Source organism: Rhipicephalus sanguineus, chromosome 9 (assembly GCF_013339695.2).
Source record: "Rhipicephalus sanguineus isolate Rsan-2018 chromosome 9, BIME_Rsan_1.4, whole genome shotgun sequence".
NCBI lineage: Eukaryota > Metazoa > Arthropoda > Arachnida > Ixodida > Ixodidae > Rhipicephalus > Rhipicephalus sanguineus.
The window spans coordinates 153,502,739-153,642,737 of NC_051184.2; the positions used below are offsets into that span (position 1 = coordinate 153,502,739).

Consider the following 139,999-nt stretch of genomic DNA (forward strand, 5'->3'; position numbering starts at 1 on the left):
GTGCCGAACTCTCTCTGACTTCTTGCATCCGATCGTCGTGGACTCAACGCTGCCGGTCATCATGTATCCCTTCACCTGTTTATACCTTCGGACTTTCTCATCTGTAGTTTTTATTGTTGGTAGCTTTGTGTAGTTGTAATACTTCTCTTTGTAAGCTGATTTATTGATTTTATATGTATTTTGTTAGTTGGTATTAAGTGGTTGTACTAGATCCCTCGTGCTGCAATATCACTACGAGTTTTGTTTTTTCCCCACACACGTCTCTGATCTCTTCACTGTCTCTGCTTACGTACGGAACGACCTAACCTGCTGCCATTTCCCGTCGCCGACTTCGCGCTGCGACGCTAGAGTGGCAGCTTGTAACACATACAATACCGTTTTTGTACCGTGGTTACATGTGTTACTTCATCAGGGCCGTTGGTCGCGGTGTCCCCGCTTTGGTGGTGTTATTGTCAAACTTATTTCTTGCTTTAACCAGAATTTGAGGTTGACATACCAATTTCTTTATTTGGGTACAAATAATTGAAAAGTACCATCGAATTATTACGAGAAGCGATGTACTGATTTATCACAAAAATAAGCCAATAAATCTTAAAAAATGGCAGCCGTTCTACACGCAAACCCCCCCCCGAAAAAATTCCTGGGTACGGCCGAAAGAAAGATGGAAAGGGAAGCGGAGAGAAGAGCAGGCGCGCGATAAATAAATATAAACAAAGCGAAGGTGTAGAGCGGGAGTACTAAGTCCTATTCAATAGGCCACTGGCACGCAAAAAGTTTAGTTAGGCCTTAATTGATTTCGGTGTGAACACATTTCGTGTCGGCATTCTAGCCTGACTTGTTCCCACAGGGGTCTGATATTCATGGACTTACATTGTGGAGATGGGTTTGCACTAGGCTTACCTACGAGCGCGACCGGCAGGGACGCGACGTTCTCCACTGCCCGCGCGTGCGACGACGCTGCGGCCGGGTCGTCTTTCTCCGACACGGCGCAGAAACCACGCACGAGGCAGGGTAACAGCAACAACGGGTTATTAACCCAAGATGCAGCACAGTACGACACCACAGCTTGCAGGCCGTAAGGGGAACTCCGCAAGACCGAACGAGTACGCTTGCCAGCGGGCGCTAGGACTACCACACAAAGGGCAGCGGTCGAGCACACGAACGAGAAGCCGCCTGCTAGAGCAGCGCGTCAACCTCTCGTGCTAGCCTAGAGAGCATCTGCCGCGGGCAAGCCCGCGCCAGACAGAAGCGAGCTCAAGGGAAGGGGGTTGTCACTGGCGGCCAATGAGGAACGGCGTTGCACAGTGACGTAAGCTAGCTTGGCGGCGTGATCATGTGAGCATGTCGAGGCTTGCCCGGACGCGTGCCCGCGGCCGGGAGGCTGACGCATGGCTTGCACCAGACAAAGAGCCTGGCGCTGCCGCCGCGGTCGCCATACCGCCGATTAACGGCGGTTTCCCGGCGCTCGAGCTGCTCGAGCCGCGCGGGCCAACACGCGCGCTAGCTGGGGAACGAGGCGCCAAAGGGAAGGGCGCGCTCGATTCCCACAACTCTTAAGTGCTGAATAGGTCATGGGACATACACCTTCATCATGTACCTACAATACAGTTCGTGCATTAGGACTTCTCAACCGATATCGTGGACTTACCAAGGCGAAAGCGTCATATGCATCATGACGCGGAAAAAGTGGCCGTTGTCCATAGTCGGAGCGACCACGAATGGCACCAAAAATCAAAGCGCAAAAGCCTGGAGCCACCCGCGGCGCCTCGTATAGCTCCATTCTTGCGAACTGCGCGTCAACTTTGTTCACATTGTCTTTGCGGCGCGCGCGTGACTAAAAAATAAATAGAAACGGCGCTCCGCGTGACTCTGACTCTTTGTGTAAGCGTAGAAGCAAGGCGATTAGTGTATGACTGAATGAAGCCTTATTTCTGGGAAAGGGACGGCTCTGGTCGATATTTAGGATTTTGGTGCGAAAGGGGTCAGCGATAGGGGGTTGTTGGGCGAAGGGCGTCATTATTTAACCGGCATCGGTCCTTGTTATTTCATAGTATGCGCAGAATTTTATCGCACTTCGAAAGATGTACAATACAGTCACTCTCGAATGCGATAGTCTACATCTTTTGCACCACTCGAAACAGGTCACTTTGACTATCATTATTCGCGAGTAAATTTTGAGCTTCATTCGAGTGCAGTACATTTCCTAACGTTTTTATGTGTAGGAGCATAGGCGTGCGCAAGGTGAGGGGGGGGGGGGGGGGGCAGTGGGGGCGGCCACCCCCCTATACGCGTAAGAGGGAGGGGCGCAAAGTCTGCCCCATACATTGACCTAATAGGGAGGGGGGGCGCTAAAATGAACCCTCGACCGCCTTCGCCCCCCCCCCCCCTCAATCCTGGAGGGGTACCCTGCGCACGCCTATGTGTAGGAGTGCTTTGGTTTGCGCAAGTTGGTGCCACATCTTGCAAAGTTAAACGGCACGAAATACGAATACACAAGAAACACGCACACACAGGACCAGTGCTCAACAACCAACTGAGGTTTACTCGATGAAGATGCTTTTTTTATAGTGTGACAGTGTTATGTCTTCGCGTTGCAGGTGTTGGATGTTCGATCTTCCTTGGGAGAAAGCTGAGCAACTCTGAATGAGGTGGTGTAAACCTGCTCTGCATAATTCCTGATAGCGTGGACACCGAGGAGGAGTGTTTGGAAATGAGCAAGCAGCGAAAGACGGCCTAGTTGGCGCATGTTTCAAAGAAGCCATTAACAGCAAGAATGCGGGGCGAAGAACATTGAAATCTCACCTAATCGCATGTCTGGCTCCGATCAATTTGTCAATTACATGTGGTGTGTAAGGTGTATTTCCACAGCCTTTTTAGGAATATGTCTTGCACGCAAGCAGGACCCGCTTTGTCGCTTAAAAGAGGTGCTGGTTTAGATTTTAATAGTCTCCATTTACTGTAAGCTTTCATTTTTACACCAGTGCTCTGTTTGGAGAGCCTTGGGCCACATCTTTATGTAGAGACTTAGGTCCGCCAGGTTTGCCGACGAACTGGTGTGAAGCACGAGTGGTCAAGCCCACGCGGCGACCGCATGAGCGGCTTCGTTGCACTCCGCCCGTGCCGTCCCCGTTTACACAGGATTGATTCCACATGTTCCATTCGCGACCGCATCTTCAGTCGTTGGTGCTCTCAGTTGGGCCACCGCTTCATAGGAATCTTCCAGTATGCGAAAGCTATTTCGACAATTCTCGTTTGCCATGTTCCCTGCGACAAAAGGAATGGCGTTGACCACTTCCCACACGGCTAACCACTCTTCGTGTAAAGGTGCACCAACGAGAAGCTGTCAAGCGTGATAGCCAATGTGGTGAGGCAGGGGCGTAGGCAGAAATTTTTTCGGAGGGGGCACCTCCTTGATTTGATGTGGGAGCCGGGCAGGCAGAGGTGATCGAACGTCATTTTGGGCTCTCTGTGCTATGGCAAAAAAAAAGTTTTAGGGGGGGGGGGCGCCATTGGCAGCCAGGGGAAGAAATAATTAAACATTATTTTCTTGCAATGGCTGCCAATGGCGCTCGTTGGTACGGCAAGATTTTATGCACGTGCGGCATACATTATGTGAATTGAAATTCAGCGTAGCACGGGACACGTTCTATGAGGTGAAGTTGACAGTTCGATTTCACGAACAGCACGAACACAATTTTTTTTTAAAAACTTCCTTTTTTACGAGGACACACATCACATTTTGTTAGAATGCCCATGATACGACGAAAAAAAGCAAGAGATAAGTTTTCGTGCCTTCTTTCTTTTCCGCCGTTGTGCATCTCTTCAGTTGTTAGTCGGCGTTTGTTGTGTCCGAACTTCTTTCTTGTGTCCGTGTTTGCACGCCCTGTCTTTTTAGAATGAGTTATTACACGATTTAATGGTACTTATCCGTAGGTCCTACAGCCAGCGGCCAACGCATGCTTTACAAGAGTGGGCCCTATCGGTACTAAACAAACTTTAAAAACGAGGGATATTCTTCGGAATCGTCGAAGTAAACATTTAGTATACACAGCGCAAGCTAATTTCGTGTGTATATTTTAACCTGACCATACCGCCTTTTGCGTCGCTTTATGTGTAAACTTATGGTGTGTCCCTGTGCCTGCTTTTGTGTCACTTTTTAGCGTTCCTATGGGTCTAGACTTTATGCGTTATTCGTTAACATATTGATGCCCTTGCGACTGAATTTTACGTGAACTCAAGTGTTATGTGACTGGACTTTTTTTTTTCGTCTTCTGTAGTGTGACTGTGAATGGAGTTCTTGCTTAAGCGATTTGATACGGCTTGAGGCTTAAGATCTCTCTACAGTCGGTTACAACCGTAGAATAAGTAGAATCTAAACCCACAGCTGCCCCAGCCAGGCAGAATTTGCCTAGACGTTCCATCCAGTGACACTTGCTCCTTTTCGTGACGTCATACACTTCCCGCGTGTTTCACGTAGCTGCTTAGTCACTGCTTAGTGAAGGGCCATAATTTAAATAGGAACGGAAGAACCTTTAGTTTTCGATATGCGTGGTATTTACATTAGCCCAGAAAATTACGTACGGTTCGAATGGAAACCAGCTTGCACGACTCTCGTACATACGTGATTGACAGCGCGTCGTGGTTCTGAGGGCGGAGGTTGTATTCTTAGCTTGTAACCCACTACAGGTGCGACATTATGCAATTTTTACATGGTTGTGATTTCCCTGTAACACTAGAAGCTGTGTCAAGGATTGGCCGGCGCTATATAAAAGCGCGTATAAAATTGTGTAAAAGCGTGGGGGGAGGGGGAGGGGGGGATGGGGTGTCAGCTTATGAAAGGACCTGATAAGTGCTCTTTCTGGTGTGATACATTCAAAAATGAAGTTCGCGTTTTGTACCTAGGCGAGTTAAGGCTAAAGCTATAAGAGTTAAGCGCAAAGAAGAAAATTCGAGGGCAGCCAAAGATAAATCCAGAAACGCCACGAAGGACAAGAGGTCTTACAAACACAGCAGTGACTTACAACACACTTTGTTGCAGTAACAAAGTCGCATGTACAAGCAGTCCCGTAGCCAGGGGGGGGGGGGTCTAGTTTTTTTCCCCTATCCCGAAATTCTGATGGAAGGGGCTGTTTTACCGAAAATAAATAATGAAAATAGGTGTTTTTCTCAAAAAGTCAAAGTTTTCAGCAAGTGGGCCCCCACCCGAAAAAAATTCCTGGCTATGGGCCCGTAAGAAGTGTACATGAGAGATCATAAGCAGAAAATGAACGACCGTGAAAACAAAAATAATCCTAACAGGAAGTCAACAGTGCTGTCACGTAGCAACTTGTACCAAAGAAATAAAAAGGCGCGTTACACGACATGCCTGTGACAGCGTATTTAGATGCACGAGTTCACTATACAACACTCCACCAGCCTATATACTGGGCGTCCATTGCCGTGACTGCGGCTGTGCGCCTGTCTTCGAGAGTGCTGAAGTTTGTGAAGACACGGCTTGGAACTCACGCGAGAAGTAATAAAAGCCGATGTCATGAGAAAACTATAGGAACCGCATTCGTTAGTAACCTTCTATCGGGGTGGCACCCAGTGAAGTCATATCTAAATAGGCTGTCATAGTGTTGTCGTGTAGACACGTTCTTTTGTTTCTTCAAGTGACTTTGTGACAGCACCATTGACTTGTTCTTAGGGTGTCTATTGTTTTCTTTGTTGTCTCATTTTCTATACAGGGTGTTTGACGTAACGATAGTGAATGATTCAGAAAAAAAGTGGCTAACCGCAAATGAATGAAACAAACGACATGTTGTATCCATCACGTGGTGCCGGTTACGGTATTTTTCATATTGCGGTTCACTATTTCATTAGCATGAATTATGCAAAATTTTTACTGTTCACTTGATGGCCGAGTGGATTTCGTTAACTTGTACAGCGCATTCCAAAAGAACCGATCTAATTGTTTTGTGGCAGCGTACATCCTGCGTGGTAACTTTTGTTTCCGGCGTTCAAAGAAAGCCCGCGAAATATGAAAACCACCTGACTGAGCTCATGAGCTACCGCACGGCAAGAAAATCGCCGTCGTCCCTGCTAAGCGATAGATGTGTTGACTGGCCGCGGGCACAGCTGCTTTAAGCGGTATCATAGCGTTGGCAGGCACGGACGAGAAAAATACAATGGGATGAGCGCTACCATGGTCACGTGTCTGCACATGATAACGATTGTGCATACGAAGCTTTTTTTAAAGAGTGCACTGTTGTGTATAGGAATGCTGATAAAAATAAGCGAGAGATTGCTGAAACCGCCCCGATAGCGAGGGCCGGCGATAGCTGTGTCAGCTGCCCTTCGGTAGCGCCGACTGCAAATGAATTCGCCCTTCTGGATGCGGCATGTTTTCATGCGCGATGATTGGGCCTCTTCCCGTGGACGGATCTACTTATACTTCTGAGTGCAAACATTCAGTTGAAAGCGTCCCATTGTGTCTTCCTCGTCTGCTAGCGCTATGACTGATGCATTCAACTAACTAGCCATGTTGACACAGTTTTTTTGCTCAAAACACGTGATACGGTACGCAATACGGTAGCGCATCACGTGGCGAGCATCGCCAGCGTTCCAAGCAACTGTATTCCTTAACTGTACACTGCGTGAAATATAAGTTGCTAGTGCAGCTTCGGACGGCGATAATACGACAGAACGCGCAGAGTGTTTTCCAGCGAGGCCATTGTCTGATACGTTACCCTGCTTTCAGGGCCTTTGTTATCGGCGAAATACTGTTCACATGACCCCTCCCCCTCCCCCCTCCCCGATAACACACAGCGCGTGCTGATAATTCTTCTACTGCTTTAGCGCAGCTCAGTTTGAGCTGTGCGTGTACTCCGCTCCGGATAAATTAGGCAGGCTTGGCAGACTTACAAACCTTAAGAGAGACATGCAACTCGTGCGTGGGAAAGGCCATTTGAATAGGTTTGTCGACTGTTGTGTGTATGTTGTTCCAAGCATTGTTACAATCAGTAAAGAACAAGAATTCTCCTGGTTGTTTCCCTGTTTATGTATTCGGAGACTTGCGAATTGACACAATCATTCAACAGATGCGTCATCCTGGCCCGCAGTCTTCATCAGTTGACGCTCGAGATTATGGAGGCTGAGAGTTTCAAAAAAATTCAAAAAGTGTCAATGCGTGCAGGAGCATCTATATCTTTATTACGAAAGGAACTTAACTTTCTTAGACGGACAACACGCCTCCAGTGAACTGCTGTTGTGTACTTCTCTTAAGCTGCAAGGTTTGATTGCGTTTTTAGGGTGTTTTTTTTTTTTTGTCACGTGTACCGTGAGTGAGCCATATAACGTGCAATAGTGTCGAGGAATGAGGACCAGTTCAGCAGTCATCGTGACGCCTGCCTCTTTCCTTCCTTGATTATTTCCTTTTTTCTTTCATGCACAAACTGAGCTGCGCTAAGCACTGCAAGATAATGATGCACCAACTCGCCCAATCAGCAGTACACGCTGATAAACTGGCGTTTCGTCTCTCATCTTAGTTCATAGGCAAATGCGTCAGTCTTCTTTTCTGACAGGGCAATCTAAAGCACGTTCCGGGAGGCTTTACCCAAGACGCACGATGGTACACACGCCAAATATCTTCGCCGGGTCACTGTGGGCCAAAAACAGCATTTGTTGTGACTAGTTTGACATCAGGCTCTGGCAATAGGAACACTTTTCTTGTTAGTACTCTGCACAGAAATTAGCGTCCCGCACAATTTATCTAAATTACATCGTGTGGCGTAATCTATCTTCAAAGACACTGAGGTATGGCAAGAAACAAGAATGAAATCAGGGCCGCAGCACCGTGTACCTTTGGTACCTGCGCTAATTGATAGATGTGGCGCACTTAAAATTTTTATTTATGAGAGACCTATGTATGTAGCAAACGAAAAAAAATGCACCAAGCGAAAACATGCTGTGAATATAAGGGAACAAAGCTTTCTGACACACGAGATAGAGTACAATCATAAAAATGTAAAGTATAAGGTGAAATGAAGGAGGAAAGAACAATAGGGCGTTTATTTTTTGCCGTATTAGTGAACTGTGTAGTAGCAACTAGCCTAACATCGTACGCTACTGCTATACAGGAAATCGGGATGCTGAGCATGTAAACACATCCGTGTTTGCTCCGCGTTATACACTTCTTGCGCTTGCGACGTTTTCACACATCACAAAATTTGCCCTAAGCAGGGCGATAATTTTGGTGACCTGTTCGGCGCCACTTATTCGATTATTCGTACGGACTACGTAATACAGTGCGAGCTTGCGTTGAAAGTTACGCGAGTTGGTACGTGATGATCTCCTGACAAACTGCCAGCAGGACAGGACACAAAGAAACAAGGGACAGACGTCGCTTTATTCACGTACGCAATGGCCCGTGAATGAAGCGAAATAAGTGCATTTGGGTACTCACTCTCTGCGTTGAAGAGTATGACACCGAGGGAAAGGGCGAGCAGCACGAGGCGGTGCCGGAGTCCGTGTGGTCTCCAGCCAAAGGCCGCGTCGAAGCCTTCTTTGAAGTTGTGCATCCGTAGGTCCTTCAGCATGTCGCTCAGGCGAGACGTCGACGATGAGGTTCCGGTTTTAAACACTAGCACAAAAAGCATGCTGCACACAACTATGCCAACGGAGACGCAGTACACGGGCAGGTATCCGCCTGCGCTGAAGAGTTCGCCCGATATCACCTGTCCCAGCTGGACACCGACTAGCAAGGCGCTCATGACGACGAGGAACTTGACGGCACGCATGTCTTCGCGCGACGATCGCGATGCGTTGCTCTCAACGATGGCAGTCATGCATACCAAGCCACCGGTCATACCGCACACTAGTCCGAGGAGGACGTTCACGTACATGGGCGCCGAAAACACCAGCACAGTGACGATGGTGCCGGCGTCCAGCACAAACGCGCCGCACAGGTTCAGCAGCAAAGGAATGCGGTTACCGTGCTTGTCACACCACGAGCTGAGGAACACCGACATCACTGCGGCAGGAACGAACTCGGCAAGCACCAGCAAAAGGTTGTGCACGTTGGCGTTGCGGGTGACGGCGTCGCGCACGCTGGCATTTTGCTGGCTCAGCGTGGCGCACACGTCGTCGGGGTAGGCAGACAGGCACGACTTGGCGATGAAGAGTTGCTGGGTGACGACGAAGCGCATGGCGAACGTGATCGTGTAGAGGAAGAGCACGGACTCGAGGCCCAAGCCTCGGAAGAAGGGAACCCATCGCTCGCGCCAGGTCAGGCGGCCGTTCTCGGAGTCGCATGGCAGCACCACCGAAGAGGAGGCCACGCTCTCTTCCAGCACCGGACCCAGCCGCACGGGATCCTTGCGAGGGGACGAAGCAGCGCTGTCCATCATCGACGACGCGCGTTCATCATCGACACCCGTGCGACGCGGGCCTGGATCGCAGTCGTCGACACAACGAGCTCTCCGCGTGCGCCAAGCGGAAACCGCGTTGCCTCACGCTCTAAAACAGCTGGCGGTGACGACAGAGGCACGCCGAGAGCCAGCCGCGCCGCCAGTCTCGTACGCTACGCGAACATATCCGTGGGGGCCCGCTTTTGTCTGCGTGCCAGTGGCTGCGATAAGGCGCAATTCGTTCGGTCGCTTATGCTATCTGCCAGCGTGGTCGCGGAAGAAAGGCTCGATAAAACTGTCGCGGTGCTTCCTGAAGGCGCGAGCTCACGAGTCGGCCGACGCAGCCGGTTGCCGCCTTCCCGCTGCCAACGCCCGCGCGACCGTTCAGAGACGGACCGGTCCGGAGAGAGCGTTGCGCGGTTTCGCTGCCGCTTTTGCTTTCCTCTACGCTCCTGAATAACATTTCGAGTGGCAACTGTACAGGCAACACGGGAAAATCATCGCAGCTTCAGGGAACGCATCAATGAGTTCTACGCATCACGGTCTCCTTTTGTTTATCAATGACGTCCATTCAGTGAGAATACCTGCGTTAAACTGTTGCCAGTGGCTCCATTTTCTATCGAAGAAGTCATAACTATGACCGATCATTTACACGCAGTCTTTGGTGAAGCAACGAGCGACTAAAAAACAAGCAGCCCCTACAGTTCACATGAGTCGTCCAAAGTTGCATCTATTGCGACTACGGACGAGTTCCAACATGTAGTGGTCTTAGTAACTCGTGATATTAGATGACCTATTCAGTGGCCAAATTACCAAGAAGGCAATGTGCAAATAGGAAACTAACTGAAAAGTTACTCGCGAGGAACATGGATACATTGGGAACAAAGGCAATGACGGAATTGTAATACGGTTCATTTGTCTCAACGAAAACCAACAGACAATGAAGCCAAGGGAAGTACAGGGTACGCTATTTGTGGTCTTTTAACTGTGTTGTAGCAAGTATGATATAAATGTGAAGAAATTGAAAGCCGACGCAAAGACATCGGATAAAGGGTGAAATAGGCGATATGGTTGACAGTAGGACGACTCCCGCGGTCGCTTAATCGGTAGAGCATCGGACGCGTAATCCTAATGTTGTAGGTTGGGTTCCCACCGGCGGCAAGTTGTCTTTTCTTCCACTTTAATTTCTTCCCATTTATATCATAATTACTACTGCAATGTTAAAAGACTAAAATAATGTCCACTTAACCTTCTTTGGGTTCACTGTCTGTTGACTTTCATTACGGCTGTGTCTAACAAAGAAAAACGAGCCCTTGATAAATTTCGCTTCTTTCATTCCTTCATTTATCTGGCCACTGCGGCAGTCTAAGGGCGAAATTAGGTTCAAATGATGCAATCACGTTCGTTTTTTTCACATGTTATTACTGCTATTTTCCTTATTCGCTGCAATGTAACTTCCTGAAACATTGGTGCAATGACGGACTGGTGAGCGCATCATTGTGTTACCCCGAATCGTTAACAAAATAGCGTGATTCAAAGCCTTTACCAACGCATATTCCCATCAACTGCTGACATCATATCTATATTTCAAGTAATTGCTTTTTCTAAACTCTGTCATTTTTCGTGTTATCTCCTGTGCAGTGTGCTGGCTATTTTGTTTCCCGTTATGTGTTTGCTATTTATTCATGTAATTATACCAACGGCCAGATCACATGGATAGTCACACCTTGAGGCCACATTAGTTTTCATTTGCATTTTTCTCATACACTCACAGAATAGATCGAGTAAAAAGGGCGTCTTTTTGTCCCACAACAATAGTCGTAATTTATTTTGCCTTCCTTTCCTTGCATTATCGCCGCGCGCCCGGCACTTTCTTGTCACGAACAGCATGTGCGCTATTAGCGTGACATAGCATTCTTGGCAGGAAAGTGGCCAACGCCGAGTTTTCAAGAAAGGAAACGCAAGCAAGCCAGATGAGGATTATTGTTGTGGGACAGAAAGACGCCCTTTTTACTCGAACTATTCTGTGAGTGTAGGTTTCTCATTTTGTACGTGTAACGCAATTGACGAACTTGAAGCAAACATTAGTCGATGTACTCGTAGTAGAATAATTGATGCAAAACACTTTTAAATCTAGAAAAAGCAAGAGAGAATACAAACATGACGCTAACGTACAGCATAATTGCAGTAACCAAGCCAAGTCAGTGCGTTTCAGGTGACAAGAACGAATATTTTCTGAAAAATGTGGTTGACCCCAACTAATTGAAACTGACGACGTCATGGTTTGCCGTGGTCTGGCGCTAGTTATAGCGTACATTGATGATGCGCCTAATTATCACCTCCACAACCGAAACCAGCGACACTATCGAATCAAACTGAAGTAACTCAGAAAGACCTAAGGTCATTTGAAGACCGCATCAAAGCCAGCATGACAGTCATGCTGGAAGCCTTAATTGCTGAGGTCTCGCAGGTTCTGCAGACCACGGTGACACAGATGATGCCGACTGTGTTCCGAGCTCTCAAGAGCGAAATGAATTCTTCATTTCATTCCGGCAATACACACCAAAAAATTCATCGGTCATTCCACTCTCTGTGAAGTTGGTTGACCAGCTGCGAGGCTGGTATAGTGGTTGGTAGAGCACTTACTAAACGCAAATGCACTGCTGGGAAGACATTTTTCCAGCGGCAACGTCAGCCATGTTATGTCAAAATATGGAGGCCCTAGGACCTTTGTCATTATTAAGACGAAAGCCTTAGATGCCTTATCAAACGCGACGAGTGAAGCGAAGAACAGTGAAGTGAAAAATCATAGCCACGCGATGACGTCACCATATGACGTCATCATGACGTCACAGATCGCCAGAATTAGTGACGTCATTATGACGTCATCGTAAAAGTCAGTGTGACGTCATGTGGCGTTACGTCACGCGATGTCATCATCACATGACATAGTACCGTGGTCAAAGGTGGGCAGATCACGGAGGCAGTGCAAAACCAGGTGAGGTGCCTCTGATCCTGGAAGCAGTGCAAAACCGCGTTAGGTGCAGAAAGCTTTTGGAGGGTGGCGGAGCGGTATCAATACATCGGCTGAGAAAACAAAGAAGATGGCTTTCACCTTGGAGTCGTCCTAGGTGAATGCATGAGGGACGCTGTGAATTTTTCTATAAATTGTTTTAATACAGCAAATCCGACTAGTTAATCGTTTGTCGGTAATTGGGACAGCCATGGTCCATCTACTGCGACAAGCGAAAAAATTCCGCAGATCCCACACCTTGTGGGAATCGGTTTTATGCGAAGCAGTCAGCGAGTAGTTCTGTGCGGCATTTTTTTTTTTTTTTGCTTTGAGTCAAGCGTTACGAGGTGGATCACGTGTTTTAGTAACGAGGGGATCGACGCGTTTAGTTATGTGCACATCGTGGGCGTACCAGGCACGTCGACAACACTATCGTTTGAAGGGTAACTGACGTAACGTCAGCACTCACGTTAGAGCACATACGTCAGTATTATCGAAACGAAGTGCACTTTATGGCGCGATGAGGTGAATATCGTACGTAACTTTCGTCAGCGTATTCATCCAGGGTCGAGCGACGCTTGAATATAGCTTGTTGAATCATAGGAATACAAATTTGATGTTTATTAGACTGCTATAAAAGCGGAGCCAACAGTGTAACCACACACGTTAACCTGACATGACGCCTGCATCGTAGGAGTACATATGTAGCGCTCATTGCTTTGTTATAAAATTAGATGGCCAGCACCACAACCACAATTGACGTTGCACCGACATTTTGCTTGCATAGGGTGTTTTTCCAAAGCAGTTTTCAGACCTGGCATGGCTCTGTGGTAGAATACCTGACTGCCATGCCGAATGCTTGGTTTTGATTCCTGCTGAGATCCTCATTTTTATTCTTTGCATTCGGGTCGAGTCAGCGCTGCAGGTGTAGGTTTTTGCCAGTGTCTGTTGTCGCCGTTGCCCCGCCACGGCGGTCTAGTGGTTATGGCGCTCGACTGCTGACCCGAAGGTCGCGGGATCGAATCCCGGCCGCGGCGGCTGCATTTTCGATGGAGGCAAAAATGTTTGAGGCCCGTGTACTAAGATATAGGTGCACGTTAAAGAACCCCAGGTGGTCGAAATTTCCGGAGCCCTGCACTACGGCGTCTCTCATAACCATATCGTGGTTTTGGGACGTTAAACCCCAAATATTATTATTATGCAGTCACCGTTTTTTGGTAGATATAAACCATGAATCCCCTGTGGCGCATGCCCGTAAACCACGGCCCGTGGTAAACGGGTATGTGCCACACGTGTCTGCAGGAAAGGTTTTGACCACGTACGCGACAGGATTTTCACGTTATTCATGTCGTGACCAGACGGTCATATTCGTCAAGTCCTCTTACACTCCTACGCTAATTTTGGTCTACACCAAATTAAGGAGGCGATCACGAGAGCACCCAAACGTAGGCGGCTAGATAGATAGACAGATAGATACGTAGATAGAAACGCTCAAAGTGCCAAAGGTTCGCTAAGAAATGCTCCACGTTTAATAGCCTCGATCAACCTTTGGCATTGCGCTTAGGTGTTTCCTAGCGGGCGCCATGAGAAATACACTGTACGGCGTCGGGTGCACGCTGCGTGAAGGAAGCTGGAACGAGGTTTTTTTCCCTGCAGCTTTAGTTTGGACGCTTGGGTTAGGCACCGACGCCGATGAAGACTCCGGAACGACCGACAGCCACGAGTCATGACATAAATTGCGATAATTTATGCGATTTACATCGACAAAACCAGTCACCCTGCGCTGGCCCCACAGAACGCGTGCGCGGTAGTGTTGCCAACCAATTTTTGGAAAATACCCTACGTCACGGTGAAAATTACCCCACTTTACCTTCCATAATTTTTTTACTACCCTACATTTTATCCTACGCCTAAAAATACCGCAGTGTAACAATAAAAAGGTGCAGATTACACTTCACTGTACCACATGCAGACGTGTAGTGGCGCTGAAGTCGGCAGCTAATTTGAAGATTGGTCTGAAAAAATTTTGAAAAGAGAATAAAGAACATAAAAGACGGAAGACGGGAAGATAAAGCGTTCCGGCATTTGTATGGGAAGAGGGTTGACTCACAGTTGAGAAAAAAATCACCCCATCATACCCAGGAATTCGGGACATCGCTTTTAGTTCACCTTTTTTCACACCACGTGGCGTACGGACTTTCAACGTTCAAAATTCGCGCGATGACGCTTGCCGTGATCGCGCGAATCGAGAAAACCGTAATACATAAAAAATGCACGACGACGATATCCGCTGCAACCAGCGAGCGCGAACCTAAATCGACGAGTGATAACCGCAGCGCGTGCCACGAACGGCTTGGTCCGCTCGACCGTGCCTCAGCAGTTCTGCTGCAATGAAAGGGGGCATATACAAGTCGTTTGGCTGTGCCTGATAACGACGAACTCTCGAAAGAGCGTACTGCCCTTCTTCTCATCCCCTGCCTCTTCAATATATTTCGTCCGATTATATTGTTGTTGGCTCCCACGGGTTTCTTAAGAAGTTCTAAAGCAAGAACGTCCTTTAGCGCTGCTGTTTTTGTAGTGTGAAAAAAGCTAACTTCCACAAAATAATACAAGCTTGGGAGGCGGTGATGACGATCGCGGGTTTCAAAATGTGTAGACAGAGGCTTGCCGTCCCTAATTTCAGTTGGCCTCAATTTATGAATTCAATATTTTGCGCTTTTACAAGACGTCTTGCCGTGTTATATTCGCTGCCCACGGAACTTTTTTTTAAAGCTCAATTACCAGCAGAGGTAAAGCAACAATACCTTTGCAAGCACAATACTGTTCAATGATCTTCTTAAAAAGAATCATTTTAATAAAGTCACCTTAGTTTCAACAGCGCTTTTTAGTTTTTAAATAACATAACTAAAGACGCCAGAAAGCACCGACTTCATTATGCTCATGAGATGCTACCCAGGCCGCCTTTTCCTCTCCGCTAAGTGTTGGTGAAAGAGGGATGAAACAGATTAGACTGATATCAAGTATCGTGAAACCCGCCTTCTTGTTTGCCTATGCTGATCTGCAACCCTTCAGGGTGGTCTAGTGAATAAGGTGCTCGACTGCTGATCCGCAGGTCGCGGGATCGAATGCCGGCCGCGGCGGCCATATTTTCGATGAAGACGAAAACGCTAGAAGCCTGTGTACTTAGATTTATATGTGTATGTTAAAGAACCCCAGTTGGTCGAAATTTCCGGAGCCCTCTACTACGGCGTCTCTCATAATCATATCGGGGTTTCGGGAGGCTAAACCCCCAAAATTAGTATTATTATATTATGGCTGGTCTGTAGAATTGCAGGAGGTCGCGGCTTGGAACTCGGTTTTTGCGGCCAGTTTTATTCTGGACAAGATAGCTTGTTTCTATTTTTACATGGCAAAGTTCGTTAAAAAGTCTCTCGTCAGGACCCATTTAATATTTTCATTACGAGTTGAAATCTTTTGCTTGTGTGAGCAAGGGACCTGGAAGGTTCTCGAAAAGCCGTTTTATTTTTTATTCGCTGTGTCGTGCGTTTGTTTACAGATAGACAGCGTAGCAGCTCACGAGGCGATGTTTCTCAAATTGTGGATTACACTAAAAGTTGTTAAAGGCAAGCTGAGCAACCTCCCACGAATATCTTTCTTTTTTTTTTTTTTTGGTCGTGTAGTTCACTGTTGAGCGTGAAAAAGCGCGCCGAGAGGGGACAGAAAACGAAAAGAAGCACACATACACGTCGCTAGTGTGTGTGCAACTCTTACAATAGCGGGTACACTCCACAATAGTGGGGTGTACCCCCTATTATAACAGTTGCAAGGCATTGAACTGCCCTGTTACCGTGCTGCCAGAAGGTAAACATTGCTGTCAACACAGGCCTTGTCCGCCTCGGTGGAGCAGTAATTATGCTGCTCGGCTGCAAACCGGAAGGTCGCGAGTTCGATCCTGGCCGCGGCGGTCGCATTTCGATGAATGCGAAATGCTAGGGGCCCGTGTACTGTGCGATGTTAGTGCACGTTAAAGAAGACCGGATGGTCAAGATTTCCGGGGCACACCACTACGGCGTCTCACATAATCATATCGTGGTTTTGTGACGTTAAACCCCAGATATTATTAACGCAGGCCTTACCTACGCCACGGCGATGGTCTGCAAGTCAGTAAGCGGAGTTCTTTCCCTGCATTCCGTTACGTACCGTAGGCAATGTACATACTCTGTTTTTCTTACGTGATGAGCCCCACTTTTTTAAGTGCGAATGCACTTTATAAGCGAGCCTGAATCCGCCGTCCCATAGCAACGGCGCGAGGAGCGGAGAGGAGCGTCTGTAGCAACGGCGCAGCGACGTCACGCCCCACGTGACTGCGCGCGCTCCGCCCTCCGCTCCGTGGCTGCGCGCGCCCCGCGCATTGCCTGTGGTGATGAAGGCCGGCGGCGAGACGCCGAACGAAAGCGTGCGAAGCGAGCCGAGCACCCCGAAGCCGATCTGGCGCGGGGACGCGCGATGCGTGAGCGAGCGCGGGCCCTCGAATTCGATCGGCCGGACGCGCGCTTCAAGCGAGACTTCCTGGACCGCAGCTTCGAATATAGCTGCGCGGTGTGCGATCGACTGTGGTTCGACAACAACCTGAGCCCCATCTCGGGCGTGCGCAACGCTGCCAACAAGTTCAACGCGTTGCGGGTTCTTTGGAACGAGTTCGAAAGACAGATCATCATCATCAGTAAAAGTGCTTTGCACTTAAAAACGGCCAGACCTCCGTGGGTCGGCTGGCGCGTGCTCTCTCGCTGCCGTCTCCTTCGCTCGGCTCTGCAGTTTAGTCGCGCGCGCCCCCTCATAACATCACCCCGTGCTTCGCACTTCCTCATACTCCCCTTCGGGGAAATGCGGGTTTTTTTCTGTGTTGGTTCGTGGCGCTCCTAGAGTGGCCGCATTGAGCTTCTCGCAATCGGAGCTTAACTGAAGCCGCGTACTGCGGTCAATGACGCTGAAATCAGTGTGCTGCAGTGCGCGACTCACATCTCGCAGAAAGTGTGACCCCCCTCTTGGAGGCATGGCCTACTTTTTGATTATTTTCATACTTAGTAGACACGATATTAGCCTGCTAATCGACGGACCGAATTTTTCAGAAATCTTACGTGATGAAATTCTTCGGTTTCCTCGCATCACTCATTGCCATCGTCTCAATCGTACAGTAATGCCAATAAACACTAGAGTGTGCTAAGTAACATCATTAATTAAGGCGGCAGTGTTGTATGGCTTGTGACTTTCAAAGCTCCTAGTGACCCGGTGAGCTTGGAAGCGTGGGCTCGTGCCATACCAAGGAAAGATCGAAAGCGCACGCCTCGTGACTACGTTTGCGAGAAGTACTTCTCGTAGACAAAGGCCTATCATTCGTAGAAAAAAAAACGCACTGGGCCCCTTATGCATTAGACTAAGACGACTCAAAGGTGAAAGCTTTCTTCTTGTCGTCATTCGATGTGTCTGCTCTGCCTCACCCCCGTGCAAAAGCTTTCTGCACCTAACGTAGTTTTGCACTGCCTCTGTGATTGGCCAACCGATCACAGAGGCAGTGCAATGCGACAATGTCATGTGATGAAGTCACGTCATGTGACGTCATTATGCCGTCATAATTACGTGATTTTGGGAATGTGTGACATCGTAATAACGTCCCGTCGTTATGTCATCACGTGATGATTTTTTGTTGACGCCGCCAACGCCGTGGAAGCAATTGACTGATAAAGTGTGGCGCTGCTGAGTAGCGAGATCGCGTGTTCTATTCCCTGCCATGGCGGTCGTATTCCGGCGGGGACGAAATGCAAGAACACATGTTTACTTAGGTCTGTTAGAGGCACGTTCTAGACCCCCGGGTGTTTAAACCTATCACAGAATCTCCCACTGCTGCTTGGCGATAATGACAATGGGGTTATGGCACGTAAAGCCCCTTAAATTATTATTGTTTACGTAGGCCGCTTGGGGCAACAAAAATAATGCATGAAAAACAACCCCGTACACACGCGTCATCATTAATGCGGGAGTGTCACGCACAGAGTTCTGCCTAAATTAATATTGTTCATGTTCCATCACAAGCATCTGCTTATCAATAATTCGGAAGTATCCATGTGAATGCGCGCATGGATACTTCGGAATTACGCATCCTCTTGCCGCAGGATAAAAAAAATCGAGATAGAAAGGGAGAAGGCTATAATATTCCTCTAGTCTTGCTTGCTTTATTCGCTAGGCCATCTTCTGGGGCTGCTGTCGCATCCGAAAAGCTACAGCGCAGTGTGTCTGTATTTTGGCGGTGTACAAGTAAAGAAATGGCTCCTCCTGGTCTCTATATATTTATTTTTTTGCAGTGAGATTGCAAGTTGTGATATCCACAACCCGACTAGACGCTTAATACGAGTGCGGTTTAAACCGATGCACCATGGAGAAAATAAAACAGGTTGAATATAAATGCTTCAAGCTTTCATGTGTGGTAATTCAATTTACATAAACCAACACTCTACCAGTTTCACGCCTTAGTAATTCTTCTACTACTACTGCTACTACTACTACTACTACTACTACTACTAATAATAATAATAATAACAATAATAATAATAATAATAATAATAATAATATTATTATTATTATTATTATTATTATTATTATTATTATTATTATTATTATTATTATTATTATTATTAATTGTTATTAGTAGTAGTAGTACTAGTGGCGTTTAATGTCCCAAAACCACGACATGATTATGTGAGACGCCGTATTGGAGTGCTGCAGAATTATTGACCACTTAGGGTTCTTTAACGTGCACCAAAATCTAAGATTTCTTCCAGTATTTTTATATACGGTTTGTCGACGCCCTGATTCCATTGCGGCTGAATGACTGCTGCCATCTCGACCGAATCAAATACCTTCTCGTAATCTCCGACGGCTATATATAGGGGTTGGTTATATTCCGCGCATTTCTCTATCACTTGATTGACAGTGTGGATGTGTTTATTGTCGAGTAGCCTGTACGGAATCCTGCTTGGTCCTTTGGTTGATTGAATTATAATGTGGTCCTAATTGTATTAGCTATTATATTTTTAAATCACCTGTAGACAACCGACACTAAGCAGATCGGCATGTAATATTTCAAGCCCTTGACGTCGTCTTTGTTATGAATTAGGGTGATTTCAAAATTATTCCAAGATTCTCGTACCTTCATCGTCAAGAGACACTTTCTATACATGGTGGCCAGTTTTTCGAAAACAATCTGTCCACCGTCTTTCAACAGATCTGATGTTACCTGATCCTAACCAGCGCCAATTGCCTCTTTGCGTTCCCTCTAAGGATTTCTTCCCATGTCGTTAGTGGTGGGTTGTCCGATTCCTCTAGCCTACTAATATACTTCTTACGTTATCGTCCTCGTTGTCCTGGCTCCTGTACAGATATTTGTAAAGCTCCTCAGCTATTTTCACTTTCCTATCCATATTGACAGTGACTTTGCCTTCCTCATCCCTTAGTGCATACGTCCGGTTTTTGCCTGTGCGCAGTTTTCTCTTGACCCCTTTGAGGCTTCGTCCGTTCTAGAGATGACCAATAAAAGGATGGGACGAAGTCAGTCACGTGCGAGCCGGGCCGCGTGTTTGAGACCCCTGCCCTGCAGCAAAAATTAAATAAAACGATACAACGTGGCTTCCTAGATGAAGTCCAGGAGCGGTCTATACAATTCGCGCATCCATTTGGAATCAACGTCCATCGACACTGTCGAAGAGCGCAAGGTGAGGTTGCGATATTTACAGAGTACTCGAGAGTACTCGAGAGACTGATTAGACTGCGTGCGCGTCGCTCGCACCGCATATACATGTATATAACAAATAATAAGATTCTAGCGCCCTTCGTTGATACTAACTGCAGTTGTTGCATTTTAGAAACGCTGATTGTACCTTCACGTGTTTGCTCGCAGGTGAATGCATGCCGTAGATACGTGTAGTCGTGCGCAAGATGAGTCTCTAACGCTGAAACTATCTTTGAAATACGCCATAACGGCTAAACACAGTGGGCAAGCGCAAAAGTGTTCATGACACCAAATGCTGAGGCGGAAAATTCTATGGCATTTCAATACGACACATTCGCATTAGTACCTTACAAGAATTCATACACTAAACATGAGTTGGTGTTCCGCTCACATTATTGACAACAGAACGTCGTGACGTCATCGGCACGCGATAACGCACATATCGCTTAACTGCTACATCCGATATACTTACACTCGGCAATACCTATACACTGACTGTGTTATTCCTTTCACATTTCATGCGTAGATATACAGGCAGATGCGTTTGGATAAGTGTAGTCTTTTACGATGCAAGAATATTCAACAAGCTGCGACGTGTACGTTCCTTTCGTTTCGTGCTCCCACGGCACCAACGAGCCTCGGGCGACCGAACGGCCGACTCGCTCGATGTACAAACTTTTCCCATAGTGCGCCACGCTCCCGCGGGGCTTTCTGGGACTGCTTGAAAAGGTTAATTAGCATGAATATCGCAATGCATTCACCCTCTCTTTTTAGACTATCATCTGATGCTTTGCAATCATATGCCTCAATTTATTTTTATCATATATCTGCACTTAATTATTAATTTCCTAAAACTATCAGCAGATTTGATTACTCCTTTAAATTTCAGAAGGGTGTCTTGAAGGGTCAGTTGGTACATGTTACTGCGTTGCAAACAGCGCAAAAACGGGGCGAAGGTTAAGGAACAAACAACAGAAGCGCTGTTCCTTTGTTCGTTAGCCTTCGTGCCGTTTTCGCGCGGTTTTCAGTGCAGTAACATGTAGCAACTGGCCCTTGAAGACACCCTTCTGTAATTTGTTTCTCTTACATCAGGCTCTTTTGCACCCAGTGTTTTGCATAACTCATCAATGTGCGAGCGCTTGTGTTGTTTTTTCCTTAGCCTTCGTCCAATTTTCGCGCCGTTTTCAGCGACGTACTCCTTTAAATCGTCACCTCTCGTAAACGTTTCTCCTGACACTTGTCGGTGATTATTGGTATCTATATTAAACGAATAATTATAATTGATTACGAATAATGATGTTTATGACTGCTAATAATGAATGATATTCTACTACTTCCCACCATTGCACTGTAACTGCATAGATTGAGATCTATAGCTGCATAGATTAGATAATATCTATCTATTTTACTGATGTCCTACACTGACAGCTTTCACCCCTAAATTGAACATATGTTGAATTCATTGTCACCATTCATTAGTAATGAACTGTGTACCAAGGTGCGAATGTAGATCAACATTAGTAAGATATTCTGACCGTGAATTCTGCTTAGCGGACCTAATTTAAAAAATTGGCGCAGTTTGCACTGAGTCGCGCAAACCTGGGCTAGAGCACAGCTGGTCGGCACTTGGCTGGTCCTGGCTTGACTATAGACATACGTGCATTCACACGCCGATGCACGAAGTGTTCACGGGGTCACATTGGTAATCACGAGTATGGACTAGGTGTTGATCGGGTTCGATTGGGTATCGCTCGGCAGTCACAACACCAAATAGGTTAATTAGCTTAATCAGATTAATTTAAATAATTAGCGTAACAGGTCTAATTTGCACATTTGGAACTTGGTCTAGCTTAACTTGCATCGCTAGTCAAGCTAGCATTAACTATACCTTAATTAGCTTAATTGCGCTAATGATCTTAATTAATATAATCTACATACTCGAGGCTTCATCTCGACGAGCTTTCACGACAAGTCAGTCTAGACCGAATGAGCTAATTAACGTAAATAACACTAATTAGGCTAATTCATAATTAATATATCGGTATCGCTCGGCACCTGCCGAGCTCGGCATGACTACGCACACTAGAATCTCAACTCGGCTTAATTAGGGCTAATTAGCCTTCTGGCTGTATTATGCTTGACTAATTAGTTTTCACCGTGCTCAACTAAACTTAATAACAATTGGCTATGATTAACATGGCTTAACTAGGCACAACTATGCTGAGTGCGCCGGCATAAAGATGATTGTGTTTTGTCTACATCGCGAGTAGTACAAAGCGTGGGCATAACTTTGCTGTAAAAAAATATAAATATTAATTACGCTGCAGAGCCCCTAAATGCCAACTAACAAAGATTCTAAATGTATTAAGCCTGTTCCTATATGCTTTCATTTGATGCATTACAATGTTATCGTCTTATTAATTTATTGACCATTACCCGCACTTGGCAACTGCCTACAACGATCACTAATAAATTATAATTGTCATATCTGGCATATCTTTTATTTGATACCTTTAATTGTTAGGTTTCATAGATTTCCCCCCAAATTATCCCTGATTACTAATTATCGATAACTATCATTAAAGATATTTGCATGTTACTATCTATCTTGGATGGTAATTTCATACATTGAATACCCATATATATCATGTACATATCCTTCTATACTGAAAGATTTCTATTATAACCTTAAAATTGGTGAATTCATTACAAGTGATTACTTATATGGTAAGGGTGCAAATGTGCATAATGTTGCTGAGTAAATCTCACTCAGTTTGAATTCTTGGGGGTCATTGTCAACTCTGTTAATTTTCCATAGTAATTAAGCTAAAAGACCCCTAATCACTAATTAGCAACCTAAGATTCTTATATCTTTGATCCTCTCCGTCTCCACTTCCATGTGATACATTACAACGCAATCCTCCGATTAGTTTATTCTTATTTACCCCTTTTCTATTTACCTCAAAGTGTAAGTATTAATAATGACAGAGTACAATTACCATATCTCTTATACCTTCGATTACTAATTAGCTATAACAGTATCTACTGCTAGTTACTTGCATGCGACAGGCATCTAATATTAATGGCGTGCATTGCAATGCTATATCTAAATATATATACAATGTACATGTCCTTCTATACTAACCGCTTTCACCAATAAGTTTTAAGTAAATTGTTAAATTCATTAGTACCCTTGATTACTTACACCCAGTGGAGCAAAATTCGTATCCGTATCAATATATCTTGTCAATTCTTACTTACTTTGAATTACGAAGAGCTATTCTCATTTTTGACCACCTGCTCTAATTAACCTAAGACTTCTCATTGCTAATTATCAACTTAAGACCTCCACAGTATTCATACCCTCCATATCTTTAGCAGCTTCAAGAAAAACAAGCTTATATAAAAACACTGACATTTTCACCTGTTTTAGGGCAACCGTAAACACTATGAAGCCTATGCACCCCTATAAGGTGGTTTCGTTGCAATGCACCTTAGACAAATGTTCCCGTCGAACCTCAGAAACTTCGCCGACATCCGCCAAACTTCACAGGTACGAATATTGAATCATCGAGATTGGGTCACTTGAGTGATTTAAGCAGGTGAGGGCGCATTGTTTTTATATAATTTTTAAAATTATCTCCTATGGAGTTTCACATAGCACATAAAAGTGGCTCTCGAACCCAGGAAGTTAATGGGAATAAAGCGAAACTTCTCGCACTGTGGCATAATGACTCCCATATTATATGGACGAAGTGATTTGAGCGTATATTGAAGCGTTACACTACAATAAATGTTTAAAGGTCGGTTCCCATTGAGTGACGCTGCCACTTAGCAGCCAACACAACAGATGGCGCTACTTGTCGATGTCCCGAATTCCTGGACATGCTCTCGCTAAAGGGGACCATGAGGTGATAGGAAGCAGCGTTTCGGCATGTCGAGCCCGCGTTTCAGAGTGGGGAGTGGAGAGGGGGAGCGGAGGGGACAGGGGGAGGGGATAGAAGAAGTGGAGAGGGGGAGCGGAGGGGAAAGGGGGAGGGTAGAGAAGAAGGGGAGAGGGTAGAGAGTGAAAAGGGGGAGTGGAGAGGAGGTGTGTGGAGAGGGTTTGCGCATGTGCAGTAAGGGTGGTCACGCCGCACACCACCGGTTTCAACTTTGACATAAGATGCTTCGCATCTAAAAGAACTAGGAGACTCATCAGCAAGTACACGGCTGGCAGTGTAAGCCATATGGTGACAGAGTGTTGAAAGCAAAGTTTCCTTGACGTGATGTATTGGATAGTAGTGTAGTAAAGAAAGCCGGCTCTGGGCAACCACTGAAAGGGTAAAGACAAAATGAGCAAGCGCCCACTTTACGATAATTCAAAGGGATGTGCTTTGCCGTTTGAAGCGAGGTCGGGTTGCCTTAGTACGCGTAGTTATACAGCGAGATTCAGTGAAGAAGAGAAATGCACATGCGCGGGGAAGGTAAAGAAACGACGGAGCATGTTTAATTGAATGTGAAGACATCCACCCGGGTGCGTGTTAGGGCACTAGCCTACATGAATCCTTGTGTTTTAGGGACAACATTTGAAAGTTAAACAGAATAGAAATAAGTAAACGATGACTGGGGGATTGGTGACGGAAAAGTAGGCAGATAAAAAAAGCAGGTAAACTAACGTTAATCTGCGCTAATGCTCAGAAAGTTGGGATGTGAATTTATAAGGCTTTTTTTTGGATGTGAACCTTAATTCATCTGGACAAGATTATGCCGTAACGTAATAATAATGATGATAACAACAACAACAACAACAACAATAATAATAATAATAATAATAATAATAATAATAATAATAATAATAATAATAATAATGTATGTACAGTGGATGCCATCACGATCCGCATTTATTCGCTGGACTTCGCAATGAACATGTAGAGGATGTGGATGTGTGTGCCCAGCAGCTCATATCCCCACATCAGCACTCATAATTCGTGACAGATTTAGAAGGCGTGCCATAATTCAAGATTCCAGTAAAACATTAATCACTCATCTAAACGAATATCGACACCTCTTGTTCCCTTGGCGTAGGAATTTCTGCTTAACAAGAAAAGATGAAGTTATTTTTACTAAATTACGATGTTACGTTCCAAAACTAAACTTTTATATGCATAGATCTGGTCTGGCTCCTTCCCCTCTTTGCTTGTTTTGTAACCAGGACGAAACAATCGAACATTATTTCTTATCATGTAACCGCTTCAATTTACTGAGGAAAAACATTCTCAAAGCCGCGTTTAATCGTAATAGATTGGATTTCATTACTTCGAATATTCTATCCTTGTGAGCCTGCTCATTAGTTCATTGTCACCGAGATGTCTGTTCCGCTGTACATAAATTCTTAATTGAATCAGGTCGATTTGATTCTGAATTTTTAAATTAGCATTACTAATATATTCTAACTTTCTATAATTCATTTTCACATGTGACCACTTTTACCTATAGAATATCCGTTTCTTGGCCAATCCCCCAGAGTGAGTGTGAGCCATTTATAAAGGTCATCATCATCATCATCAGCTCATATTAGGATGGGATTTTCTGTCAACGGCGTCCGTGACCATTTGCTGCCGGCAACGTGTTCTCCACATAACTGATACCGCCTATTCGCTTCACGCAGAGGACACACCATTTCGCTTTCTTGCTGCAGAAGACACCGAGCTACCTCCCTGCAGTCAGCGAATTGTTGCCATCACGTTTGATGCCATTGACCATGGTGACGTGCTCGTACAACCATCTGCACGCTGTCTCACCAGAGGAATAGCCTTTGCATCAGGGCTGGTCCGTTTTCGACGATGGCTCCGCATTCGTTCGCGCAACAAACCCGACATCTGAAAAAATTCTGATTCCTAAGGGCATAACGTTCACTTGCGTCGCTATATCAGAGCCTTTCTCTGTTGCTCCTCTTCAAGCGGCTTCCCCTGAGGATCACTCCGTTGGACGTTCCATATCCATCTCCATCCTTGAAGCTACCATCAGCTCCGACCTGACCCCTTCGCAGTCACAACAGTTGTTCGCCTTGCTGACCAAGCATCAAGCTTCATTTTACGCGCATTCCCCTGTATTAAGACAGACATGCGTCACCACGCATCGGATCGAGACTGATGGTAGGTCCATCGTTCAACGTCGACCATACTGAGTATCTCTAGCCGAGCGGAAGATCATCGAAGAAAACGTTGACGACATGTTGCGACGGAAGACAATGGTCATCTCCCATTGTCTTAGTTCGGAAAGAAGACGGTTCTGTACGATTCTGCATAGATTACCGGGTGCTAAACAAGATCACGCGCAAGGATGTATACCCTATGCCACGTATAGACGACGCCTTGGATTCGCTACAGGGGTCCGAGTAATTCTCCAGTCTCGATCTACGTTCGGGATACTAGTAGATACCAATGCATGAGGACGATAAAGATAAAACGGCGTTTTCGACACCAGATGGGCTGTACCAGTTCAATGCAATGCCCTTCGGCCTCTGCAATGCCCCCGCTGTAATGAGAACTGTGTGGTTCTAATGTATGAATGGTTGAGAGCACGTACGGTCTCACCCATCGACGAGGTTGCTTGCAGGTTTACAACGAATGACACTTTATACAAACATGGAGGAGACACAAGAACACAAGAGCAAGCAAGGCACACACATAAAGGCACAAAAAGAAATGAACTAACAAAAGGTTAATATCAGAGAAGCGTCTTAGCGACAGTCAGTCGGCACAGGCTCACCCGTCAGAGAGTCGAACGCGCAGGGCGATGCAAGGAGTCGTGGCGAAGAGACGAGGAGCGCGAGATGGCTTCAAGGAGGCCAGTGACGGCTTGTGGAGGCTGACAACGAGCCTGGCGCCTTGCTGAAGGGAGGAGTTGGAGGCGGAGGACGTCAGCGGCCACGTGAAGCCCGTAGCTTCTACTCGTGGACCGCGCCCCAGAGCGTCGACACTCGGGCCCGATCACCCGACTGCGTCGAACGCCCAACACCGTCTGCCTTCTTTTTTCTTCTTCGGCTCCTCTTCGACCCTCGCCGCACTCCCGCATTTTCGCACGAGCTCCACTGTCGTCGTCGTCTTTCTCTTCGCCCACATCACACAGAGGCACCATGAATATTATGCGCGCACATCATACCCGCAACATTCGAGCGCATGATTGATACCGTTCTGCTTGGCTTAAAGTGGAAGACTTGCTTGTGCTATTTGGACGATATTGTTGTTTTCTCGTCAACCTTCTCTCAACACCTACAACGCTTGGAGGAAGTGCTCACGTGCCTTGCTAACGCTGGCCTTCAGCTGAACACGAAAAAGTGTCATTTTGTCAACAAGACAATTAAGGTCTTAGGCCACATTGTAAGGACGGCATTCGTCCTGATCCCGATAAGGTTTCGGCGGTTCTTCACTTCCCTCGTCCCGAAAGGAGCAAAGATTTACGCAGTTTCCTTGGCCTCGCTTCCTACTTCCGCCGATTTATACGAGACATTGCCTCAATAGCGGCATCTTTGCACAAAATACTCGGTTCTGGTGTTCCCTTTGACTAGTCTCCCGAATGTAAATCGGTGTTTAGCCATCTGAAAAATGCCCTCACGTCCGAACCAGTACTTCGCCATTTTGATGAAACAGCACCCATACTCCTGCATACTGACCCTAGTGGTCACGGCATCGGTGGTATTCTCCTGCAGCGAGATCAGTCATCACGTGAGAGGGTCGTCGCGTATGCAAGACGCGTACTGACCAACGCTGAGAAGTATTACACCATCACTCAGCAGGAGTGTCTAGCTGTCGTTTGGTCGGTGCAGAAATTTCGAGCTTATATACATGGCCGTCATTTTACCATCGTTACCATGACCTGTGTAGGCTTTCAACACTCAAGAACTTATCAGGATGCCTTGGTCGCTGGATTATACGTCTGCAAGAATACGACTTCACTATTATCTACAAGTGTGGTAAAAAGCACCAGGACGCAGATGCGCTTTCTCGCTGCCCACTTCCTACGGCACCGTGCACTGGTTCCGCTACTAACTTCAGCGATGAATGCTCGGACGGTCTTTCCCCGTATGTCTCTTCCTTAGCCGCTCTTGACCAGATCTTTCCTGACGACCACGCCTCGATGATATCGCATCAACTCGCTGACTCCTACTGTCGACGCATCATAGACCGCCTTCAGCGAAATTCGCGGACGCCCAATACCCGCCTTCGTCGACAGCTGATGCAGTTAAAGCTCGATAACCACGTCCTTTCCCGCCATATCTATCACCCAAACGGTCTACGCTGGGTGCCCGTTCTGCCTCGCTCTCTTCGAGCTGATATTCTTAACGCCTATCACGACGACATGATTGCTGGTCACCTTGGTTTCCAGAAAACGTACGACCGCATTAAAGGTCGCTTCTACTGGCCTGGCCTATCCACCAGTGTATCGAAGTACGTCGCTTCCTGCAACCTTTGTCAGCGCCGAATGCTCCCGACATCACCTAAAAGCGGCGAGCTGCAACCACTTCCGTGTCCGTCGGCACCATTCGAAGTCGTTTGCATTGATCTGTATGGTCCTCTTCCCACGACTCCCACTGGTCATCGATGGATAGTGACAGCTGTCGACCACTTGACGCGTTACGCCGAAACAACCTGCGTGACTTCGGCGTCGGCTTCCGAAGTGGCTGCATTTATGCGTCAAGCCTTAATCCTGCGTCACGGTGCTCCTCGTGTCATTCTGAGCGACTGTGCAAAAGCTTTCCTTTCAAAAATTGATGCGGAATCGCTCCGAGCCTCCGGTACCACGCACAAGACAGCCTCCAGCTATCACCCCCAAACCAACGGGCTAACTGAGCGATTTCATCGCACACTCTCCGACATGATAGCCATGTACATTGAGCGATACCACACAAAGTGGGACGCAATTTTGCCATTTGTAACTTTTGCGCATAATACCGCCCGGTACAACGCACAACTGGCTACGCGCCATTCTACCTTGTCTATGGCTGATCGCCATCTTCCCTTCTTGACGTCTCTATCTTGTCCGCCCCCGTCACTCCCTCTGCATCCTCCTGTGAACAATATGTGTCCCGCATCCTCCACTGTCGCCAGCTCGCCCGACTGAACACTGAGGCAAGACAACAGCACCGCAAGAACCTCCATGACGCATCTCACAGCGCTGTGTTCTTCCGCCTCGCGAAGAGGTGCTACTCCGGACACCAGTTCGAACTCCTGGCTTGTGCGACAAACTTCAATTTCGGTTTCTTGGCGCATACACAATCTTGGAGCAGACCTCTCCCATTAATTATCGCGTCAAACCTGTTACTGCTCCAACTGACCGGCGTCGTCGCAGTACCGAGATTGTGCATGTCTCTCGAATGAAACCTTTCACAAGGCGTTCTTTGTACCTTTAAGTTGCGGCCAGGATCACGGCTTGCACGCGGGGGAAATTAGTGTGGGCATTTATCAGGCACTTCATCATCTGTACATTATCATCATCACATGGTGTTCTTCATCATCTTCGCTTGTGGGGACACATCTTGAGATTGTTTTGTGCCTCTGATGCGATTGGTTCTCCAAGTCTCGAAGGCACATTAAAGGCGGGTCAACTGCTACGTCACAATATTAGAAGTGCTTGAAAACAATGGATATTCGGAAGGTTTTGTCGCGCACAACTTGTGGCAGTGACTGAATATGCCTCATGGATGTATACAAAAGCCTTATACACACGTGCACAGACTACGCAGGGCTATAGTCTATTAGTCTGCCACACCAAGCGCTTTGAAGATGTTGACCCGGTCTACCATTTAGGTATCCGCCTTTCTACTGGCGCCTTCAGGACAAGTCCTGTAGCAAGCGTCTGCGTGCAATAAAATGAGTGGTCGCTGCAGTTGCAAATGTCATATTTATCGTTCGTGTACTTCCTGAAAGTAAACGCGAATAATGAATAACCTGCATACTGTGCTGTAAACGATCTGTCAAGCTCTCTTTTGTTCCATAACTGTCCTGCAATGAGGGAGACCTACTCGCTGCGTGTCAGAGCTCTTTCTGAGCAAATGGACATCCCACTCCTCGAACACCAGCTGATGGCTCCCACTGAACACCTCCCGCCGTGGCAATGGTAGCTTATAAACTGTGATTTGTCTTTCGTAGAAGTTACGAAGCACGCGCCTGTTGCACATATCTGTATGCACTTTCTTAACTGCAGCGCAAATATTCTTGTCCTGAATATCTCACACACGCATCGAAGTTGGTGTATATTACGCATCAGTCGGTCCATCTCTGTCGGATGCCGGCATACTGCACTCAAATACAACCATCTTCACAGCAGGGGCCTACGCGATATCAGTGGCCGTAAAGCACATTAAACAATTACACATGCCCAAGGCAGTTATATACACGGACCCTTCAAGCGTCGTGAAAGCGTTGAAGACTCCGAAAAAACACGAAAATCCAGTAGTCGTACGGCTCTATTCACTTTTATACACCACTTATTCGTCTCAGCAGAATGTTGACGTATGCTGGGTGCCTGGGCACCGTGATACAGAGGGCAATGTACTGGCTGACCGGCTTGCCGCATCTGTCCATGTAAGCGGTGCCGACACGTCCATGGAGGTCCCTGTACTGGACCTAAAGCCCTTTCTGAGGAAAACACTCAAGTTACAGTGGTAGCGTTTCTGGGACAATCAAACACAAGATAAACTGCACATGGTTAAATCAGACCTCGGGAACTGGCCAACCACATCAAAAACACATTGCACAGAATGTCACACTTTGCACACTACTTTGTAGACTGTAGGGCAGGCGCACAGCACACACGCACACATTCTGTCCGATGGTGACCTGCCCAGCTGCGATAGATGTGGTGAGCAACTTACAGTGCTTTATGTACTCTTACAATGCACAGAACTAGAGCCGTACAGGAAACAAAAAGCATTTCCCATTGCCTTACCAGCAGCAAATTCCACTTTATCCTTCAATGTTCATAGGCAGGGAACCTCTCTTTAAGCATCAATCACTATTAGAGTTTTTAAAACACGTACATACTTCTAATGTCATATGTCCAGGTAATCCGAAGTAAGGCCTCTCAACAGAGGGTGCTGATGCGGTACTTACACTATAGAAAGCACCTGCGTCCCAGCCCCTGGACTCAAGGGAATTGACGAGGCATTCGTGCTGATTCCATATTCTCACACTTTTATTACCACGACCACACGTCACTGATTCTCATCATGCACACTCACGTCACTCTCATCGTATTAACAACTACATTTTTTATTGCAATAGCAATTATATGAACACTTCCGACAGGCTTTTGCCGTCGCCGTCATGTCCCGTACGAAGTCCATATTGATAACAGCCCCCGCGCATCGTATGTTTTACCACGCGTAAGAGCGCGCGAGCGGGGCGACAAACGCGGCTGAAGCAGATATCAAACGAGCCGGCCCATATCAGCCGCTCGGAGGGCGCATGTGATGACATCACCCCGCTCGGGAGGTCTGCCGTCGAAGCAGAGAGACACGATGGGGAGAAGGGGTTAGGGGGGTGTCAAACAGGAGTGGGCATGGACGCACGGCTAGAATGAAGTTCTTACGCACCTACTTCTTCGTCCCGCAGCTTCTCGGTACTATCATCTGCGGCGGGGTGCATGACGTCGGTCATCGAGTCGGCGACGTGTCCTGCAGCCGCGAGATTCTCCCGAGTGACGTGGTCTGGTCCGTCCCGGTTCCTGCGGACGATCTCCTCCAGTGTACCGGCGAACTACACGACTCGAACTTCAGCTCTGGATGCATCACGGACCTGCTTTCTGTCGAAAACTGCCATGCTTCTATGTGTACGGATGCTGGTTTCATGGATTCTCCAATACCAGTGATTGTGCACGCTGACCCCCCACTGTATCACCACGCATGCGCCCCGACGACCTTGTTGCTTGGGCTCCACTGCGCAACCGCAACGATGTCAACGCAGATAGCTGCTGAGTTAAAACCAGGCACATGGGACATGGTCGGCAGTGGGCATGGACGCACGGCTAAATGAAGTTCTTACACACCTATTTCTTCGTCCCACAGGTCAGTTGCTTTTCCAAGCTTGCATACTCCTGCTTTAAATCTGACGATAGATTGCTGATCGTGCTTCCATGCCCTGGAGCAATTGTGCGACCCTTTTGTTCATTGCTTTTAATGCCGTGGGGGTTGACATTGAATGTAACCCTGGTCCTCAAAAAGATCTGCCATCTGAGGCACTTGCCGAAGTTTTAAAAACAGTGCGCGACCTAAATCAACGGTCTATACGAATGGAGGATAATCAAAAGTCAATGCTAGACACTGTTTCAGAGCTAAAATCACAGCAGCAGTCAATGTCTACAGCGATATGTGATATTAGGGTGAGGCTACAGGGTGTAGAAAGCCAGACAACCAACTTCGACAAATGGCAGAGTGAACTGGGCGAACTTCGTGAAACGGTCGACCGTATGCCGAAAGAGTCAGCTACTATGCGCGCGCGGTTAGACGATGCCGAAGATCGCTCTCACCGTAATAATCTACTTTTCTATACCATACCAGATATCGCTACTGAAACAGCGCCTCAATCAGAAGAAACAATTCTTGACTTGCTTACAAACAAGTTAGCACTCGGTATTACACGCGAACACATATCCCGTGCACATCGTATTGGTAAATTTTCTCGAGTAAGGCACGTCCACTCATTGTTAACTTTGAATCGTACAAAAGCAAGGAGCAAATCCTATCGAAACATACAGAGTTAAAAGATAACAGAATTGCTGTTAGTGAGGACTATTGCGCAGCAACGCGTCACGCAAGAAAAAAAACTTATCAACTGTGCAAAATCTCGAAACGTGCCCGTCAAGCTAAAATATAAGAAACTGGTAATCAATGGTAGGTACTATAGTTACAACGCCAACGATGACGCTGTCTATGAAATGACACCGAATGATAATGTCAGTGCTTCCGACGAGCCTTCTACCCGATATTTAATGTCTGGCCGCGCGGTTTCGGCTGCACGCCGATAGCGTGACGTGAGAGGCAAGTGTCCTGTTGAAAAAAACAAAAATATTGGTGTTGCTAACTAACATTCGTAGTTACTTGTCAAAGAACAACGAACTGTGCAGCCTAGTAGATGACTGTGAAGCTGATATTATTGCTCTAATCGAAACATCGCTAACTTCAAAAGTATCAAATTCCGAACTGCTTCGATGCAACAAATCGTATAACATTTACCGATGTGACCGCACTAACACTACAGGCGGCGGTGTTCTGCTGGCTGTTAACAAGTGTTATGAGTCTTTTTCTATCCCAATAATGTGTGACATTGAATCTGTGTGGTGTTGTCTAAGTGTTAATTTCAAAAAAAGTTGTTATCGGAGTTAATGCGCACGATCAAGCGATTCGTCATTTTGCGACAACCTGTACGACTGCCTCAACCAAGTGACAGTTCAGTTTGCGGCGGCTGAGATTATTATCATGGGTGACTTCAATTTGCCGAGTGTCTGTTGGTCAGGATCATGTCCCTTCTCATCACCTTCCTCATCCGAAGCTAATCGTTTCATTGAATTATGCGCTGATTTCAACTTGCACCAGATCGTCAGTTCACCTACACGCGTAACAAAAACTACGTCATCGCTCTTGGACTTGGTCCTCACGTCGTCTACTGATCTCCTATCTTCTGTGGTTCACTCACCAGGACTAAGTGATTACAATGTTCTACATTTTTCTATCACTCTATCATTGTCGCCATTCCGCAACCGTTTTGAAACAATCAGAGATTACAGGAGAATGAACTTCGAAGCTATTAACAGTGCGCTCTCAATATTTTTAGATAAGTTTTTGACAAACTTTGACAACCGTCCGTTAGAGCTGAACTGGCAAATGTTCAAGAGAAAGGTAAGTAAACTATGCAATCAATTTATTCCTATTAACCAAGTTTTTTTCAAATAACAAAGCACCATGGCACAACAGATCACTGAACCGTCTTTCTAACAAGAAAAAAACGTCTTTTTCGCATTGCAAGGCATTCGCAATGTCAACATAAATGGGAGGCTTATAAAAATGCAGCTTCCACTTATTTAGCAGCATTGAAAGCCTCTAAGTATTCGTTTTTCCACACAACACTTCCTAACATGCCAAAAGGTAACCCAAAGGGTTTTTAGAGGGTATTTCAGTGTAACGATGCGCAAACCACATCTCTAACCACACCGAATGGTGACCCCGTACCCAGTCAACAATGTGCAACAATTTTGAACACTACGTTCATTCAGTCATTTTCATCCTCGAGACCCGGTAATGAACTACCTCATGTTACCCCTTCTAATTTTCCTCCAATGAACCCTATTATTTTTAAGTCCAATGGCATCAAAAATAATTAAGAACTTAAAGCTTAGCTCGTCTTGTGGAGCAGATGGTATCACTTCAAAGTTTTTGAAAAATACCATTGAGTATTGCTCCATTATTTTTTAATACACCTTTTCACAATCACTTTGGTCTGCCTCATTACCTCAATATTGGAAGATGGGAAAGGTTGTGCCAATCTTTAAATCCGGCGAAACTCATAATCCTCTTAATTATCGTCCAATATCCTCAACTTCAATCTCATGCAGAATAATGGAGCACGTTATTTTCACTAATCTAGTTAACTTTCTTGAAGATAATAATTTATTTTCTAAATTTCAACATGGATTTCGCAAATCTTCCTCTTGCGAAACACAGCTGCTTTCATTTACTCATGACTTGCACACTCATCTTGACTCTGGCTTTCCCATTGACTGCGTATTTCTGGACTTCTGTAAAGCCTTTGACAAAGTAAACCATCTGCTTCTCTTGTATAAACTAAACGTACTTATTATAGACCCTGCAACTGTCAATTGGATTCGAGCATTTCTTCTATCCCGGTTTCAATTTGTCGCCACTAATGATAGCGTGTCTGACGTGTCCCCTGTTGAATCCGGGATTCCTCAGGGGTCCGTTCTGGGTCCTCTTCTATTCTTAATTTCTATAAATGACTACTTACTCAATAACATTTCCTCAGAAATTCGTTTATTTGCTGACGACTGTGTCGTATATCGCAGAATAACTACTACCTCTGATGTCGCTAATCTACAGTCTGATCTAAACCACGTCCATAACTGGTGCGTCACTTGGCGCATGGAGCTGAATACTAAGAAATGTAGATACATGCGAGTTTCACGTTCTAACGTAGCGTCCTCAACATATGTGATTAATAACATCAATCTTGAATCTGTCACATCATACCGTTACCTTGGCGTCCACATAACAAACGATTTGTCATGGAAACATCACATCGAACACATAATATCAAAAAGTAACCGCACTCTGGGATACATAAAAAGAAATCTTTTTCTCGCCATATCTTCACTAAAATTACTGCTCTACACCACGTACACTCGTCCTCAACTAGAATGCATCATCGGTTTGGGATCCGCATCAATCCATATTAATTAACGCAATTGAAACAGTGCAAAATCGCTCTGTTCGTTTCATACTAGCAAACTATCACCGTACAGTAAGCGTAACAGAAATGAAAGCCATTCTAAACACCCCACACTCGCCATTCGCCGAAAGCAAGCTCGCATTTCACTTTTTCATAAAATATATTATCACAATGCCACTCTCCGATCACTCTTTGTTCAGCCACCACCATTCACATCTGCTCGTAGGGATCATTGTCATAAAGTCAAGGTCTCGTTTTCTAACACTGTCGCGTGCGCACAGTCATTCCTTCCCAAAACCACAGTCGAATGAAATAACCTACCATCATCTATAGTGAACATACGCGATCCCATTCTTTTCAAACATGCTCTTATGAACATGATCTAGAGTTGTAAAAATCTGCCTTTTTCTTCTTTTTTTCTTTTTTTCCCCTTCCTCTTTGGTGCTCTGAGCTCGTGCTCTTGTACTTTCTCTTCTTATCATTACAGATTCATATCTGATTTAGTCAATCCAGCGGTATGTTTTGTATAACCAGTGTTTATATCGGTGTTATCCTTTTCTTTTTGTCTTTATTGTACATTGATACTGTACTCACTTGATTGATTGTAATGCTTTTTTTTCTTCTCTCTTCGTACCTTGTTCCGTGTTACATATAATCGTGTACTTGCCCCTCCCCTCTATAATGTACTGTATGTACCTTGAGGGTATTTCAAATAAACAAAAAAAATAAAGATAAATAAACTCGAGCAGCATCTTTGAACTTTAATTCTAAGGGCGCAGTCGCGATCGCTGGTGTGCGTGCTATATCGGCAGCCATCGCGGGCGGCTCGTATATCCTTCTACGTATTGCTCTCTCAACACGAAGAGACTGTGCGGAAAGAGCATCTCTCTCTGGAGCGGCCGTATTCTCTTACACCAGCGTTTTGTAGAGTTACGCGTGATCGGATCCAAGAGAGTTAGCTACGAGCCTCACTTCGTATAACATTACAATTTGTTGCTATCGCATTTATTGCTTAACCCTTGCGATGAAATTGACATCCTTGCGCACTTTAGTGCGCATAATTTTAGGCCCTCATGCAGCCACTTAACGCCGTCATTGTTCGCAGGCCATATCATGCATTGGCGCTCCTTGGCCATCAGTGGCCCTTGCGCCATAAAGCACCATCTATCATCACCATCAAAAACTTTACGTGTTAATGTTTTACCTAATATGCATTTTGTTTTGTCGACCGAGGTCCTCATTTTCTAAAAGCTTGTTATTGATAGCTTGTATACCATGTATATCTTGTGCACATGTGCTTTTACAACCTCAGATAAGCACAGCACACACGTGAAGCACACTTAAAAAATTACATAATTTGTCGATTTTACGTGCCATAACTACGATGTGATTATGACGCACGCCATAGTCATAATACTTTACTTGAAGAATTAGAAATGTACGGTATTAGCGCCATCCCACTTTTGCCTTTTGCAATCTAACTTTAAGTACCGTTCGCAATATGCAACAATTAACGATTCATTATCTTCTCTCCAGGCAATACCTACAGGGGTTCCGCAGGTTAGCATTTTATGGCCGCTGCTTTTTAACTTATGCATAAATGACATGGTCAAGCTGAGTGATAAACCTAACTGCATAATGTACACAAATGACGCTGGCCTTTCCTTCACATGTAACGATATGGATGCCATGACCACACTTATGAACATTTCGTTAGAAAGTTCAAACGCATGAAGTGAACGAAATTCCTTACTCAGAAATACAACAAAGACAAAAGCAGTAGTTTTCACTTGGGCAAGCAGATTGATTCTGCAGACAGTAGATTACGTATAGGTAGCCCGGCAATTGAAATTGTCGGTACCGTTAAAATGTTAGGAGTATTTTTAATTACACAATGTCGTAGGAACCTCCGATTAGTAATCTAATTACTAATGTTTCAAAATGTGTGGGCACACTTGTACGAATGCGTTTCTTTTTAGGGGCGAAGCTCCTTAAAGCGGCACCCGTTCGTCCCTCGTAGTGCGTAACCAGTCTTAACGCTAGTACCAGATCTTGACCTCCAAGGTGGTGCCGGTGGGAGATTTCTCCTGTGCGTTGTTGAACAACAAAAAATTAGCAGCGTGCGCGTTAACTAAAAGCCGAATTCTTCTGTCTCTCATTCCCCATTAGCAGCCATTGGCATGTTCCAGTAGGAAACGTTAGTAGAAGTAGAAGTGTAAGTGTTAGCTAAAAGCCGACTTCTTCTGTCTCTCATTCCCATTAGCAGCCATTGTTTACCTCCAAGGTAGTGCCTGGTGAGATTTCTCCTGTGTGTGATTAAACAATGAAAATTTTGTTCAAAACGCCGTTGATTGATGAAATAAACCAACGAAAGACGCCAGATGTTTTCTAAAAGCAAAACGAAAAGACGCCAGCTGCTTAACGAAAGACGCCAGATGTTTTCTAAAGCAATGGTTTTCTAAACAATGAAAATTCACAGCGTACATGTAAAATTAAAGTGAGCTGCAAGTCGTCATAACTCTCATCGAACCTTTAGTATAAACGCGCCCGATCTCACGTCGGTGATGATGTACTGGGCAGAATTCACGGAAGATTCACGGTTTACCGATAAACCTCCGCAGCTTCGCCCACTCATCATCATTCACTCCGTGGATATGCTGTGATTTTTCCAGTTTCTGTTAAGCTAACACTTTATACAGTAAAACCTCGGTGATACGATCACGGCTCGTACGAATTTCGGGGTGATACGAATTTTTCTGTGGTCCCGGCCAAGGCCCATTAGCCTGCAATGTATTGGATTACGGTTGTTGCGAACCTATTTTCACCCCGCGACGCTTGATACGAACGTACGTTAGCGCACAGGTACGAACAGGTGCTGCCCGCGCTGTCGCGGAAGATGCGGCAGTCACGCGCGGGCGCGGGCATGCGCGCTGCGCGAACATCAACGGTGAGTCGTTGCCTCCAAGATAGTGCGTGCGAATCTTGGAGGCCTTTATGCGCCTTCGCGTTTAGATTACAGATGATGTTGACTTCGCCTTCTGTTTTTTTTTTCCGACGCGTTGACGCGTGCTCCTGTGCTCGAGGCAGCAGCGTCTTTGTACTGTGTGAACAGGTGCCTGCCACATCGATGCAAGCCATGTCCCCGCGATCAGACGTTCTATGAAACAAGACTGAAACTTGAGCTGCAGGTCCGTCATGAAGTCCAATGAAAGGCGGACGAAGACTCCAAGAGACGAAGCGGACGGTCTTGGCAAAGGAACTAGGCCTCGCAACATACGCGCACACCTGCCAACTCTACGATTTGCGCGGCAGACTCCCGAATTTCGAGCAAACGTCCCTATTGTGTGAGCATGGCCGTAAATTTCCCGAAAATTACCCCCAACACCACCGCGATAAGAGAATAACAGCATCAAAAGACAGTGATTCTAAAACTTTCTGGCCTTCATCTATCGCGTGCACAGCGCTTCTTAAGTCACTTTCGCCGCTGTACTTTGTTGTCATGCAGAAAAGCGTAGTAAGATTAGGAAGGGGCTACTAGCGGTCACGGGGCAAATTTGATTCATTAATTACATGCGCGCGCATGCACCGTATATTTACGAATACAAGTATATGATCGTTGACGTCTAAAAACTTTACTGGCAATCATTCAGAGCTGTTCATGACGTCGCTGCGGCCCTGAGAGACACGAAACTAAAACGTATGCCAAATTTCTTTTGTCGCATACTAATTTTCCATGTTTTCTGGTGATACGAATTTCGGATGATACGAATATTTTTGGTAACCCCGCGAGATTCGTATCACCGAGGTTTTACTGTAACACCTTGTTTTTATCACATGTCATTTATTGTCTCTTAGTATGGGCAAGTACAACAGCAACCGAGATTAACAAAATATACCAACCAGAAAAGAAAGCGATGAGGTATATAGTAAACGTGAACTCCTATGCACGCACTGATGAACTATTTAAGCGTTTTATTATTCTCCCAATTCAAAAAATATGCGAGTATTTCTTAGCAATAAGATATAAGCAATCCCTGTTTCAAAACAACCGTGCCTTTCTGGATCTCTTCGTGCTAGAAACACATGCTACTCCGTACCCTACTCGTCACCGACAAAACTGGCACATTGCATTCTGTAGAACACACTTTGAGCGAAAAATGCTGCGTTTCAGTGTTCCTGTGTTACTAAATAACTTACTTCAAAGGAAAATAACGATTGCAAAATGCAGTCCACGTGACATTAAAGAAGCACTTTAATCGTGAACATTGAGGAAACGATACTCTAGGCATTAATGAAACTTAGTAAAACTTGTTCTTGGGCTAGTTGGTACATGCTCAGTGAAATAAAAAATGAAAGACGCGTACCATGAAGGAAGCAATCAAGAACAGAAAACAGTCAAGAACAGAAATCTTATTCCTTCCTTGATGGTACGCGTCTTATTTGTATTTCAGTATTAATGAAACTACCTATGTATTGTGTTGATGTATATGTTAAAGTGTAATTTGCAAACTGGTTAGCAAGGAAGCCGTTGACGTATATTACAGTTTGTCTCCACAGCATTGTTGTTCATTTATACTGCATTTTTTCTTCCTTTATAGTTTACGTTGTACTTCGGAATCTGCGCAGAGAGAAACTGATTACGTATATTAGAGTCTGTGTTTACAGCATTGTTGTTCATGCATATTTTCACTTGTTCTGCGCAAAACCTTTCATAGTCTACGTTCGTTCATACGTCACCCATACGTCCTCGTTGCTTTCCATGTATCAGGGAGGCTCGGGTTCTCCTCAAGTGACAAACGCCACTTTTCTTTCAAACCGGACCTCATCCTTGCGATGAAAGAAATTGGGGAACGCATAAGTTTCGTCTTTAAGAGTTGAACGTGATACCGATATCCGGCCCCATCCTGATCGTGTTCCGTTTCGCTTGTCATTATGTTCAGTCGCCCGGTCTCACACACACGGACACACACACACACTCGACATACCTATAGTAAAGGTAAAGGTTTCCGCCCTCTTCAACAGCACTTTTATGACAACAGTGTACCCACTACGAGTGTGTAAGAGAATGCGCGCACTAATGTGTATGCCCTTTGTAATGGGTAGCATGCTTTTAAACGAGCAGCAATTACGCGCGTGATACTTTTTCGAAGTTTCGATGCACCCACTACGTGTTCGTAATTACGCGCAGAAATGTGTGTGCCTTTTGTAATGGGTGGCCGGCTTTAAACCACCAAATCGTTATGCAGTTCACGTGGTGTGACGCCTGATGGCAATATACGCTTGTACCCCGTTTTACTGCGATGTTACGTCTCGTACTGCGACACCTGTACACAGGACGCGTAGTTAGTGAAGTGAGGCGCTACTGAAGCACTAAAGCTAGTTTCAGTGCAGTTCCGAGCAATGAAGTGGCTCTGTGGTAGAACACCTGCTGGCCACGCAGACGGCCTGGGTTCGATTCTTACTCGAACGTAAGGTTTTTATTAAATGCGAAGCATTTCTTTGCGAACCTCAGGCACTTTGGCCGTTTCTATCTACGTATCTATCTACGTATCTATCTATCTATCTAGCCGCCTACGTCTGGACGCTCTCCTGGTCATCTCCATAACTTGTAATATACCAAAATTGGCATTGCAGGGGATCAGTGTGTGACAAACATGATTCACTGGTCACGACATGAATAACGCAAAATACCTGTCGCGTACGTCATGAAACCCTTTCTCTCAGTCACGTGTGGCAATACCCATAAACAAGAGTTAATGTTATGCGGGTATGTGCCACAGGTGATACAGAGTCTCAACTAACAGAGTAACCACGAACACACAGATTGAGACGCAAGGAAAGTGATAATAACTACAAATGTTGGGGTTTTATGTCCGAAAACCACGATACGATATGAGACGCCGTAGCGAAGGGCTCGGGAAATGTTGACCATCGGGTATTCTTTAACGTGTGCCGAGATCGCACAGAACACGGGCATCTAGCATTTTTGCCTCCATCGATATGCGACCGCCGCGGCCGGGATCGAACCCGCGACCTTTGGGTCAGCAGCCGAGCACCTTAACCGCTACACCACCGCGGCGGACGCAAGGAAAGTGAGGAAACTGAAGACAGAACACCCCTGGAAGACGCTCAACTACCATGCACCCGTCAACGTGGTCCGCAACGTGGACCACGTGGATTACGCAAAAACCGGCGCCAATACTTCGTACAGTAAATCTGCTGAGAGAACCAGGTCTCTCATCATTACCGGTGACATCAACTTTGATTTATCAAGACCCAAAAACGATTGGTCCTATACTGCGTGAAAGACGAATTGGATGTGGAGAGGGCATCAAAAGACCTCGCTGCCACGTCCACGACAGGAGGCATCATAAATCATTTCATCGTAAGAGATATCCAAGATTTCCACCAGCTGCACTATACCTTGCACTTCACTACACTTACATTCCTCATAACCGCGATCACGAATGGATCCGATCAACAAGTCCGGTCCAGCTGCTGGTGCTCACTGATCACGGTGATGATGACCTTGTTCAAGAACTGTCAAGAACCCCTTCTACGCGGCATACACACGGGTTCGTGAAACTTGCGTGCGTTCTCCGTCATAACGGACAAGTATAAGCATTACAAATGTAACTGTGACTGTTGCACGTGCAGTACGCCTACACGTGCCAATCCGCTGGTTATATATCTAGGGAAACGTTCCTGAATGAAGCTTAGTTGCAAGTAACGCCTGTCCTGTGCATCTGTGTTCCTTCTTTGTCCTGTGAAGACTCGCGCTATCCAATAAAGAAGAATATAAGCTCTACATATCAGCTTACCGCGTCTGGTGTGTGTAGCACCCGTGTTGCTGTTGCCATCGTTACGCAACTGTAAACAACTGCAGTTATATAACCATGGTTATATAATAGATATGTGACTCTTCAACATATGAGTGGGCGTATACCACGTCCATATTTCTCTAACGTCATTCCGTAACGTTTCGCTCAATGTGAAAAATTACGCCACAGTCACCAGCCCCCGCATGCTTTGCATAACATCGATTCCCACGGTACGTGGGATCTGCCGAATTTTATTTTTTTTATTTGCATCTTTCTCGATTTTGCGGTCACGGAGAAGATGATTTTTCGTTCAGAACCAACGACGGCCGACAGCGGAATTTGTGCGGAACAAGCTCTTTAATGCTATCGCTTTAAAACTTGAATTGAATCGAATGACACCATCGCGTGACGTCATTGTCACGTCACATAAGACGACTTCACGTGATAGTGTTATCCTACTAAATCATACAATGGTCAAAGGCGTGCCGATTTCGGAGGCAGCGCAAAACTAGGTGAGGCGCAGAAAGCTTGCAGTGCTTCCGATCCTGGAGGCAGTGCAAAACCACGTTAGGTGCGGAAAGCTTTCGAGGGGTGGAGGGCAAGCATCAAGGCATCGACTGAGAAGAAAAAAATCACGCCATATCCACGGAATGAATGATGATAAGTGGGCGAAGCTCGACAGGGGGAGATCATCGGTAAACCGTAACTCTCCCGTGAAAGTTAGCCCAATACATCATTAGAAAGACGTAAGACTGTGCTTATATTATACAAAATCAACTTTTATTTTGTTCTTGTTCGTTTGTTGTTTCGTTTCTTCGTTTGGTCTTTTCATTTCGTCGTTGTCATGGCGGCTGTATTGCGAGGTCCCTTCATTATGACGGCGTTATGGTCCATGAAATGAAGCGAGAGAGGTTCTTGTACTGGCTGCAGTGGGAAGTTTGCAAACACTAAGTCTATGCACGTCCCTCGGATCGTAGTAGGTTGCATATGGATACATCTGAGTGCGTATTTGGAAAGCATGTGCTGCACGATCCAGTCATTGGCAATGAGGTCCACGTTGAAGTCCCCAACCAGCACAAACGGACGGTTCTTGTACTTGTTGTCGTAGTCCCGTAACGCAGCGTCTATAAACGACTTGACGTCCCCGATAAACAGGTTGGGTGCGAGGTACACGGTCATGACGGCGACTGAATCGGCGGACCGGTGTTTCGACGCGTGGTGGCGATTCCGGGCTCGATTGTCGGCTCCGCGATGGAGTGCCAAGCATGAAGCTTACCCCGCACCTCCACCAGTGTAACGACGTGGGATCGACGAGGACACGGAGCACGACAAACAAACACGCTTTATCGATCAGAGAAAGAACTGCAACGTCTTCTTCGTCCCTGTGATGGGCCACGAACACTCGCGCTGCTTCGTTGCCATCACCACTGGCACATACGCGCGGCATAGGCGGTCACGTACGAGCTAGGAGGGACAAACCCACGGCTTTAGGAGCTTCACCCCTAAAACTTGCGGGTAGTTCGCACAAAGTCGCGAAAAGCTTGGCACAGCGAAGCACGGGCCCGTCGCCGCTCGTACTCCTTGTAGACCGACACGTTCAGCTTCGAGATGCAGGGCTTCCTCCGCGGGAGTACGCAGCCCGGCTATGCACTAAAGAGCGGAGGTTGCGCGCAATGTCTCTGTCGGTGGGCGTGGCTTAGCTACGATGCATGCGCGGCTTGGCGCATATCTTTTCGTCCACTTTAATTTCTTCACACTTTATCCTAATTACAACGAATGACATCTCCTATACTTCCTTTGGCATTATTGTCTGTTAGTTCTCAATAATGTTGCGTTTAATTAAGAAACGATCCCTTAAAAGTTATCGTCTTTCCTTCATTCAGAGTGAGGGTCTCGTTCTGGCAGACTTGATTCCTTAAAGTAGTATGCGAGGGATTATTGGTCAGCTGCCAGCTCGTAAAAGATAACGTGCTACGTGACGTCAACAGGCAGAAAAAGAGTGTTCCACACTTGCCGCCATGGCTGCGACTGCCGCTAGCACTCCTAGGTTTAAAGTGCCCATATACACCCCATAAAGTGGACGGGAGGATGACCGCCGCCGTAGCTCAGTGGTAGAGCATCGGACGCGTTATTCGAAGGTCGCAGGTTCGGTCCCTGCCGGCGGCAAGTTATCTTTTCGTCCACTTTACTTTCTTCACACTTTATCCTAAAACAACGAATAACATCCCTTATGCTTTCCTTGGCATTATTGTCTGTTCTCATTATTATTGCGTCTAACTAAGAGACGAGCCCTTAAAAGTTATCGTCTTTCCTTCTGCCTAAGTTCTGTGGCACATACCCGTTCATGATGATGACAGTTTTCGGGCACGGTCACACACATTACGCTGAGATGATGATGATGATGATGACCTTTATGAATGGCTCACACCCACTCTGGGGGATTGGCCGAGATATAGCAGCTTCCGCTGTTAAAAGAAGATGGCTCCCAGTTAATCACAAGTTTACCAACACCGCCAGTGCGAGTGCCACTCCCAGAACCCGAAGTCTTACATTAGGCTTGCTTTACTTTTTATTTTATTACTCGCTTGAAAGGGCGCCTTACTGCTGTACGTTGAGGTAGGCGGCGAGTGCTTGCCAAAATCTATTCGATTGCCGGACCTTTATTTTGGAACTGTAAGGCTCTGTCCCTATACTTCCCGAAGACTTTCAGAATCATTTTTATTTCAACATCAGACTCCGAAAAATACAGATGTTGAGGGCCGCGAGCAAAAAGTCACAAATTTGCTTGACGAGGCCCACGATCCCTTGAACTCGGCTCCAACAGAAGGTAACATGAACACGGAGCAGCAAGAGTTGTCCTTCACCTCTTTAAAGTTATAAAGAAAAAAAATCACAGTTTCGCCGCAAGGGCGGATTATGAATGCGATAGCAAGAAATTGGAATGTCACACGAGGAACGAGAAGCACCTCGATACTTTCAGCGCGCCACTGACGCACAAAGAAGGACGCCCGAAAAGAACGCAGAGGCATGCACAGGGCAAGCATCAACTAACAACTGTCGCAGTTGTTACGTCTTTGTGCTTGAGCAACGCGCTGCAAGTGTCGACATTGGAGAATCAGATGCTCTTAGGTATTTTTCTTTTAAACTGCGGCGCGTGTAGTGACCCCCTGCGTTTCCTGCCACACGGGGGCGTCTGGTGTAAGGTGTGCCCGGTGTTCTTTGTTTTTCTTCTTCCACATCACCAGTGGGTACAGAAAATCACAGCATATCCACGGAGTGAATGATGATGAGTGGGCGAAGCTGCGGAGGTTCATCGGTAAACCGTGAATCTTCCGTGGAATTCTGCCACAGTACATCATCACCGACGTGAGATCGGGCGCGTTTATACTAAAGGTTCGATGAGTTATGACGACTTGCAGCTCACTTTAATTTTACATGTACGCTGTGAATTTTCATTGTTTAGAAAACCATTGCTTTAGAAAACACCTTGCGTCTTTCGTTAAGCAGCTGGCGTCTTTTTCGTTTTGCTTTAGAAACATCTGGCGTTCTTTCGGTTTGTTTTTACAAAACATCTGGCGTCGTTCGTTGGTTTATTTCATCAATCAACGGCGTTTTGAACAAAATTTTTATTGTTTAATCACGCACAGGAGAAATCTCACCAGGCACTACCTTGGAGGTAAACAATGGCTGCTAATGGGAATGAGAGACAGAAGAAGTCGGCTTTTAGCTAACACTTACACTTCTACAGAGTCAGAAGAATTCGGCTTTTAGTTAACGCGCACGCTGCGAATTTTTTATTGTTCAACAACGCACAGGAGAAATCTCCCACCGGCACCACCTTGGAGGTCAAAGGGTAAGACTTGTTACTCACTACTACGAGCACGACGAGGGACGAACGGGTGCCGCCTTAAGGAGCTTCGCCCCTAAAAGGGCCACTTTTTCGCGCGCGTCTCAAGGGCAGTTTCCAAAGTGAAAGAAAATTAGGAGCGTGGCGTCTGCAAGTGTTGACAATGGAGAAACAGACGCTCTTAGATATTTCTTTTTCTTTTAAACTGCGGCGCGTGGAGTGACCACCTGCGTCTCCTGCCACACGTGGGCGTCTAATGTAAGGAGTGCGCGGTGTTTTTTTTTCCTTCCACATCACGAGTGGGTACAGAAAAGAACCACTTTGTCGTGCGCGTCTCAAGGGCAGTTTTCAAATTGAAAGAAAATTAGGAGCGGTGCGACTGCAAGTGTTGACAATGGAGAAACAGACGATCTTAGATATTTCTTTTTCTTTTAAACTGCGGCGCGTGGAGTGACCACCTGCGTCTCCTGCCACACGTGGGCGTCTAATGTAAGGTGTGCACGGTGTTTTTTTTTCTTCCACATCACGAGTGGGTACAGAAAAGAACCACTTGGTCGTGCACGTCTCAAGGGCAGTTTTCAAACTGAAAGAAAATTAGGAGCGTTGCGCGATAGAAAACATGCTCAAGTTCATCTGAGATTTTGTTACCACCAGCGGTAAACGGTGTATATAAATAGCTCAAAAGGACAGACTGATGGGCTAGTTGGTAGTGCATAATTCAGAACAGTAGCGCAAAAGAAGCACACGGACGGCGACAGATCAAGACGAGACACAGCGCTAACTAACAACTCAGTGTTTATTGCACGTGATCGTGTGTCTATATATATGCGATCACGTGCAATAAACACTGAGTTGTTAGCGCTGTGTCTCGTCTTGATCTGTTGCCGTCCGTGTGCTTCTTTGCGCTACTGTTCAGAATAGCTCGCAGTTCTTTCGCCGGCGCGTGCATGGGGCATGGTTCATTTGTCTAATGCAGTGGGCTGGGGGAGCGATGAGTCGATGATTCGAATCCCCCGGTCGGGTGCTTTGGTATTTTTTCTGCTTTATTTTTCTTTGTGCCTTTTTTATATCTATACATACATATACATATCCGGGACATGACGGCGACAGCAAGAATGAGCCGAGAGTATCCATATAATTGCGATAGCAATAAAAAGAATCACATGTTACGTAAAAAATACACGTGCTATCGCATAACATAATGCAATGTTACATGAGAAACACATCTTGAGGTACAATGTAACATTGTTTTAATACAATGCAGCACATACAATGTAACCCCGCTGTAAGTAATGGCGTGTTGTAGTCATAATACGCACGAAAAATGGAAATTAATAATGATTGAAAAATGTGAACAATCGTAGCGACAAAAAGTGTTACACCGCTGTAAGGAATGAAACATATGTTGTAGTCATAATACGCACGCAAATAGAAGTTAATAATGAATAAAAAATGTGGACAATCATAACGACAAAAAGTCAAGTTTTGCCGCTAGGCGAAGCAATGAATGCGATAGCAAGAAATTGGAATGTCACACGAAGAACGACAAGCAGCTCGATACTTGCAGCGCGCCGCTGAAGCACAAAGAAGAACGCCTGAAAAGAACGCACAGGCAGGGCAAGCGTGAACTAACAACTGTCACAGTTTTTAGGTCTTTGTGCTTGAGAAACGTATTGCAAGTGTCAACAATGGAGAATCAGACGCTCTTAAATATTTCTGTTTCTTTTAAACTGCCGCGCGTGGAGTGACCACACTGCGTCTGCTGCCACACGGGAACGTCTGACGCAAGGTGTTCCCGGTGTTCTTTTTTTTTCTTCCACATCACGAGTTGGTACAGAAAAGTTCCACTTTTTCGTGCGCGTCTCAAGGGCAGTATTCAAATTGAAAGAAAATTAGGAGCGTTCCGTCTGCAAGTGTCTACAATGAGCGCTCTTAGATATTTCTTTTTCTTTTAAACTGCGGCGCGTGAAGTGACCCCCTGCGTCTCCTGCTACACGGGGGCGTCTGATGTAAGGTGTGCCCGGTGTTTTTTTTCCTTCCACATCACGAGTTGGTACAGAAAAGGGCCACTTTGTCGTGCGCGTCTCAAGGGCAGTTTTCATATTTAAAGAAAATTAGGAGCGCCGAATGGTAGAAAACACGCTGAAGCTCTTTCGAGATTTGCTTACCACCAGCGGTAAATGGTGTATATAAATAGCTCGCCGTTATGCCTCCGGCGCATGCATGGGCATGGTCGAGTTGTCTAATGCAGCGGGCTGGAGAGCGAGGGGTCGATGTTAGAATCCCCGGTCGGGTGCTTTGGAATTTTTTTCTTCTGCTTTATTGTTCTTTGTGCCTTTTTATATTTATGAATACATATATATATATATATATATATATATATATATATATATATATATATATATATATATATATATATATATCCGGGACATGACGGCGAAGGCGACGACAAAAATCAACCGAGAGTGTCCATACAATTGCTATAGCAATAGAAATGATATAGTACCCGATAATAACACCCCACACCTTTTTCTTAAGGAAATGTTGCCAAGCTTCTTCTCCGTGAAGAAGAAAATTCGCAAGCTAATAAACATTGATTAAATGGTATGACAATGTGTAGCGTAACATCCGTTTACCATAGTCAGGGCTGGGCAAAGATACTTTGAAATTGTATCGCGATACGATACAAGATACTCTGGCAAGAAGTATTTGAGATACAGATACAAGATACTCCCCGAAAAAATGTATCCGATACGATACTTCCCAATTGTATCTTAAGATACTTCGATACATTTGCAAATTCGCGATTATAGATCTATAAAATGAAGCAGCAAAGGCGTATGTACAAAAGCGTTTACTTGAAAATTTCGTAACTGCGACAAACTTTGTTTAATTGTAATGAAAAATCTGATTGCATCCCGAAAGTTCTGTCATTCTTGCTCAAAGCCACTTCTTACACCATGCTTAAAGCATACCAGTTTCATTCCGAAACAATTAACTTACTGGGATTTGTTTGGCTGCCTAACATGACCGCTCTTTATACGCGGCGAGGTCATTTTGCTTGACACTTTCGTAATAATGCGTATCGCTGCTCTACTTGGCGACCAGCTAGCTGGTTGCCATCTACCTGTAATAACGTCATTAAGAAGCCTCCGCATGATGGCGCAAATACCGCTGTACAGTCTTACCTTGTCCGTAAGCGTATTACCGTTTTCGTTATAGCGCATCACCCTACAGGTGTAGAGCAGCAGAAACGCTGGTAGGGATGTTTTTTGCGACCCATCGTGCGAAGAGAGTCGGCACTCACAGTTCATTGAAGACATAAAAGTGCAATAATATTTCACATCTTACTTATCTTCTGGCGTAAAGGATTCGCTAGCAACATATTCACTAACGGCCTATCCTTTACCAGAGTCCTTTGATAACACTGAAATTGTTGAGGGACTCTCTTTTCACCCTTTCTCCTCCAAGAGAACTTGTGGCGCACAGAAACGTCTCAGACGTATTGTAGCGGCACAAAGCGTCGCAGGATATCACTGCTATTCGCACTATTGCCACTTCTAGCTGTTCTTACCTGTTGATTAATAAAAGTAAAAAAATGCATTACGGTTATCTACAAAGGAAAACGAACATACCTGAGTCAAAGAGCAAGGTGGTTCCGTATTAACAATCACAGTCATTCAGTATGCAGTGTGTTTCACGTAAGTTGAACCAAATACATATTTAAAATACAAGTGGTTAACTGCGACTGAATGAAACCAATGGCATATGGTTTACCGTCATATGGCACTCGTTATGGCATTTTTTATATTGCGCCTAAAAGGTTAATTAAATAAGCTCAATCATGGAACATTTTTAATATTCATTTTTGGGCCGAGTGCGTTTCGTCACGAATAGAGCGCATTTAAAAACGACCGTTTCATTTCTTTTTGTTTTTTTGCGTCGTACACGGTGCGTGGTGAATATTTTCCAGCTTTTTAAGGACAGCCCTCGAAATGTGAAATAAAATCACGTGACTGTGCTCATGCGTTACCGTACTGCAGCGCTCAGAAACTTGCTTCGAGCGAAACAACCGGCGCGCGAACCGTCAAACTATCGGTTCTTAGGGACGGTGGCGTTTGCTATGCCATGTGCGGCCTTAAGAAATGTTGACGCACTGTGGAGCCGATACCTAAAGCAGCGGCCGCTCATTTCACCATGGTCCACGCGCCGGTTTGGTCGTTTTTGAATGTCCTCTACAACCTAACAAAGTGCACTTGGCCCTAAATTGAATATCTGAAGTGTTGCATATTTCATCGTAGTTAATTAAGAAATTAAGCGCAATATAAAAATACGCTAACGAGAGCCACATGACGCTAAGCCATGTAGTTGGTTTTATTCGGTAGAGGTTAACTACTTCTGTGTAAATATTCGGTTCCAGTTATGCAAAACACTCTGTATCAATACGATAAAGGTGGCACCTCTAGAAGCTATGACAAGCATGATTTACCGTCCACTTAGATGTTACGGTCAGACAATAGAAAAGTGATTGCCTCAACTTAGATGTTAAGGACAGAAAATTGAAAGAAAAAAAACAGTAGCGATGTATAATAGTATAAAGGGGCTCGTGGGGACGTTCATGAGGAAAACGGAGTACTTTGCACTATATATTTCTCAAACCACCTTCCTAATATTTTTTAACATTTCTTATATTTTGCATTATAATTTCGCTATTTTGCAAAATCGTAAGCGGAATTGTTACTGCATACTCTACGCACGCTCAGATTATTTTACATCCTTTCACGCAGACAGTTAAAAAAATACGACTAAAGCAAAGAACGTATTTTAGCGGCTGGTTGCAAAAGACATATCACAGTATACAGACGGGCAAGAACTATACCGAGGCCTACGTAATGCATGTAATGCTAACGGAGTACAGCAAAGAGAGCAATTGTGTTATAAATCAAATTATCATTAAAATAAGTCCTTGAATAATTTAGCAGGAAGAACAATGACACAGTACGCCATAATATCTTCTGTTACGTAGATGCTTGTTCTACTGCATCTAGCATCGGCACCGGTGGTGTCACGGTTGTTAGAATCTCATTTGCATATAAATCAATCTCATCATCAAGCTTACACCGCGAGATCTTTCAAATCGCTGATGTGTGATAGCCGCGAGACGTAAATCAACCCCTATCTTGCATTATTGAGACTTTGCAATAAATAAGCACCACGCAAGACAAATTTGAACGACACTATAGCGGCATCAGAATTTGAGCGAAAGACGCCGCACGCATTGGAGTACTCAGCACAGTACAGTGGCTACGAACAAGTGTCATGGCACCGACACAATTAAAAAGAAAGAAAACATCGAGGAAAAAAACGTCGGATGCACGTATACGTTCGCGCGCCCGTTCTTGTCGAGGTGGATCGAGTGCCATCACGTGAGTCTGCTCCACGAATAGCGACGCGTAGACCTAGTCGCCTGTGCTCGCTGGAGCACTCTGGCAGAAAGATAAAAGAATGCCACTGGTCATTAGTTTTATTCAGGTGGCATTGTGGCAGCAGTATCACCTTGAGAAGCGGAGTTCAGCCAACGTTTATTGTTTCGCACAGTGGTTGTTCTATAGCAGTATCTTGTATCTTAAGATACACGATACATTATTGAATGCATCGGAAATACAGATACAGATACTGGTTTTGTGAGACGTATCGCGATACAAATACAAGATACCCAAAGAGTATCTAAGATAGTATCTAAGATACATGTATCTTCGATACTGCCCAGCACTGACCATAGTTATTTCTAGTGCGCGGGAGTTCCCATTCTTCAGTAAGGCGTAGTTTATTTTCTTTTAGACAAGAAAGGTTGCGTTACCAGTCGTTATTCCTGGCAACACCATTGGGATAGCGTTTAGACAGCGTCTTTTCGTACGGTAGTGGAAGCGGAACTAAGTTCAACTGAAGAAAGAACAGTTCAGTGTGACTGATGTGGCGTGTTCCTGATGGCACGGACCACTTTTTTCTGGATTATGCGAAGATTTCTTATGTTAACCAGCGTCGTCGCACTCCACACTCAGTAGGAATACATTATATGCGATACATATTGGCTGTTATAAATAACATCTTGGCAAATAGTATTTGCATTTATTGAGTATACGAGAAACCCATGAAATGTCACCTGCGATTCGTTCAGTGTGCTTATTCCAATACATGTGTCCCTTAAAGAAAACACAGAGACTCTTTAATGAAGGCACTATTTCAATAGGTGAATTTTCATAGTGTAATCCAGTCTGAGCGTCCATTCTGTGGCTTTTGGGTCTGAACAAAACAGTGTTCGTTGTAACGTTTATTTTCAGAGAATTGTCAGCACTCCATGATGATAGTATCGATAACGTGTGATTGGCGTCATTTATTACATCAGCAACATGGCGTGCGGTGAAGAGTAGTGTAATGTCATCTGCGTATAATATGGATCGTGCGGAATCATTGATTCTAGGTAAGTAATTAATATGCAGGCAGAGCAAAGGGGGCCGCATAATGTTACCCTGCGGAACACCGGCACTTAGTGCCTTGAAATCTGAGGCGTGATGATTAACGAAAACCTGTTGTTGGCGATGTTTTAGGTAAAAAGTGAGCAGCCCCAAAGCACACCATGAAAACCATAATGGCTTAAATTTTTCGGCAAAGTAGAATGATTTATGTTGTCGGAATCACTTATAAAAGTAATCATTCTATTACTTATAAAAGTAATCATTCTATAATGTATTAGCTTTTCCAAACATTTAGAAAATAGTGGCAGAAGGAATATTGGCCTATAATTCGAGAGCTCGTTAGCGCCGCCACCTTTGCGTAAAACGATTACATTTTGCGTCCGTAAGCTGCCTTGGTCACCCACGTTGACGGACTGGAATGGTTCGAACGTTTAAAGCATGTACACTTCAATAACTGTCTAACTCGGACAAAGTTGCCTTGGAGTGAGTGATCGGAGTTGTCACGGCTAATTTTGCTCGCGTCTGTCTCCTTGTTTCCCATTACTCACAATATGACTTCTTGCGCTGTGCCCAACTCGTAGTGCGTCAGCGCGCGCTGTGACAGGAGGCAAAGCATGTGAGCTTAAACGCGTGCTAGGTGAATATATTTCGGATCAGAAGGGCGCGTTATGTTACACTGTTTAGGATTGTGCTATTGACATAACGGAATGGACAGTTTCCTGAAAGGATGGGAGCTTGGCTAGGCTACTCTCACTACAAGCGGATGCTGTTACTGCACGCGCGTAGCCTTGTGTTAGGCAGAATAAGGAGCGTGGCGTTATACACTTATGAGCATTGTATCAGCTTAATAATCATTGTTAATGCGAGCCTCAACCGAATAGACCCGCGCATTAATACTATGCTGGGGCATACCTGCCCAAAATTTACATAAAAGGAAGTGTGAGCGGGAGCCACTTCTCATTATTTTCTTTTCCACGAAGAAACGCCAACGGGCAGGAGTTATGACGACATGTGGATAGATGTTCGCATCAAGATGACGAAGATCGCCGACGAGTGACTGGTATAGTGGCGACATCTGGCAGCGGCAGTGCGAGAGACCCCACGATAGGACCCGGCAGTTTGCAGGCTCGGTAGAAAGAGCGGTCACTTGAGTCTGCTGTGGACGCTGCCAGCACCTCCAGAGGGGCCCTTTCTGAGAAGGTAGAGAGGCCGCCTAGGACGTACAGGGTGTCCTCTGGAAATGCCAGGAGCTATGTAAGAAAAACTGGACATCGTTTCTTGCACAAAATATAAAGAGGGCTCGTCTGTGCCTCATGCCTAGTGTTCAGTTGAGGCATGCTGAAATGGTATACACGAACTTGAAACCCTCAATACCATTTACGGAAGCTCCTTCACCAGACATAATCATTGCCTAAGGTTTGCCTAACGTTAAGCTCCCTGCGTTTCCTTTTCATCTATTTCTCTTGCCTAACGTTATATCCCTGATAAATTTGGACAGCAAGAGTCACAAACACGAGCAGAGGGTGATACACTTCCAGCAGCTGTGTTATTAACGGGCATCACGTTCTACATTACACTCTGTCCACACCTCCAATAGGCACGTGCATTAGCGTAACAATTTATACATCTACACCAAAAGGCATTCAGCTTAGTAGACATGTCAGCAGTCTTGGCTCATGAACTAGTACTGGAAACATATGTAAATACCCTAGCAAACACCTATAAACACTCCACAAGAACCACAATAAAATCGCGATCTAGAATGGCGTCAGACAAGGAGACACGATCTCTCCAATGCTGTTCCATGTAAGCCTAGAAATATTCCAATGACGGGAGTTGGAAGAAACAGGAATAACAAATGACGCGGAGTATCTCCGCAGCCTAAGATTGCAGACGACACAGTGCTTTTCAGCAATGGTGGCAACGAATTGCAAATTACGATTAATGACATGCTGAGGAAGTATTAAAGTAGGCCTAACATTAGTGCGATGAAGACAGGTGTAATGGTTAAGAGCCTGGCAAAAGAAAATGGAATTGCAGACTGTAGAAGAGCATACACATCGGTCAAGTACTAGCAGGGGAGCCCATTCATAAAACGGTGATCCAGCGAAGGATAAAGATGGGTTGGGTCACGTCCGGGCGGCATTACCAAATCCTAACAGGCCAACTTCTATCTCCCTAAAACGAAAAATATAGAACAATTGGATATTGTGAGCAGAATAGTCACAGCATTCCTGCTTCATCTTCTTAACCTGTATATAATCATCATCACTGGGAGTGTCTTCTTCGTTCGAAGGGTTGGTCAGGCAACACTGCCGAATAAACGTCGTCGAGATCATAACTGTTTTGCTGTCTTGCAGAGTGGTGGAGGTTGCTTTCGATCCCCAGGTCCTCTACGACGTCGGGTTCCCCTGGAGCTTCGTTCGGGTCGCCGCTTGCTCCGCCTATCCGCTGTCATGGCCCAAGAAACGCTGCCCGGACCGTCCGCCGTCCCCCCCAACCACCCGTCCCGCATGGACTGTCACCGTCCGGCAGCGGGACTCACCCATCTCTGATTTCCCACGCCACGATGTTGAAGTATGGCTCAAGGAGTATGACATGGCAAGTGTGTACAACCAATGGGACGAACCTCAAAAACTTCGTCACGTCGCCTTCTATCTGTGCGACGTAGCAAAAACGTGGTTTTTTAACCACGAGAGCAGCTTCGCTGATTGGCCTACCTTCGCTCAACAAGTCCGGAAGATTTTCGGGACACCAAACATCCATTCTGAAGTCTCGAAACGAAAGCTTGACGGGCGTGTCCAACACCCAGGGGAGACGTACACTTCGTACATCGAAGACGTCCTTGCCCTTTGCCGCCGCGTGGACTCGGCGATGACAGAAGCTGATCGTGCTCGGCACCTCCTCAAAGGTATAGGGCACGTCGCGTTCAACGCTGTGGCCGTCAAAAATCCCACCACCGTCGAGGATGTCGTCACGGCTTGTCAACATCTTGATGAACTGCAAGCCATCCTATTGCACCCCGATATCTCTGACAACCGCCCTTCCTCGGATGCTGACTTGCGTACGTTGATTCGTGCTCTGATTCACGAAGAGTTTTAAGCGCAAAGACTATTATGTGCGCCAACCCCTCGGCCTCCCTCCTCGTCTACTGGTCTGCGCGACATCATCAAAGAGCAGCTGTCATCCATGACTTGCGCTCTCACATCCGACACTCCGCCGCCACCAACTCCACCCGCGACGTATGCGCAAACCGCTGCCATGCAACCTCCCTATCTCACCTCCTCCTGCATTCTACGGCCCCTGGCGCTCGTCTCGCCCAATAGGTTATTATTGTGGTATTCGGGGCCATATTTCGTAACTTTGTCGCAAACGCCAGCAGGACGAACGCCGCGGCTACGACTTTTACGAAAGGGATTCGACGCCCTCTCCTCGCCAGTACCAGCGCCACCTCTTCAACACGTTCCCTGTCTCCGTCTTCTCCACCCCACGCACCTCGCACCTGCCGTCCGGGACGCTGCCGCTCGCCTTCCCCTCTGCGACGCTCAACATTACCTCGAAGACCGGTCACCCCTATCTTTGACTACCGCTCGGAAAACTAGCTGATGCAGCTTTTGGAGGAAAAAGCTGCATCGCTCGGACAAACACCGACACCTCCAGAGGGCCCAGCCAATTTGTTACTAGTGTATGCTGAAGGGGTGCTTACTCAAGCATTGGTGGACACGGGGGTCGCTATTTCTGTTATTCATGCGGATTTGTGTTCTCGTCTACGTAAGATTACCACACCTTATAATGACACACCCTTACGTAGCGCAAGCGACTTCAAGGTACGACCATCAGCACAGTGCACCGTTCGAGTTTTCATTGATGGTATCCGCCACCATATTCAGTTCGCCGTGTTGCCTTCCTGCGCTTATATGCTTATTTTGGGATGGGACTTTCTGACGCGGCCACTTCCATCTCATGTGGACAACGCCTCCTACAAATGCGAGAGACTGATGATACCGACCCGAAATATTGGTCGCGTCACCGCCTACAAGCCTTCAAAGATTTTGTGGTGCCGCCTGGCCACGAGCAAGTTCTTACGATTGTTTCAGACTTCATTGACCACGGTGTTGTTCTAGTCGCTCCATCAGCCCGGTATATATCTAGAGGAATTAGACTAGCATCGAGTCTTGTTCGCTTCACAAGCGGCACCGCCTTTCTCGCTGTACTCAATATCACCAACGAGCCGATTGTTCTTCCTAGAGTCACTGCTGCAGCTTACGGTGTGGACACCCAACCTGTCTCTATAGTCGCTGTACCAGTGTGGTGCAACCCCGCTCACCTACAACTGCTCCACCAACTACGGCTCTCGCCAATTCAATAAGCACGGATATGACTCCGCCGCAAGCAGACGAACTATTGGCGTTGTTGTCGAAACATAAATCTTCCTTCGACGTACATTCCTCTATTTTAGGGCGGACATCGGCGGCAGCTCTAGCATACACACCGACGGGACTAGTGAACGCGAGATCATCGACAAGCACGTTGCCGATATGCTCAAGCAAAATAATATCCACCCCTCCACGAGCCCTTGGTCGTCACCTGTCGTTCTAGTGCGCAAGAAAGACGGCTCGGTGCGATTATGCGTTGACTACCGTGCCTTGAACAAAATAACCAGAAAAGACGTATATCCCCTGCCTCACACTGATGATGCCTTAGATTCCTGGCAAGGAGCGCAATATTTTTCCAGCCTTGACCTACGCACGGGTTACTGGCAAATTCCTATGCACGAAGACGACAAGGAAAAACCGCCTTTGCCACACCCGACGGACTTTACGAATTTAACGTCATGCCTTTCGGCCTCTACAATGCGCCAGTAACTTTTGAACGAATGATGGGCACTCTACTGCGGGGCCTTAAGTGGAAGACGTGCTTATGTTACCTTGACGACATAGTGATATTTTCTTCAACATTCGCACAACACCTGCAGCGCCTAGACGAAGTTCTGGCGTGTCTTGTAGCTGCTGGTCTCCAGCTGAATACCAAAAAGTGCCACTTTGCCAGCAAAACTATTAAAGTAATAGGACATCTCGTAAGCAAAGACGGCATTCGGCCTGACCCCGACAAGACTGCCGCCGTTCTTCGCTTCCCGACGCTTCACCGCTCCAAATAGCTCTGCAGCTTTCTTGGCCTCGCCAGTTACTTCCGGCGCTTTCTACGTGACTTCGCCATTACCGCACCGCTTCACCAACTCCTTTCTTCGGGAACGTCATACGTACGGTCGGACGATTGCCAAATGAATTTTGACACCTTGAAACGTGCCCTCACGTCTGAGCCAGTGCTTTGTCATTTCGATGACACCGCACCCACTCTCCTCCATACTGACGGCAACGGTCATAAAGTCGGCGCTGTTCTTTTGCAACGACATGAGCGTTCTGGCGAACGCGTGATCGCATACGCAAGTCGTATCCTCACATCAGCCGAGAAAAACTACACCATCACTGAGCAGGAGTGTCTCGCCGTTGTCTGGGCTATTCGGAAATTTCGACCTTACCTCCACGGCCGCCCCTTTACAGTCGTGACTGACCACCATGCTTTGTACTGGTTGTCGATGTTATAGAATTTGTCTGGACGTCTCGGTCGCTGGATACTTCGGCTTCAAGAATACGACTTCGACGTTCCGGACAAATCCGGCAAGAAACACAATGATGCAGATGCCCTTAGCTGTTGTCCATTACCTCTGTCGTCAAACATGCCCAGCCTGTCGTCATGCGTGAGCGACTCCGTCAACACGTCTTCATCAATTCATTCGCTCGCCGCTCTCAATGTGCTTCCTTCTTTCCGCAACGAGACGTTTGCGTCTCACCAACGCAGCGACGCGCTTACTGCCACTTTATTATGCAACGCCTTCACGGCTCGTTTCATCCTCCTAACGCCAGCGCCCGTCGCCAGTTGCAGAACTTCAAGATTGAAAACTCAGTCCTATACTGCTATGTCTTCCACCCCCAAGGACATCGTTGGGTTCCCGTTGCTCCTCGTTCACTCAGAGCACAAATACTGTAAGCATTTCACGACGACCCCAAGGCTGGTCATCTCGGCTTGCACAAAACCTATGAGCGCATCCGCAGACGTTTTTCTGGCCTGGACTCTCCACCTCCGTGGTACAATACGTTGCGTCACGCTCGCTCTGCCAGCGCCGCAAACAACCCACTTCATCTCCGGCTCGACTGTTACAACCTCTTCCATGTCCTGACGCTCCATTCGAAGTCGTTGGCATCGACGAATACGGATCACTGCCAATATCAGCCAGCGCCAAGCGATAGATTGTCACTGCAGTCGACCACTTGACAAGGTACGCCGAAACAGCTGCACTCTCTTGAGGATTAACAAAGAAGATCGCCACTTTCTTCCTGGAAGCTATCTTTTTGCGACACGGCGCGCCGCGCCTCCTTTTGAGTAACCGCGGCAAAGCGTTTCTCTCGAAACTGCTCGAACACGTTCTCCACGCATGTAACACCATCCATAAGAAGACTTCCAGCTACCATCCCCAGACTAATGACCTCACAAAGCGCTTTCACCGAACTCTGTCAGATATGACCTTCATGTATATCAACACCGACCACACCAACTGGGATACCATCCTACCATTCGTGACCTTTGCGTACAATACCGCTTCGCAGCTCGCCACGGGCTATTCCCCCTTCTTTCTTGTCTATGGCCGTCAACCGACATGTCCCCTCGACGTCTCCTTTTTTGATGTCCCCGTCGACTCGCCGGCGTCATCGAGTGCGCACTTAATCTCTCGCCTGGCCACTTGTCGCCACCACACCCGCCTCAATACCGAGGCAAGTCAACAGGAGCAGAAGACTCGCTACAATGACGGTCACCGCATCGTTCAATTCAATCCCGGAGACGAAGTATTGCTGTGGACCCCAACGCGAGTTTCTGGCCTGTGTGTGATAAGTTTCAGTCACGTTTTATTGGCCTCTCCCCATTGTCGAGCAAACTTCTCCCGTGAACTATCGGGTCACTCCCGTTGTCATGCCTTCCGATGGTCGTTGCCGTGGCACGGAGGTTGTTCACGTGTCACACTTAAAACCATTCCTACGAGGTACAGCATAGCCATGAACAGTGGCCACGTTGACCGTTTCCGCGCTAGGGCGAAATTAGTGTGAGCACAATATTCACAGCGTTCGTCCTTCATCTTCTTCACCTGTATATAATCATCATCATTGGGGGCGTCTTCTTCGTTCGAAGAGTTGGTCAGGAGACTCTGCCGAATAAACGTCGTCGAGACCACAGCTGTGCTGCTGTCTTGTAATATTTCTAGCTCTAACATATAGGGTAAAGTCTCGGAGAGTAACAAAAAACTCGAAAAAATGTTAAGAACCACGTGCCGCACAATGGAACGAAATATAGTAGGCGCAGCATTAGGAGATCGCAAGACAGTAGAATGAAACTACAAACAGGCGTAGCTAATGTTCCAGGCCACATTGAATGAAGGAAGTGGGCCTGGGTCTGTCACGTAATGTGTAGAAAAGAAATCAGGGGCTCAGAACGACGGAGCAGACACCAAGCGAAAGAAAAAGAAGCTGAGGTCGGCAGTGAGTTAGATTGAGCGACGAAAGCAAGAAGCTCGGAGGGATGAAGTGGAATGAGCTCGCGCAAGACGGGGCAAATTGGAGGTCATTGCGAGAGGCCTTCGTGTATGTAACATACGTTGTGCATGATGAAGACGATGGTGAATACAAAGCATTATTCGTACATTACCAGCTCCCAGCAGAAAAAATGAATTCGATGCTCATATACGGTTTCCTCATGATTCTTCTTCCTTACTTGAATGAGAAATCGACTGTGTGCTACCATATTCATCACCTGCTCTGGCCACCTATTATGCTTTTATGATATGACGAGATAATACGCACCCCTTCGCGTATAGCATACTGTTCTCTTCAGAACATGGACTGCGGCTGTACATATTTAGCAACAATATAAAAAAATCCCTGTGGTTGTATTTTTTCGTCAATTCGTTTCTGCGCTTATGTAACCTATCATTTGCACATCCGTCTCTCAAGCCTATTTAATCCTTCCAGAACTTAGCAAGGCCATAAATAAAACGCTTGCACTGCAACCTGCATATTTGTTGCTGCGTTTTTTTTTTTCAAATATCGGCTTAGCAACTTTACCTGGATTTTTTGCTGGCACAAGATACCCAGTTCGTTCGGCACCGCAAAGATGCCTTCACACTGCGCTGTCTTCTCATGTTTTAGACAGAGGCAGTGCATATACAGTACTATGCAATGTTATTCTTGTCAAATCCAGTTTCCTCTCCCTTCAGGGCCATGTATTTCCATAGTCATGCATGTGTGAGCAGGCCTTCTTCGACTGACACTTGGACATACTTCGGTCATGTCTCAGTAGCACAGCGAACACTACTTTAAACCTTGTTGCCCTAAAACAGGCATGCTGAGCTGTTATGCATGGTAAAACATGTGTGTACCGTAATTATTAATGTTATTTGTGAATGTTTCAATCAAATCATTTCCATCGTGGTTGCTACGTTTGACTAAACATTCTCGATGACATTTATCGAAGCATTTCGAAGTGGCCTAATTGCTTTCTTCAGGCTCAAGCTTACATTATGGTGATGTCATGAAAGATTTTGCAGGGATCCGTAAGCGCGGAGCACCTCAGCGTAGAACAGGTGTTGATGCTAATGACTGGCCATGCTAACACGGACACAAGAGAAAAGTCAAGACACAAGTTTGCCGATTGCCGTACAGTTGTGGTGTGTAAGGTTCCTTTTAGACGCGGCCGCTTCTACGCAGGACAGACGGGTCGGTTGTGTTAACCAAAATCATAATGGAACAGGAGAGATCGCTAACCGGAGGGTCATCATTTAATCTATAGTCACCATCTCACCATCGAACCTAATCTATCATTAGTTTGTCGAGCGTGTAAATGCCCGCCGAAATTCTATGAATACGCAGTGTTATACAGGTACAGGAATGAAGAAACGTGTCTAATGATTGAGGCCTCACATATCGATTGTAATGGTAGCCTATGCGTGTGCCAACCATCGACTAACTCGCATAAAGAAGAAATCAAATGCGTGAACAGCTATCTTTCACGTAGGCCTCCACGCCTGCCGGGTGATATGTATCACCTCTTGCCTGGGCATGCGCAGATAAGCTTTCGTACCTACCTTCTTATCCGCCGTTGTGCGCATTTTGGATTGGCAGTCGGCGTTTGTGTCGTCTCGACGTCTCTCGTGTCCTTGTTCGCGCGCTCAGTCTTTTAACACAAATACCTACTATACTCGCGGACAACTTTTCTTGGCAATGAAGGGAAGGCTAGAGAGCCAAACTACGCGTGTGCTTCCGCTGAAGATTATAGTCTCACAATTGCGTCCGTTTTTTCTGCGTGAGAATAAAAAAACATTATTGCTTTATTTTCTACGGGGCGCTGTTTGAAGAGAGGGTCAGCGCGCACCAAGGAGATAATTTCATTTGTTTTCCTTTATGCAGTGTCATTTCGCGTTTTTGCACCTGTGAAAACATCGTACCTTTTACGTGCACCTCACAGTCAAAATGGCGTCTTTGACTTCAGGTGAGAGCTTGTCACCCTCCAGCTTTCCTGACGACTCGCCGAGGGAGCTTGTGACGAATTTCACCAACAAATGGCTGTTTAAGCCTGTGACGGCCGCTCGAAGAATCACATGGCCGTCACAGGAGGCACGGATTGTTCACAAACCTAAACTAATTTCGAAACGCGTGCCGAACCGGACTACTTCGCGGAGCAGTACATGTGCAATAGCTCCGCTCCCGTAGCCTTCCCTTCATTGCCAAGAAAAGTTGTCCGCGAGTATAACTAGCTCAGCTCTGGTATTCTGAGCAGATGTTCTTCTTACAAGAATGCCAATTAAGCTATTTATTAGGTGATCGTACCATTGATGCAGACGGCAGCACCACTGCCATGCCTAGGTTCAGGAAGCGGGCACAGTGATTTCCAGCGACCGTCAGCCGAAGACGGGTCCCAGAACAATACATCCGAACGACTGCGAAAGGCACGGGCGTCCACAGCTGCCCCGGGGTCTGGCTGCTGGAATGCTTTCCCGAAAATGGCGCCGCCCGCAACGGGTACTTTTTCTACTGTGGCGCCTCCTGCAGCTCCTTCAGAGCAAAGGGAGAGGCCACCCACGTGCACCAGTACACCTGAACCGGTGGATACCAACGATCCCAGGCAGACCGGCCACGGGAGCCGAGGACCGCGATACCACCTGAAGAAGGCAAGTGTAGACCATGCCTTTGTTCTTGCTTGTTCGTTACCTAGTTCTGCCAACAGCACAAAGTTGCAAGGTACGCTGCACCTAAAGTACTCGCCACCGCTCGATAGCTAGTGCTTCTCCTGAGGTCTCTAACATACGCTATCTAGATACCGCAACAAAACATGGACACAAGAAACGAAGAGGACGAGACAAGCGCCAACTTTCAACAATAAGAATCTTATTTCCGGGAGTGGTCATACTTATACAAGAAAAAGTCAGTTTCACCGCAACGACGAAGCAATGAGTGCGATAGCAACAAATGAGATTGTCACACGAAGAACAGCGAGAAGCTCGATACTTGCAGCACACCGCTCAAACACAAAGGACTCACGAAAAGAACACACACATGATGACCGCGAACTAACAACGGTCACAGCTCGACACTTGCAGAGCTCCGAAGAACGTTCGAAAAAGAACCCACAGGTGTACAAAGGACGAGCGCGAACTAACAACTGTCACAGTTGTTACTTCTTCGTGTTTGAGCAGTGCGCTAAAAGCCAACGCTCTCAGATTTTTTTTCTTGAAAACTGCGGCGCGCGGAGTGACCCCTCTGAGTCTCCTGCCACGAGGTGGCGTTTGACGCATTGTTTCCCAGCGTTTCACATAGCGAGCGATTACAGAAATGGGCCACATTTTAGTGAACGTCTCAAGCGCAGTAAACTAAAGGAAAATATAGGAGCGTTGCTTTAAAGCGCGCCCTTGGGGCAATCACGCGAGTGATACTGCACACGCTGAAGGACCTCCGACCTCTGCGTGCCGACAGCATTAAATGGTGTGTGGGATGCCGTGTCGAGGGAAGGACGCATCCCATCATAAAACACAACGACTGTTTCTTAACGTAGTAGCAGCAACGGGACGAGCATACCGACGCTGCGCTCAGCCGGGCAGCGAAGGAATGATAAGTTCCGAGATTGGCACCCTGGGTTTATAGCCACCGTCGGTGACGTAAGCATCCGGTGACGCTGCGGTGGCGCTGTCCCTTATCGTGGGCTATCGTGGGCGTGGTGCAGCATGCAACCGTGTCACGCCGGGCAAGCTAGTGACGAGGCGGAGGCTGCGCCGGTTTGTGCGCAGTGTGTCGCCACAGGAGTATATAAAAATCTCGTCGTTAGGAATCTAAACAACCGGTCGCGCGCGGCCGAGATGTTTAAAGCGGCGCGCTGCGGAGCGAGGGGCGCAGGTTCGTATCCCGGTGGCGCGCTTCGGAAATTTTTTTCTTCCGCTTTATTTTTCTGTGTGGCTTTTATTTATACATACCTATACATATCCGATACATGACGGCGACGGCGAAGGCAAAAACCAGCCGATAGTGTCTATGTAATTGCTATCGCAATAAAAAAAACGCATGTACAGTAGTATCACTTTAAGCATACGCGTATTACGGCGGGGCAATAAATTGATACCGATACATCAAGAAACGCGAATGATGCAGCACAAGAAGGGACATGTATTCATGGCATGCTCAAATATTCTAACTCTTTTTTTGGACAATGATAATGATGCTTTGCTGACACATTGGTCAGTGGCCAAAACTATTTGCTCAGTTTCCATTATTAGTCTCACCCCTTCGCGCTGATACCTCGGTAAAATAACGGTATTGTCACGTAGTCGTGACGTCGACGAAGACAGCAGTCAGCAGGTCCGAGGTGAAATTGTTTATTTGGCCGAACTTGTGGCCGAGAAACTGATAGTCAAACTACAGCAATACACTGATAGCGGCGGACAGAACGTCGACCGTCGATCAACTGACAAGCGATCAAGCGCGTCGGCTTTTACACAGGCGCTATCGAACTTTCCAGCAATATCGCTGGTGGCGGTGTTATCTCTAGACAAAGCTGGAACATTCGCGTGCGGGGCGCAATCTTAACAAACCGATCTACTACAATCGCGACGCTTCTAGAACACTACTTCGCGGACAGCGTCGAGCGTTGATAACCGTCCCTGCCGGTCAAACCCGAATACATCAAAACAAGACAAGAAGTGGGCGTGGCATTGCCCCCTCTGAAAAAGCATCGTCCCGATGCTTGTGAAAGAACATAGAAGAGAAAAAAAAACAAACAAGTGCATATGCAAATAAAAAACAAAGGAAAAAAATAGAGTCCCCAGGCTCGCTAACGCGCAAAAAACGGCTTAAGGCGCACGACATGGACGACTTCAGGTCGCGCACGGCGCCGCTGAGAGTTCGTAATGCCGTCAGGGACAACCTCATAGTCGAGTGCGCCGAGGCGTCGAAGTACCCTGTACGGTCCGAAGTATCGTCGAAAAAGCTTCTCACTAAGTCCTCGTCGGCGTATTGGCGTCCATACCCATACACGGTCACCGGGTTGGTATTCCATGTGGCGTCGTCGAAGGTTGTAGCGGCGGCTGTCAGTCGTCTGCTGGTTCTTGATCCGTAGGCGGGCGAGCTGTCGTGCTTCTTCGGCGCGCTGTAGGTAGGTGGTCACGTCGATGTTTTCCTCGTCGGTCACGTTTGGTAGCATGGCGTCAAGCGTTGTTGTGGGGCTCCGTCCGTAGACCAACTTGTATGGCGTCATCTGCGTCGTTTCCTGTACGGCCGTGTTGTACGCGAAGGTCACGTACGGAAGGATGGCGTCCCACGTCTTGTGTTCGACGTCGACGTACATCGCCAGCATGTCGGCGATGGTCTTATTTAGACGCTCGGTGAGGCCGTTGGACCTCTGGGGCGCCGTGTCGAAGGACGATGCTCTCAACGAAGAACTTGGCTACCTCAGCGGCACTGCCTTTGGGCAGGGCTTTTGTTTCGGCGTAGCGGGTGAGGTAGTCGCCAGCCACGACGATCCATTTATTTCCGCAAGTCGACGTTGGGAACGGCCCCAGGAGGTCCATCCCGATCTGCTGGAATGGTCGCCGAGGAGGCTCGATCGGCTGAAGGAAGCCTGCTGGTCTTGTGGGCGGTGTCTTCCGTCGCTGACAGTCTCGGCACGTCCTTACGTAGCGAGTGACGTCGGCGGCAAGGCGCGGCCAGTAGTACTTTTCCTGTACTCGTGCGAGCGTTCGGGAAAGTCCGAGGTGTCCAGCCGTTGGGTCGTCGTGCAGGGCATGCAAAATTTCTGGTCGCAGTCCCGAAGGTACAACGATAAGGTAGCTGGCTCGGGCCGGAGAGAAGTTCTTCTTTACGAGGACGTTGTTTTTCAAGGAAAATGATGCCAATCCTCGCCTGAATACTTTTGGGACAACGATGGTCCTGCCCTCCAGGTATTCCACTAGACCCTTCAGTTCCGGGTCGGCTCGCTGTCGTTCGGCGAAGTCTTCGGTACTTATGGCTCCCAAGAAGCTGTCATCATCCTGGTCGTCAGGCGTTGGTGGGTCGACGGGGGCACGAGACAGGCAGTCGGCGTCGGAGTGTTTCCTTCCGGACTTGTACACGACAGTAATGTCAAATTCTTGAAGTCTTAGGCTCCACCGTGCAAGGCGACCTGAAGGGTCCTTCAAGTTAGCTAGCCAACACAAGGCGTGATGGTCGCTCACAACTTTGAAGGGCCTGCCATAGAGGTAGGGGCGAAACTTTGACGTAGCCCAGATGATGGCGAGACACTCCTTTTCTGTTGTGGAATAGTTGACCTCTGCTTTAGACAGCGACCGGCTAGCATAACTGATAACCCTTTCCAGTCCGCCCGCCCGCTGCACAAGGACGGCGCCGAGTCCTATGCTGCTTGCATCGGTGTGAATCTCCGTATCGGCGTATTCGTCGAAATGCGCAAGTATCGGAGGTGTCTGCAGGCGTCGTTTCAGTTCATGAAATGCTTCGACTTGCGCTGTTTGCCACCTGAATGCGACGTCGGTCTTCGTGAGCTGCGTTAGTGGCTCGGCGATCTGTGAAAAGTCTTTGACAAAGCGTCTGTAATAGGCGCACAAGCCAAGAAATCGGCGCACGGCCTTCTTGTCGGTGGGTGGCGGGAAAGCGGCGATGGCAGCTGTTTTCTGCGGGTCTGGGAGCACGCCAGTCTTGCTGATCACGTGACCCAAAAACAAGAGCTCCTCGTACGCGAAGCGGCACTTTTCTGGCTTCAGGGTGAGCCCGGAGTTCTTGATTGCTTGAAGTACGGATTGAAGTCGCTGGAGGTGTTCGTTTTAGTTCGAGGAATACACAACGACGTCGTCCAAGTAAACAAGGCAAGTCTGCCACTTCAAGCCAGCTAATACAGTATCCATGACTCGTTGGAAAGTCGCAGGTGCCGAGCAAAGACCGAAGGGCATGACCTTGAACTCGAACAGGCCGTCCGGTGTTATAAAGGCGGTCTTTTCTCGGTCTCTCTCGTCGACTTCAATTTGCCAGTAGCCGGTCTTGAGGTCCATCGACGAAAAGTATTTCGCGTTGTGGAGTCGATCCAGGGTATCGTCTATCCGTGGGAGAGGGTATACGTCCTTCTTTGTGATTTTGTTCAGGCGACGATAATCGACGCAGAAACGTAGGGTCCCATCCTTCTTCTTCACTAACACCGCGGGAGACGCCCACGGGCTGTTGGACGGCTGGATGATGTCGTCGCGTAGCATTTCATCGACTTGTTTCTTAACGGCCTCCCGTTCCCGCGTCGAAACCCGGTAGGGACTCTGACGGAGTGGTCGAGCATTTTCTTTTGTTATGATGCGGTGCTTAGCAAGGGGCGTTTGTCGGACCCGCGATGACGACGAGAAACAGTCCCTGTATTCCTGCAGAAGGCGTCGAAGCTGTTGCTGTCGGCGAGCGGGAAGACTTGGGTTTACGTCGAAGGGCGGCTCATGGATCGTCGTCGTAGCTTCGTTAGAATCTGAAAAGGCAAACGCATCGCTGACGGCCAAGATTTCTTCGATGTATGCAATCGTCGTGCCCCTGCTCAGGTGTCTGTATTCCTGGCTGAAGTTCGTTAGCATCACGCTTCCTTTTCCTTCATGCAACCGCGCAATGCCCCTTGCGACGCAAATGTCACGGTCTAGCAGCAAACGCTGATCGCTCTCGATGACACCTTCGATGTCTTCAGCTTTCTCGGTGCTGACGGAAATTATGACGCTGGAGCGAGGCGGGATGGTAACTTGATCCTCGAGCACGTTCAGGGCATGTTGACATGGACTCGTATCCGGCGGTGTCGTTTTGTCCGACGATAGGGTTATCGATTTGGTTCTTCAGTCGATGACGGCGCCGTGATGGTTTAAGAAGTCCATGCCAAGTATGACGTCCCTGGAGCAGTGTTGCAAGATCACGAAACTCGCAGGATACGTGCGATTATTGATTGTGACTCTTGCTGTGCAGACTCCAGACGGCGTTATTAGATGGCCTCCAGCGGTGCGGATTTCGGGGCCTTCCCAAGCGGTCTTAACTTTCTTCAACTTCGTGGCGAAGGGCCCACTGATGACGCAAAAGTCGGCTCCAGTATCGACGAGAGCGGTGACGTTGTGGCCGTCGACGAGAACGTCGAGGTCGCTAGTTCGTCGTCTTGCGTTGCGGTTGGGTCGCGGCGTCGGGTCACGGCTGCGTCGGTGTGTTCCGCTGCTTCCATGTTGCGTCGTCGGGTCTTCTTCAGTCCGCGAGATTTCGTCGTCAGGGGTCTGTTTGGTTCGCGTCGTGTTCTGAAGGTTTCGTCGCGGCGTCGTCGTCGGCGGCGGAGGATCTTCGGTAGTTCGTCGTACAGCAACCGCACCTCCATCGGTTGCTGCCCTTAGTTTTCCGGATACGGGCTAGGCGACCGGCCCCGGTTTGGGCCTGTGTACGGCCGGCGGTGCGGTGACATATAGCGGCCGGGCGACGGCGAGCGGGAAGGTCGTCGTTCTTGCCACTGTGTTCCGGTGAGGTAGTCGTCGATGTCGCGAGGCCGTTCGCCTGGCTGCGGGCGCGGGGCGTTGATGGCGAATCCGCGTAGTCCCATCTGTCGGTACTGGCAGCGGCGGTACGTGTGGCCGGCCTCCCCGCAGTGGTAGCAGAGCGGGCGGTTGTCAGGGGCGCGCCAAACGTCGGTCTTCCTCGGTGCGGATCGCTGGCCGGCTGGCGGGCGATATGACGTCGGTGGTGGCGGCGGTGGTGCCTGGCGGCGGAACTGCTGGGGTGGCGCGGCGTCTTGACGTGGGCGAGGAGGGGGGGCGTTGCGTCGGGCTGCAGCAGCATAGCTCATGGCTTGCAGGTGCGGCAGTGCCGGCTGAGGAACACCCAGTGACTGTGTGATTTCCTCGCGTACAACGTCAGCAATCGACGTAACTTCGGGCTGTGCAAACGGCGCAAGCTTTCGCAGCTCCTCTCGCACGATTGCTCGGATCGTTTCGCGGAAGTCGTCGGAGCCGAGGCCATGAACAGCTGTGCTGTCTTGAAATGCGCGGCGATTGTACTGCCGGGTGCGCATCTCGAGCGTCTTCTCGATGGTCGTTGCTTCCGAGACGAATTCTTGAACTGTCGATGGGGGGTTCCGCATCAGCCCGGCGAAGAGCTCCTGTTTGACTCCTCGCATAAGAAAGCGGACCTTCTTGTCCTCGGGCATGACAGTGTCTGCATGACGGAACAGCCTTGTCATCTCCTCCGTGAAGAGCGCCACGCTTTCGTTCGGCATCTGCACGCGGGTCTCGAGCAGAACCTCAGCACGCTCTTTCCTGACGACGCTCGTGAATGTCACGAGGAACCTGGTGCGAAAGATGTCCCATGTTGTCAGGCTTCGCTCTTGGTTCTCGAACCAGGTCCGAGCGGCGTCTTCCAAAGCGAAATAGACATGCCGTAGCTTGTCTTCGCTGGTTCAGGCATTGAAAATCGCGACTCGGTCGTAGGCTTCGAGCCAGCTTTCCGGGTCTTCGAACGACGATCCGCGGAAGGTTGGCGGCTCCTTGGGCGTCCGGAGAAGGATCGGTGCGGGCGGCACAGCGTCTGTCATCGTCGCTGAGGTCGAGGTCAGGATCTTTGTTTGCCGGGTCTTTTCAGGTAGAGGCCCGTGCTCTGGCGGTAGACCTTGTTGCCTGCGGCTTGCTCGACGATCCGGGTTTTCTTTGCCGTCGTCCTCCTCGCGGCTTGGGCTTGGGTCAGCGCTTCGCGGGGGCGTCCGGATCATGGAAGAAGCAGCACCTCCACCAGATGTCACGTAGTCGTGACGTCGACGAAGACAGCAGTCAGCAGGTCCGAGGTGAAATTGTTTATTTGGCCGAACTTGTGGCCGAGAAACTGATAGTCAAACTACAGCAATACACTGATAGCGGCGGACAGAACGTCGACCGTCGATCAACTGACAAGCGATCAAGCGCGTCGGCTTTTATACAGGCGCTATCGAACTTTCCAGCAATATCGCTGGTGGCGGTGTTATCTCTAGACAAAGCTGGAACATTCGCGCGCGGGGCGCAATCTTAACAAACCGATCTACTACAATCGCGACGCTTCTAGAACACTACTTCGCGGACAGCGTCGAGCGTTGATAACCGTCCCTGCCGGTCAAACCCGAATACATCAAAACAAGACAAGAAGTGGGCGTGGCAGTATCTTCATAAAGTGACGTACAATTTCATAATTTGCAATGAAATGCAAGAAAACCATCGCCTGATGTACGTATTGCCTTGTTCCTATGGTTTCTTGCGCGTTTATTGATACATCTTCAAGTTTGGCCTATGTAATACTGACCGCATGAGAGCGGGACGAATTGATTTCTGTGATTTGTATCACAACATCGCCCTTTTGGCCTCAATGAATTGGACGTCTCACACAAGATGCTTAGCGCATACCAGAATACCACGGGCTGCGTTATGCGGGTATGTGCCACATGTGACTGTAGGAAAGGGTTTCGTAACATCGTAAAATCACGTTACTCATGTCATGACCCGTGAATCGTGTTCATAATCCACTCATGTCCTTTTTTGTGTATATACCAAGTTAAGGATATGACCACGGGAGCACTAAGAGGTAGGCGGCGAGACAGACAGACAGACAGACAGACAGACAGACAGACAGACAGACAGACAGACAGACAGACAGACAGATAGATAGACAGATAGATAGATAGATAGATAGATAGATAGATAGATAGATAGATAGATAGATAGATAGATAGATAGATAGATAGATAGATAGATAGATAGACAGGAGATAGATAGATAGATAGATAGATAGATAGATAGATAGATAGATAGATAGATAGATAGATAGATAGATAGATAGATAGATAGATAGATAGATAGATAGATAGATAGATAGATAGATAGATAGATAGATAGATAGATAGATAGATAGATAGATAGATAGATAGATAGATAGATAGATAGATAGATAGACAGACAGACAGACAGACAGACAGACAGACAGACAGACAGACAGACAGACAGACAGACAGACAGACAGACTTTCATTGTTGAAAGTTAGCGCTTGTATCGTCCTTTTCGTTTCTTTTTGTGTCCATGTTTTGTTGTGCTATCCAGATAACATCTCTGCTATGACAGACAAGCAAGCCCATTACGCCACATTCGTCTAACGTACGCACTCTGGGCTATCTCAAACCAAAACTCTTGCATATTCGGGCGCGTACTGCCAGGCTAGCTGGTTGGCTGCTGTTGTAACGGAAGCACACTTGGTTTTAGTATTCGTCCATGGGCATATGTAACAACAGCCAAGGAAATAAACATGAGAGACGGGAGGAAACAGTGAAAAACACGTTGTTTCCACTTCATAATATTTTGTGCAGCTACAAGCGTGCAGCTTTCACATCAACTACATTGCATGGTTAGTGAAGATGAGCTTTGCTAGTGCTGGTGGATCAATCACCTATGTTAACGTCTTAGTTGGCAGTGAAGTAACGTGAAGTTGGCAGTCAGCGCTAGTCCTGTGTTCTTTCTTGTCCGCGTCTTCTTCGCGCTGTTTTTAACTATGGATTCTTACCAACTGGCTCGCATTCACTCGCTTTTAAAACAGAGCCCACACGAACCTGCGTGCTTGAAGATCGTAACAGTCGACGTCTGCGAGCAACCACAGGCGACCGTCGTCCGTGCGTGCCACACCACCGGCCACGCACACCACCTTTCCCGAAGCAGCCACGGCAGCACCCATTCGCCCAAGACTCAACGGCTCAGTAAGCACTCGCCAGCGTTGAGAGCTGGGCTCCCAGCACTCAATGCTGTCCAGCAGCCTAGAAGCACAAAACGAGGATAGCTGCAATTACGCTTTTCACGGAACATATTCATAAAATCGTTCAATTTGCAAGAAGCAACAAGTACTCGATGAGGCACCTGAAAACTATTTATAAATTTTCGGTTGACAGATTGCTATTCTTTCATTTGTTGATGGCAAATAATAGCACGGGAACAAAGCGAAGGTGTAGCAATCACTGGGTACGACTTATCCTGATGCGACACATTCGTTTACGAAGCGAATGCACTTTGACCATATATATATTGTCACGTGGTCGTGACGTTGGCGAAGGCAGCAGTCGGCGTGTTCCAGACGAAACTATTTGGGCGAACTTGTACCCCAAAAATGAAAGGGTCAAAGTACGAGCAATTCAAGCTGTACACTGTTAGCGGCGAGAACAGCGTCGGTAGTCGAGTGATCTGACTATGGTCGGAATGTGTCATCTTTTATACACCAGTCATAGAACCTTCCAGCGTTATCGCTGGTGCTCGTGCAAGCTCGCGAATAAACTTGACTATTCGCGTCCTGCGCGTAATCCTAACAGAATGGTCTCAAACGATTGTGAAGCTTCTCAAACATTGCGGCGCGGTCTGCGTCGAACAGTCTTTGTGAGTGAAACCCGAACACATCAAAACAGAGCAATGAGCACGCGTGGCAATGCCCCCCTATGAAAAAGCATCACCCCGAGGCTTCAACAGATCACGGAATTGAAAACATGAATGCAATACAAGAGAACAGTATAAAGCAAGCAAAATCTAAAGTCTTCAGGTTCCTTAGCGCGCATAGAACTACTTCAGGTCGTGCGCTACGCCGCTGAGAGTTCGTCATGCCGTCCGGCATAACCTCGTAGTTTAGAACGCGGAGACGTCGAAGCATCATGTATAGACCGAAGTATCGCCGAAGACGTTTTCATTGAGTCCACGTCGGCGTCCAGACCCAGACGCGGTCGCCGGGTTGGTGTTCGACATGGCGTCGTCGAAGGTTGTAACGACGGTGATCGGTCGTTTGCTGGCTCTGGATGCGTCGACGGGCGAGTTGACTGGGTTTTTCGGCGCACTGAAAATAGATAGTGGCGTCGAGGTTTTCTTCTTCAGTGACGTTGGGTAGCATGTCTTCGAGCGTCGTTGCCGTGTTCCTTTCATATACCAAACTGTATGGCGTCATCTGCATGGTTTCTTGCACGGCCGTTTTGTATGCGAAGGTCAAGTATGGAAGGATGTCATCCCACGTCTTTCAATCAACATCGACGTACATGGCCAGCATGTCGGCGATGGTGTTATTTAGACTCTCAGTGAGGCCATTTGTTTATGGGTGGTATATGCGGTGGTCAGGCGGTGGATTGTCTGGCTGTATCCCAAGATCGCCTGAGTTAAGTCAGCAGTAAGCCCTACCTCTGTCGGTGATGAGGACCTCCGGGGCGCCATGACAAAGAATGATGTTGCCAACGAAGAACTTCGTTACCTCAGCGGCACTGCCTATGAGCAAGGCCCTTGTTTCGGCGTAGCTGGTGAGGTAGTAGGTAGTTACGACGATCTATTTATTTGCGGAAGTCGACGTTGGGAATGGCCCCAGCAGGTCTATCCTGATTTGCTGGAACGGTCGGCGAGGTGGTTCGATAGGCTGTAGAAATCCGGCTGGCCTAGTCGAGGGTGTCTTCCGTCGCTGACAGTCTCGGGAACGCCTTACGTAATGGGCGACGTCTGCAGTGAGGCGAGGCCAATAGTAGTTCTAGTGTAACCTTGCGAGTATGCGGGAAAATCCAAGGTTAATGGGTCATGGTACTAGCGAAATAGGAGACGGGAACGAGATGAAGAAACAGGGGACCACGCTAGTCTTCATCTCGTCCCCGTCTCCTCTTTCGCTAGTACCATGACCAATTATTCTCGAAACCAACTAGCCCAACTTTCCGCCCTAAAAATCCAAGGTGTCCAGCCGTCGAGTCGTCATGCAAAACTTCCAGAACCTCTAGACATCGGGCGAAAGGTATAACACGGAGCTATGGACGAAGAAAACACAGTGCCGATCAAAGTAGAAATATATTCTTAATAAGACGTTGCGCCTTTCAGAAGGGAGCCGAAACGTGTCTCGTATATCTCGCTTTTTGTTATCCAATTCGACATGTACCAACTAGCCCAGTCCATCACCTTGATATCACCTGTAATAGGCGCACAAGCCGAAAAATCGGCGTGCGGGCTTCTTGTTAGTGGGCGACAAAAAGGCAGTGATGGCAGCTGTTTTCCGCGGGTCGTGGCGAAATTCAGGCTTCCTAATTACGTGGCCCAAGAACAAGAGCTCCTAGTACGCGAAGCGGCACTTTTCTGTCTTCCGAGTGAGTCTGGAGGTTTTGATTGCTTGAAGTAGAGCTTCAAGGCGTCGGAGGTGTGTAACGACGTCGTCCGAGTACGCGAGGCACGTCTGGCACTTCAAACCAGCCAGTACATTATCCATAACGGGTTAGAAGTTCAGTTCACATTGAGCAAGCTTGGGTGCCTGGCCTAGTATTCAAGGCACTCGCTTTCAGACCGCGGGGACCCGGTTCCCCGGAAAGAAAATTTATTTTGTTTTATTTATTGTTTCTCGGGTGCGCGCAGGCCAGGTCTGGGTGAGGAGAGGTTTTTGGAAAGCCACCAGCTACACAGGTCAGTGAAAACAAGCTTTGCATGAAAATCTCTACGTGCTTTCAACGTTATATGTATGACCAGGCAATCCGTAGCACGCCCTCTCAGAAGTAGTCGATGCTTCGGTAGTTACGCTACACAAATGCACGGCTTCACAGACACTGTCGTGGCATTCGCGCACACTTCCATATTTTAGTATATGATCATTTGTCATTCGTTGTCATCAAGCACGTTTCACGTCACTCTCATAATTTTGAAATTACGTTTTTATGCACCTTTAGTACGCAAAATTTTAGGCCATTATAGATAAGCCACTAAACACCACCATTTATCACGTCTTATATCATGACGTGGCGCTCTTTGGCCATCACTGGCCCTTGCGCCATAAAGCACCATACATAATCATCATCAATTGAATAAAATCAAACCACAGCGTGCACTGAATGCGTAACGTTGAGCTATACATATGTGATGCAGCAAAAGTACAGTGAAGACGCTGCACTAACCACGACGGAAGGCGCATCTACCGGGAAGGCAAGGAGGGCGTTAGCCCCCTCCCCCCCCTCCCACTGAGAAAAGTTAGGGGACGGAGACCCCCACTTTCGACAGTGGTCACTGTCGGCTGCACATTGGGAAACCATCAACTGAGGCGTAGTTTTACTTCTACACAACAATCACTTCATTACATAATGAAATTTTTCCCGCGCTTCTGCTGTGGAGATCGTCTCCCTTGTCTCACGACCACGCACTGCAGGTTCTCTGCGGTGCAGGCCGCCTACGCGACGCTTTAGCGCTTTGCGCTACAGCATTGTAGAGAAGGCTACCGCTGAGGGGGTCTCTTAACGTTAGAGTCAAGGAGGTTTGAAAAAAGTTTTTTTAACCTCCTTGGTTAGAGCACTCTGACATGATTTTATTCTGCTCTGCCTGGCCTGAAATTTACATACTTGACGATGCAAATACGGACAGGAACCAGTAAAATGTCTGGGCCGATCAGACGCTCTTCCTGTTTCAGGAAATTAATTTTCTTTTATCGGAAAGGAATAGCAGCAACGCAGCTCTATATCTAATTTGCTATGAGTATATGAGTGTGCAGAACTGTTGGGTGTTTCAGTTGGGCTGCGTTGGGGGAGCTCCGCTTGAATTTCCGATTAGCTTGCTTCGCCTTGCCAGAGTCTTTAGATTATTCTGAAAACGCTGTTCTTGCTTATCATATGCTAGCTTGCTGCGATCGTGGCGGCTCGGAACTAGGCGAAAAATAAGGCAGTAGACTCGAGTACATTGGAAAGCCCACCTTTCAAGCTTGTCCCGCAACTTGATCTACCGGACCAGGGAAATAGTCGAGGTCCATGGAGTTCTGGACTAATAGCTGTTGGCGTTTAACGTCTCAAACCCACGTTATGATTATGAGAGACCAGGGCTCCGGAAATTTCAACCACTCAGGGTTCTTTAACGTGCACCTAAATATAAGCTCACGGGCCTCAAGCATTTTCGCCTCCATCTAAAGTGCGGCCGCCGCGGCCGGGATTCGATCGCGCGACCTGGGTTTTCTGGACTAAAAAGACTGAATTGACAGCCGGGCTAGTTCGTCTTGAATCATCTCGAATTGACTTGTTCATGGCAAAATATAACACGGAGGGCAAAGAAGCACACACGCGCGGCGCTGTTAATTTCCCTCCCTTTCTCTCAGCAAAAATGGGTTTACAGAGTTGTAAACGCGCACAAACAGCTCAACATCCTTATACTACTGCTGAAAATATTTAGTACACTCATATGAATCCATCTGGCCAGTTTCCATAAGTAGCCGCTGCCATTGTGATCTGCGGGCAGCCTTTTTGAATTACATTCTGAATGAGACACTGTACGACTATTCCAAAAAATGATTAGGTATTGTTCTTCATAGTATTGGGCTGTTTCATCTGCACACTTGATTTTAACATCACGAGATTTCAGATATGTGACGTCGCGTAACAAGCATGCGATTTGAATGCACACCGAAACTTTTTGAGGAATGGCGAAGAACCAGCGACCAAGGACTCACTCGAACTCGCCAAAATTTTCCCCAACCGAACTCACGCGGACGCAGACTCACTAAAATTTTTCACTACCAGGCTCACTCGGGCTCAAGGCTCCTTCTGAGTCTCAGTGAGTCGTCTCATGGGTGAATTTGTTGACCTGTGAGTCTCACAGCCAACTAGACCCTCATGTGGGAAGGCACTGTGGTTCGTGTTTCTCGTACAAAATTTTTTCACTCACCTTCCTCGCTTATCACGCCCACCTACAGCGAACAGGGTACCCTGCGCTGCAGCACAACCGTGGTAGGCCCTTGGCACCTGAAGATCCGGCAGCTGTGTCCACTGACGCTCTCCCAGCTGGTAACACAGGCACGAAGCCAGAGGACGGGGTCGACCGGTCAGAGTGCGACGGCTGTTCAGTCCACCTGCGGTACAAAAAGACTGCAGGTGTGCTGCATTGCGCATTAACACAAGTAATATTGTCGCGTGGCCGTGACGGTGAAGAAGGCTCCGGCAGTACTCGGAAGTACGGAACACTCCATTTGGGTGAACTTGTGCCCGGAAAATAACAGGTGAAAGTGCAGCAATTCAAGCTGCACAGAGATAGCGGCGAGAACAGCATCGGCCATCAAGTAATCTGATCAACAGTCGTCGACTCTCTATGTCACTTTATGTCACTCAATTTGCATTATATGGGGCAACGCATCTGAGACAAAAAAAGGTTGAACAGTAGGTTAATATCAATCATAAGTGTGACAGAACAATATTGTCACGTGGTCGTGACGTCGACGAAGGCAGCAGTCGGCGTGTCGAAGATGACTCTTTATTTGGCCGAACTTGTGGCCGGAAAACGGAAAGTACAACTACAGGAATACACACTGTATACTGACAGCGGCGAACAGTGCGTCGGCCGTTGATAAACTGATCATGGCTGGGACGCGCCGTCTTTTATTCGCCGCGAGATCGGGCTACAGGTGGCAGCACCGTCGCCGCACTAGTGTGGATAGGCGGTTGTCGGCGCGTATACAAACGCACAAAACAGCGCTTCGTTGTGAGGGATTTGACTCAATTTCCGGCAAACAAAATGCGTTGACTGCAGTTTTCTGGTAATATATGCGCTCTTCATTCCCAACATAATGCACGAAGTGCACCGAAAGTCACCATTACTTGTGAGAGAAGCGCATTCTGCCAACGAACAGGTTGCTCGCCTTCGGAAACAGTCGGCGTTTTCGCAATGGATGACGTTTTCTTATTGTTTTATTTGTACATGTTTAGCTTGTGTTCCACTTACTACGAACTGCTGTAGCGCGACTGAACTTGTTTACTTCTTGTTTATCTGGATACCCGCAACATAAAGAAAGCCCGTATTCCTGCACGATGAGTTCAAATAGCACTATGTGCACTGCGTGCTCGAATTTTCATCCGCATATCTTATTCAGTTATCCATGAAATGTAGGACAGTTGATAGGTTTACTGAAGAAACGTACGTGGCTGACAGCGTTTTAGCGCTACGGAAACGTTTAACACGCACACACTTGTTTTTATTCCAATAACAGTACACAAAGGTAACCGTACAGCACGGAACTTTCTTCGATTGAGTAAGAGAACGGAAATTTGGGCAAGTTGGTTTGCATTCATTTTAAAAACACCGCAGCAAAACGAAGACAGTATAGAAAGAAACAACGGTACGGGCGCTGACTCGTAACTGAGAAGTTTATTCGAAAAAACAGATACTTAAGTACAAAAATACACGTGATATTGACACCCGAAAACTAGAGTGACGCCAAACAAAGCATGTAAATGCCACATGGACGCCGTCAGCATGTGCGTGAGAACCGTCTAGTCACCAAATGATGCCTGCAGATAGCTCTGTTCACTTTGTGATAATGACACTGAAGGATGGCTAATGCACGAAGCTTCCTCTTTACAAATGTGATACGCTTCGATAATTTCCCTGATGAGTCGATTCTTATGACGGTGAATCATTGTACATTCTTCAAAGCATGGCTCACAACCACATGCATTGCAATGCGCCCCGATGTGCGACAATCTATCAGACCGGCTTGTTCTTTCTTGCTCTTTTAGGCGTACATTAATGCAGCGCCCCGTCTGTCCTATATACCTCTTCCCACAGGACATTGGCAAATCATATACGACCCCCACCTTTTGCTGTGCCTCTACCAATTATAACCAGATAGTCGTCGACGTACCTAAACATTTTTTTCACATGGGTGTCAAGGCTGCGCTCCAGTATCTTATCTACAGAGCTTAAGAAAATGTTACTAAGCACTGGCGCTATCCGTGACCCGATACAAATCCCATTTCTTTGCACAAACATGCCATTTTCCCACGCTATCATTGTAGAGGACAAATAAACAGTAAGCAATTCTAAAAAACGCCTTGACACCCATGTGAAAAATGTGTTTAGGTACGTCGACGACTACCTGGTTATAATGGATAGAGGCACAGCAGAAGGTGGGGTGGATGAGGTCATGAATAGATTTGCGGAGGCCGGACAAGGGTTGGTTTTTACACGTGAAGCACCATGTGCGGATGTGTTGCAATTTCTTGACTTTAAAGTGACGGTGAATGATGGCCATTTGTGTTGGATGTATGCTCCTCGCTCCGTAAAACCACTCTTGGACTACAAGTCAGCCCACTCTAAGATCATAAGAAGTGGTATATCGGTTTCGTGTTTGAAGGCTGCGGTGTGTAAGTCGTGCCCAGAAGTTGCTCAAGAGAGCTTTGATTGGCAAGTGGCCAGGCTGAAAGGCGCTGGCTACCCGGCGCACTTACTTACTCGGTCGTGCGAGAAGATTGTTAGGTCGCTGAAGGAAGGTGGCAAGCAGCGTGATCGGGTGAGGGAAGGCAAGACGGCAGTCATGCCGTATGTGCACCGCATGTCACATGGTCTGAAAAGTGTGGCAAAAAGGTACGGCATCGACGTGTTGTTTTCGGCGCCTAACAAAATGGGTGGCATCTGCGCTTCCGTGTCCAGAGAAAATTGGAGAACAAAATGGGGGCTTCCAGCGTGTGCGGCGTCAAGCATAGGGCTGCGTTTGTTCCATGCAAGGTGGGGGTCGTATATGATTTGCCAATGTCCCGTGGGAAGAGGTATATAGGACAGACGGGGCGCTGCATTAATGTACGCCTAAAAGAGCATGAAAGAACAAGCCGGTCTGATAGATTGTCGCACATCGGAGCGCATTGCAATGCATGTGGTTGTGAGCCATGCTTTGAAGAATGTACAATTATTCACCGTCATAAGAATCGACTCATCAGGAAAATTATCGAAGCTTATCACATTTGTAAAGAGGAAGCTTCGTGCATTAGCCATCCTTCAGTGTCATTATCACAAAGTGAACAGAGCTATCTGCAGGCATCATTTGGTGACTAGACGGTTCTCACGCGCATGCTGACGGCGTCCATGTGGCATTTACATGCTTTGTTTGGCTTCACTCTAGTTTTCGGGTGTCAATATCACGTGTATTTTTGTACTTAAGTATCTGTTTTTTCGAATAAGCTTTTCAGTTGCGAGTTAGCGCCCGTCCCGTTGTTTCTTTCTATACTGTCTTCGGTTTGCTGCGCTGTTTTTAAAATGAATTCGATTGATTACTTGCACGACAGTAATGGAACAAAGGCCCGGTTGTTTCATGGGACCAAAATACATTTTTTCATGTGAATGACGTTCGCTGCCTTCCATTAATCTACTATAACAACGAAACACAAACGCTTAGGTAATGTAAAGAAAAAAGATTTGAATTCGCGTGAAATTACTACGACATAAATGTAAAGGACGCCGTATGGGTTGATTTGGCCATCAGGGCTCTTTAAGGCGTACCTTAATCTAAGTAAACGGGTATCTTAGTATACATTTCGTCACAAGTTATAATTGCGCAAGGCAACTCAGTTTTGCGATTTCGGAGTCATTCCTTTTTCTGTTCTTTTTAGAGGACAGTTTAAGTACCGAAGTGTCAGACGTGACTTGACAGAAATATTTCTCTGTAGTGGGACCAGGACCGTACACAACTAAAGCTCGTCGCATAACCTATAAACGACAGTCCCGAAGTTACACACCTAACCACAACGCGCAAGTGCATGAGAGCATTTTTTTTACCACCGAGCCGCTAAAAGGCTATATTCACATGAAATTTAATACTTCTCATCTTTAGGACAACACCAAGTGCACTTTGCAATGCGTTTGGACCACAGAGCGGCACCTACACTGATATGACTCGTGAACGGAGGGTACGACGACCACACACAGCACTCTCGACAAGTGCACTCACCGATCTTATTACAGTACATATACAGCCGATCAAGGCCAAATGCTTCTTTACATCGTGTTGAGCATACGTACGAGCGGTTAAAGTTGCACTAACCCAACGGAACAAACCGCCCTGCATGACGTATGCACACATGCAAAAACAACGTGGCTAGCAGACGACGCATGGAGCAATCCACACTAGGCGCGGTTCAGCCAGAAGCCGCCAGGCGGCGACTCCGCTCGATCTCGCGGCCAATACATCAGGCATCGAACTTTCTAGCTTTATCAGTGATGGTTACGCAAGCTCTGGAATAATCTTGACGATTCGCCTCATGTGCGCAATCTTGACAAAATGATCTACTACAATCTGGAATGTCCCCAGACATTCTGCCGCGTGCCCGCGTAAAACAGCGATCACACGTGCACCGGACCAGTTACACAAACATAGCAAAAGAAGCGCGCGTGGCAATATAAACTCCTACAAGCACAAACCCTTTATACTAGTCGGCGACTACAACGTAGACATTATGAACCTTACCACATGCTTACGACCTAGCTTCGCCCACTCGTCATCATTCGCTTCCTGGAGATGCGTTGCACTTTTTGGTTTGTTAAAGCTTTGCCGTTGCCATAGCAACCGGCGGCTTGCGAAGACGCGCCGCTGAACTGAAGCAGCACGCGCAGAAGGACGCGCCAGTCCACTGTCTACGATAGCACCGATAGAAGCGTGCGGTTGCGAGCGGCTTTTAACAGCGGAACTGGTTATGTCAGCCGAATCCGGTAACTGAAAATTATCATCATCATGAAACGCACGCGCATTGTTCGTCAACTTCTTCCTCTTCTTTATTTTCTGCTTCGCTCCCAAAACGTGTGTGTGCGCGCGACAGCGCGTGCACTTCGTCTAGCCTCCACTCCGTACAGCTGCGTAGGCGGAGCTAAATCCATGACGTCAGCGTCGGTATGCAAAAGCGGCACTCTGGCGAGGAAGGGAAACATAAACTGAAGCAAGGATGGCCGCCCAGCTCCTCTGTTCTTTCAGGCTTGGCACCACTCGTGAGAAGCTGTCTCAAGTTTTTTGCTCAGTCCGTCCGTGTGTGTGCGTGTGTGGGTGTTTGTGTGTGTCATATATATGCTTTGTTGTTGAGTGCATATGTATTTGGTTATATCTTGTTGTGGTAGCGGAAATGCAAAAACTGTACTTTACTAAAGACCCTGCGCTGCTCATTGACTGCGAAACAACGCATTGTGAAAGTGAAAAAATTGTGATAGCACGCGGTGTCACTGACGGTCAACAGGAGGAAGTGGACGAAGCTTGAAAAAGAGTTTAGCAGCAAGAGCGACGTGCGGCCGCACACCAAGCGGTGGCTCCGTGAGTGCACACACACATGTATATATATATATATATATATATATATATATATATTGTGAATGACTTCGTACTACAATATAGGAAACAAATATTTATTCTGCCCCGACAGTTTCGGCTGGAGGACCAGCCTTCTTCAAAAGATGTAATTACATCTTTTGAAGAAGGCTGGTCCTCCAGCCGAAACTGTCAGGGCAAAATAAATATTTGTTTCCCATACTGTAGTACGAAGTCTTTCACATTTTTTATTACGGTAGCCAGAAGAAGTTCTCGTTATCCATATATACCGTATATATATATATATATATATATATATATATATATATATATATATATATATATATATATATATATATATATATATATATATATATATATATACACATACATAAGCCATGCCATGCCAAGTGTCCCAGACAGTGGCGCTCGCACATCGCTGATTCTGCTGATAAAATTTGTGCCTTTTTCCTGTGCCACATAGAGTACTGTGGCAAAACATTTTTGCTCGAAAAAGATTTTGACAATCCTTGCACCCCGTCAAAATTCGCTTGCGTTTCTTAAACTGTGCCTAATAGAAAAATGTGTCTAAAATATATTTTTGTATGTTGAGCTTTAAAACCGCGCTTGTGCTATTGCAGAGGTTCTGTTTAGTTATCATATTCATTAATTCCAAAATTCTTTTGTTTCACTACCACTACGCATTTTCAAAAATTACAAAAATCTTCAGGGTTCGTGATTTTTTCCTGAGCTACCTCGAACTCTGCCTAACCAACGTTAATAATAGTATGATTTTCAGGAAAGTGTATTTTAGTAGAAAAATGTTTAGGGGTGAAGTAGACTTCATATCTTCCCGAAAAAAAAAAGAGAAAATATGTGGTTTCTCGCATGTTTGACCGTGTTTTTCGTACTGATGCGGTCCATGTAAAAGTCCTCGTCATGCGGCGTTTGATAGAAGCATTCACCGCTAAGTAGTGAACAAAGTATTATCAAATCATTTTTTATTTTAAGGAATAAAACAATGTTTGAATTTGGCTCTCCGAACGCGCCCTGCATTTCTTTTTGTTACCACTTCGCCGCAAAGCACGTGGTCGCCCTTGCAGCTGACACTCGTTACAGGGGGCGGCAAGATGCGAGGTGTATGTCAGTGGCTCGTGAGTGCTCGAAAGTCCTGTCGCGTTGATGTCAGGGCGACGAGTAATGGATTCGGTTACAAGTGAGCTTGCTTGGCGGGCCCACTGGGAAGTATGGACGCCCGAGAGCAACTTATGGTCTCGTTGGCACATTGTGCTACAGGGCTGTCTAGACAACACGTATACCCAGAAAAAAAAGCCTATACAATGTGCATTATTTTTTTCAGTATGTTTCTAGTTATGCAGACATCTCGTTGTCAGCGGCAGCTCGGGGAGAGGCTGGAGCTGCAGAAGTGTTAGCTTCGAAATGCGGTATCTGCTCAGGAACACACCTTCGCTGAACTCTTCCATGGAATTTTGACGGTACCGGAGCACTCGCAGCGTTAGTTGCACCTATGGGCGCCCATCGCGTAAGTCACCTTTTCTTAAGGGTGCGACGAAACCGATTGGCTGTGTAAAGCTTCTTGCGTGGTCAGCCATACTGTGCATTATAATTGGCGCCTTAAAGGGGCTCTGCACCCCTAATTATGCATGTCACTTTTATCGGTCGTTTGCTTCCTGTGGGTCTTGATGACTGCTGTGGCGCCATTGAAATCGGCGAGAGCAAAGCGTTTCATATTTTAATTTGCTTCGGAAGTGCGTTTCCACGCCGACTACAGCGTCGTAAATCAGAAGTTTCTGCTGCCGGAAGTGAGGTATCGCTCAGCTTATGCTCTTCATTTCGATTGGTGGAAAATGAATATATTTTGCACGTTTCGATGCACACATTGTGAAGAATTTGCAAACTGTAATGTGTTTAATACTTGTTAGTGCTGCGAAATAGACACCAATTTGTGCATAAATTTCAACTTCAGTGGTGCTCAATGCCACTGTAGCGTTGTCTAACGGTCTACGCGAAGCGCAGCCTTCATCAATGCACCGTTCTTTCCATTTCTGCATCAGGGCAAAACTATTCATTCCTCTGTGGCAAGGCACAGAATTTCCCTGCACAATCCACTGCTGGTGTTACAGTTTTCACCTGCCAGCGATATAAACTAGGCAGCACACCGCCACTGAACCATTCTTGGCCCAACGTCAGCAAATGTTGGCAGCAACATTGGCCCGACATCGGCAAACACGACTCGGGCTACATTAACCCACATCGGCCCGATGCCGGCTAGCCAGCGTCGTTCCGATACGTGCCGGCCACAACTGGAGCTCTGGATGATTTCTTAGGTCTTTCTCACCGTGCATTCTGCTCGTTGAATCACATTTTCGAATGATTGTTTGTCGTAATTAGGCTAAAGAGCTCCTAATAGACCCTTTTCATAATTGTAAAGCTAGCTTTACTGAGGTGCAGTTAGCCCCAGGGGCGTAGGCAGAAATTTTTTTCGGGGGGGCACCTCCTTGATCTGTGGTGGGGACGAGCAGGCAGATGTGGTCGAGTGTCATTTTCTGCTCTGTATGCTATGGCAAAAAAAAAATTTCGGGGGGGGCACGGGCCCGGTGTGCCCTAACGTGGCTACGCCCCTGGTTAGCCCAACTAATGGCGGCTAGTCACTTTGTGGAAACAGCGCGTTGAAGCGCAGTTTGATTGCTCTATGATGCAGAAGATGTAGACTCAGCTCTCTTGACATATACATGCAGGATAGACATGCCGTGCAACTAGGACGTCGTCTGCATTTGAAGGAAGACAGGTGCCGCCATTAGTTGGGCGAATAGGAAGCACAGGGAAGCATACTTGCGGATTATGAAAAGGTTCTATTGCTCATTAGCAATGCAGACTCTCTGTCCCTCCACGTATTGATTTGACACATTACAACTACATTCCGCGATCTTTCTTTCTTTCTTGATTATTTACCCGCACTTTTTGGTTGCTTATAAGTATCAGTAATCAGTTAATCGTCATTTATTTTAGGTCTTCCGTTTTAGAACATTCGCCCTTAAGCTGTGACTCATCTGAGTAAATTATTGTCATCATTGCTGTACTTATTGATAACAGCCAGTAATACTTACCACTGATATTGCACTAATATCTGTGATCGTATCACATTGCATGCTTTGAAATATCATATGCATATGTACTGTACATGTCCTTCAGAATGACAGATTTTTGTACGCACCGTCAAAATCTTCATGTTATCAACCTTGGAACACTTGTACCCTGACGATCAGCGTACGAATGTACATCAATGCCACCGGATAACTTTTATTCACCATAAATTATGACGAGTGAATCACAATTTCATAATTACCCTAATTAAACTCAGGTATCCTAATGCTAATTATCACTTCAGGCTCTCACTTCATCCACCCTCTTCGTCCAAGGTTTCACTTGATACATTACAACGCAGTCCTGGAAATTTTATTGTTTGATTTATCGCATTAAGTATAGAGATGAAATAAGTACCAAGAAATGGGAAACATAACCATGTACGGAACGGCTCACGTCGGTTCGTCGAATAGAGAAATTTGCAAGCACAAAAAGGAATCAGCTCGCGCAGGAAAAGGTGAATTGAGGCCTCCATCGTGGAGCAGATGTAAATAGGCTGATTATGATGGTGATGTCTAAGTAATTTTAAATATCAGTACTATTAAGCACGAACTATAACTGGCATCTCTTGCATACTTTTTGTTTGAAAAGAATCGCCACTAACGTCAAGTACTTAATTTTAGCATATTTATTTGTGATTAATAATTAAAGGTAGTGGCGATGGCAAATTACTCACATACCACTGCCATCTATCACTGAATGAAAATAAATTCCATTGACATACTTTATATATCGAAGGTGTCCCATACCCACTGCTTTCTCTCATTATTTTAAATATTTTTTAAAATTCATTAGTACCTCTGATTACTTATATCCTATAGAGCAAGGTTCGTATGTGTACAACTGTTGCTAGTTATTGCTTATTTGAATTAGGAGGAGCCGCCATCCTCCTGTTCAATCATTTCCTTTAATTAAATTACGACTTCTTATTGCTAACTATCAACTTTAGGACATTGATACCCTCCCTCTCTTTAGCACCTAAGAGAAAAACAACCTTATACATAAAAGCTGTGCTATTTCACGGGTCTTTGGGCAACCGAAAGCACTATGAAACAGGGTGTCGGAACGGAACGAAAACCGAAAACGAAAAACGAAAAAAACGATATTTTTGACCGGAACGAAAACGTAACCGAAACTTTATCTATTATTTCGTTCCGGAGTGAAACAGAAATTTGTTTCGATCGTTTTTCAGTTCAAGAGAAAACTTCGCAGTCCGGAACAACTGAGCGCATGCAATGTGAGCATATCTCAGGGTACAGTATTAACGCATACCTCAGGCAGCAATTCCAAAGCAAAGATATGTTGAAATTGTGCGAAAAACGAAAACAGTGGCAACCAGAGATGTTGATATTAGAGCAAGTGGACTTTTGCGGGCCTGTCACGCAGGCCAAAGTGGAGAGGGCATTGTCGGCGCTGAAGTTTGTTACAGCGAAGGCTCTTATGAGATCAGAACAGCTGATTTTGGCAACCTAGTTGTCCGCCGCCGCCCGTGTCCGTGACCACTATCGCGTGAAGTAAGAAAAAATAAAATGAGAAACAAATTTATAGGATCGGATGGGATTTTAATCCGCGCCCCCTGGCGGCAGTCGAGTCTTCCACCACAGTGCAACGCTGGTGCTTATAACTCCTTCGCAAAAATACTCTATACAGGCGTCATGTCGGGCAAAGAATCGTGTTAACATATGTAATACAGCGTGGCAGAAGAGTAAAACGACAACCAGCCATCACACAATGCTAATTCCCCAAAAGTGTGTGGTTTAATGCTTCCCACCCACTGCAAAGTGCTCAGCCGTAATTCATCGTCATCGTAACAACTTGATGTGGGCTAGTTGGTTCATAATTAGAACAAATAAAGTAACAGCGCGAATGAAACAAGGACGACAAAGGAACGAAGACCACGGGACAAGCGCTGACTGCCAACTGAATGTTTATTTCAAGAAAAACCAGCCTTTTATACATTCTCAGAATGAACATGCGCACAACAAACACTCGCTAATCACACTCTCAATCTTTCTTTTAAGAAGTTTATTTCTCTCTCCGAGAGTAGAAGAGAGGGCGAAATGATACATTTATCACCTTCGTTATGGATCCAAAAGGCCTCTAAAATTTCCATTTCCTTCTTAGATTTTCCATTTCCCATAAATTTCGTTTTTTCAGACATGGGAATACATGCGCACTTCTTACAATGGTCAACTAAACGACTGCCATATCCATTTTTTACATTATTGCAGTGCTGACGCGCGCGATCGTTGAAACATTGTCCAGTCTGACCTATATAAACTTTTCCACAACTCATGGGAATCAGATAAACCACATCACTCGTGCATTCACTGAAGCGGGTTCTGTGTTTAGTGGAGCATGCGGGAGGCTTGTTTCTTGGTTTCATGCGTGCACATATCGAGGACAGCTTGCAAGGCGCACTGAAAAGCAAGTTAACATTGTGCCTATTTGATACTTTCTTAAGATTGTGTGACAACTTGTGCAAGTATGGAACTACGTGCACTGGTCTCTTGCTCACTCCCTTGACACAAAGCACTGAGCCCACTAAAAATCGTGATTGCATTTGGAAAAAATAAATACTATGACTTTGAAGGGTATACTGGTTTGTGCTAGTTTGTAGGAATTCATCGTACAGTTACTTCCGCTCCTCTGAAGAACGTGTTTTACCCTTGTCCCGCTTTCTTAGGAGGAAGGCAAGTAACTACATCACAAATCAAATGTTTTTTTTTATGATTACTTTGGCTTCAAATTTTTCCATAAAAAAACGTTACAAACCGTTACGGAACATTTTTTTTTCGTTCCGGAACAGAAACGGAACGGAACTTTTTGCGGTGGAACGAAACTAAAACCGAAACTAAAAACATTTCGTTCCGACACCCTGCTATGAAACGCGTGCGCCCCTATACGGTGGTTTCACTGCAGTGCACCTTTTTGCAAAAGTGCCCGTTGAACCTCAGAAACTTTGCCGACAGAAGCCAAACTTCACACGTACGAAGAATGTGTGATCGAGATTATGTCACTTCAGTGATTTAAGCGGGTGAAGCCGCATTCTTCGTATACAAATTCTAAAGCCTCCCCTATGGAGTTTTACACACTAACATAAAAGTAGCTCTGGAACCCAAGAATTTTATCGGAATAGAACAAAACTCGCATGGTGAGGTAATTACGCCCCATTATTGACACTAAGTGATTTAAGCGTATATGGAGGTGTTGTACGGCACTAAAGGCTTAAATATCGTTTCCCACTGAGTGACGCAAGCCACTCAGCAGCCGCACTACAGATGGCGCTAGTGTTCGATGTCCGGAATTTCTCGACATGAAGGTGCACATGGATTCCTTCTCACTCTTATAATGCTTCTACACAGAGATTGAGGAAAATTTGCCTCACTTTTCTGCAGCAAACTTTGATGTCATTCGCAGCTTGAACGAGCCAGCCACAGCAAGACGTAGAGACATGTGACCATGTCCACTACACTGCGCTGTGCAGTGTTGGCTATTGTGTGTAATGTAGGGTGTTCATATCGTTTTTGTGCTGTGTTCAAGAGGTCCGAGTCACATGGCATGCATTTAAGTTGTTGCTTTCCTTGGGAGGCGGTGTGGGGGGATTACGGGGTTTTTTTTTCTATTTTCACTCCAAGAACATTTCCTTCCACCGAAACAAGAATCACCTTTTCAAGCCATACTGGCTGTCCTGACCCCTGTTCGAACTTTCATGGGCTTTTACATCAGCACAATCTTGAAAAAACCAACAAACCAGGTCTTAACGCCTGCTTTTAAGATTTGTGCTGAACGTCACCTCCAGGCATAATCAGACGCCGACTGACGCTTTTCTTGCAATATAAAGAGATGATCCGCAGCAGGCGGCTGTCTACGCACCCCCAAAAGCTCACGGACAGATTAAAGAATTTTGTTGGAGCACTTAATCTCACCGCAATCTTCACGTCGCCAGCTGGCAGTCAAGTACGCTGAACAAAGAATTTGAGCAGCTGAAATTATTCACACTAGACGTCAGAGACGAAGAACGAAAGTACAAGACAGGCGAGGCGTTCCGTGTGCCCGACGCCCACTTTCGCGTCCTCTAGCTTGAAACTTTCTCGCAATACATAAGATACTCGCTCAAATGTCCACGTTATATTTGAAATCATGTTGTTTCATTGAGGTCTGCCGTGGTGACGGAACACTTACCGATGACGTAGACATTGTCGCCCACAATGGCGCCTGCGTGGTGATGGCGTGGTTCGGGCAACATGGCTACGCGATGCCAACGGTCATCCGCTTCTTCGTAGGCGAGCACAGCACAGCCTAGAACAAGGCATTCTAGTTAACAGCGCTTTGTGTCATCTCTCGCCTTGCGCCATAATTTAGCGTGAATATTTTGTTTCACTCTAGACGTTCTCCGTCAATCTCAACTTGCGCAATTGCAGCCAGAATAACTGTTGACACCCAGCGTGCAGGCGAGATAACACAGGTTCATTGCACACGCATAGTATGCACATCCTTCAATTACCGCGAAAATTATCGTTATTGCAATAAAGCAGGCACAAGTATACAAGATTATAAAGCTTAAAATCAACAGTGTTATCCATACCCTTGGCGGCATCAGTTGGCTTGTGTCCGTGGCTTAGCGTTTTCGGATTTCATATGCGTGAGTATGTGCGATCATAATAGGAGAAAAAGCAGACAAAATATTAACAAGAAGAGCAGGCGAACAATATTGCCACGTGCGTTTCTTATTTTTCTTATTATCACTTTTGCTGTATTCGGTTTTCGCCCACAAAGACTGTCAGCAACGCTCAGCGCAAACAGCGCTTCATTGTTCGAGAAGCTTCCCGATTATTGTAGATCGTTTTGTGAAGATTGCGCGCAAGACGCGAACACTCGAGTTTATTCTAGAGTTTGCGCGGCAACCAGCGATAACGCTGGAATACTCGACGTCACATGTATAAATACCGACGCGCTTCACCGCTTGTCAGTCGATCGACGGTCGACGCTCTGTTCGCCGCTGTCAGCGTATTGCTGTAGCTTGACTTTGTTTCCCGGCCACAAGTTCGACCTAATAAAGAGTTTCATCCCGGATGTGCTGACTGCTGCTTTCGTCGACGTCACGACGACGTGACATCTGGTGGAGGTGCTGTTCGTCCATGTTCCGCATGCCCCCGTCAAGCCGTGAACCAAGCCCGAGTCGCAAAGAAGACGTCGACGCCACGGCCGAGCAGCGAGGAAGCCGCAGGCAACAAGGTCTACCGCCAGAGTACGGGCCTCTACCTGAAAAGACCCGGCAAACAAAGACCCTGACCTCGACCACAGCGACGATGACAGACGCTGTGCCGCCCGCACCGATCCTTCTCCGGATGCCCAAGGAGCCACCAACCTTCCGCGGATCGTCATTCGAAGACCCGGAAAGCTGGCTCAAAGCCTACGACCGAGTCGCCGTTTTCAATGCCTGGACCAGCGAAGACAAGCTACGGCATGTCTACTTCGCCTTGCAAGACGCCGCTCGCACCTGGTTCGAGAACCAAGAGCGAGCCCTGACAACGTGGGACACATTTCGCACCACGTTCCTCGCTACATTCACGAGTGTCATCCGCAAGGAGAGGGCCGAAGCGCTGCTTGAAAACCGTTCACAGCTGCCAAACGAAAACGTGGTGCTCTTCACAAAAGAGATGACCAGACTCTTCCGCCACGCCGACCCCGAAATGCCGGAAGACAAAAAAGTTCGCTTCCTCATGCGAGGAGTAAAGCAGGAGCTGTTCGCGGGTCTGATGCGGAACCCACCGAGTACTGTCCAGGAATTCATCTCCGAAGCAACGAAGATTGAAAAGACGCTGGAGATGCGCACCCGAAAATTCAATCGCCGCTCGACGCCAGCTTACGCAGAAGTTCAATCATTCTGCTCCGACGACCTGCGTGAAACGATTGGAGTGATCGTGCGGGAGGAACTGCGAAAGCTTTTACCCCCACCGCAGCATCAAGTGGATTCAATCGCCGACGTTGTGCGCGAGGAAGTCGGGCAATCGCTTGGAATTCCCGAAGCACCGCAGGCTCAGCCAGAAGCCATGAGCTATGCTGCTGCTGCCCGACGCAACGCCCCGAGGAAGTCGGGCAATCGCTTGGAATTCCCGAAGCACCGCAGGCTCAGCCAGAAGCCATGAGCTATGCTGCTGCTGCCCGACGCAACGCCCCCCCCCCTCCTCGCCCGCGTCGAGACGCGGCGCCGCCCCAGCACTTCCGCCGCGAGGCACCACCGACGTCATATCGCTCGCCAGCCGGCCAGCGATACACGCCGAGGAAGACCGACGTTTGTCGCACCCCTGACAACCGCCCGCTCTGCTACCACTGCGGGGAGGCCGGCCACACGTACCGCCGCTGCCAGTACCGACAGATGGGGCTACGCGGTTTCGCCGTCAACGCGCCGCGCCCGCAGCCAGGCGCACGGCCTCGCGACATCGACACTACCTCACCGGAACACAGTGGCAAGAACGAAGACCTTCCCGCTCGTCGTCGCCCGGCCTCTACATGTCACCCCACCACCGGCAGTACACTGGCCGATACCGGCGCCGGTCGTCTAGCCCGTATCCGGAAAACTAAGGGCAGCAACCGATGGAGGTGCGGTTGCTGTACGACGAACCACCGAAGATCCTCCGCCGCCGACGACGACGCAGCTACGAAACCTTCAGAACACGACGCGAACCAGACAGCCCCCTGACGACGAAATCTCGATACCCGACGACGCAACATGGAAGCAGCGGAACAAACCGACGCAGCCGTGACCCGACGCCGCGACCCAACCGCAACGCAAGACAATGAACTAGCGACCTCAACGTTGTCATCGACGGCCACAACGTCACCGCTCTCGTCGACACGGGAGCCGACTATTGCGCCATCAGTGGGCCCTTCGCCACGAAGTTGAAGAAAGTTAAGACTGCTTGGGAAGGCCCCAAAATCCGTACCGCTGGAGGCCATCTAATAACGCCGTCTGGAGTCTGTACAGCAAGAGTCACAATCAATAATCGCACGTATCCTGCAAGTTTCGTAATCTTGCAACACTGCTCCAGGGACGTCATACTTGGCATGGATTTCTTAAACCATCACGGCGCAGTCATCGACTTAAGAACCAAGTCGACAACCCTATCGTCGGACAAAACGACACCGCCGGATACGAATCCATGTCAACATGCCCTGAACGTGCTCGAGGATCAAGTTACCATCCCGCCTCGCTCCAGCGTCATAATTTCTGTCAGCACCAAAAAAGCTGAAGACATAGGTGTCATCGAGAGCGATCAGCGTTTGCTGCTAGACCGTGACATTTGCGTCGCAAGGGACATTGCTCGGTTGCATGAAGGGAAAGGAAGCGTGATGCTAACGAACTTCAGCTAAGAATACAGACACGTGAGCAGCGGCACGACGATTGCATACATCGAAGAAATCTTGGCCGTCAGCGATGCGTTTTCCTTTTCAAATTCTGGCGAAGCTACGACGAAGACTCCAATACCTGAGCCAACCTTCGACGTAAACCCAAGTCTTCCCTCTCACCAACAGCAACAGATTCGATGCCTTCTGCAGGAATACAAGGACTGTTTGTCGTCGTCATCGCTGGTACGACTAACGCCCCTTGCTAAGCACCGCATTATAACAGAAGAAAATGCTCGACCACTCCGTCAGAGTCCCTACCGGGTTTTGACGCGGGAACGGGAGGCCGTTAAGAAACAAGTCGACGAAATGCTACGCGACGACATCATGCAGCCGTCCAACAGCCCGTGGGCGTCTCCCATGGTGTTAGTGAAGAAGAAGAATGGGACCCTACGTTTCTGCGTCAATTATCGTCGCTTCAACAAAATCACAAAGAAGTACGTGTACCCTCTCCCACGGATAGACGACACCCTGGATCGACTCCACAACGCGAAGTACTTTTCGTCGATATATCTCAAGACCGGCTACTGGCAAATCGAAGTCGATGAGAGAGACCGAGAAAAGACTGCCTTCATAACACTGGACGGCCTGTTTGAATTCAAGGTCATGCCCTTCGGTCTTTGCACGGCACCGGCGACTTTCCAACGAGTCATGGATACAGTATTAGCTGGCTTGAAGTGGCAGACGTGCCTTGTGTACTTGGACGACGTCGTTGTGTTTGCCTCAAACTTCGATGAACACCTCCGGCGCCTTGAAGCTGTACTTCAAGCAGTCAAGACCTCCGGACTTACCCTGAAGCCAAAAAAGGGCCGTTTCGCGTACGAGGAGATCCTGTTCTTGGGCCACGTCATTAGCAAATCTGGAGTTTGCCCCGACCCGCAGAAAACAGTTGCCATCGCTGCCTTCCCACCACCCACGGACAAGAAGGCCGTGCGCCGATGTCTCGGCTTATGCGCCTATTACAGACGCTTCGTCAAAAACCTTTCACGGATCGCCGAACCACTGACGCTTCTCACGAAGACTAACGTGGAATTCAGGTGGGAAACGGCGCAAGTGCAAGCCTTTCAAGAACTTAAACGACGCCTGCAGACGCCTCCGATACTTGCGCATTTCGACGAATACGTCGATACGGAAATCCACACCGACGCAAGAAGCGTAGAACTCGGTGCCGCCTTCGTGCAAAAGACTGACGGGCTTGAAAGGGTTATCAGTTATGCTAGCCGGTCCCTATCCAAAGCAGAAGGTAACTATTCTACAACGGAAAAGGAGTGTCTTGCCATCATCTGGGCTACGTCTAAGTTTCGGCCCTACCTGTACGGCAGGCCCTTCAAAGTTGTGAGCGACCACCACGCCTTGTGTTGGCTAGCCAACTTGAAGGACCCTTCAGGTCGCCTCGCACGGTGGAGCCTAAGACTTCAAGAGTTCGACATTACCGTCGTTTACAAGTCCGGAAAGAAACACTCCGACGCCGATTGCGTGTCTCGTGCCCCCGTCGACGCACCGCCGCAGGACGACCACGATGATGACTGCTTCTTGGGAACCATAAGTGCCCACGACTTCGCTGAACGACATCAAGCCAACCCGGAACTCGGGGGCCTTGTGGAATACCTCAAGGGCAGGACCGCCGTTGCTGCGAAAGTATTCAGACCGGGAGTAGCGTCATTTTTCTTGAAAAACGACGTCCTCGTAAAGAAGAACTTCTCTCCGGCCCGGGCCAACTACCTTATCGTTTTACCTTTGGCACTGCGACCAGAAGGTCTGCAGGCCCTGCACGACGACCCAACGGCTGGACACCTCGGTGTTTCCCGCACGCTCGCCAGAATACAGGAGAAATACTACTGGCCACGCCTTGCTGCCGACGTCGCCCACTACGTTAAGACTTGCCGAGATTGCCAGCGACGGAAGACACCGCCGACTAGGCCCGCGGGACTTCTGCAGCCAATTGAACCACCTCACCGGCCGTTCCAGCAAATCGGGATGGACCTACTGGGGCCGTTCTCGACGTCGACTTCCGGCAACAAGTGGATCGTCGTAGCAACTGACTACCTCACCCGCTACGCCGAGACGAAGGCCTTGCCCAAAGGCAGTGCCGCGGAGGTAGCCAAGTTCTTCGTGGAGAACATCGTGATGCGTCATGGCGCTCCAGAGGTCCTCATCACAGACAGAGGTACCGCCTTTACTGCGGACCTAACTCAGGCGATCTTCAAGTACAGCGAGACGAGCCACCGCCGCACCACCGCCTACCACCCGCAGACCAATGGCCTCACCGAGCGTCTAAATAAGACCATCGCCGACATGCTGGCCATGTACGTCGACGTTGAGCACAAGACGTGGGACGCTGTCCTTCCGTACGTGACCTTCGCTTACAACACGGCCGTTCAAGAAACGACGCAGATGACGCCATACAAGTTGGTCTACGGACGGAGCCCGGCAACGACGCTCGACGCCATGTTACCAAACGTGACCGACGAGGAAAACATCGACGTCACCACCTACCTTCAGCGCGCCGAAGAAGCACGACAGCTCGCCCGCCTACGGATCAAGAACCAGCAGATGACTGACAGCCGCCGCTACAACCTTCGACGACGCCACAGGGAATACCAACCCGGTGACCGTGTATGGGTATGGACGCCAATACGTAGACGGGGACTTAGTGAGAAGCTTCTTCCACGATACTTCGGACCCTACCGGGTACTTCGACGCCTCGGCGCACTCGACTACGAGGTTGTCCCTGACGGGATTACGAACTCTCAGCGGCGCCGTGCGCGACCTGAATTCGTCCATGTGGTGCGCCTCAAGCCATATCACGCGCGTAAGGCAATCTGAGGACTGTACTTTTGTTTTATTATTGTAATTTCTTGCTTGTGCTTGTTGTACTATCTTCCTTTATTGTTGTTATTTATTGTTGCATGCATTGGCCACCCCCACCCCTCGTGTTCTGTTTCAAGCATCTGCACGATGCTTTTTCAGAGGAGGGCATTGCCACGTGCGTTTCTTATTTTTCTTATCACTTTTGCTGTATTCGGTTTTCGCCCACAAAGACTGTCAGCGACGCTCAGCGCAAACAGCGCCTCATTGTTCGAGAAGCTTCCCGATTACTGTAGATCGTTTTGTTAAGATTGCACGCAATACGCGAACACTCCAGTTTATTCTAGAGTTTGCGCGGCAACCAGCGATAACGCTGGAATATCGACGTCATATGTATAAATACCGACGCGCTCACCGCTTGTCAGTTGATCGACGGTCGACGCTCTGTTCGCCGCTATCAGTGTATTGCTGTAGCTTGACTTTCATGTTGAAGCACAAAGCTTATAAGCGCACTTAAAACGAGGACCGAAGATATAAGAACTTGATAGGACAAGCGCTGTCCTGTCAAGTTCTTATATCTTCGGTCCTCGTTTTAAGTGCGCTTATAAGCTTTGTGCTTCAACATGAATGTTCACCAACTAGCCCATCTCACCGTCTTGCAGCTTGACTGTTTCCCGGCCACAAGTTCGACCTAATAAAGAGTTTCATCCCGGATGTGCTGACTGCTGCTTTCGTCGACGTCACGACCACGTGACAATATTCTAGTGTGCAGCAATACCTTTTTTGCAATATTTCTGACTGCGCAACACTGACAAATCAGTAATTATCGAATGTGCATGCTTCGTTGAGTTGGCACGACATATGTAAGAATTTATGGTAGCGCAAAAGACAGGACTAGTAAACCTAGGCGTGCGCAGGGTTCCTCATTAGGGAGGGCGAAGGCTCATCGCAGCGCCCCCCCCCCGCCCTACTATGTCCATGTATGGGGCAGATTTTGCGGCCCCCCCCTCTTAGGTGACTAGAAGGGTCAATGTACGGGGCAGATTTTGCGCCCCCCTTTTAGACGATTAGAGGGGCGGCCGCCCCCCCTGCCCCCCCTGTGCGCACGCCTATGCTAGTTAAAGAAGGGCACGTACTACAGAGGAACGTTTCATTCGTCACACCCACGCAGTCTCTAAGACAAAAAGAAGGAACGATAAAAGGTGATGCCGATAAAAAGCTGCGTTCCAGACTTCTACCATTGTGCCGCTGTAAAACATGATCTGGAGCCGCTGACACGGGAAGCACTGTCTAGACTTGACGTGTGTTAGCAGGTCTGTTATCGCTTTGTAAAAAAAAGAAAAAAAGAAATTGTGTACTTTGGCTCATTGGTAAGAACAATACGGGCGGTGCACATTGGTGATCATCATGATGTTTCATGGGTTGGTTATTTTATTCTTTTATCAATTTATCGTTTCCTTCTTTGCTTTCTTGTAGACTGCGCAAGTGTACACGGTTCTTTTTAAGACAATACAGATTTTTTTATACAAATAATAATAATGTTGAGGCGTTTATTGGACGGTAGTCGGCGACGATATGCAATGGCGACAGTCAAGGCCCAAACACGGACTCAGAGCGCGAGCGCGAAGAGCCAAAGGCGACGACCCACTAGAAGACTATAGAGAGCGCAACCCATTACTCAATAAAGGCTTCGCTACAATTTCCCCGGGTACGAAAAGGGAGCCGTCCGCCGACCTAACAGCTCGTCACTATGAGTGGGTCATAGTAGGCCTTGAGACGCTCCACGTTGACGATGTCGCGCCCTCGACGGCGCATGTCCAAAGATGGTTCGATGGGTTCGATCACGTAGTTGACCGGGGATGTGCGCTCGACGACCCGGTAGGGGCCTTCGTATTTCGGCAGTAGTTTTGTAGAGAGGCCAGTTGCAGTGGTAGGGACCGAGAGCCATACGAGCGCTCCAGGGAGGAACGTGGACTCAGAAGTGGTGGTTCCACCGCGAATGCTCTTCTGCCGCTCTTGTTCCTGCGTTGTAAACGTCTTGGCAAGCTCGCGACACTCTTCCGCAAGCCTGGCTGTGTCAGATATCGGCGCACACTCAGTTGAATCCGGCTTGTATGGGAGTATCGTGTCGATGGTGTGCCACGGGTGCCTTCCGTACAATAGGAAGAAGGGTGAAAAACCAGTTGTGCTTTGAGGGGCGGTATTATAGGCGTAGGTGACGAAGGGCAGAATGGTATCCCAATTGGTGTGATCGGTGGCGACGTACATTGAGAGCATGTCGCCGAGCGTGCGGTTAAAGCGTTCGGTGAGCCCATTCGTCTGCGGGTGGTAAGCAGTAGTTTTGCGCTGAACAGCACGGCACTCTTTTAGAATGGCTTGGAAGACTTCCGACAAGAAGACACGGCCTCGATCGCTGAGAAGCTCCTGGGGTGGACCGTGACGCAGCATGAATCGGTGTAGCAGGAAGGAGGCAACATCGCGCGCTGTAGCCGCTGGAAGAGCGGCGGTTTCGGCGTATCGCGTAAGGTAGTCAACAGCGACGATGGCCCAGCGGTTACCAGCCGATGTCAGAGGAAGTGGTCCGTACAAGTCGATGCCCACGCGCCCGAACGGACGGTTCGGGCAAGGTAATGGTTGTAGACCGGCGGGTGACACGTGCGTTGAAGGTTTTCGGCGTTGGCAATCGAGGCAGGAGCGAACGAACTTCTGCACGTAGCGGTACATCCCTCGCCAGAAGTATCTATGTCGAATGCGGTGGTAAGTTTTTGATACCCCAGAGTGCGCGCATTGTGGATCAGAGTGGAAAGACTCGCATATTTCAGAACGCAGACTGCGGGGTATCACAAGTAGCCACTGGCGGCCGGCGGCGTTGTAATTGCGTCGGTGCAGTAGGTCGTCACGAATGGTGAAATAATGGGCTTGACGAAGCAACGCGCGAGTGGTTGGTGTTGCCGACGGATCAGTGAGCAAGTCTATCAGCGAGGCGATCCATTTATCCTTGCGTTGTTCGGTAGCGATGGTGTGAACGTCGATGGAAGAAACAACATCGTTAGGTACCGAGCAGGGGGCATCGTCGTCATGCAAGGGGGAGCGCGAGAGGGCGTCGGCGTCAGCATGCTGGCGTCCGTTGCGGTACAGCACGCGAATATCGTAGTCCTGTAGGCGAAGTGCCCAGCGGGCGAGGCGGCCTGAGGGATCCTTCAATGACGACAACCAGCATAGTGCATGATGGTCGGTGATGACATCAGATGGGCGGCCATATAAATAGGGTCGGAACTTTGTAAGGGCCCATATGATCGCCAGGCATTCCTTTTCGGTGACGGTGTAATTGGTCTCGGCTTTAGTAAGCGTACGACTTGCATATGCCACGACATATTCAGGGAATTCTGGTTTGCGCTGCGCAAGGACAGCGCCAAGGCCAACACCGCTGGCGTCTGTGTGTACCTCTGTAGGGGCCGTAGGGTCGTAGTGGCGTAGAATGGGAGGCGACGTCAACAAACGACGGAGCTTTGCGAAAGCGTCGTCGCACTCCGACGACAACGAATGGAGGGGCCCGTTACTTCCGAGGAGCTTCGTCAGCGGTGATATAATAGTCGCAAAGTTTCGAATGAAGCGCCGAAAGTAGGAACACAGTCCTACGAAACTGCGCAGTTCTTTGACGGACGTAGGTTTCGGGAACTCGGTCACGGCCCGAAGTTTGGCTGGATCGGGGAGAATTCCGTCCTTGGACACGACGTAGCCGAGTATTGTCAGCTGCCGTGCTGCAAATCGGCACTTCTTTAAATTCAGTTGCAGACCAGCGTCGCTCAAACGCGTCAACACATGCCGGAGGCGTTGAAGATGCGTGGAGAAGTCTGGAGCGAAAACGACGACGTCGTCGAGGTAGCACAAGCACGTGTGCCATTTCAGGTTGCGCAGAACAGTATCCATCATGCGCTCGAAGGTGGCGGGCGCATTACACAGCCCAAACGGCATGACGTTGAATTCGTACAAGCCGTCGGGCGTGACAAAGGCGGTCTTCGGTCGAGCGTCATCAGCCATAGGTACCTGCCAGTACCCTGAACGCAAATCGATAGACGAAAAGAATTCGGCTTCTTGTAGGCTGTCAATCGCGTCGTCTATTCGCGGTAGTGGATACACGTCCTTACGAGTGATCTTATTGAGTCGTCGGTAGTCCACACAGAACCGCACAGAATCGTCCTTCTTTGCAACAAGTACGACAGGAGACGCCCAGGGGCTGTTAGATGGTCGAATAACATCGCGTCGAAGCATGTCGTCGACTTGCTCGTTGATTACGCGGCGTTCTGTGGGAGATACGCGATATGGACGTTGCCGCAGTGGTGGTTGGGCGCCAGTGTCGATGCGATGCGTAACGGTGGACGTGCGGCCGAGAGAAGTTTGAGCAATATCGAAAGAAGCGCGAAATACTTCCAAGAGGTCTAGAAGCTGGGAACGCTGGACCCGCGTAAGGTTGTCAGCAATGGAAGAAGCAAATACATCAGCTGGCGATGAACCAGACGTGGTAACAGAACTGAGCGTGCCGGAACTGGGGCAGTGCGTGCCATCTGGTTCGTCCATAACTTGTGCGTCTTCGAGGGGTTCCACGCTGCCGAGACATTCTCCTCGCACCAACGTAACACTGTACGGAGATGGGTTGATAACAAAAATTGACGTGCTGCCCTGAGTGACTTGCACGGTCGCGAAGGGCACCAGCAAGCCTTTCCTCGTGCAAGCACGGTCGGATGGCGAGAGGAGGGCGACGGTGTCGTAGAGACTGGCGCAGTAGACGCACACGGCCGCTCACGAGTGTGCAGTCAGTTTGGTGTCGTCTTTGACGAGTACCTTGCTCACAGACGATACCCAGCACCTCCACCATTTTGTTGAGGCGTTTATTGGACGGTAGTCGGCGACGATATGCAATGGCGACAGTCAAGGCCCAAACACGGACTCAGAGCGCGAGCGCGAAGAGCCAAAGGCGACGACCCACTAGAAGGCTATAGAGAGCGCAACCCATTACTCAATAAAGGCTTCGCTACAATAATAATAATATCTGGGGTTTAACGTTCCAAAACCACGATATGATTATAAGAGACGACGCCGCAGTGGAGGGCTCCGGAAATTTCGACCACCTGGGGTTCTTTAAAGGGCCACTAAACCACCAACAAACGCTCGCCTTCTCCTCTCCGTGCCTTTGCTCTGTCGACAACAGCCGCCGTGACGTCACCTGTATGATTAGGTGACGTCGCCAGCAAGAGACGCTGTCAGTGGGCGAACAAGAGCCTGTTTTCGGCTAGCAGGTGCGCGCGCTTCTTGCGTTTCCACCTCGAACGCTGGAGGGCACTCGGAGAGGTGGCTAGACGAGCCGACGAACGCAGCCTGGCGAAGGAAAGAGCGAAACGAGAAAGCGCGTGCAACTCCGCCAGCGTTCGCTGTAGACTCGTGCACAACTGCAACGCCTCAACTGAATTTCTGGGTGGTTTAGGGGCCCTTTAACGTGCACCTAAATCTGAGTACACGGGCTTCAAACATTTTCGCCCCCATCGAAAATGCAGCCGCCGTGGCCGGGATTCGATCCCGTGACCTTGGGTCAGCAGTCGAGTGCCATAACCACAAGACCGCCGTGGCGGGGCATTTTTTTGTTTTATACAAACGCTATGACAGGCAGGCCCTTGTCGTCTTCGCAAACGAACTCTACGCCGAGGCGGAAAGACATGGCCGCACCTAAAGTTACATTCAAATGAGTCATTACCAAAAATTCGTTAACTTCTAGTTATAACTCTAGGCCCGCGGTTTATATGGAAGAGTTGCAGGACGTGACAATGGTATGTCCGTTTTTTTTAAAAAATCGCGAGAAATGTACGCAATTCGAGATAATCCCCAAAATCCAAGACCCCGATCTAGGCGAAACCGAATCTGAGCGCACCAGGCGCGCAGGAAATCCGTCATCCCTGCACGTCAAACCGTAAGCTCAAAGAACAATTTTTGAAAAAAGGCGCGTCGCAGCCGAATATGGTCAGGAAAAATTGCAAGTCGCCCCAAATACCCCGATGGACGTCTTATCTGTTTCTTTCGCGCTGTACCCAAGAAAATCATAATTTCCTTTCACTGTAAAGCTTAACACTAGGCGGCAGCCAATGCGTCCCGACTTCTCGCAGACAAGAGAACGAGTTATTTGCACTTCTTTCGGGTTTCGCACAACCTTAGTTTCGTGGAGGAGAGGTGCGCAACAATGCTTGTTCCAGGATTTTGCACCAAGGTTCTGCGCAACTACAAAGACAATCGTGCTCGGGACATTTTCCAAACTTTTACAATGATGAGCATAGGCTCGAAGTGTGTTAGTGCCCCATCATTCACCTTTTCTGACAAGAAATTCAGCTTCCACCAGCAATCTTAATGATGTACGCATCTGTTTTTTATCATCAGAACCACGTGCAATTGCAACTATCTTCTTTTTCACTGACCCCCCTCCCTTTTCATAAGCTAAATATTTGTGCTCGCAGAATGAAAGCTTTGTTAGTAGCCAGCGCCCGTCCTCATGTGTTGTTCCCTTGTCCGTTGTTGTGGCTCGGGTCCGGCTAGTCACGTTTGGTAGCTGGCCCTCGTCACCGGACCCATCCCTTGCAGAGACGAGAGACGCTCGTACGGAAAGACGGAGGTTTATTTACATCATATCAAGAGGATAGAGAAGAGAGACATGTACATCAGTCTTCAGCTTATATAGCCACAAGTCAGACAACACTGAGGTAGCCGGTGTCCGCAGCTACTGCCAATCGGATGGCTCGAAGACCCGACGTTCTGCCTCCAGCAAGAAGGCCATGAACCACACAATCCAAGTGCCACGCCCCGACGACCCAAGGGCAAGGGTAAGAGCCCGAAAATGTGAAATGGGGGGGGGGGGAGGGGAGAGTGTCGCTGACCTCGAAGGGGACACGGACGGCTCTCTTGAACTCGCACAAACTTTCAGGTCTGCGTTCGGTAAGGAATGCAGAGGTTTAGTGGGAAACTCGACAGAGGCACTGTCCCATGCCGACTGCACCGCGCGAGAAAGAGTTGTCCGAGGCTTCCCCGTTGTTCCAGTCAGAACGCGCCTGCGGCTGCATTTTATGCTTGCCTGACCACGCGGGCATACGCTCCCGAAAAATGCCGCGTCCGTGCCTTCCTCCAAGCGCCGGTCTAAGGGGAAACCTTATGAGCGACAAGCGTGACTGACAGCAGCATGCACAATGGCGCCGGCCACGTCGCATTCCATAGCAGGTCGTAACACAGTGTGTAAAGATGTACTCTCACCAACGAGCTGACTTCCGAACATATTTACGTCACCTTCCAAATTGTTGATTGACTATACTGCCACCGAAAAAAAGCACCCTAACGTTGCCCTTATTTGCATCTGCTTTCATTTGCACCATATGCCAACCTGTACTTAACTTTGTTAGCTTTTCTGTATATTTCACTGATTTTCCTTGTAATGCTCGAATCGGAAGTAGGGTGGGTTGGAAACAAGTCGCGTACCCGTGGAGACTTGGTGGGGAAGGCGCGGGTCGATGCCGCCGATGAGAAGGACGCCCGGGCTTCCGCGGCGTATGCGCGAGTCCTCGGGCAGCCCCTTGGCCGCGTACTCGTCCCACTCGAGGCTCCGTGTGCGCTCGGTCAGCGCGCGGCTGTGCAGAATCTCGTGCAGCAGCGGGTCGCCCAGCCAGGCCTCAGTGGCCTCTTCGTCGCCCGCCGTCGGTATCTGCGTAGAGAGAGCGCTTCGCCGATGCGCTTCAGTCGTCACCACAATGGTCACCTCAATTGTATACATAAATTTGCTGTTTCTAGCGAGCGATGCTGCCTGATCATGCGCGTCTTGACGCCAAAAGGCAATTCAGATATAGTTTTCCAATTAAGATGATGACCACAATTTCCATTCGAATCGATGCTGCGACAATTGCTACCTAGCACAGCTATTTTTTACTACATCGATCTGCTCTCTTTACAACACTACCATCATAAACGAGCCCCTGCAGAGGGTTAAACATTGCAGTCGCCCATTCTTCCGACCTGTCGGCATTCTTCTTTCCTTCGTTAAAGCCTCGCATTAGCAATTTCACAACGAGAAATAAATAATAAAAATTCGTTGATAATATTGTCACGTGGCCGTCACGTTGACGAAGGCAGCAGTCGGTGTGTTCAAGACGAAAACGCTTTATTTGGGCGAACCTGTACCCAGGAAATGAAAGGGGCAAAGTATAAGCAATTCAAGCTGTACACTGATAGCGGTGAGCACAGCGTAGGCCGTCGAGTAATATGATCTGCGGTTAGGCGCGTCGGCATTTGTACAGGCTGCATCGAACATTCGAGTCTTATCGCTGGTAGCCGCGCTAGTTCCAAACTAATCTGTACTGTTCGCGTTTTCGCGCACCAGACTATCAGAAGATTCTGAAATAATCTGGGAGGTTCCCAAAGATTCGGGCGCGGTTTGCACATGCCAGTGATTATGCGCGTAACGGACCAGTTACATAAAGATAGCAAAAGAAGCGCCTGTGGCAATACTATGAGGTCTTGGTTGGGCAGACGTTTATTTGGCCCGAAGACCCGGCAGCGAACAGGCACGATCAACCCACACTGATGATGATGATACTCAACGATGATGAGGATGCATAACCAAATGCATTATGATGATGATAATGTACACATGAAGAAGATGTGTATAATAAATGCCCATACTAATTCCCCCACGTGAAATGGCCAGCCTGGCCGCTGCAGGTCAAGGAGACGAGGAACGTCGCATGAAGGGCTTGATGCGGGAGACGTGGACAACCTCGGTAGTACTGTAACGACGGTCTGCTGGGGTTACAAGTGGCGTCACGCGATAATTCACTGGTGAAGTCTGTTCCAGAACTGTGTACGACCCGATAAACCGTGGCTGAAACTTCTCACACAAACCAGGTGTGCGAAGAGGCGTCAAGAGCAGTAACTCGTCACCGGGTCGGAAGGAGACAGCACGGTGCGCTTCATCATAAACAATCTTCCTGTCTCGCTGTCTGGCTTCGGTATTCAGGCGAGCACGCTGGCGGCACTGGGCGAGTCGTGAAACGTATTCCTCGGAAGAGGATTGCGACAGGTTTACGTTGGAGGTAAAGAAAGAAACCTCTAGAAAAGAAGTAGGGGAACGTCCGTAAACCAGGTAAAACTGTGAATAGCCGATTTTCCACTGAATGGATGTGTTATAGGCGAAAGTGACGAATGGTAAAATCGCGTCCCAGTTTTTGTGGTCTGGTTGAATATAGGCGGCGATCATGTCGGCAAGTGTGCGATAAAATCGCTCGGTCAGGCCGTTAGTCTGAGGATGGTAACTAGAAGCGATCTTGTGAGTGGTGCCGGAGGCTCGGAGAAGTTCGTTCACTAGTTGAGAGAGGAATACCTTTCCACGGTCACTGATCAGAACACGTGGAGCGCCATGGCGCCGTATAATGGCTTGGGGAACGAAATCGGCAATTTCAGAAGCAGAACCAGTAGTCACAGAAGATGTCTCAGCGTAGCGGGTCAAATGGTCCACAGCTGTCACGATCCATCGTTTGCCGGCGGCAGTGACTGGAAGGGGGCCAAAAAGATCGACACCCACAACTTCAAATGGTGTCGCGGGACACGGAAGAGGCTGTAGTTTACCGGCAGGAGCAGATGTCGGGAGTTTTCGACTTTGACAGATAGTGCAGGACCCGACGTACCTGGCTACGCTAGTAGTATTGCCAGGCCAATAAAAAGGACTTCTAAGGCGGTCGTAGGTTTTATGAAAACCGAGATGACCTGCAGTCGGATCATCATGGAAGGCTGTAAGGGCGTGAGAACGGGGAGAACGAGGTAGAACGGCCACCCAGCGCTGACCATCAGGATGATAAACTCGGCGGTACAGCATGGAGTTGTCGAGCTTAAATTGCGAGATTTGGCGACGTAGCCGCGCGTTAAGTGGACAGGAAGTTCCAGAGAGGCGGCTGTCATGGGCTCGAACCGCGAAAATCACGGCGACACTAGTGCGGAAAAACGACTAGCGTCGCGTTTCCCGTCTCGTCTCTAGCCCGGCCGTGGTATGATCTTTCTGTTAACTCTATAACATTCCGCAGGATGGTGACCTTAGTCCAAGCTCAGTAAAGAAGCTCAGCGTCCAATAACCGACGCTGTTCTGGTTGTCACACCACCTTCTCTGATTACGCTCTCCCCGTGCGAAGGGCCCGGACTGAGCAAAACTGGCAAGGGCTCGTTGACGGAGCCACTCCCGGACGCCACGAGCAATAACATCATGACAATAACGACCACCGACTGCGAGCGTTTCGGTAGTCTCAGCGCGGCGGAGGCTTTCGCTGCTATGTTAATAATAATTGTTGGGGTTTAATGTCCCAAACCCACGTTATGATTATGAGAGACGCCGTAGTGGAGGGCTCCGGAAATTTAGACCACCTGGGGTTCTTTTAACATGCACCTATATATAAGAACAAGGGCCTCGAGCACTTTCGTCTCTTCGCTGCAATGTTGTAGAAAACTCTATGGTCGGTGAAATGCGGCGTCCACGGTGATTCCATTCGGTGATGACGCAGTTACGCAATTCGCCTTCGTGTGACGCCCCCTCACCAGCGTATAGGGCCGCTTCCAAATCGACTAAAGGTGTTTATCCGTCGCCTACAGCTTCGAGTGCACTGACACCGACTACTAGGGAGCGCACATCTTGCCGATTTTCTCCTCAAATGACTACGCTTTGAAAGAGTGCAAGTCGAGTTAGTGTATTATGTGCATGCTGAAGCCACCTCTGCGCTGGATTCACCATATGCTGTGTCCAGGTGTCTGTTAAATACTACAGCTAGCTTAAAGGTTTAATCGTGTTCATGGACTTTAGTCGTCGGGATGGATACGTGCCACCTGGCGTCAACGTGGGTGCGTCCATATGAAGCGGTGCCAAACACCAATAGACATTGTGGAAGCTCTCGTATATCAATGTATATTAAACATTCAGCTACTTTTGCAGGACACGTTTCACTTTCGTGTTATACCAATTCCTATGATGCAGGGATCAATCACGTTTTTTTTTTTTTCGCTACGGCTTAAACATAGCAACCCACGTCTCTCCACATCCATGCAGCATTTGATTGTCGAACCGCGCACTCACCTCGATCGCGCTAAGACGAATTCCGTCGCCTGCCGAAGGTGACACAGGCGAACCATCGTCGGCCTCATCGCACTCCTGGGCTGAACCGGTTGAGTTAACGAGCTGAGTGACGGCCCGGAGCCTGTTGCCCTGGCGTCGCCGCGGCCTTCGGCGGCGCCCCACAGCTGCCGCGGGCGGCGGCGACAGCGACGAGGCACGGCTGCTACTCGCCATGGTGCTCGCGTCGCCCATGCCTTTCTCTGGCTGAGGGGGCACCACGTCCGAAATGGGAAAAGAAACAGATAGTTTTGAAGGCAATGCTATAGCGTATGATGTCGGAATATTGACCGCCCAGAAACGCGCGCCGATCCCGAAGGCGGAGCAGTCATGTAGAGGGTCCCACAAGGTAACGTGGCTTCAAATTCCACATGTACTTGCATAGAACAAGTACCCTGTAGCGATCGCTCATCATAATATGTGTTCGCAAAAAAAAAAAAAACAAAGAGGGCTAACGTGAGCTAGTGCGGGAAAATGCAGGCTGAATGATGGGTGATATTGGGAAAGGTCCTTAGTGCTCTTTTAATACGGCTAAAATGTTTCCACACGTCGGTTATCCGCTCCTTTAACTCCTACAGTCTCTGCATAAGTTATCACTGTATTGGTTGAGTCGGCAACTATTTTCTAAAATACGTAACTACGCTTTTTACCCCTCTTATATTTCCCCAGGTCTCTGTAGAGTGATTGAGTAAGTGTGTAGCGATAAGAAACGCGGTGCAAGAGAGACCGTCCGAAAGAGGCTGTTTTCGTCATTCTTCGCGCATTATTTCCAAAAATGCGTGCCTGATTTTCTAATTCCTTTGCACTGGTCCACCTCTAATGACCGCAGAAACGTGTCACGTTGGTGAGCTTTAGTGTGGCATAAAAAATATCTACGTTGGCGCTGGCGTGAACTTGAATGCTAACGCGAAGGCAGCGTGCGCTGCGACATACAAACTCGTCTTGAAGTATAGCAGAATCATAACCAGAATTTATTATTAAAATTTCGCAACACGTCCAGCACCTGCGCCTGATAAGTTATGTAAAAGATGGGCACTAGAAGAAATACTTAAAGTTGTATGCACTACTGCGCATACATGCAGCACCGCCCCAACGAATGGATCGCACCAGCTTATCATATCGGTCTCCTCGGCTTCTCAATTGATGTGGGTTTTGTCAATGGAAATACAGTAAGAATTAATTCGACACCCGTTATTCGGAAAATTCGATGATTCGGACGTGTCCTCTGGTCGCGGCAAGCACATGTTTAATGGCATCAAACTCTCGTTCATTTGGTCATATTTGGCCGCAACCCGGTTAATTCGTATGATCTTCTGAACGCGGAATGCCCGAAGCGCTGAAAATGTGCGACGCAAAGGAGCCAAAATGGCATTCGCGAACAACCGAAACAGTCGCGGGCCAGTTCCTTCGTTTTGACTTCTGGCAATATGCGTGCAATGTCACAAAACTCATACATTTTGAAAGCTGTTAAGGATTAAGAGCTTCAGCCGCGGTCCGCACGCTGACGTAAAACACGCTTGCTACATTGTGATAGATGAATGATGAGTTGCCGGCCATTTTTTCCAGCGAGAAAATTATTGTCACGTGCGCGCGGTAGTGTTGGTGGTGGCGGTATACGTAATAAGGGATGGGCCCAGTGCACGTTTCTGCTTAAGACAGGGGGGTCTTGAGCCGCGGTCACATAGTGAACGAAGTCGGGAATGACGAAAATTGCGGCTTTTACTCTGCTCTTATGCTAAATGAGTACAGCATTTACGTATTCACCGAGAAAATGAAAATACGTCGATGTAATAGACTCTTGTCTATTGTTTCCTTGATACTTTCGTTAATTCGACCCTGGATTAATTCAGGCATTTTTTCCGGTCCCGTGAAATGCGAATTAACGAACTTTTACTGTAACTGTTTGGCTATGCAGAAGTACTGCATATATTTATTGCATTGAAGCGGGTGCCATATATGACACAAAGTGCATCGCCGCCACATGTATAAGAACAATAACTTTACCAAAAACTTGGTTCAGCGATTGCAAGTGACAGGTCTTGCAAAGCTTTCCAAGGCGTACTCAAAAACACACTTGCTACTGATAATTCTACCGATTTACCAAGTCTAGCTGATCCTTAACTTCCTTGTATGAAACCGATCATAACTGATCAATCGCCTCATACTGAAAATCAAAATCACAGTGTCGACGCAGGGCAAAGCAAAAAATGCGATAACAACAAATTGGAGTTTTATACGAAGTAAGGCTAGCAGCGGACTCCCTTGTATTCGATCTCGCAAAACTCAACCAATCGCTGGTTTAAGGAAATACGGCCGCTCCCGGGACCGAAGTGGTTTTCGTGCGGTCAGTCCTCTAAACGCAAAGTAAGCTTTCATCTTTTAGCAAACTGCTCGCGTGTCAAGTAGTTTGGTTGACAGGCGCCCACAGGAAGGCTCGGGCCCGCCCCACCGTGTTTGCTCTTACCGAGGCGCAGTACAAACGCCGCAACGCCAGCGAGCGGCACGATTCAGCTGTGAGCTTGCGACGTAACCTAATAATCGACGTGATGTTCGATTGAAGTGAAACAAGCTGTACGAGTGGCTGCGTGTGCGCCCTTGTTGCCCTCGAGAGTGGAATTTTCCATGCTCCAGGTGGAACGAAAGAACTTGCTCCCGAAAATTGAAGGACACTGTCAATTCCAAAGTGTGTACGGCGAAAGTTTGTGGCCATTCGACTGACTATGCCATGGTACTGGGGGAATCCACATTCTTGTGGCGCTACTCCGAACCACTTGAAATCATCACCGGGCCGCTTGGGAGCAATCCGACTAACTCGACTGCTTCAGCGAGACGTCTGACGAAGGAGCATTGCCGCGCGCGCCGCTGTGCCATTACGTGATTGCTGAGAGATTGTGAGGGGGCACGGACGGATGCCGCCGACGGACGCCGCCGCTGGACACTGCCGCCGCGTTGCGCAACAGTTGCGCAACGCGCGTTGGAAGGAACAACGCGCAACTTTCTATGCGCCGCTGTGCCATTACGTGATTGCTGACAGATTGTGAGGGGGAGAGGCCACAGCTGGCACCGTTCCAGGGCACGGACGGACGCCGTGAGTATGAGGCATCAAATACTTTCACCTTCAAAATAGGATAATCGCCCGCAACACGCGTGTGGCAGGCGCTATGTTCATTTGGCAAAGAGATAGTGCGACAATCACACTGGCGTTGCTGCACTGTTTAAATGCTGGCTGAGTGACGGCACTGATGCGTTCGCACGCGCTGTTCCTTTGAAAACCGCGGCACATGCACAACCGCACACGCCGGTCATGCGGTATAGTAGGCTGCCAAGAATGTTCGTTATAGAAATGAAAATAGCCCTTTTTTTGGCTCAATATGCATTTAAAACGAAGTATAAAACACTCCAACATGAATTCAAGAGCAACATGAATTTAAGAGCTAATTACTTGAGATGTAATTCGGAAAGCACGATCAAGAGATCATGACTGAGGCAAACAAATGCTCATAGTAACTCATATATAGGTCACCGCGGGTTGCTAGGTACCTTCAGAAATAACAGGGAGAATTTAATATAGCAGTGAGCAAATACCACAACGTTACAGCGCGAATAACTTACGAATGTGCTTTAGGAATAACTCTAAGAGATAGCCGCAAGATATCGTAAGGGCAGTACGAAATACTCCCACTGTTTTACTTTCATACGTTGTAAAACAAATTCAGCAATGGGAATCGGATTGGACGCGACGCGCCCACTTTGTGTTTTCTTCTTTGCAGTGCATGCCATAAAACTGTATCAGTTTTTCAGTATAAATATTGGGCACAGTATGTGTAACGATGTTACCTATTCTGCCAATGAATCACTGCGGCGGCCATTAATGCGTGCCTTTCCCGAGCTCGGTTTTTCTAAAACATGCGAACTGCTGTGAAGCAGTGCTTATGAGGAATTTTCTCGTGTGATGGATTTTTGAACACACATAGAGAGGAGATTCACTTACAGATCGCTGTTGCTTTCCTTTGAGCAGGAAGCAGCGCTGAGGATGCGTGTATTGCTTGAACTTGCTCTCCTGGCCAACTTGCTTTGCGGATATGTAACTGCGCGAAATCGTTGAAATATTGGTCACATTTGGTTATACGACAATTCGCAGTGGATACATGTAGGTTGCAATACACAAAGCATAAGTTCACATCTTACCGACAAAATACCGCGACTTTTTTTTCCGGGGGCTCATTTCTTTGTCAGGCAAAACCAAATGAATCACACAGGCAATTAGCAAAACCAAATTAATCAAACGGCTGCGTCGGCTTCAGTTACTGCTACGCCTCCTCGTCGGATCTCCAGCGCCGAAGTTTCATTCACAGAGATTCGTAAGGTTGGTGGCGTGTTCTGAGATTTCGTCGTAGCGTCGCCATCGGCGGGGGAGGATCTTCGGTATTGCTACGCACCGCCATTTGTTGCTGGTTTTAGTTTTCCGGATGCGGGCTAAGCGATCGGCCCGGGTTGGGCCAGTGTATACGGTGGATTCCCGGGAGAGATGTAGCGTCGTGGCGATAGTGAACGCAGCGCTCGACGAGGTCTCCACTCAGACGCTGCCAGATAGTCAGCGATGTCAAGGGTCATTCACCGCACTGTGGACAAGGCGCGTTGACGGCGAAACCGCGTAGTTCTATCTTGCTGTACTGGCAGCGACGAGGATCGCCGGTTTCCCCGCAATGGTAGCAACGGGTGGTGGTCAGGGGCGCGCCAGACATTGGTATTCCTGGGAGTGTAGCGCTGCTCGACAGGTGGGCGGCATGTTGTCGGTGGCGGCGGAGGTGTCTGACGACATAAATGCGGCGGTGCGGCGTCTTGGCGCGGTCGCGGAGTGGCGACAGCTCGGCGCGCAGCAGCAGCGTAACTTGTCGCTTAAGTCTGAGGCTGCGGTGGTTCTGGAATTCCCAGCGACTCTTCCATTTCCTCGCCGACAACTTCCGTGATACAGGCCGCTTGAGGCTGGGGCGACGCGAACATTCGACAGGTTCTTCACGCACAACGGCCCTTTTGGTTTCGCGCAGGTCGTTGATGTTTATAGCGAGTGCGCTGCGGGATAGCTTGTAGGCAGCGACGAACGGCTATATTGCCTCGTGCACAGATTGTCTTCTCAATCGTTGTAGCCTCCATGAGAAATTCAGTGACTGTTTTGGGCGGGTTGCGTACCCGTCCTGCGAACAGTTCCTGCTTCAGTCGCAGCATAAAGAAGCCAAGTTCTCTTATACTCAGCCGCGGCAGCGTCCTCTTGGCGGAAATGTTATCTCTTCTGTGAAGATGGCGACTTTATCGCTCGGTAGATGCGCTCGTGTTTGCAGTAAAGCCACGGCCCTTTGCTTGCGGATGAAGCCCGTGAACGTGTCGAAATATGCGCTGCGAAAAAGGTCTTAGGTCAAAAGTGTGGATACCCGATTCTCAAACCAAATCCTTGCTACGTGTTCCTCGCGAAAATAGACGTGATGAGTTTGTCTTCAGAGCTGAAGTTTTTGAAAGTGGCGACACGGTCGTACGTGTCCGGCTAGCTTCCTGGGTCTTCACACAATGATGCGTTGAAAGTGAGATGCTCCCTCGACTGCTCCGTCACAACTGTAGCCGGGAACACCGTGGTCGTCATTGTGGCAGTTGTCTTCGTCGCAGTGTCTGTCTTATTGGATAGGGGTCCGTACTCCTTTTGCAAACCCTGGAGCCTGTGGCTAGCTTGTTGCTCCGATATAGTACTGGTATCTTCTTGTTCGCGGCATGGGCTCGGTTTACGGCTTTTCGAGGGTGTCTGAAACAAGAAGAAACCAGCACCTCCACCAGATGTCACGTGAGTGTGACGGTGATGAAGGCGCTAGTCGGACTGCTAAAGACGAAACTCTTCATTGGGCGAGCTTGCGCCCCTGAAATGAAAACAATAATATCTGGGGTTTCACGAGTCAAAACAACGATCTGCTCTGAGGCACGCCGTAGTAGAGGGCTCCGCAAATTTTGACCATGTGGTGTTCTTTAACCTGCACCTATATACAAGTACACGGCGCTCTAGCATGGAAAAGAAAAGTCAAAGAACAAGCAATGCGCGCTGCGCACTGACTACGCCAGGCACGATCGTCGGCCGTCGGTCATTTGATTGTCGGCGGAGTGCATCGACTTCAATATATCAGCTGCCCAAATATTGCGGCGGGGCCTGCGCCGAGCGGTGCTAACAGCTTTTGCGGGGGAAGCACGATCATATCAATATAAAGCAATAAGGGCTCGTGGCAACACTTTGTGGGATGCCGTGTCGTTGGAAGGACCCATCCCAACATAAACCTAACAACTATTTATTAGCGAAGTAGCCGCAGCGAGGCGACCATACAGACGCTGCGCTCAGTCGGGTCGCGAAGGAAGGATCACTTCAGAGTTTGGCAGCTTGGTTTTATAGCCACCGTCGGTGACGTAAGGCTCCGGTGACGCTGCGGTGGCGCTGTCCCTTATCGGAGGCGTGGTGTAGCATGCAGCCGTGTCATGCCGGGCTAGATAGTGACGAGGCGGAGGCTGCGCCGGTTTGTGCGCAGTGTGTTGCCACATCACCACCCCCCTCCCGCGGAGTGCAGAGCCCTCAGAGTCTGTAGAAATCTGGGAGGCGTACCAGACGTCCAGAGCGTGTCGTGACCGGAGCGGGCTGCGAGGTCGGCGGCTGTGGATAAATGCCTGTGGGTGGAGTGACGCTGCCCGGATCGTTCGCAGCGATGTATGCGGGCTTGAGCCGGTCAATCGACACGCGGACGTCGTTCCCGCTCAGGCGCAGAGTGAAGTTTTTGTCGTCGCGATGGACGACCAGGTAGGGTCCACTGTAGGGTGGCTGGAAGGGCCTGCGGACGGTGTCGTCGTGGAGGAAAGCGTGCGTGCACGATGCTAGCTCATTGAAGACGAAAGGTGTAGGCTTGCAGTGGTGGGCTGCAGGTGACGGGCGTAAGGCGGCGATGGTGCATCAGAGCCGGGCGACGAAGTCAGTGGGATCTGACGTCGTAGTGCTGGATGGCAGTGCAGCGAGAAATTCCCCTGGGAGATGGAGTGGTTCCCCGCAGACGAGCTCTGCTTGTGTAGCGTGGATGTCCGGTTTGAAGGTGGCGCGAAGACCGAGGATGACGGCTGGGATGGCCTCGAGCCAGGTTGAGTCCGGGTGGCACATAATGGCTGCTTTGAATTGTCGGTGGAAACGCTCGATCATTCCGTTGGGGCAGGGGGTGTAACTGGTGGTCCTCAAGCGTTCGAAACCGATGGTCATCCCGAGGAGCCTGAAAAGGTGCGACTCAAACTGTCGTCCTTGGTCTGTGGTTATGTGGCGGGGGGAGCCGAAACGAGCAATCCAGCCGGTGAAGAAGGCCGAGGCGACGTCTTCCGCGGTGATTCCCTCGAGGGGCCATGCCTCGGGCCATCGAGTGTACCGATCGATGGCGGTGAGGCAGTAGCGATGGGGTCCAGCCGGGGGAAAGGGTCCTACGATGTCGAGGTGGACGTGCTCAAACCGATCAGAGGGCCGAGGAATGTTCTGAGTGGTGAAGTGACGTGCCTGGTGACTTTAGCACGTTGGCATTGAATGTAGGTGCGCGCTCAGGTGCGACAATCCCGCTTCATGGAGGGCCAGACGTAGCGGTCAGCCACTAGGCGTGTCGAGGCGCGTATGCCGGGATGGCTGAGGTTGTGGAGCTGGTTGAAAAGACCACGTCGATGGGACAGGGGCACATAGGGCCTGCTCCGTCCTGTCGACATGTCGCAACAGATCGCGGTTGTCGACCCTGGGATGGGGACTTGTTGCAGCTGAAGTGAAGACCTGCCCTTGAGAAGTTCCTGCAGTTCGGCGTCCGTAGTCTGAGCCTCGGCGAGGACGTCCGCTGTTATCTGCACAGAGCTGATGGCTGCTACACGTGAATGCGCGTCGGCGACCACGTTGTCTTTCCCGCTGACATGTTGGATGTCGGTAGTGAACTGTGCAATGAACGAGATTGGTTCTGCTGTACAGGCGGGAGTTTGTCGCGACGTTGAGAGAAGGCGTAGGTAAGAGGCTTGTGGTCGGTATTGATGGTGCAGTTATGTGCTTCGAGAATATGGCGAAAGTGTTGCACTGCTTCCTATATTGCCAGAAGTTCTCTGTAGTAGGCTGGCCAATTCATCAGGGCGGTGGTTCTGGTTTCTTCAGTGGAACTGGCTGTTGAAGCGGTCGTTTTCCGGGCTGCGAGTTTCTTTGAGAAGAACGCCAAGGGATGCTAGGCGTTGTCCACGCGTTGCATAAGGGCGGCGCCGATGGCGAAACTAGATGCGTCCGTGAACAGTCCCAAGGGAGCGTCTGGCACGGGATGGGTGAGAAGCGTGGCGGTGCAGAGGGCGCCTTTGCAATCTTCGAAAGCTTTCGCTAACGTCGGTTGGTAGGTTGGTTGGTTTCCTCGTAGGTTGGTTTCCTCGCAGGCCAGCCAAAGCATCATGGAGGGAAGCCTGGTAGTCGGCTGCGTGTGGCAAGAAACGCCTGTAGAAGTTCAGCATGCCAAGGAAACGGCGAAAGTCTTTAGCAGTGGTGGGTTGAGGGTAACTTTGCAGGTCCTAGATGGGGTTGGGGCAAGGGCCGAGTTCCCTCCGATGAAACTTCGTGGCCGAGGAAGCGGACGACGGAAGCGCCTGGCGTGCTTTTTTGGATATTGACGAGTAGACCGTGGTCATCGAGGCGTTGGAACAGCAGACGAAGGTGCCTGTGGTGCTCTTCGGCGTCGCGCGAAAATACCAGTATGTCGTCAAGGTAAACGAAGCAGAAGTCGAGGCCGCGGACGACTTCGTCGATGATTCTAAAAAGAGACAGGGCGTGCAAACACGGACACAAGAAAGAGATCAGGACACCACAAACGCCGACTAACAACTGAAGAGACGCACAACGGCTGAAAAGAAAGAAGGCACGAAAACTTATCTGCGCATGCCCATGCAACCGGCGAACCTATCAATCCGGCACGCGTGGCGGTCTACGTGGAAGATAACTGTTAAGGCATTTGATTTCATCTTTATGCAAGTTAATCGACGGTTGGCTCACGCATGCGCTACCACTATTCTCGATATGCCATGCTTCAATCATCAGGCGCGTTTCCTCATTTCTATGCCGGTACAACACTGCGCATTCATCGAATTTTGGCGTGCACTTACAATCTCGACAATGTAAAGATAGATTAGAAGGTGAGCCTCCTGTTAGCGATCTCTTATGTTCCAACAATCTCTGGTTAATGCATCGGCCCGTCTGTCCTACGTAGAAGCGGCCGCAGCTGAAAGGGACCTTATACACCACACTCGTACGGCAATCAGTGAATTTGTTGGTGTGTTTTACGAAACAATTATCAGTCCGCTTCTTGTCTTTTACTCGCTCATTCTTCCTCTGCACAGCGGCACAAATCTTACCTAGCTTATTGGCAGCCGTGAAAAACAACATTAACGCCGTATCTACTTCCTACTTTCTTTAGCCTGTGAGATATGCAATGAATGTACGGAATACCTACGAAACGTTTCTTCCTGTCGCTTTCTGCAACCATGCTCGGACTTAACACAATAGACTTCTTAAACGCTCAGCGACCGTGGCCACTGCATCACGAGGATACCCTACATCTAAAAGGCGCGTAACCTGTGCGCTAAAGCTATCACTCATTTTGTGCTCACACGACTTGGTGAGGGCTGACTTAAGGCAAGACATGGCGATGCCGTTTTTACAACCTTCGAGTGCTTCGACGAAAAATTTAGCAGCGGTTTGGAAGATCTAGGAGAATACTGCCAGCACACGTGGTTCTTCTGGAACGTTAAGGAAATGTCTAGAAATTGTATTCCATTATTCTGAGGCACCTCTTTAGTAAAGCTCCGCCCTCTCCATTTAATTCAAATTTTTCGCTCACGGAAGTTACCACCTTTTCAAAGTCCTCATCACTACAAAAAATTAAGTAGTCGTCCACATAACGAAAAACCTTAATAACCGAATTACCTAAGGCGCCTTCCAAAAGATTGTCAATCTTGCTAAGGTATAAATCACTAAGAACCGGAGCAACCTTAGAACCAATACATATCCCTGATTTCTGCACATAAACGCCTTCCTTCCAACCTACCAGCGTCGACTTTAAATACATGGAAAGGATTTCTAGAAAGGCCCCGGTAGAAACACCACATTTATCGGTGAAAACCGTCTGGTCGCCTTGTTCGTTAATACATTCATTAACACATTTTAACAAGTCCTTATGCGGCAAAGAATAATATAGGTCTTCAATATCCATACTAAAAGCTTTACAACAGCCGGGGTTCTCCTCTGAGAGGAACTGAACTAGCGCCTGAGAATTACGCATACGAAAAGGGTCTGAAAAACTCAAAGAGGTTAAGCAGTTCTGCAAATAACTAGATACAGCGACTTGCCAGGTGCCTTGCTCTGAAACGATTGCTCGAAACGGAATCTCGTTCTTATGTGTTTTGGCTGAAAAAAAACAATTCTAAAGTAAGTGATTTAGCCTTCTTGACATTACAAGCTATTCTCTCCAGATTATGTCTTAACAAAAGGTCGACAGCACGTTGCCTAACTACCGATGGCTTAAGTTTTACCGTCCTAAAATTCTTTTCTATGGCTGTTAATGCTTTTCTAAGAACAAACTGTCCGGCATAATTACAAAATACCCTTCCTTATCTGAAATTACTGGCCTGAGTTTCTTCTCGACACAGTAATTAACCAGAGGCCGGATAGGATCAGAACACTTGAGATGCATATTAGAACCCTTGATGCTAGCAACGCAGTCTGAAATGCAGTGGGAACGCTCTTCTTCAGAAACAAGTCTAGTGATTGTACGCGGCAAACTTAAAACGTCTATTGGTTTCAGGTTCGGCTTAAAACAGTATTTAGGACCTAAGGCTAGTGTTTTGCAGTGACTATCATCTAAGGCAGCTCCTCCAAGGACTAGCAAGTTATTTTGTGGTGAAACAGTAGAAATAATCTTCCTCTTACATGGTCGAAGTTCTCGAAGTTTTACCCTCCATATGAATTCCGCATGCTGGTTAGCTACCCTCATCCAGTCGGCGTATATCGACTTCTGGCGGCGGTCGTCACGTGAAGTCGAGCAACGGACCTTGAGGCATTCCTGTAAAATCTCACTTGACGCCATGATTCCGCGGTCAATATGGCACATATCCTCCTGGCATGTCCGGTAGATGGTTGCAGAAAGCCGCACAAAAGCTGAACTTCAACTGGGCAAACTCTATTTTAGAAAACCATGAAAAAGTTCTAGCACGGACCAAGCAAATAGCAATTAAAGAAGCCAAAGAGGCAGGATTGTTCAGATAAGTAGGAGAACACGGAAAAGGGCTCAGAGTACTAGAAATGAAGCTTAGAATAACAGAGAGCTGAGCTAGTTGGTACGTATTCATTCTAAAAAGAGACAGGGCGTGCAAACACGGACACAAGAAAGAGATCAGGACACCACAAACGCCGACTAACAACTGAAGAGACGCACAACGGCTGAAAAGAAAGAAGGCACGAAAACTTATCTGCGCATGCCCATGCAACCGGCGAACCTATCAATCCGGCACGCGTGGCGGTCTACGTGGAAGATAACTGTTAAGGCATTTGATTTCATCTTTATGCAAGTTAATCGACGGTTGGCTCACGCATGCGCTACCACTATTCTCGATATGCCATGCTTCAATCATCAGGCGCGTTTCTCCTCATTTCTATGCCGGTACAACACTGCGCATTCATCGAATTTTGGCGTGCACTTACAATCTCGACAATGTAAAGATAGATTAGAAGGTGAGCCTCCTGTTAGCGATCTCTTATGTTCCAACAATCTCTGGTTAATGCATCGGCCCGTCTGTCCTACGTAGAAGCGGCCGCAGCTGAAAGGGACCTTATACACCACACTCGTACGGCAATCAGTGAATTTGTTGGTGTGTTTTACGAAACAATTATCGGTCCGCTTCTTGTCTTTTACTCGCTCATTCTTCCTCTGCACAGCGGCACAAATCTTACCTAGCTTATTGGCAGCCGTGAAAACAACAACAACAACAACAACAACCCTAGCCTTAGGTCCTAAATACTGTTTTAAGCCGAACCTGAAACCAATAGACGTTTTAAGTTTGCCGCGTACAATCACTAGACTTGTTTCTGAAGAAGAGCGTTCCCACTGCATTTCAGACTGCGTTGCTAGCATCAAGGGTTCTAATATGCATCTCAAGTGTTCTGATCCTATCCGGCCTCTGGTTTAATTACTGTGTCGAGAAGAACTCAGGCCAGTAATTTCAGATAAGGAAGGGTATTTTGTAATTATGCCGGACAGTTTGTTCTTAGAAAAAGCATTAACAGCCATAGAAAAGAATTTTAGGACGGTAAAACTTAAGCCATCGGTAGTTAGGCAACGTGCTGTCGACCTTTTGTTAAGACATAATCTGGAGAGAATAGCTTGTAATGTCAAGAAGGCTAAATCACTTACTTTAGAATTGTTTTTTTCAGCCAAAACACATAAGAACGAGATTCCGTTTCGAGCAATCGTTTCAGAGCAAGGCACCTGGCAAGTCGCTGTATCTAGTTATTTGCAGAACTGCTTAACCTCTTTGAGTTTTTCAGACCCTTTTCGTATGCGTAATTCTCAGGCGCTAGTTCAGTTCCTCTCAGAGGAGAACCCCGGCTGTTGTAAAGCTTTTAGTATGGATATTGAAGACCTATATTATTCTTTGCCGCATAAGGACTTGTTAAAATGTGTTAATGAATGTATTAACGAACAAGGCGACCAGACGGTTTTCACCGATAAATGTGGTGTTTCTACCGGGGCATTTCTAGAAATCCTTTCCATGTATTTAAAGTCGACGCTGGTAGGTTGGAAGGAAGGCGTTTATGTGCAGAAATCAGGGATATGTATTGGTTCTAAGGTTGCTCCGGTTCTTAGTGATTTATACCTTAGCAAGATTGACAATCTTTTGGAAGGCGCCTTAGGTAATTCGGTTATTAAGGTTTTTCGTTATGTGGACGACTACTTGATTTTTTGTAGTGATGAGGACTTTGAAAAGGTGGTAACTTCCGTGAGCGAAAAATTTGAATTAAATGGAGGAGGGCTGAGCTTTACTAAAGAGGTGCCTCAGAATAATGGAATACAATTTCTAGACATTTCCTTAACGTTCCAGAAGAACCACGTGTGCTGGCAGTATTCTCCTAGATCTTCCAAACCGCTGCTAAATTTTTCGTCGAAGCACTCGAAGGTTGTAAAAAACGGCATCGCCATGTCTTGCCTTAAGTCAGCCCTCACCAAGTCGTGTGAGCACAAAATGAGTGATAGCTTTAGCGCACAGGTTACGCGCCTTTTAGATGTAGGGTATCCTCGTGATGCAGTGGCCACGGTCGCTGAGCGTTTAAAGAAGTCTATTGTGTTAAGTCCGAGCATGGTTGCAGAAAGCGACAGGAAGAAACGTTTCGTAGGTATTCCGTACATTCATTGCATATCTCACAGGCTAAAGAAAGTAGGAAGTAGATACGGCGTTAATGTTGTTTTCACGGCTGCCAATAAGCTAGGTAAGATTTGTGCCGCTGTGCAGAGGAAGAATGAGCGAGTAAAAGACAAGAAGCGGACCGATAATTGTTTCGTAAAACACACCAACAAATTCACTGATTGCCGTACGAGTGTGGTGTATAAGGTCCCTTTCAGCTGCGGCCGCTTCTACGTAGGACAGACGGGCCGATGCATTAACCAGAGATTGTTGGAACATAAGAGATCGCTAACAGGAGGCTCACCTTCTAATCTATCTTTACATTGTCGAGATTGTAAGTGCACGCCAAAATTCGATGAATGCGCAGTGTTGTACCGGCATAGAAATGAGGAAACGCGCCTGATGATTGAAGCATGGCATATCGAGAATAGTGGTAGCGCATGCGTGAGCCAACCGTCGATTAACTTGCATAAAGATGAAATCAAATGCCTTAACAGTTATCTTCCACGTAGACCGCCACGCGTGCCGGATTGATAGGTTCGCCGGTTGCATGGGCATGCGCAGATAAGTTTTCGTGCCTTCTTTCTTTTCAGCCGTTGTGCGTCTCTTCAGTTGTTAGTCGGCGTTTGTGGTGTCCTGATCTCTTTCTTGTGTCCGTGTTTGCACGCCCTGTCTCTTTTTAGAATGAATACGTACCACTAGCTCAGCTCTCTGTTATTCTAAGATTCGTCGATGAAGCGCTGAAAGGTTTGTGCAGCGTTCCTCAGGCCGAAGCTCATGAAGGGAAACTCGAACAAGCCAAAAGGAGTGATGATTGCCGTTTTCGGGACGTAATCCGGACTGACGGGTATCTGTGTGTACGCCTTTGCCAAGTCTAGCACAGAGAACACGTGTCAGCCGTAAATGCGATGGGCGAAGTCCTGTATGTGGTGGACGGGTACCTGTCCGGGATGGTGCGCGCGTTGAGGGCACGATAGTCCCCACAGGGCCGCCAGCCTTCGGTCTTCTTCGGAACAAGGTGGAGTGGCGAGGCCCATGGACTGTCAGAGCGGCGGGCTATTCCTTCGCGGAGCATGGCCTCGAACTCTGCTTTGGCTATGCGCATGCGATCCGGGGCAAGGCGACGGGCGCGGCAGAAAACCGGGGGGCCTGAAGTGGTGCGGATGTAGTGCACGGTGATGTGCTGCACTTTGCGTGGCAGCCCGCTGGGGCGCGTTAATCCGGGAAATTCGGCGAGGATGGCGTGGTACGGCAAATGATTGTCAACATTTAGTACCTTGATGCTTGGCTGTTGAGCGTCGTTCGCTGGCCTGGTGTGGAATGTCCCGTTGTCGCGTCGACGACGAGGTCGTTGCGGCAATCCGGAAGGAGGTTGTAGTGGGCCAGAAAGTCTGAGCCGATGATTGGCTCGGCGACGTCGGCGATGACAAAATTCCAGCAAAGGTCAGGGCGTAAGCTTCTGAGCTGGATGTGCAGGCGGAGCGAGCCGTACGTCTTGATTGTGGAGCGGTTTGCCGCACTGAGCTCAAAAGACGTAGGCGGACGGGGACCTTGAAGATGGGATCGCGGGTAGCAGCAAATGTCGGAACCGCTGTCGACAAGGAACCGCTGCTTCGTGATTTGGTCGGTGACGAAGATGCGACGGCCTCCGGGTTGGCAGCTTGCGGCCGTCTCTACGAGCTGCCGTTGGCGTTTTCCGCATGCCCAGCGGAACACGGTGGTCGACATTGCCGGGCTCGGTCCCCGAAGCGTCGGTGGTAGTAACACGGGCCGTTGTTATCGGGTTGCTGCGACGAAGTGGTGTTAAGGTCGCGGCTTTGCGAGTGGCGGCGCTGGTGCATCGGAAGACGTTCACCCAGGCGTTGTTGAATGGAGGTGAGCTGTCGATCGATGTCATCGATACGGCGTGCAAGCTCCGCGGTGTTCAGCGGTGGGGCGAGGCCTGGATGGTGGGCGACAACTGGAGCAAGGAGACCTCGATGACGCGATCAGCAATCTCCGCAAGTTCGTCGAGAGGGTAGCCTAACCTGAGCCTGCAGAATTGCCTGGACGTGCGGCGGGAGTCGTTGGAGCCAGAGCGCTCGCAGGAAGGAGCAGGAAGGAATCCTGGGCTTGCACGGTCCCCGCGAGCGCACGCATGTGGGGCAGGAGCTGCGAAGGTTTGCGCTCAGCGAGCTCTGCGGACTGAAGTTGTCGCACCTTCTGTTCTGACGAGAGCGACAGGCGGCGGATGAGTGCGGTCTTCAGGGTAGGTTTTCATAGAGGTTGGCCGTTGGTGGGTTGGCCAGGATATCCCGGACCTCGCTGGCATAACGTGCGTCCAGGTGGGCGACGACGTCATTGTAGCGGGTCCGGTCTTGCGTGATGCGCGCCAGAGAGAACTGGGCCTCGACCTGGGCAAACCAGACCTCGGGCGAGTCCGCCCAAAACGGTGGAAGCTTGACAGCGACACGCCAGGTGTCGTATGAGGCAGCGTGCGGGATGCCTTCTGCAGGGGCTCTGACATCATCAGCGGAGCCGGCAGGTACAGGCAGGGGTGCGGAGACGTTGCCGGGATGTTGTTGCTGCAGGGCCTGCAGTTGATGTTGAAGTTCTTGTACATGTCCGCGAAGAGCGGCAAGCGCTTCCAGGTCGGCCATGGCAGTGCGGTTAGTTCGGTTTCCGGGTCACCAGGTCACCAGATGTGGGATGCCGTGTCGATGGAAGGACGCATCCCAACATAAACGTAACAACTGTTTATTAGCGAAGAAGCAGCGTGGCGAGCATACCGACGCTCGCTCAGTCGGGTCGCGAAGGAAGGAAGGCTCACTTCAGAGCTTGGCAGCTTGGTTTTAGAGCCACCGTCGGTGACGTAAGCCTCCGGTGACGCTGCGGTGGCGCTGTTCCTTATCGGAGGCGTGGTGTAGCATGCAGCCGTGTCACGCCGGACTAGATAGTGACGAGGCGGAGGCTGCGCCGGTTTGTGCGGAGTGTGTTGCCACAACTTCATACATATTCGACATGCGCATTTTATACAAAGAGGAAGGCCGCGCATTCGTGATCGCATACAACAGGAGCTAGTCTTAACTCTATAAACATTCCTTGTCCCTTCGCTTGCACTGTTCTGAGAGTGTTTCAAGTGCATAAAGCAAATGAAGCCTGAAGGGACAGAGAATCGCAGCCTGCCGCATTATTCTTAAGCGCCCACAGCGTCTGTGCAAGTAATACTGTTCTTTGTAGATGTCGATGCATCCGCAGTAATTTGTGCTAAATTGCTCGCTAGCATTCAAGTACAACCGGCAGTGATCGTTGGAGAGTATTCAGCCTCCCACATTATGATCGGCTCGTTAATATCCATTCATTTTTTTAAAATGAGTGACTTGCTTCGCCGTTTTGGACAGAGCCGTTCCGATGCGAAATGTCCCGACTGCCCTGTCCATCTAAAAATGGATGGTCCAGCAATGAACACTCACCAAACGGCGTTGTTAAGCATTTCTCGTACTTCCGGCTTGGCGGTCACTTCGGGTAGCAGCAGGCGGATGGAAGCAGGCCACAGCCTCCTCCATGGGGCATGCTCGAGAAGCGGATGCACTTGAGCAGCTCCACGATGTGCTGTTCCCGCGCAGGCCACTTGGCCCCCAGCCACGACAGCGCAGCCAAGAAAAGCTCCGTCTCACTGCGACGTCATCGTATCAATATTTATCACGCTGTCGCATTGTTGTCATCATCAGCCGCAGTAGACTACATGTCTATTCAGCCGCAGGACAATTGCCGCGCCGAAAGGCACCCAATGACTAAAGGATGGTTCACACCGGCGACTAGCACCGGTCGCGCGACCGTTTGCGACTGGCGGTCGAAAAGCGACTCAAAGCGACCGATGTTCACACCTGCGGGCGACCTATATGCGTCGCCACATAAAATTCACGTCTGCTCGCATACAGCTCGCATTGCCGTTGCCCCGTAAAATAAGCTGACGTCCTGCTCCTGCGCATGTGATTTGCTCAGAGCTCCGCGACTGCAGTCGCGCGACTGAAAAATCGAGTAGCGAGCGACTGGGCCAAAGCAGTCGCTTTGCGGCCAAAACGGCCATTTGCGACCAGTCGCTTTGCGACTAACTTAGTCGCGCGACCGTTGCTAGTCGCCGGTGTGAACGAGCCTTAAATGTAAGGAATTTCTTGGCGCAGTGATGAATGGCAAACTCACAACTTGTGAATAAACCAGTCGTGAGTTTGTGCACCACCTGTGTTGTTGTCCCTGTCTTGTCCCCGTCCAGTAGTAGGAAACGCAAGAAGAAATCGTGAAGGACCGTAAGCAAGCCCAATTCATCGCTCTGCCAAACCGTCGCCCTAATGACTATCTCGTGCGACGCGACCTACTCATGTCAACTTTTTCTCTTAATAAAAACTAGGACCTCGGCTTCCTCTGTCCTCTGACCCACTCTGCTGTCTCCCTCTCAATGTCGCACTTATCATCTTTCGTTCCATTGCATTCCATGCCATCCTTATCCCCTGCTCGAGTTTCTTCGTCATTCTCTGCCCCCTACGTGCGAACTAGCAAAATGCAGTCGTTGAACACTTCCCGCCTCAGTGACATAAGTAAGCGGCCGCTAATAGATTTATAGTGTGCGCAAAAGGTCGTCATATTTTTTCCTGAAATAATTTTACACAAATAGGTTGCCTTGTTAGTAATTCGTGTAGGTATAGAGGTGTTTCACGTAGCTAGAACCAAATCTTTTTTTATAAAGTAGTTAACCGCAACCCAATGAAACCACCGAAATCTGGTTTTCCTACGTACGGCGCTCGTTAGGATATCTTATATTGCACTCAATTAGCTAATTAACTAAGGTCAATCATGCAAAATTTCTAATATTCACTTTATGACCAAGTGAGTTTCGTTACTCTGTCAAATGCATTCCAAAACGGGCGATCCAATTTTTGTGGCAACGTACAGAGATGGTCAAAAGTTCCCAGGCCACTATCCCATGTATTCCTACGGCAGCTTGGCCTGGACTTTTTGATTACCGCTGTAGTACATGCGCGTGGCGTTTCTTTACGGCGTTTAGAGAAAACCCGTGAAGTATGAAATAATACCCCCTGACTACGCTCATGCGCTACCGTACTGCAGTGTTATAAGCCAATCTGAGTGAAACAACCGGCGCAGCCCGTCAACCTATCCCTTATCAGAGGCAACGGCGCTTCCAAGCCGTGTACGGCCGCCAAAAACTCTGACGCACTGGTAAGTCGATGCCTAGAGCAGCGGCCGCTCATTTCGACACTGTCCGCGCGCCATCTGTATAACTGGAAGCACGTTTGACGGCACTGCAATAATACAGCTGATAGAGTTACTGTGTATGGCTCCTCTACGAGCCGGAGTTGCGCTTCCGTTTTCCACGTGCCGCTCCGTTGCCATTCACGAAGCGCAAAAGCAGCAGAGATGCAGGGTTTCCAACCAATGTTTGAAAAATACCCTGCGTCACGGTTCAAAGTACCCTACTTTACCCTACAGAACTTCTTTTTATTACCCTACATTTTACCCTACGCTTAAACAATAGCGCAGTGTAACAATAGTAAAGTGCAGACTATACTTCACTGTTCGACATGCAGACGTGCGGTGGCGCTGAAGTCGGTAGTGACTTCAGTGGCTTGAATATCAGCTTCGATGGGGGACTAAAGAACATGAAAGAGAGCAGATGGGAACAGACTGCGCTCCGGTTTTCGTATGTGTAGAGCGTTGACTTAAAGTTGAAAAAATAACTAGGAGACTCGTCAACAAGTATACGGCTGGCAGAATAAGCGACATGGTAAGAAAGAGCATTAAGCAAAACGTCATAATGGGGAAAGGATGTATTAGGTAGTAGAGATGGAAAGAAAACCGGGTCTGAGTAACTACCGAAAGGATAAAGACGAAATGAGCAAGACTAGATTTTAGGATAGTTGAAGTGGAAACGCTATATATACATATATATATATATATATATATATATATATTATATATATATATATATATCTATAATATATATATATAATATATATATATATATATATATATATATATATATATATATGTATATATATATTATGCCGAGTGCAGTGTTTCTCTGGATTCTGAGAGACATTGAATATCGCAAGGCGCATCACAGCCAAAAGAGCCCTGTCCAATGCACTTATGGCAGGTGTGTCATCGCAGCCGCATACAATTTGGAAAAGCACTGTCGAAGTCGTCCTTTCGTTCGCTGCTGCGTTAATAAACCGTGTCAACGCAGGAGGAAGCGCTTGCTCCATGACCAAGTCACACCTTGGGTCCACGCGAGCACAAGTAAGTCGTTTTGATGCGTATAAGAGTTCTGTACTTAAATCAACAGTGGCAACCGTGAAGAATTCTCAGCCTTTCAATCAATCAATCGATCAATCAATCAATCATTCAATCAATCAATCAATCAATCAATCAATCAATCAATCAATCAATGAACTGTTATTTTCGCCATGTACAATACTATAAGTTAGAGCGAAAAGTAGGAGGCCAGAGAAAAAAGCTGCTTTCACGCAGCTTGACTAATCTCTGGACGCCCGTTCAGTAGCAGTGACAGTATTATTTGTTACGTAGCTCTTACATAACAGACATGGTAGGTGGTTCTTAAGGTCACACATTTTAGCAAATACAAATACAGACATTACATAATACCGTTGCGTATGACTTTTTAAATGAACGATTTTGCAATCTGTCTACTTAGACACATGTCAGTTTTCATGACAATTCAGAATCAGAATCAGAAATGGTTTTATCTAGTCATCAAATCAATTACAAAATGTGTGTATACAGAAGGACGTCCCATAGTCAGAAACTGAATCGGGACCTCCTACAGTAGTGAATATAGAAAAAATTACTTGATACACAAACATACCAAGCAAAATTTTGTTAGAAGTGGTGAGGACGTCAACATTTTTTCCTTCCATGTCATTTAGTGTCATGGTGGTCAGTGGGCATCAAAGTAGAGCAGTGATGCAGCCGCCTCAATCGCCATCCTGCTTTATCCTGCAGGCGGGTTCTTCTCTTCCGCTATACTGCAAAAGGTCCAGCAATCGTTGTTTGCTAGTACTTCCATGCCCACAAGCTTTATTCTCTCTTGGTAGTGAGTGTGTATATGTAGCTTGATTATTGTTCCTTGTGATTGATGTGGAATTGAATTCTGAGCCGCCGAAGGAAGATACAATCAAAGAACGCAAAGAACTCAATTCTTCGATGAAATCTCTTCATGAAAATGTTGATGCGAAGCACAGCGAGATTATGGCCTCTCTAAACGCCGTCAAGGAAGCGCAGAGTGCACTTCAAGAAGAAAACTTGGGACATTCACAGCAGGCTTTTCCTGGTAGAGGACAGTATGCGCTTGAGCGGAGAAAACGTGTGTGGGTCGTGACAACGGAAGTGGCAGCCTTGACCGAACGTGTCGACGAACTTGAACATCGCTTTCGCCGCAATATTCTGGTAATACATGGCACTGAAGACGCTGCTTCCAAAACATGGGACCCAGTGTGAAAAAAAACGGCGCAAAGTCCTTAACATAAAGTTGAAGGTTAACCTGAGTACCAGTGACGAACGCATATCACGTGTGCACAGGCTCGGAAAGTTCGCAACCCCGGAAAGTACCAACCCGTTGTAATTTATTTCGCCTCTTTCAAGTTACGCAAGAGAATCTTGGCCGCAAGAGGTCAATACCATGGCTGGTGGCGTGTCGGGTTAACGAGGAATTCAGTACAGTTTACGAGGAAGTGTGCGAAATAGCTTTTTGAATATAGAAAAGCTATCAAACATCAGTTTTACAGCACGTTATAACAGACTGTATATAAACAAAAAAGTTCTTTGCCTACTCGCGAGCAACCGATATTAACTGTGAACTAGAATCTGAGAGAGATGGAGTGCGAACGACTTTTCGTCTGCAGGTCACGGCCCTTTCTTGTCCTAGCCACGACATAAAATATGCGACACCTTTTTGGGATGCATGTACTTCCTACTACTCAAATGGTCAGAAGCTATTCTAAGAGCGAGATACATTATCGGCTATCATTGACTAGCGCTGTGCTGACGTTGAAGCGCTTACAGAAACATGGCTTTCCCCGATGTAGCCAGTAGCGAACTCTTTCACTGTGACAAAAAGTGCAACCGTCTCTCGCTGTGATCGTGGTACTGGAAAAAGGGGGAGGTGTACGTATAGCAGTAGCCGATAACAATAGCGGGGGTCTGAAATACGCGGCTCTCGCAGCTTTCGATAGCAGCCCGTGGCCCGCACATGGCTGTCGTTATGCCTATTTTCCGTGTGTTTACCCCACGCAGTCACCATTGGTTTAAATATCACCTTGCAACAAAAACTATCCATTTCAGCATCGGAGTACAGAAATCGGAGGCAAGATTAATCATTACGGAGGTCATTATCGATGTTTCTCGAGCCCTGAGGCCCAATCCTCTGCAGAAAATGACCCATATATGAGATTGGGGAAAAGATGTCCTTCTTTTGAATGGCAACGTTAGCTGATGTTTCGTTCAAACTCCCCTCTTCCCCAAACCCCAACACCCCCGCTCCAAATTATTTACTCTACCGGCCCTAGCGTAACTAATTTCGGGACTGCGGGCGCGGCAGCTGAGGTGAGTTTCAGACCTCTGACCTAGACTCACACATGCTATCAGTGAGTCCTACCACAGACCGTTGGTTGTGCAAACATCCTTTTACGTCATCACAGTGCCCTATTTTGCTTGTGTGCCCCGCCACGGTGGTCTAGTGGTTATGGCACTCGACTGCTGACCCGGAGGTCGCGGGATCGAATCCCGGGCGCGGCGGCTGCATTTTCGATGGAGGCGAAAATGTTTGAGGCCCGTGTACCTAGATTTAGGTGCACGTTAAAGAACCCAGGTGGTCGAAATTTCCGGAGCCCTCCACTACGGCGTCTTTCATAATGATATCGTGGTTTTGGTACGTTAAACCACAGATATTATTATTATTATTTTGCGCGTCATAAGACCGCCCAACGCGGCACCTGATTTTTGTAACGAATTGCATGATGTCTTCAACTCATTAGTTGCGTGATTTCCGCATTCTCATCTATTCCTGTGAGGAGACTATAAACTTTCCTAAATCGATTGGTCAGGTACCCGCCCTACTAACACGGAGGAGACCGCAGATAATAATCATTTGTTACTTTATGTTAGATTTCAATTTAACTCAACTGGTCTCTGAACCAGCAAGGATAGCCTTTACGAATGCTCACGTACTGGATTTGATCCTGACTACGACTCCCAAACTTACTGAACTCACTGAATAGCTCACCTGCTGTTAGTCACCACTGCTGCCTTCCATTTACTTTAAAACGTGGACATTTCACCCTGAACCACTGTTACCCAGACCACAAGAGACTACAAAAAAGGGACTATGCTGCAATGGATAAGAAACTTAAACAGTTTATTGATAGCTACATGCCTGGCTTTTCTGACCGATCAGTCCAGCAGAAATTGTGCCGTTTTAAAGACATGGTTTACAACAAACCTAAAAAGGCTTCTACATAAGAAAAAAGGCCTCTTCCTTTCGGCAAAGCTCGACAATAGTGTTTTTCGTTGGCACGCTTATCGCGATGCTCTTTACGCGTATCGCTCTTCCACCAAGAATGCCAGGAGTAACTATTTGAACACAACGCTTCCCTCGTTGCTGTCTACTAACCCGTGCAATTTTGTAAAACCGTCAATCCAATAGAACAAACCGTCATATCACTTACTCATTCAAATGGCCGTGCAATGCGCAACGAGGAATGCTGTTTCGTTCTTAATGACGTTTTTTCGCATTGCTTTTCCGTATATGACAGCAAGTTTTTTCCCAATGGATTACCTAACTATTTTGAATTTGAAGGAGTCATTAACTTAATCCGGCCACTTGAGCTGTCTTCTGCCTGCGACACTGACGAGCTAAACGCGAAATTTCTGGAGAGCGCTAAAGTGTACTGTTTCATTGTATTGTCGCACATTGTTAACCCGTCTCTCCGGTGCGCCACTTTGCCGACTGATTGGAATGTGGGGAAGGTTATTCCTTTCTTTAAATCCGGAAACCAACAATCTCCCCTGAACTTCCGACCAATTTCTTTAACAAGTATTTCCTCTAAAATGCTTGAGCGCATAATCTATTTTAACCTCATAACGTTTCTTGAAACCAACGCCTTTTTCAGCAAGTTCCAACACGGCTTTCGTAAGCACCACTCGTGCGAAACTCAGCTTCGGTCTTTTACGCATGATGTCATCTTGTCAGTAGATAACAAACTACTGGTTGACTGCATTTTTTTAGACTTTGAAAAACAGTTTTATAAAGTTTCACACCAACTACCACTACTTAAGCTTAATAATATTATCTGGGGTTTAACGTCCCAAAACCCCGATATGATTATAAGAGACCCCGTAGTGGATGGCTCCGGTAATTTTGACCATCTGGTGTTCTTTAAGGTGCACCTAAGTCTAAGTACACTGGCCTCTAGCATTTTCGCCTCCATCAAACAAAATAATAGGAGTAACATTAAGAGTAACTTTAAGAAGGAAGGTGCGCCCAGTCATTCTGAACCTTCAGCGTAGTCGTGTGCTCTCTTAGTCTATTATTAATACATCGGCCCGTTTGGCCAATGTAAGCTGTGCCACAACTGATTGCGACCTTATAGATTACTTCCGTACCACAGGGAACAAATGGCTTCTTATGCTTCTTTTCGCACACTGATTTCTTGGTTTGTTCACCGCAAGAACACACAAATGGGAAAGCTTAACGGGTGCCGTGAAGACGAGGTTTACGTCGTGCTTCAATCCTATGCTCTTGAGGTTGTGTGAAATGGTGTAAATATAGGACATGATAACATACTTGTTAGGCTTCTGTCGTGATGAAACGCAGAGTGAAGCACAAAGCTACTTTAGAAGAGAAGATGCCACGGCAACAAGCAGGGTGGAAGGGAAACCCGAGTCTAAAAGACGTGAAATCCAGTGGTTGAAGTTATGGCTGACCTTATCAGTGTATGACGTAGTCAGAGCCGAGTTGAAGCGTGATGAAGCAATTACCCTTTTCACCAGTTTAGCATGAGATGAATCAAAGCGTACAATGGCTTTCTTTGACCGCGGTTTGCACTCCCAGCAAATGGGGTCGGCACAACTGAAAGAAAGGGCTAAATCTAAGAGCTGGAGTGTGTCATTGTCAGGAAGTTCCATTGTGAATAATAATGAGGGCGAACACCGTTTGAAGCAGTTCAAGACACTGTCTTGAACTGTTTCTGCATAGCTAGCATTGATGGGGACCGAAATAAAAACAATGAAATCGTCGACATATCTGCATACTTTTAAAACAAGTGAACGGTTCAATTCTTGCAGAAGCATTCAGTCACAGTTGGCGAGATAAATGTCACACAGATTTGGCGCCACACATGAGCCAATACAACTTCCTTTCTTCTGTATATAAGTCTTGGTGCTAAAGCTAACGAAGGTAGAGGCCAAGTAGCATGTCAATAGCTCCATAAAACTATCAGTTGTAACAAGGCACCCACTCTGAAAGAACACCACACCATACGAGTCAATTGCCTATCGGACAGTGACAGAGAGTTTGTCATGAGGTACAGAGTAGACTAATTGGCGCAAGAATTGAACCGTTCACGTGTTTTAAACGTATGCAGATATATTGACGATTTTATTGTATTTATCTCGGTGCCCATCAATGCTAGCTATGCAGAAACAGTTCAAGACAGTGTCTTGAACTATTTCAAACGGTGCTCGCCCTCATTATCATTCATGACGGAACTTCCTGACAATGACACACTCCAGTTCTTAGATTTAGCCCTGTCTTTCAATTGTGCCGACCACATTTGCTGGGAGTGTAAACCGCGGTCAAAGAAAGCCGTTTCACCCTTTGATTCATCTCATACTAAACTGGTGAAAAGGGGGATTGCTTTCTCATGCCTCAGCTCGGCTCTGACCAAGTCGTACATTGATAAGGTAAGCCATAACATCGACCACCAGATTTCACGCCTTTTAGCCTCGGGTTTCCCTTCCAACTTGCTTGTTGCCGTGGCATCTTCCCTTCTTAAGCAGCTTGGTGAGCTCTGCTGCAAAGCTGTAGCGAGCTCTGCTGCAAGCAACAGTGAGCTCTGCTGCAAAGCTCTGAGACAAGGAGCAGTACCCGCAGAGCAAATCTCACTCAGGCGGAAGAAAACATGATTCGTCTCTGCGCAGATCAGTTGGACCTTACCGTGGACCCCGAGAACATCGAGCGTGCGCATCGTCTCGGCCGTCACTGCACTAGCCGAAACTTTCCCATAATTGCAAAATTTGCTCGCTATAAAACCAAAGAAAAAATTCTGCCTAATGGAAGCAAGTTGAAAGGCAGTATCTGCAGAATCGGTCAGGGCTACTCGCGTCCGTACAAAAAGTCCGGTAACACCTTTTTGCTTTTGCGAGGGAGAAATCTGTTGCCTTTTCTCTATGTTATAAAACCCTGTTCATAGGATCCACGAGGTACATGTACGATGAAGCAGCGAATTGTGTCAAATAAATCAGATAGCAATTGCTATATCATCACCAGCCATCACAGCGTTCGAGAACAACAATCCGCCTAAGCACTACTATTTCAGCAGTTTTCACTAATATGCGCAGTTTTCTTCCTAAACTAGACGTTGTATGAAATCTTGCATTCTCATCTCGACGTAACTTGTTAATACTTACCGAAAAATGGCTAACCGCTGATTATCCTACGCAGAGGTCATGGATCGCCTACCCGGCTTTAATGTTTTTCGCAAGGATCGTGAGAACTCCAGGGGCGGCAGTGTGCTCATTGCCGTCAGTAATACCTTGCCCTACTCTGCTATTCATACCCACAGTGACCGTGAAATACTATGGCTACTCTTTCGTTCCTGTTCGCAAACTATCTCACTTGGTGTATGCTACCAACCCCTCCCCCCACGCGAACAAATACTGAGAAGCTTAACTGCGTCCTAGATACACTTATGAAAAAATATACTAACGCTCAGATATCGTTCTTCAGAGATTTCAACTTCTGTCACACAAACTCTGATAGTAACCAACCTTCGCCACTGAGCGAAACCGATGATGATTTTCTCGAGCTCTGCTTTATCTTCAATTTAACACAGCTTGTGTTACTACCAACACGCATTATGCAGAACTCAGCCAGTGTTTAAGATCTTATACTAATCAACAGTCCAAATAGCCTATCTTCGATGTCTTATCTGCGCGAAATTAACGACGATAAAATAATTCACGCAGTATTTATCTTTACCTTGCCAAAACGAGAATTGTGGAATAAAATAATATGCTTTTGCGGCGAAGGTAACTACGACGCGACTAACAACAAATTTATCCCTTTCTACCCCACATTGAGCGCCGATTTTCCCAGCCGCACACTACAAACAAACTGGTCGATCCTCCAACAAAAGCTTACTGAGCTTGCTACTAACCACACTCCAGTTATTTGGTACAAGCTAACCGTAATAAGCCTTGGTTCACTAGAAAATTAAAAACTCTAGAAAATAAGAAAAAAAGCCTTTTCCGTTCCGGAAGGCAAAAAAATTGTGCTATGGCCTGGGAAGCTGAGAAAACTTACTCAACACCTATACGTCACGAGAAGCACTCCTTTTTTACTTCAGAGCAACCCCCAGAAATTCTGGCAAATTTTAAACCCAGAGCAACCGGTTGCAATTATTATCACCTACCATAACGACATAACGATTCCCGAACAAGAGTCCGCTAATGTATTTAGCCTTCCTTTTACATTGCCACTTAACCTGATAATCCTCTACCAATGCCCCCAGCACCTGTCCAGAAGAACGCGTTGTTGGGCGAGTTGGTGCCTGCTAAGGAACATATTGCATCGCTAAAACACAATCACTAAGAAGAGTCCCGTCGTCTTGTGTTCCTCTTCTTAGTGATTGTGTTTTAGCTCTGCATTATGTCTCTTAGCACCTGTCCAGTGTCTTATGTTAGCAATCGAATTCACTGCACATGTTATAATGAAAATAATTGGAAAACTAAAACTTTCATCGACATCAGGAGCAGATTATATCAATACCAAACTATTAAAAAATACCAAGCACATCTGCACGGCCTACTTCAAATTATTCTTCTCGCACTCTTTATCATCCTCTAGCATCCCCGTCGCCTGGAGGAAAAGGCAGGTCGTTCCAATCTACAAATCAGGCAAGAAAAACTCACCTCTTAACTAACGACCGATTTCCTTAACTAGCGAACCCTGCAAGATAATGGAGCACATCATCTACACGCAAATCATGCAGCTTCTTGACACTAACAACTTTTTACACACATCTGCGCATGGATTCCGCGAGGTCCTCTCATGCGAAACGCAACTTGCTATGTTTATCCACATAGCAAGTTGCGCATCAACCTCGATACTTACACATCAACCTCGATACTAACGCACAGGTCGATGCCATTTTTCTAGATTACGCAAAAGCGTTTGATAAGCTACCCCACCAACGACTATTTAAGTGAAACTCTCACAGTTGAATCTGCACCCCGACATTTTCTATTGGATTAAAGAATTTCTCGCTAACCGATCACAGTCAGTGCGTGTCAATAATTCCATTTCCGCCCCCCTCCCTGTGACATCTGGCCTTCCGCAAGGTAGTGTCTTCGGTACACTACTATTTCTCATCTATATTAACGGCCTCCCATTACAAGTTTCCTCTCAAATCTGAATGTTCGCAGACGATTGTGTCATCTACCGTACAATCACTCACAACACTCATCACGCTGTTTTACAGGAAGATCTTAACAATGTTGAAGACTGCTCTTACAAGTGGTTATTGATTGAGCCTTAACCCCAACAACTTTAAAGTAATATGTTTCACTCGCCGCCAATTCAGTCATTATACACATCCTACACTATTTCTAATACTTCATTAGAAAACGTGGACACATTTAATACCTTTCACATGACTTAAACCACTAACCAAACACGTCATGCAATACGTCACGTAAAACTACTAGCATATAAGACACTCGTACGGTCGAAGCTTGAATACGCTTTTCCCATCTGGTCACCTCATCAAACATGCCTCATGAATGCCCTAGAAGCAATTCAGAATCGCGCAGCAAGGTTCATTCATTGATCATACTCTTATAACAACAGTATATTAACACTAAAAGCGCAGTCTAGTTTTGAGTACGCTATCATCCCGGCGTCACACTGATTCGATCATCCTCTTTCATAAGTTCTACAGCACGTTTCATCACGCACGATATGTCTTGGCCCCGCCACCACGCACATTGCTTCGCACAGGGCACCACTTGCACGTTACTCGTCCACGCAGCCGCACTACGACCTTATCTTCGTCTTTCTTTTGTTAATCATCCGCTGACTAGAACGGCCTGTCCCGCCACATTGTCGAAATGACCTGCTTATCAACATTTATAGAAAAACTAAAGTGTATCACCATTCAATAAATGTATGTAGCTACTTATTTGAAAAAAAGTTTGTAAACCCCACCCGTTATGTAATACCTCCATGTGAGGTCTTCAAGGTAAATACAGTGAAGTGAGGTGAAACAAACTGTAATATTACCTGAGGCGTACAGCGCAACTGTAATTACTGATTTGCACAGCTCAGAGAGCTGTCCAATATATTGATGCCATAAACGGATGCTACATTGTAATTAGGTATTTTGTAACTATATCGCCTCACGATTTAACGCGACCTCAACGTCATTCATAACTAGGTGAAAGAACGTGTACATGTGAAAATAACATTCCGTAACAATAGAAAACATCGTATGAGACATCGAGAAGGGTCATGTGTATGTGTGACAGATCACCTGTGAGCTGCAATAGAGTCCGCGGACAGTATCTCGCACACTTGGTCGACACTGAGCTCCAAGAACTCTGGGCAGCCGGCCACCAAGTGGAACTTTGCCAGAATGGTCTTGTAGGCACGCTGCCACGCAGGCTTGGTGCCAAGCTTTTTGCCCGACACATACACGAAGACAGCGTGCACGGGATCTTCGGGAGAGCTTGTCAGCACCTGCATCACAAATGCAGGGTGAGCAGGAACATTTAGCTTGGTGAATGGGGCGTAGCCAGAAATTTTTTTCGGGGGGTGGGGGGGGGGGGTTTCAACCATACTTTATGTATGTTCGTACGTGCGTTTGTATGTGTGCTTGTATATATACGCAAGCAAAATTGAAAATTTCCGGGGTGGGGGTTGAACCCCCCCCCCCTTGGCTACACCCCTGAATGTGAACTCTGCACGCATTCCTGGCCTGTATCCACGCTGTTCTTTGCCGCCTGTGGTAGTGAGTGCAATGCGAGGGCAGAGGCACAGGCCAGGAAAGACGTGCGCGTGCTATCCCGCTTGGGGACGAGCCCAACCGACGCGTTTAACAACAGCGCACTATGCGGAAATCGACACACAATTGGCGCAACGGGAGAGTGGACCGGAGGAAAGCGTACGGCGAGGAGGATGTGACGTCAACACGCCAGATGCTCACGCTCTTTTAGTGCATTTTAGGTTATATCCCACGAGCTATCAACGAATGGAATTCTTTGACCGAAGAAGCCGTTTCATGCCCGGCCATCGTCCGCATCTAAGCAAAAGCAGTGACGGCACACTTTTGTCGGCTGCCGTCACGCAGCCCTTTCCTACACCAGTAATAACTCCCAAAATGTGCCTCATGCATTCTTAGAAAGCAAAAATTAAAGCTTGGATCTTCATTACCTAAATCTGTCTACCTTGGTAGCTCCTGTGAGCACGAGGCTACCAGTAATAAACTTAATAGGATGCGAAGCAGCTAAACAATAAAGTATACCGTTGTTAAGGCGTACCTGAGCGCATCGCTCCTTGATGCGTTTCATGTCGAGGTGCTTGGCTGCCTGGAAGACGTCGACGATGTTCTGGCAGGTGAGTTGCAGCCGACCCGTGTACATATACGCCAGCAGCACGCTGAACGATTCGTGCGTGATGCCATTCAGCTGCACCTACGTGTAGGCAGCAGTTCAGAACTGCATTCTCAGAATCGGTCTTAAATATAGATTAGACCATGGCGTTTACTTAACGAGGGGGTCAAAGAGTACGAATGTACGTTTCATAAAAGACTCGGACGATGTTGGTTTCTTTTCTCGCTTTTACTTTTCTTGCTGATGGGAATTTTCAATACCTCCTAGACTAAAGAGAATATTTGCATTTATTTACCGCTCGCGTTTACGAGCTGTGAAGGAGACTTACTTCACGTGCACACATTGAAGGACAGCTGTGCGCTTGAATGGGCTGGTTTGTGCATTGTAAAATAGGAATGAAGTAGCGCTTTGGATCTACGAAGCGAAGACCACAGACACGGCGATGTGTCTTCATTTGGTGCTCTGCGCAACTGTATTGAACTTCAATGCGGTCAATGAAACAGACATGCACTCTGAAAACTTCTAGGCGTGCGAATAACGTAAGGTAATTTCACTTTTTCTTATAGCATTCCGTAACGGTAGTCAAAATTTTATTAAATGAAAAATCCAGAACGGTTAGTCAGAAGAACATAGTTGATTCCTGCGTCATAGCATTCGGTATAACACGAAAGTAAAACTTGTCTTTATAGAAGCAGTTGAATGTTTATATATAATAGTTGAATGTCTTTATAGAAGCAGTTAAGAGGGGGAAGGGGGGAGGTTGGGGAGGAGGAGAGGCCTGCTGCCGGCACGAGACGAGCCAAGCATGCGAGGGAGGGAAAGGAGATGCTTGCTGCCGGCACGAGACGAGCCGAGCATGCGCAGTGGGGGTGTGGACGGCGCCGCCGACGCCGCAGGTGCGACTAAGAAATGCTCCGCATTTAAAACTTGCGTTATGCGAACCACCTGGGAATCGAACCCACGACCCCTTGGGTCCGCGATGAAAGATACTAGATGCTGTACCTACTGCGCCTTCGACGCACATGTACGGGGCTCCACAAACGCGCCTTATATCTCTCACGCAATCTCTCTCGCACAGCGCTCTTGGTTTTTGAGGCGGCGTCGGCGTCTCTGAGCGCCGATAGGGAGCACTAACGAGCGCCGATAGGGAGCGATTCGGTGACGACGCAGTTCCGGCACCTCGATGCCAGCGAAGGAACGCTGGCCGCGCTGGTATTGAGGCTACGCCCTAGACATTAAGTTAAGCGCTTTGCTTTTCACGTCATGTTATCGTGAGACAGCTCGTTGTCGGAGTAGCGCAGCTTCCACATGCACCAACGGAGTTTCTCCGCCGCTTACTGTTTCGAGTGCGATAGCACCGACTAATAGAACTGCTGCAATAAGCGCCGCAGAAAGGCAACGACATCCACGGCGAATGTCGCGCCTTGATAGAGCGAGATACACGCCAGCGGAACGACTTCGCGCACTCACGGCTCAGGCTAAGAACCTCTGCCTCCCGCGTTCCTAAAGCGCAGTGTGGTAGTGTATGCATGAGCAGGCGCAGGTTACCCTAATACTGGGGAGCGCACACCTTGCCGTTGCTATTCTCAATTGCCGACGCCTTGAAGGCGGGATTATCGAGTATCAGTGTGTCATGAGTAAAGGGGCACGGGGCGCGAGCCGGACAGCGCAAGGCGTCGATGGTGTGCGGGGGATGGAAAAATACCCGATGGTGTGCACCCCCGCCACGTCGACGCAAGCCATTGGCCGGAGGAAGGCGCGTGCCACGCGACCCGAACCGAGGTGCGGAACCCCAGAGGATCAAGCAGTCATTGTTCGTTGGAGTCGTCAAGGAGCAAGGTGTTGCAAGCCAGCGTCGCACCCGCGACGAGTGCGGTAGGGCTCCGTTCTGGGGGCAGCAGCAAGAGAGGCTCGGGAAGGTGGCCGTCGACCTTGGTGTCATCCAAGTGAGGCTCCCCGGGCTTGCAGCAGCCCCGTCACAGCAGTTCGCAGGGCACCTACGGCACTCCCACAGCGCGGCAAGACGACAGCGACCCACGACAATCACGGAGAGCCACGTCGGCAGTTTGACCCGGTGGCACCAAGAGGATAGGCCGAGGGTTAGGCCTAACCGGACGAGACGACGTTCTCGAAGGAAGACCGACGGGTCAGCGACGAGGACGACTAGCGAGGCGGCAGCTTCGACGGGACTCAGCGTCGACTTTGGCGCGGAAGCGAGGCGACGGACTCACGCGAAGTAAGACCGTTCCATTTGCGTCGCTAGACCAAGACGCCATAGTTGCCAGACTTTCGGGCCACTCAGGCCGAGTTTAGTTAGGAGTGTTGGTTGGATCCTTTTGTACCGCCTAGCGTTTTTGCACAGGTTACTCCTAATTGTAATTATCTAGCGTGTAAACTTTGTCGTTTGCAGTGTTGTGGTTTATAAAGGGTGTTTGCAGTGACGCCACGGTCTCCCGCCTCGCTCTCTCTCCCAACTCCATCACACATTGCAAGCGCTCCCGAGATACGTGACATAATAAGTGGCGAGCCTGCCAGGATTTTTCCAGCGTTGGGCCCAGTCACGTACCGTCGGGGGTTGCAAGGATGGATTGGGAGAAATTGGCGGCCGTGGCCAGAGACTGCGAAATGAATAAGGAGGAGACGATGAGGTTTTTCGAGAACGCTCA

At 47.9% G+C, this 139,999-nt stretch overlaps 2 protein-coding genes across 3 annotated transcripts in view; both read right to left on the reverse strand.

Moving 5' to 3' along the window:
• LOC119404031 (proton-coupled folate transporter) overlaps nt 1–9,492 on the reverse strand; it is a 93,118-nt gene extending 83,626 nt beyond the window's left edge. Inside the window, exon 1 of one of the 2 annotated variants that reach the window (XM_049419329.1) lies at nt 8,444–9,492. In XM_049419329.1, coding sequence (XP_049275286.1) covers nt 8,444–9,386 — 943 coding nt within the window. In that variant the 5' untranslated portion in view covers nt 9,387–9,492. The remainder of the gene's footprint in view (nt 1–8,443) is intronic. The other variant, XM_037670657.2, reaches the window with a different exon arrangement.
• Nucleotides 9,493–53,760: 44,268 nt separating this feature from the next.
• On the reverse strand, nt 53,761–89,834 carry LOC119405931 (beta-scruin). The gene is made up of 5 exons (XM_037672755.2): nt 89,771–89,834; nt 77,032–77,215; nt 71,958–72,158; nt 62,702–63,033; nt 53,761–54,003 (listed from the first exon to the last, which is right to left on the reverse strand). Exons 1-5 carry the CDS (start codon nt 89,832–89,834, stop codon nt 53,798–53,800), a joined length of 987 nt encoding a protein of 328 aa, XP_037528683.2. The 3' UTR covers nt 53,761–53,797.
• Between the last annotated feature and the right edge of the window lie 50,165 nt (nt 89,835–139,999).

Excerpts from the sequence above, each read along its gene's own strand:
- LOC119405931 (XM_037672755.2), bottom strand. The coding sequence starts at position 89,834 with ATGTTGCCCGAACCACGCCATCACCACGCAGGCGCCATTGTGGGCGAC. Across the intron at positions 63,034-71,957 it reads TACGATCTTCAAGCACGCAG|GTGGTATCGCGGTCCTCGGC; the intron begins GTTCGTGTGGGC and ends TGCCTTCTTCAG. Across the intron at positions 54,004-62,701 it reads TGCTGCCGTCTGCATCAATG|AGGACACCCTGTACGTCCTA; the intron begins GTACGATCACCT and ends TGGCATTTCCAG.